The sequence below is a fragment of the Staurois parvus genome, unplaced genomic scaffold (genome assembly GCF_062004578.1).
Source record: "Staurois parvus isolate SC_StPar_1 unplaced genomic scaffold, SC_StPar_1.0 ptg000023l, whole genome shotgun sequence".
NCBI classification, from domain to species: Eukaryota; Metazoa; Chordata; class Amphibia; order Anura; family Ranidae; genus Staurois; species Staurois parvus.
Window position 1 is genome coordinate 2,165,819 of NW_028317819.1, and position 144,179 is coordinate 2,309,997.

Genomic DNA, 144,179 nt, shown 5'->3' on the forward strand with positions numbered 1-144,179 from the left:
CGCCAAGTTCGCACATCACTGAGCAAAGTCGCAAAATCGTTTTCAGTGTCTGATGACGAATTTCCCCACGAATCATTATCACTCTATTCTGCAAGTAGTTCTAATTTACTATCTCTGTTCTCTAGCTGGTGTAAAACTGCTTCTGACCTAAAGCGACGCTTTTTGGATGCCATGGACGTTTCTCAGTTTCAAGGCAGAAAGAACAGTAAAAATGCAGGCAGGGCACAGGACAAAGCACTCAGGACAAAATTTATGTGAAATGCTTTGATACAGTAATGTTTTACTATGTGATTTTAGTGAATTTAGTGAATGTCACTTTTACAACTTTCAAATTTCCCACCAGCTCCGTCCCCCGTACGTCCCGACGTCGCAGGGAACGGAACCCAAAAGACAGATGCCGGCATCCGCTGGAGGACATTGCAGGGGACGCTGCAGGAGGGACATCGCGGGAGCGCAGGACAAGGTAAGTAAAGAAGAGATCCCTGAGCAGCGCTGCAGGGTATTCCCGAGTGTAGCTCGGGAACCGCTTTTGGTACTGAAACTTTACCCCAAGCTACACTCGGGAATATCGCCAGGGAGGTTAAACAGTAGTAATATGCTGCATAAACAATAATCTTTGTAAAACACAACCCCCTCCTGAGCCCTAACTAGGGGAAGATGTACATATATACCACAATAACAGTTCTGCGGTCAGTAATATGCTACCCTATTTCTTCTGCTGGCCTTCCTGTTGGGGCCCAACTGTGATGGTGGAGCATTGACAGCAATGTCGGTTTAAGAACTTATGCAGGCACTGGCACTGTATTTCTTGTTAACAAGTCTGTCCCTCTTTTTATCAAGGTGTAATCCAGGGTTGGCAAGTAGTCTCTCACCACTCTATGTCAGCAAGGGATCTGCTCACTGGCAAAGTGTACCCTGGTCAGAGTTCTCAGCGTCTGACATCCCAAATAGACAGCAGGCTCAGCCAGCTTCTGGGATATCCTCTGATGTTCTGGAATGGCTACTGCTGTGTCTCTCTTTCATTCAGATGTAGTGGTCTACTCACAGTCTCAGTTCCTCTGCAAATTATCCGCTTTTCCTCTTAGCCTGGCAAAATTACAACACTCCACTCCTTTCTACCACAGTGCTTCTGGAAGCTGATGTCTTTTCCTATTCGATTCTAAAGCCAGTTCAGTCTGTAGAGCTACACTCCCCACAGTCCTTCCACCAGAGTCTCTAGCAGTCCACATCCCTAGTGCACCTCCTAGTGGATGGAGGGAAGGCTTATAGCAGAATTTCACCCTCTCAATCAACATTGACTATTTGTACTCCTTATACTGCTAGCATTAGTAAAGAGATAGGAAAGTATATCATGTTTACTTGTTTTAAACTTTTTTTTTACATTTCACATTTTTTTTTACATTTCCTGGTTTCAATACCTAGGCAAATGATTTCATACATCCCAGGAGTCTTCAGGAGGGTAGGAGGGGTTTTCTCAGCTAAGCACACCCTCATGCCTGAGTTAAGGGAAGATGGATTCCAGGAAGTAAATGCTACATTAATCATCTACCCTTACTCAATTTGCTCATGGCCAGAAATGCTAAGGGGTGTTTTTCAAAGTGATTTCTCAGCAAAATAGAGCATGGAGACCTGGATGGATGGGCGAGTTTGCCTGGAGTATCAAAAATTACTCAAACAGCATTTTTTGTTTGTGGTGTTCAGATGCAGATCCGCTTTAAGTCTGGATGCTCAATGTCTTGTAATAGCAGCCTCTCCTGCAGTCATGCCTGTGTAAACGTCTCCTCTGCTGCACGGACATAAGAGTTGATTTACTAAAACTGGAGAGTGAAAAATCTGGTGCAGCTCTGCAGAGAAACCAATCAGATTCCATTTTTATTTATTTTTTTTGTCAAAGTTTAATTGGACAAGCTGAAGTTAGAAGCTGATTGGCTACCATGCACAGAGTCTTTTTCCTGCGCTGCAGACTGAGCTACATACATGTTTAAAAGACTGACATGCTGACATCTTATGAAAAGGCAATAGAGGTCATATATATGCTCCAGGACAGACACTCCATTTCCATACATGTTCCTGACCGCAGGTCTCTTAGACCCACAGAACAGCAAAATCCTCCCAGAGGTACACAGCTAAACACTATACATAGGTTACAACTGTGTAAAAGTTAATTTGACCCTGAATAACATGCACAATCAGCACCTATTATAACAGATTTCAAGAAAGGGAGGTTATTATAAATAATCCGCCTATCCTGAGAAAACCAGAGTCAGCATTTCATCAAATTCTCAGCTCTTAAATAGAGGTCAGTTGTATCAGCAGAGACACATTAAGCTCTTAGCTTTCAAAAGTAATAGGCCATCCATGAAAATTCTGAGTTTTGCAAACTATCTAAAATATTCTTGTATAATCCATCAACCGTACTATATTTTAAGCATTAAAAAGTGGTGTAAACATGCATCTAGGTTAGTAAATTGGGACGGCTGATCCTACCTGTGTTACTTCCAGTGCCTTTGTATCTTTACAAATCAGACAGAACATTCACATCCTACATGAAAATGACCACGATTGGTCTATATTCCTTCCTAAGTCCTTTTTTAGACACAGATGTTAGTAAATGTATATGCATGCATTAGAATGTATGTCGAGGTTCTCTGGGAAGTAAAAATCTCTTGCATGGCCTCATTCCTATAAGTAAGCTGCCTACTGGTTCCCAATCATTGATGATGTTTTCTGGTTTTATATTAGCAACTACAGCTACTGTAATACTTTTGCTGGAATATTTTCCTAGCCATTAATATTTCCAGTATAATTTTATTTTCAAATATAATAGCTATCATAACATGAAGCCCAATTGAAATACCAGAAGTAGACATAGCTATCATTCTCATAACCTCTAACGTGTAGTCTACCTCCAGGTTCCTGTTTCAGAGGTTGTGCAGGATGTCTAAATATGACTGTGCCCTTCAATAGCCACTAGAGTTAGAACCACTACTTTCAGTAATCAGCATTTGGAAACACACCCAGTCAGAGAGAGTCCTCAACTTCTCTGTTTAGCACTCCACCTCTTGGGGTGGTGCAGAATAACCCCCAGAGTAGTGTGGAAGGCTAATATTTCCATCTCAGGGTCCCGATGTATGGTGGGGTGAAAAGTAAGTTGGGGCATCAGTCACTTTCGCCTTTTTATTACTGAACTCCATTCTAGGAGAGACAGTTTAGGTGTGTAGAATCCCAAAAATAGCACAGGTATTTTGTAGCAACAGTATTGAATTGTTAGTAATATTACCAGTAGCATGTCTTTAAGGGCAGCCTCTAGGTAGTTGGTGGCTCTGTGATAACAGAAAAGCAGATCTTTAAGAGCAGTCAAAATCTTTAAACCCAGGACCCTGCATTCACTATATCTGGTCTCGCACAGTACGCAGCACATGGAAATACAATAATGTTAGTAAATATAAACTGCTAAATACCTTTTCTCATCAGCAGTATATAGCAGTCTTGTGACTTATATCAGTGTCCTGATGAACACTAGTTAATCTTGTAGGAGGAGTTTTTATTCTCCTTTGACTGTCCTATGAGGCTGCATGACCCCTGACCCTCTAGCAATACACACCAAACTGAGCACATGCAGAGTGTCTCCTAGGGCTCTGTAATATCAGTAGATGGTTTGGGGACAGTAAAAGAAGGGGAGGATCAGAGAAGACAGAATCAAACAGCCATTTTACATAATGCGGAGGATTAAACCCTTAGGCTCCACAGTGAGTATAGCATGCATGCTTTACTGCATATACAGACTGATTTTACTGTTGTGGGTTTAGTAACACTTTAAGTTGCAGTGGATTTGTATCCAATCAGTTTGGTCCTTGACCCTTTGATAGCAGCCATAGGTACCTTGATTAAGTGGCAAAGAATCATTCTTAAGGCATGCCTCATTCAGAAGATTCTCAATCGAGGGAGCCATTTTCCTGCCCATCTCCCTCTAGAAAACACCCTTCCGCAGGGGCAGCTGAAAATCCCCGAGCCTCTGACACAATCCCCAGCTAGGGCAAGGCCCAGGAGAGAAAGAATAATGTGGAAATGTGCCCCAAACTTTTATCATCTCCACAAACTACTTAGATAAATATTCATAGCTCACTGATTGTTCTTCCCACTCTGATTACTGGAACCTCATAGGAAGAAGCAATCAACCCCATGAGTTTATAAGAAATTCACAGAGACCATAAATAGGTAACTAGATGCTCAGGCTGGGTACAGCCCAGCAGCAACAGACTGAATGTAATAAGGGACACAACAGTGTGAGGCAGGATCCCTACATCTGAAATATAAGTTTGTGTGAGATGATGTGTGCTGAGGGATGTGGCTGTTATGCTGGAGAACACTGGAGATGTAACAAATGACTATGGATCATGATGGTACCATTGTAGTGCACAGGTGTGAACAGCCTATAATGCAGTGCCTATAGTTACAGTTACATTACTGTGATCACAGATGTAGTACACTGATAAGCATTACAAAATAGGTGAATTCAACATGGGTAATCCAACCAAATTAGACCCAATGAAGTTGATGAATTCAAGTTGATCAATTCAGGTCCCCTAAACAATTTGTGTGAGCTGTGCATGCACAACACACACTTCTGCAGTGAAAAGAGATAAAGTGATTTATGTAATATGTCTTACAAGTTAGAGGAAGTGACATAATTTATGATTGTGGAAGAACATTGAATCATGTAAGCCAAAAACAGACCAATTCACTGAATTGAAAATGCTCTTTACCTGTAACAGAAAGGTCTGCCTGTACACAGTGAATGGCATTTATGAATGACTGATGCACAGAAATATGTGTTATTGTGCATCACAACTAGCTTATGCTAGAGTATAGACTAAAAATGGTTTGTGTAAGTATCTTTTTCTTTGTATTTTATAACTTTCTTCCAATGTCTTTTCCGCTTATAAATTTGTAAAGGATCAAAGGTTCTATGCAATCAAATTTCTTTGCAAGTAAATTTACAAATGTCACAAAATGGGCGCATCTACTGTATGAAAGGTGAAACCTAAATCATACCCTCCAGTTTATTTGAGTAAAGAGCAGGCTCCCACATACAATGCAGGGCTATTGGTCCTCATTGTATGTGATGACATCAGCGAGTGATCACAGGGGCGGACTGACCATTTGGAAACTTGGGCACTGCCCGAGGGCCCCGGGGTCAGTAGGGGGCCCCACGAGATGCCCCTGGTACCTTTTTCATAGGCTTTTTTGAGTTTGGGCAAGGACACAGGGGCCCCATGATTCCCTATTGCCTGGGGGCCCCATGAGTTGTCAGTCCGCCCCTGAGTGATCACCAGCCGAAGTGCCTTAGAGAAGAGTCTTTGAGGAAACAGCACACGGCAAAGACAAAGCCTACCTTAGTGAGGACTAAGGAAAGTATTACACCTTACTTACCCTACCCCTAGAATTAAAGAGCATTTAGACCTTGCAGTGTGGTGGAGCCGCTCCAAGGGTAATTATTTATTCCTACCTGCAGTGGGACTCTAACTCCAACAGAGAAAGTGGTGTCACCTACCTAGCAAAGGCATAGGAATCACAAAAGTTGCTGCATAGAATTACAAATCTTTTGCCTGTGATTTAGGTGTCCTTTTATGAAACAGAGTACAGTGGCGATCCTGAGGATCGTTGCTGATCTCCGATCATTAGTGATTTAGGAAACAGAGATCATCAGCGGAGAACATGTTCTCCGCTGATCATGTCAGCACACAAATGGCCAGTATATGAAGGAGCGATCTCAGCCCTTCACTGGAGATCTATGTTCTCACTCCAGATTCTCCAGCTCAGAGCTGGAGAATCGGAGGAACCGCAAACGAAGCAGTGATAATTTACTAAATGGTGTTTGACTGATCTCTTACTGTAATCTCACGAGAATATAGTAAAAGCAGCCGTTTTCCAGCATTGAAAGCATTTGTAGATCGCTTCTCCCTTCATTCGGAGAACTGACCTACACCACTTCATAAAAAGGCATTCAGAGGAGAACTGTCTTCTCGGAGAATGCCGGAGAACTGAGCAGCGGTCATTTACCGCTGCATGATAACAGGACACCTCAGTTGTATGTATAACTGTTTGCCTCTTAATACAGATTTTGGGTTGGGCTGTTAAAGCGACCTAGTCTCAGAAATGTTGGATACCTGTGAAGAACAAGAATCAGCAATGGAATTGAATGGAACAGCGTGGAATTTTAACACACCCCAAAAGGGTCAGCCTAAAGTATGAGCAGCCACCTAAGTGTACCTTGTATATATTGTCATCATTAGTTTTTATGAACATATTAAAGATTTGCAATACTGTAACCATATCTACAGAAGGCTAGGCCTGTACAGCACTGTCACAATATACTGTTATTCTAACAATCTTCCTACAAGTGACTTGTTCGTCAGCACCAGTTCCTGCTTAAATTCAGACACTCAGAAAGTTTACTTCATGTACATCCTCTTCTGGTTTTTACCTCTTCAATACTGTCGATCATAGCAGGTTCATATCACTTTACAAATTCAAGAGAGTGCAATGTGATCACCAACAGAAATGCATAAACCATTCTCTTGTAGTACTGTTTTAGAATATTATAGTAAAGTCTGATGTGCAAACTTCTTTTGATTCAGAAAGTATTGAAGCATTTGGATCACCATGTCAAGCAGGCAACTTGCATTTTCAAATAGAAACGTCAGCCTTCACATTTTGTCAGGACAGGTTTCCATCAACACGGGTAAGAAGAAAATGTGGAAGTGTATCTATTTGCAATGGTCCACCAGAAGAAAAGGTATTGTTAGTTTAATTGCTATAAGCAACACAACCAATTTCCTGGATTTATTAGTAAAACGTTCTTGCCTTGTTTGAATACCTAGAGCCTTGTCGGACTTCCCATTATTTCTAGCAGACAATGAAGTGGTAGGCCACAAGCCAAAGCCTGCAACATGCTACAAACCAGTAAAACATAGACAAGTAGGGTTCATGGCTTTATTGATGTCTATAGCCAGAAAATACTAATAAATCCACTTGTACACAGTTGCATATCCAAGGTATAAAATAAATATTTTGCAATGATCTTACCATTGTAACTGACTTAAAGCCAAACCCGGCTGTAGGGAGAGCAGAGAGCACTCCGACAATGGCTAGTAATGCCTGAGAGCATGACATCATGCTTCAGTAGCCTTCATAGACCCATCCAGTGTTGTCACTCTATCCTCTCCCCTGCAGCCATTCTGACTGACACAGGTGAGTCGGACCATGTTACTTGAAGTGGCCTGAAAATAGGTCTTTCCTATACAGGTTAGGCAGAATAGGCATTAGGAAGGGGAGGTGACAGTTTAAAGATTAGTTAGGTGGTGCCTGAAATTCCATTTTAAAGCCTCCTTCACACGGCTGTTTATATGCAGCAAGTGGATTCCAGCAGCGAGAATCAGCTGCCACTCAGCTCATATAAACTAATGACAGGCTGACAATAGCCACTGCTATTCACATGTAGCTGCACAGAAAGCAGTTTCCTGTAGTTAGAGACAGATGCCTGAGCATGGACATAACTGACTACTCGCATGCCCTGGTCATTTCAGCCACAGGAATCCACTGATTCTTGCCTCTGTAATCCAGTGGAAAATTATCTGTTTAGATACTGCCACTGTTTTCTGACAGCTGATGCCAGTGGCTGTCAGAATACAATAGCCCAATAGTCCAACCATGCTGTTTAGTGTGAATGGAGGAACCTGTTACATTTTTTTCTTTCAGCCAGCTTCAGTCTGACATTGGGGCTAACTTACGTAAGAGGATGTCTTCTTCATATTCCCAGTCAAATATTTTGTTTCATTACCTCGATGCAGGTAAGGAAATGTAAGATCAAACCTGAGTAGTCCTAGCAAATAAGACCTTCTCTTTTGCTCTTTATGTTATTGATGATCACCATAAATGTATTACTCACTTGTTATCAAATGCATTTCTGACAGCTGATGCCAGTGGCTGTCAGAATACAATAGCCCAATAGTCCAACCATGCTGTTTAGTGTGAATGGAGGAACCTGTTACATTTTTTTCTTTCAGCCAGCTTCAGTCTGACATTGGGGCTAACTTACGTAAGAGGATGTCTTCTTCATATTCCCAGTCAAATATTTTGTTTCATTACCTCGATGCAGGTAAGGAAATGTAAGATCAAACCTGAGTAGTCCTAGCAAATAAGACCTTCTCTTTTGCTCTTTATGTTATTGATGATCACCATAAATGTATTACTCACTTGTTATCAAATGCATGCTTGTAAGGTGGGATGTCATAAGGGTAGCCTTCAGAAGAACAGTTGGCACACTGCACACCTGTACTCTTCAGTTCAGGACTTTCCGAGATGTTCATCCTGAGCACAGGATTCTACTTCTACTTCTGGTCACAAAGGGAAGCTCAAGTCCCAGGACCACTCAGTGGCCTCCTGATTAGTCCTATTGAAGCTCCTCATTTTCTCAAACAGGGATCCAAAATCTCAACTTACTCAGAGCCAACATATTGACCATGAGGATTGTGTCCCACACCACTGCCCCTCAGAAACATAGAAAGCAATTAGCATGGAAAAGCCAGACTAAACTCCCAGCCCGTTACATGCTGCATCTCCATAGCTGTGCTCTTCCAGTTTTGATTGGCATGATATACAGAACAGGTATCTTACCTTGCAGGCTGTGCAGAGACATCATCAGGCTAGATCTCAGATGCTGGTCACCCACATTTTCCACCAGCTTCGATAGTCGTCCAAGGTGTGTTTTTGAGGCATTATGTCTCTTAACCTCTGCCCGGATAGCCACAGAGTTTTGATGCTTTGGTGTACTTGTCCTGAAACTCCCATGTATTCCATCTCTGCCTCTTGCTAGCTCACCACTCATCCCCTGTTATGTGCTTCTTACATGTACACATCAATAATAATTCCACCAACAAGACACTTGTAGAATTTCCTCAATGACAAGAATACATGATTGTTTCCTGAATGTTGATTTGAAACATCCTTCTTTGTAAACTTTCTTTGCTTTGTCAACTTGCCCCAGACTGGCTGTTCTTCGGCAGTGAGAAATAATATTCAGCATTCAGTGCTGCTGCAGTTGGCTTCCTTCACAGTGCCTGTCGCTGCATCTCTACTGCTCACGTGTGCACTTCCTGGATTGACAGGAAAGTTTCAGATGTGTCTCAGAGTTGCTTATAGTGTCCCTCCCAGACAGAAGAGTCACACGGTCTAAACACAAATAATGGCTTTAACTCCATTTACCGCCCTCAAGGCGAGAAACTGAAGCCATAAATTGTAATGTTTTATCTGTTTATCTTGTTTTTACAAAAGTTCCAGTTAGGTAAAAATTTTAAATATTACGGTAGAGGAAGCATTACCATATGCTATCTGAAACTGTTCTGAAAGATAACTTGCAGGAAATGTCAACCACGAAACAAACCGACCAATCATATTGTAATAGTTCTTCAAAAACATTGACATACCGAAAAAAAAAATTACTACTCAATGAACAAGGCCTGGGTAGATTATATTCTGTGTTTCAAAAATATTTTAATAGGATTCTTATTGCAACTAATATTAAATACTTATCAGCACAAGTATTATGCAGGTAATCATGGTATGGAAAAATAAATGCAATGTATGCCTAGGCTACATTCTTTAGCAGACTTCTGTGGGCTCACAGGCTGTCACAACAAAAAGTTTGATATCAAGTGCTTTCAGTATTTAAATAATTTTGCATGTTGATGTTTAGAAGCTTATTACATTTACATCTTACATAAAAGCACAACATAAAGCTATATCTATGTCAAGTAATCTGGATAAAAGGTGTTTTGGTGATTCTGAACACCATGATACTCTTCTATATAATAAAACAAAAAACATTTTGGTTATACAGTTTAAGTGTAACCAAAATAGGAAATAGACAAAATCCCTGACCGGTTTTTATTGCCTCTTTCCCACTGTCTCTTATCATATCTGCCTATGCCACAGACCCAACCGTCAATATTAGAGAAGGTATATCTCCCCAATGGGGACACAGACAGCAAAACAAATTGTAGCACACACCTCCTGCTAGGTGCCCCAGGTCCTGATGCGCTCTGCCACTCAGTGGCTCTGGCACCACCTCCTACCTGGATCTTCCACTCACTGGCTCTGACACCACTCCACTCTTGGCTCTGCCACTCACTGCGTCTGGCCCTTCTACCCATCTGGAGGTGCTGCCTGGAAGCTTGTTTGGCATACAGGCAAGCCCCTACCCATAATTCCCTGAATGGCCAAACTGCTTCAAAGTTATACTATGCTTAGCTATGACTAAGCACTAGTGGAGCATGAAACGCATTAGCTGGAGTCCTCTATCCCTGTCATATTTTTGGAATATTCTATAAGAATAAATAAAGGTGATAATACTGGATGTGCAGCCATCGGATGTTTGTTTGTATACCAGTCAACCTAGACTGACCCCTGTGCTCTGTGCATTTCACATTTCTGACCCCTTTGGTCTGTGCATTACACACTCCAGACCCCATGTATTCTGTGCATTAACCACTTGCCGACCGCGCATAGCCGAATGACGGCTGCACCGCGGCCGGCTAGTTCTGGGTGGACGTCATATGACGTCCTCCCAGAACGCGCTCTCCTGCGCGCCCCAGGGGGTGCGCACCCAGCGATCTCCGTGATCGCTGTGTCCTACGGACACAGCTGATCACGAGATGTGGTGAAAGGCCGATCCCACCGGCCTTTTACCACGTGATCAGCGGTGTCCAATGACACGCTGATCACAGGAAAATGCAAGTGCCGGTTCTCGGCTGCACTTTCCTCACGCTGTCAGATCGTGAGGAAAGTACTGCCGAGAACCGGCAGTTGTCAGAGCGGGGATCGGCACCGATCATCAGGGCACTGATGATCAGTGCCCTGATGATCGGTGCCCAGCAGTGACCCCCGCAAGTTCCTCCCAGCAGTGCGCCCACTAGCCCCGCCCACCCATGCCCAGCAGTGCCCCCACCTGTGCCCAGCAGTGCCCCCACCTGTGCCCCCACCTGTGCCACTCTGCAGTGCCACCTACCAGTGCCCAGAAGTGCCACCTACATGTGCCAGCAGTGCCACCCACCTGTGCCCACCCACCTGTGCCCACCAGTGCCACCCACCTGTGCCCACCAGTGCCACCCACCTGTGCCCACCCACCAGTGGTGCCCACCAGTGCCGCCCACCAGTGCAGCCCAGCAGTGCTGCCAGTCAGTGCCACCAGTCAGTGCCCAGGGGTTGTGCCAGTCAGTGCCGCCAGTCAGTGCCCAGAAGTGATGCCAGTCAGTGCCGTCTATCAGTACCCATAATCAGTGTCACCTATCAGTGCCGCCTATCAGTGCTGCATATCAGTGCCGCCTATCCGTGACCCCTAATTAGTGCTGTCTATCAGTGCCGCCTATCCGTGCCACCTCATTAGTACTGACTATCAGTGCCCTTTAGTGCTGCCTATCAGTGCCCATCAGTGCCGCCTATCAGTGCCCATCAGTGCCGCCTCATCAACGCAAATCAGTGAAGAAGAAAAAATACCTGTTTGAAAAATTTTATAAAAGAAACAAATAAACTTTTTTTTTTTTTCAAATTTTTTGCACTTTTTTTAATTTATAGCGCAAAAAGTAAAGCGCCCAGTGGCGATTAAATACCACCAAAAGAAAGCTCTATTTGTGAGAAAAAAATGATCAAAATTTCATATGGGTACAATGTTGCATGACGGCGCAATTGTCAATCAAAGTGCGGCAGCGCTGAAAGCTGAAAATTGGCCTGGTAAGGAAGGGGGTATAAGTGCCTGGTAGGCAAGGGGTTAAACAATCCTGACCCCTGTGCTCTGTATGTTATGTACTCCTGATTTCTGTGCTCTGTGTTATGCACTCCTGACCCCTGAACTTTGTGAGTTACACAATCCTGATCCTCACATTCTCTCTGCATTACACATTCCTGACCCCTGTGCTCTGTGCATTACACACTCCTGACCTATGTGCTCTGTGCATTACGTACTCCTGACCTCTGTGTGTTATGCACTCCTGCCACCTGGGCTCTGTAAATTAAACACACTTTTGAACCTCACACTCTGTGCATTACACACTCCTGAACTCTGCTCTTTGTGTGTTGCACACTCCTGCCCCCTACATTCTAGGAATTACACACTCCTGCTCTCTGTGCCTTGCACACTCCTGACATCCATGCATTATAGTTTTCTGCTCCCTTTTTTTCCTATGCAAACATATCAAAAGATATAGCTTCACCTCATCTACTAGATTAGTTTGTGTGACGTAAAACCCTCCAGGTTAGTAAAAATAATTTTTTGTTAGATAGTGGCTGAGTAGCAACCTGGAATGAGTCAGCCTCAGAGTGTGGTAGGAGTTCACCTCTTGACAAGCTGGGAGGTTCTACAGGTCAGGGCTTCTGGAGTCCTCCCAACTTTACAGAAATTAGAGAACTTTCTGGAACAGGGGTGGAGGAGGGGAGGAGGCACAGATCTACGTGTCTGAGGAACCTTGGCCAATCCCTTGGCAGGAGGTTAGGTGCGGTGACCAGGGCAACCCTCAAATATGACAGAGCCTGGGGAGAGAGGGGAGTCGGATGGAAAATGGATTTTGAGAAAGCTGGAGTGTGGCACCTGTGAGGGGGCCCCAGGGAGGAGAGCCTACCTACAGGCTAGTTGTTGGACAGGAGGATCTCCACTGTCCAAAGTCTCCTAGGAAGGACATCCTGAGCAGCAGGGAAGGAGCCAGCTCAGTGAAAGGTGTGAAAGTAATGAAAGGTCTGAAAGCAGTTACCAACCCACCATGCTAATAGGACAGGACAGTGTGAGTACTCCTACACCGCCTGGGTCAGATAAGGGGGGAGTGTGGTTATGTGCAATACCCAACTATACCCAACACCATGCTAACAGGACAGGACAGTGTGAGTACTCCTACACCGCCTGGGTCAGATAAGGGGGGAGTGTGGTTATGTCCAATACCCAACTAATCCTCATCTAGGACTGCTTAATTGCTCAGGGATACCCTCAGCACAGCTGGGTGAAGAGGAGGATTCATCCGGGGTCTGAGGAGGTACACCAAAAAGGAACAGTGCTATATTTTTGCCAGTATTTTTGCCAGTCCACATTTTGTTACATAGTTGCTAAGAAGTTCGTCCTCAAGTTCTGCAGTTCCATGGGCATCCCATATACCCCTAGACCCCATCCACGTTGTTAACCCCTTAATAAAAACAACTAAAAAACAGTTCAAGGACTGTTTTACTGATTTTGAAGGTACAAGTGTGGAAAATACGAGTTGCTTGGCCGTGAAAAGCTTAGGGGGACCCACATCAAATCCAGCAGCCCTTATGAGGGTAGTGCTACAGTTACTACAGTAGTGCACTTTTGTTCACAAAGAGAACTTTTTAATTATCAGCACCAATTGCTCTGGATCAGTGGTCTCCAAACTGCAGCCTGGGGGCCAGATGCAGCCCTTTGCTTGCTTTTATCCTGCCCTTGAGGTATTATTCCTCCCATTGCAAGCAACACTGTGGCATAGTTTCTCCCACTGACATCGAAAATGGGGAGCTATTCTTCTTTTTGACACCGATGATGGATCACTATTCATCCTATTGAAACCAACAACGGGGCACTTTTCCTTTCATTGATACTAATGATGGAGCACTATTCCTCCCATTGATACTAATTATGGGGCACTATTTATCTCATTGATACTAATGATGGGGCACTATTCCTCCCATTGATACTAATGATGGGGCACTATTTCTCTCATTGATACTAATGATGGAGCACTTTTCATCCCATTGATACCAATGATGGGGCACTATTTCTCCCATTGATGCCAATGATGGGGAACTACTTTTCCCATTGATACTATCAATGGGGAACTATTTCTCCCACTGATACCAATGATGGGGTACTATTCCTCCCATTGATACTAACGCTGGGGCACTATTTCTCCCATTGATACCAATGATGGGGCACTATTTCTTCCGTTGATACCAATGATGGGGCACTATTTCTCCCGTTGATACCAATGATGGGGCACTATTTCTCCCATTGATACTAACAATGGGGCACTATGTCTCCCGTTGATACCAATGATGGGGCACTATTTCTCCCATTGATACCAATGATGGTGGCACGATTTCTCCCATTGATACCAATGATGAGGCACTATTTCTACTACTGATAGTTTTATGTGAGATACAATTTCACAAACAATTGTACCACAAAAGGCGTGTATTTTTTTATTTTTCCAAGTGGAGAGCCCCTTTAAAATGGACCACTGGCCTAAAGAATGTCTAACTCAATTGTCTTCTACAATAATTGGTAGTAAATTACGAGCTGCAAATCATGACTTTACATCTTTTTGAAAATGTTTGAATAATTTTAAAAAAAGGGTCAAAATTAATTTAATTGGGCATAAATTATATTATTTTGGTATAGTCGTGACAGTTGTGGTCTCCTGGGAAAAGAAGAGGTTAAGTAGAATCTGGAGGGAAATAAATGGAGTGTTTGTTCCAGCAATTTCACAATGCTGTGTAACAGGTGCGCCCGCTTCTCTGCCTTGCACATACACAATCCTAGTAGATGAGCAGGTTTACGCATCTCTGCCTCTCTAAACAGCCCCACCCCATTCTTTTTGTCATGTAAACGATTTGCTGAGCTATTCTAGGATTGAATGGATGAAAAACAACGCCTCCAGCATGTCATAGACCTGAGATGATACTCACATGTGACCTAATCGCTGTCAGGAGTAATCAAGTCTTTAAGGTTGCATACACTGGTCAGATACCAGCGGAGAAAATGTTTTTATGATCCTTTCTGTAGATAATCAGCTTAGGTCATCTATGACTTCCAAGGCTGTCAGATATCAAATACTTGCCATGGAAAATGGATGGAAATGAGGAATCCCCACATTTGCCATCATCCTAGCTGATCAAATCTTTTCGAAAATCAGTCCAACAGTGAATAGCCTAGAACAAGGAATGTTTGGGGTACCATATTTGACCCCACGTGGTCAACATAGCGACAAGGAAACTAACAGTCTTTGACCTTTACCATTTCAACTGAGCACCACAAATCAGATTTTTGTAGTTCAGTCTAAAGCTGATAACCAATTAAATTCGGCAGCTATGTAACTCTGAATTAACAAACTTCACAAACTTTGATTTGTTTAATATTTGCTTGGAGATCTGTAACTCAGAATTGTATGTTTCATGAATTGTATAATTATCTACAAAACTCTGCATGTATATATTTAAGCAAACATAAACAATTCACTTATTGACCATTACACTTGATTTGATTTGATAAATGATACACTCGTTGGTACTGCTGACATCAGTCTTATAAAAAGCAAAGTAAGCAGAGGAGGATGTGGCCTGAAAACCACACTTTCCAGCTCTGCATTTCTTTAAATATCAACATCAATTTTCAACAAAGATAAAGTATAATTCGTATCTTGTTCTAACAAGAGTTACCCTGTATATTGTTTATAATATCACATGAATACTGTACTTAGCAGCCACAAGCAGTTGATTGTGAGCAATGCCTGTAAGAAGATTTAAAGTATAGTCACTTAACATCAAAGCAAAACCTGCTTCCCTATAAGTGGATTCCACACCCGTAAAAAAAAATTAGTCTTAATGACCTTTACAACAAAAACTTTAAGACTTTAAGAGAAAAACAACATCCATCTGGGGCATAAAAAGTATATATAACCTATATCGCCATTCTACAATGGCCAAGGTTTGAGATATTATGTGGCTGTTGATTGCACTAACCAGATGCGCTATCCTTTGCGCTATCTTGTTAGTGCAATCAACAGTCACATTCTATACCACAGATGTCACGGATTTCTCATGTCACCTTGAAAAATTCACTGATGTATTGACTTTGGCACCATTTTCACTAAACGCACTATGCTTTGTTTTTATGACACCTTAGCATAAGTTCAACCATTGGTTTCCCCACCAATTCCTTTATTGTTCATGTGCATAATATGCATTTTTTATTTGATATACATTTTAGTTGTTTATATTTGGTTTAGCGCTGCATATTTTATGTTTTAGCTATTTTATCAGGAGGCTTTTGAGGTTTTGCCTTTTATGCCAGTGGCTTGTATCACTTTCACTACCTCATCCAGCACTCGTTTTACTTTTCTTTCATCTGATTTCTATATTGTCAACACCTGTTAATTGATACAGGTGAGTTTAATTACAAATTTCAGGAGCATCACAAACTTGGAATTCAGTCATTTTGTACGGTTTTTAGAAGATGCCAATAATTTTGTCCAGTCCAGTTTTGGGGTTTTGCATGGAATGTGCCAGATTTGGATTTTTGTTTTTCCACTTTTTTATGTCATACCAATACGAAAAGAAAGAAATAAACATGAGAATGCCTAAACATATGTAATTGCAATAATTTTCTGGGCAAAATGGTACATTATCTGATGGAAATGCAGGGGTGTCAATATTTTTGATCATAACTGTATATGAGCACTCCCTACTGCATGAACTGCATGTAATATTGATGTGTCTGTACTGCACAATAACAATGTATATTTTAAAGTCAGCGTCGTATCTTATCAGCACCAGCAAGTAATCAGAAAACATTATAGCATATCTTGTAGTATGTAAACCCAAAAACAAAAGTTTTTAATTTTGAAGCATACCAGTCCTTAGATGTTGTGGCCACATTTGTTTTCTTTTTTAAGCTTTTTCCATTTATTTTCACTTGGTGAGTCTGCAAGTTACATTATTCCTATCCTAGAGTAGCTACCGTATATACTCGAGTATAAGCCGAGTTTTTCAGCACATTTTTTGTGCTGAAAACGGCCCCCTCGGCTTATACTCGAGTCAACGTGTGCAGATGACATGCCGTCCCTGTCATCTGGACACACCCCCGGGATCAATCCTCGCCGGTGATTGGCCGCCGGAACTGTAGCTTAGGAGAGGCACACAGGCGCCCAATCACCGGCGAGGAGGTGGAGCTTGGAGAGGAGGAGCCGAGCGGCACCGCGAAGATCGAGCGAGTGAAGAGGAGGAGAGCGGCCGGAGAAGGAAGACATCTGACCGGTAAGTGTGTACCATGGGAGAGGGAGGGAGCGAGCAAGCCCAGGCTGGAGCAGGGGTCACCAACGATGGGGCACTATTCCTCCCCCCACTGACACCAACGATGGGGCACTATTCCTCCCCCCACTGACACCAACGATGGGGCACTATTCCTCCCCCCTCGGCTTATGCTCGAGTCAATAGTTTTTCCCAGTTTTTTGTGGTAAAATTAGGTACCTCGGCTTATATTCGGGTCGGCTTATACTCGAGTATATACGGTACTTTAACTCACTCCTCTGTATCTATGGATGAGCATTGTTGTCATCCTAGTGTAGTCTTCTTACGAGGACTGCAAATACATCTTACTCTTTTCTTCTCCATGGTGGGGAGGAATATATATAATTTACAGAAGATAGTTTGAAAGGCAAATAACATAATTTGAGATATTATTTTAATTTTCTAGAATAGACAAGGACACAGCATTTCTGGAAAGAGCAACAGATATTTTCTGTACTTGCAGAAATTGTGCTTAGCTTAAAAAAGAAACTGATGCAGCCACCACATCTAAGGTCAGGTAAGCTACAATAATATATTAACATTTAATGGAATTGTAGGGGGTATACCTGAAAGCTTCTCCTGAAAATGTAACTGTTTAGATAAAAAAGTACCATGAACAGTACTCATCTGTGTTGTTGCAACTGCACTATTAGGGCCAAAATCACTTTAAGCATGTTCTTGGGTTTAGATATACCTTCATTTATCGGTGAAAATTGCACACTAGAAGTATGACTATGTATACTTCATTTAATAATAGCTTTGTATATAGGTAGGAATCGGTGGCACAGTGGCTTAGTGGTTAGCACTTCTGCCTTGCAGTATTTGGGTCATGGGTTCGATTCCCAACCATGGCATCTCCTGCATGGAGTTTGCATCTTCTCCCTGTGTTTGTGTGGGTTTCCTCCCATACTCCACAGACATGCTGGTAGGTTAATTGGCTCCTGTCTAAATTGTCCTAGTTTCATCCCTGGCCATGCAAGATCTCCTGCATGGTAGGGGTTGGGGATAGACCTGGCAACCTACACTGTAAAATAATTGCTAAGAGATTTCATGGAAAAGTGACAGTCCATACAATTGCCAAGGGTCAGATACAACTGAATGGATAGATAGGTAGGAATAAAAGTGGAAGTTCCAGTCACTAGAGCCTATACATTTTTGGCCCCTCCACCCCCTTGAGAGAGAAACACCCAACGTTTGGGCAACTATACAAGGATCATGCTCTTTGTACTTGCATCTAATGGGTTAATCTTCCCAGCAGTGAGACAGACATCAAAACACAGACATGGGTTCAAACTCTTCTCAAAATGAAAAAGAATGTTTTGTCTACTTACACACTAACAGAACTGCTATGCATAGTCACAGACAGGGGCGGACTGACCATTTGGAAACTCGGGCACTGCCTGAGGGCCCGGGGTCAGTAGGGGGCCCCATGAGATGCCCCTGGTACCTTTTTCATAGGCTTTTTTGAGTTTGGGCAAGGACACAGGGGCCCCATGATCCCCTATTGCCCGGGGGCCCCATGAGTTGTCAGTCCGCCCCTGGTCACAGATTGGCACAGTAGTAGACATCATGCGTAGTGTCTGATGTAATACACAGTATTGTATTGAACCTGTAGATACAGCCATCCGTACTGTAACCCACAGTAAATTTAAAGGGTACCCATAGCTAAAACTTGTTATTTTTTTAGTTTTAAATAATGGGGCAAGTACTAGAAATCCTGTCAGGTTTTACTATAGTCTTGTCTCTGTTGGAAAGATTATTTCACTTCCTGTCTAGTGTAGTGTTTTCGCCCATAGGAGCTGCAGGAAATTTGCCCAGGTTCTTCCCCAGTGGATTGCCCCGCAGCTAGGCACATGAACACAGTCACCCTTTTCCTAGGAGGGTGCCACACTAGTAAAAAAAAGTTGTCCCCAGCCTGGACAGACAACGAGGGGAAATCTCTCTAACACAGGGTCACCATTAGAAATTGTGTGGCATCCCCTGAACACCCAGAGGTAAATAATCATGTAGCGAAATGTGGGTGTAACAAAATTGTGTTCACCGTGGGAAGAACATAAAATGTGTGCCCATGTACAGAGTGCAGGTTTCAGGAGTATGTAATGTACAAAATGCAGGAGTCAGAAGTATGAAAGGTACAAAGTACAGACATCAGGTGCGTGTAGTGTAAATAGTGCATGGGTCAGGTGTATGTAATGTAGGAGTCGGGAGTGAATAACACACAGTGTTCAGGGGTCAGGTGTATAGTGCAAGGATCAGAAGTACAGTATATACAGCCCAGTGCAGAGCACCCCATAAGATTTCACCACCACCTCCTTATACGTAGCACAGCACTACCCCTATTTATACATGAAAGCCATTGAAATGGTGTTAGATGCAGTACTTTAAAATGGACATTAGATGGCTGTGGTCTGCCATTCAGGGTCATTCACATTTGGCAGAACAGCTCTCTGGAACCTGTATGCTGAACAGTAGGAGTTGAATGGTGGGCAGGATGCCCAGGGACTGCTTTTCCCAGGGGAGGTAGCATGTGCCAGAGGCATATAAATATCAAAGCCAAGGAGACTGGCCAGGAGAGTGAGGGTAGAGGCTGAGGAGGGAGGAAGTGTGCTGACGGCTGAAGAGCTGAACTAGGTCGTGGAGCCAGAGTTAGAGAGGGAGAAGAAGCGGAAAAAACCTATTGATCGCCCGTCCTGCCACGCTGCCCAGCAAAACTATCTGTTAGCAGGAGACCAGGCAGGACACCAGATCGAACCTAGAGAGTCTGTGTTGGGCCCTCATCTGCCGGAGAAGCCAGATCGCTATCATCTGCCTGACCACACTGATCGGGTGAGAGTCCCAAGTATCCACTAACTAAGAGAACACTGACAATTTCGTCATTTCAGCTATCTACTTGCACATACTTGTCAACATTACATATAGTTGCTCAGGTTGTGGCCTAGTTCCCCCAGTTGCTGCTGTCGGATACATCTGCATTACAGTCTCATTACCCAAGCTGACTGCAGGACACACAGTTGCAGGCCGGTATACAGTCATGTCAACTAAGACAACAAGTTCCCTTTTTCAGCAGAGTGGGATTCCTACTATTGTTGATAGTAGGCCTTTGACATTCAGAGAAAGAGCTGTCCTTTGTCCATAGACACTTATGCCAATTGTTACCCGCCACCATTTTAAGTCTACCTTTTATCTAGTGCTTTAAAGGGGACCCTGCACTAATTTACCATCAGCAAAAAAAGGAAAAGTGTTAAACCCTTTTTATTTTGGTGTTACCATTTTGAGGAACTATTATCTACACCTTGATCCAATTTCATACCATTTGGGCCCCAATGAGCATGCAGAAGACTCTATAGTATTCTTAAAGGGGCTTTGATCAATTATAAATGAGAGCTCTCTTCACTTCACATTTAATTCCTTCTGTCTAGTTCTGAGGATCCACAGTGAGCTTACCCGTTGATAGTTGTTCACGTTCACTGGGGATTCAATAGTCTCTTCAGATTGGAGGTGTTGGATTATTTGTGAAAGCAGGCCTGCTACCAGTTATGGGTCTTTCATTGCAAATACTGTTATTTTTACTTAAAATTGAGTGATTATCTTTTCTGCATATACCTATGTTATTCTGTTCTTTTGACCAATTTACATTCAGTGCCAATATAAACATATTAGTTTATACTACCTTGTGTGTGAGTCCATTTTACAATTGTGGTTTATTGTGGTCACAAGAGTATGGTGGTGTCAGCAGAGGGTGGGTCTGCAACAGGAGGTCCAGATTGACAGGGAACCCAAAAATTACTAAGCAACCTATAAGAGGGTAGTGCTACAAACACACACACACACACAGTGTATACACACATTGTACATACACATATGCTTTACAAACTTACACCTCTGGTGAAATGGTTTTGAGCTGACTATCCTTACAGCAGCTGTAACTCCTTTACTCCACTGTACCTATATCACTCTGCCCTGAACAGCCTTGTGCACACAGAAACTATCATTCAACTGTTGGGAGCAGAGTCACTCCGCCTGTTCCCAAAAGCAAAAATGAGGCACCTATGCTGACCTATTAGGACCTGTTGAACTTTACTATAATTGCTGGGAGTTGAGGCCCCCAGTAATGCCTCATGTAAAAGAAAAAAAAAATTCCCCTATGCCCCCGAGCTCCCACATAGACTGATGCTAACAGCCTCCCCCCTTCTCCTCACCCAGAGTTGGCAGCCCTGCTCTAACAGCAATACAGAAAGTTTTATAAATGTTAATAGTTAAAATGGAACTATACCCATTTTTGCAAAGTCTTCTTCCCTGCCTCCTCCACCACCCTCTTACAGAAAAAAAAATGTGAAAAGTAAATTTTTTTTTTAATTGCTGAAACCCAGCCTAGACCAGGATGATGGCATGGCACACATGCACAGACACGCTTCAAGTCTTTGCCAGTTCTGTGTGTGTGTATGCACCATTTAACTATGCAAGGATGTTGCTCATGCGCACACACACCAAGAGGTTTCTGCCAGTGAACTGGCAAAGACCTGAGGTGTGTCCACACAGGCACATTAGATCTGGCGCATGCACAGACACCCATGTAGGCAGGACCACCTCGCTAGTGCACTTAGGGGATCCTTTAGTGTGTGCGTTCATCAATGCCCGGAATCAGGTGGGGCTGTGTTTCATGTGGAATCAACATTATGATGGCACCTTGACTTAGAGATGAGCCATGCACTGTGTGTAGCTGTTTGACCTACAGAGTTCCTTTGTGAAGCATTCCATCCCATGTCACTATACACCCTTCCTTGTTGAATATCAAATTTAGGAGGGACACCGCTGAGCCTATGCCCTCTGTGCCTGTCTTTTGTTACATGTAGCAGCTGTTCTCATCCTCCACACCTTCTACTGAGTTAACCCTTTGTAATGGCCTTTCTTTACACCCCATACAGTTATGGCCAAAAATATTGGCACCCCTGCATTTCTGTCAGATAATGCACCATAGCCCGTAGTACAATTACATATGTTTAGGCATTCTCATGTTTATTTCTTTTATTTGTATTGGTATGACACAAAAAGGCGGAGAAACAAAAATCCAAATATGACACATTCCATGCAAAACCCAAATATGGACTGGACAAAATGATTGGCACTTTCTCAAAATTGTAAGAAATAATTTCACTCCAAGTTTGTGATGCTCCTGTAATTTGTAATTAAACTCACTTGTATCAATTAAAAGATCTTAATGTTCTTGTGTCCACTGTTTGCCACACTGCCAAGGTGTTTACATCCCATGACACTAGCTAATCTCCTTGGACGTGGATGAAAGAGAAAAAAGATTGCAACAAAGGATTGTTGAAAAAGTGGATACATTTCCAGGCAATTTCAAGCTGACCTTCAGGCACAGGGTACAACTGTGTCAGCTCGCACTATACGTCACAATCTGAATGAAAAGGGACGCTATGGTAGGAGACCCAGGAGGACCCCACTGCTGACACAGAAACATAAAAAATCCAGATTGGAGTTTGTCAAAACTTACCTGAGGAAGCCAAAATCCTTTTGGGAGAATGTGCTGTGGTCAGACGATACAAAAATACAGCTTTTTGATAAAGCACATCACTCTACTGTTTTCAGAAAATGAAATGAGGCCTTTAAAGAAAAGAATACAGTTCCTGCAGTCAAACATGGTGGAGGTTCACTGATGTTTTGGGGTTGCTTTGCTGCTTCGGGCACTGGATGTCTTGACCATGTGCATGGCATTATGAAATCTGAAGACTACCAAATAATTCTGGGGTGCAGTGTAGAGCCCCATGTCAGAAAGTTGGGTCTCCATCAGAGGTCATGGCTCTTACTGCAGTTTAACAAGCTTTACTGAAATAACAGGAACAGTATAGTCCAATACCCTAAGCTAACAATTGGAGGTAGTTGCCCAGGCATACCTTTACAGGCATAGTCCAACAAGGACAATCTCCATCAACTAGTAGTGTTCACCAGAACTCTGGTATTTTGTGGGGTTACATGCTGGCTCTCAAACTCCTGTGCTACATGTACTTCGTGTGCGCTCTCTTCAACTCTTCCCTGAGGCTCTCCCTCAAAGCAGATGTTCCCCCTTTATGTATAACACAGGGTGGAAGGCCCAAGACCAAAAGCCCGGGAGCTGACGTCCCAGATATTAACCTCTTTCCCAGCTTACATGCACCAAGGTCTCTGCCAAATCCCATAGACCTGTCAGAGACTCAGTGTGCATCCGGGCATGTGCTGGATCTCCATTAAAAGATGACAACACTGGAGAAGAGAGGCAAAGGAGAACTAGTCTAGTAGGAATGTTTTTCTTTTTTTTATATTTAGACAGGGACAAGTGTTTTTGAGGGGTTAGGCTGGGTGAAGTTCCTCTTTAAGTAGGGGCATGCTAATACCCCTATCAGCTATTTATTGTTTAATAACAGAGGTGTTAGTAGCATTTATTTGCTAATCTATGTGGTAGCCACACTGCTTGTCAAGGCCCCTCTGCACAACTCCAGTCGAACAAAGCACCCATCCTAGGACATACACAGCAATAATTAGTTTATAGGCAGGTAGTCCTGAAATTTTAACAAATTCTTTCTGCATCAGCCAAAATTCAAGCAATGATTAGCCCTGTCAATACTCTCCCCCAACCCCCTTTCCCAATACTTGACAAGAGTAGATTTTCAATTGACTTTTGTAGAAGGAAACAGGTAAAAAATTCTTGGTCAAACACCGCTTGCAGCCAATCAAATACAAGCACTGTTCAAGTTTTCAGCAGTGGCTGCTGAATACAATAGCCAGCAACTGACATTCCTCTACCAATGCTGCTCAGTGTGGACAGGGGAATAGATGGATTTGAAAGTGTGTATGGCTAACTTAATTCCTCCATAAAGGTAAAGCGACACACCTGTAGGCAGGTGCAGTCTGTTTGCTTCATTGTAGGTGGAGCTCCATTGAGTGGTACCACAGCCTGGAGAGGAAGACAAAGGGAACCATAGTCTCTGTGTAGTTTACTGCCTGCACCACGCTGCACCTCCCCACAAACCAACATACTGTTTTAAATTGATTGTTTTCTTTTTTCATCTCTAATAGTTTAAATGTAGAATGGTATACAAGGCTGGTCAGGTATTTTGGAGACACTATCCCACACATAATGCCATAGGGGAGGTATCAGATGAACAGGTGTCACACCTCCAGGAGAGAACTGGTTCCTCAACCACCTGTAGGTATAACACAACACTGAATTTGTAACATTAGTCTTCACTTTTAGTTGGCAAATTTAAGTCAAATAAGATAGACTTGTTTAACCACTTGTCTACCGATTTTTTCATTTTTTGCATAAATGTTAAAATCTGCATTTCTTTCTAGAAATTGCTGTAACCACCCCCCAAAAAGTATATATTTTCCTAAAAACAGAGATCCTAGGGGGAATAAAATGGTTGTAGTTGTAGATGTTTATGTTGCATGATATTTGTGTAGTTAATTGCAGTTATTTATCTAACACATATTTTTAGGAAAATATACACTAAAATTAATTTTAGTGCACACAAACAATATAAAAGATGGTGTTGCTTCAAGCCAATAGATCCCAAGCATGTCAAATCTTTACATTTCTGAAACGCAAAAAACAATTCCACTCAAAATTATCCCTAGGGGATGCTTTAAAAGCCTTTACAGGTCATCAGTTTACAGTTAACTGTGAAGTTCACAACAATACCTCACATGTGTGGAGTAATTGATGTTTACATACAGGTGCTTACCCTATGCTGTGCTTTTTAGATAGGATGTTTATGGGGGTGATGGGATTCATTTGAATTTTTTTAATTATTTTTGTTTATCTTTTACAATTCTTTTTTAATTCACTTATTTTTTTTTACTTTATTGCAATCACAAGGGGGTTAACAAGTCCCCAACGTAATAGCATGGGTAGGTAACAAGTCCCTTTTTATGGAAACATTGGACGTCTATTAGATTCCTAGTGTCTCCCCTGCACTTCAATGCAACTATTCTAGCACAGATCATGCTGTAATAGCTGCACCTTTGGCTACATTAGCCGAAGAATGACAGCTGTGACCCCGGAAGTGAATGTCGTTTCCGGGGACAGTAGTCACAGGAGAGGTCAGGGAATGGATGGCCCCCCAAGTTTCTCCTGCTTACTCCTGGGAAGCTGTTTCCCATGGTCCCCACTGGAATGGGGAAACCTGGGACCCGGTGCAGGTGCCCCAGGTGCTGCCCATTGATATCTCCGTAAAAGTGATCTGTCCAAAGAATTCTAGCCAGAAGTGATCTGGAAGAACTGCAGCCAAAAAGCCATACCTCTGTTATGGAAACAGGGTAAAGTGACTCAACTATGTACAAAAACATAGGAAATGTGGTGCAGAAAAATGGCAGCAGGTGAGTGGAAGGTGAAATTAACTGACAGCAAGGCTGCGGAGGAAAGTGCTAGATGATGCAAGACAACCTCCAGCCAAAAAATGAGGTTGCCTCAGTCTGACATGTTGCAGCTATTAATATACACAGTGTGAGTAAGAAATTGCACTACAGGAGAGGAGCCTGTAAAACTATGTAAGCCTGCAGGTAAGGTTGGAGTTCAGCTTTAATTGTGCAAATACTGGGTCCCTGATTCAATTAGTTTCTGAAATAATCCTTTGAATGAATGCTAAACAATATAATAGTAAACACATCTAAAACACCATTCATTTGTCAAACTGTGGTTCCTCCAACTAAAGTTTGCTCCGAGATATAAAAATAAGAATTAAAAAATAAAAATAATTTTATTTAATTTTCAAAAGTAGAAATTTTCATTGAAAATAGCATTTATAGAAAACCAACAAACAATCAGTTGCTCCAAAATTTCTGACTACATAAAATAGCTGCATAATGCCATACTGGACCAATTTAATACAACCTTAAAAGCAAAATAGAAAAGAAAGAAGGAAAAAAAGGAAAATCAAAGAATTTCTATACAAAATTTATATTGGAAATTGAACTAAAATTATCAAACAAGAATAAAATATATATTTTTAAAACACCCAATAAACAAAATTATTTTTGGAAATTGCTGGAAATTTTTTGACTGTACTGAGATATATTTGTGATAATTCTGTCTTTATACAGTATGTTCTCAATTTGGAACAAGGTTGGTTTTCTTCTTTTAAAATGTATTACTCTAATGGAGATTATCTTCTCATCCTTACTCGTAATATTCAACAAAGATGCTGATGATACTAAAGTTTGCAAAAAAAAAAACAGCATATCTAATTTTAGCTGCTAAACAGGTTATTCCTAAGCACTAGAATCAACCCAAAATCATCTACTTTATCAGAATGGATTAAAAGAGTTTATAAGTGTATAATATATGCAAAGCACAGCCTACACTACCAGTGCTCTATAAATACCTGGAATAAATGAATAGAATAGGAAATAATAAACTGGAATACTTTGGAGGTTTACTTTTCTCAAAAATAAAAATACAATGAGATTTGCGTTCACTGTATTTACTTCAACTTTAGGTTTGAAGATCTTTTTAAAAAAAATGATTTTTCCCAATATGCCTAGAAATAGCCTAAAAAAGAAAACTAATGCAACCACCACATCTGAGGATTGGTAATATAATACTTTTATGGTTTTGGGTTTAATACCAACTTTAAATGAAGTAAGCTGTTGGCAGCTGCTACAGGACCAGTTATTGTTGTGGGGCCCAAAGCAGCTGCCCGCCCCATACAGCCTGTTTGCTTGGGAGGGAGTGGCTGTAGTAGGAGCTGAGATGAGTGGGAGTGCTGAGAGCCCTGTCCCCGAACCTGTTAGAGCAGATGGTGAGCCCAGCTGGACAGGTAGGTCCTTCCCTCCATAGACTGCCTGTGGACCATTATCCTAAATCCTGACCTGTTATTCACCAACTGTAATCTGTGCATTGCTGAAAGGTAGAATTTTAAAAATACTTAGTATTTTATTACTATTTTTTAATATTATTATTATTATATTATTTTTAAAACTTACTTCTACCTAGTTGCTCCTGGGAGTTGCTGCACAGCTGATTGTATATGCCAAAAGTGTTTACTTACAAGAGACAGTTTCACTATATGAGGATGAACGTGCCTTCAGATTGCTGACATAATATATATTTGATCATCTCCTGTAGTACATCTGCAGTCTCTAATCATCTTTTGTGGTACATTCATAGTCTCTGATCATCTCCTGTAGTACATCTGCAGTCTCTAATCATCTCCTGTAGTACAACCGCAGTCTCTGATCATTTCATGTAGTAAAACTGCAGTCACTGGTCATCTCCTGTAGTACATTCACAGTCTCTGATCATCTCTTGTAGTACGTCCGCAGTCTCTGATCATCTCCTGTAGCACACCTGCAGTCTCTGATCATCTTCTGTAGTACATTCACAGTCTCTGATCATCTCCTGTAGTACATCCGCCGTCTCTGATCATCTCCTGTAGCACACCCACAGTCTCTGATCATGTCCTGTAGCACACCCATGGTCTCTGATCATCTCCTGTTGTACATTCGCAGTCTCTGGTCATCTCCTGTAGTCAGGGGTGGACTGACAACTCATGGGGCCCCCGGGCAATAGGGATCATGGGGCCCGTGTCCTTGCCCACACTCAAAAAACGCCTATAAAAGGTACCAGGGGCATTTCATGGGGCCCCCTACTGACTCCGGGCCCTTGGGCAGTGCCCTAGTGCTCGAATGGTCAGTCCGCCCCTTCCTGTATTACATCCGCAGTCTCCGATTATCTCCTGTAGTACATCCGCAGTCTCTAAACATCTCCTGTAGCACACCCACAGTGTCTCATCATCTCCTGTAGCACACCCACAGTCTCTAATTATCTCCTGTAGCACGTCTGCAGTCTCTGATAATTTCCTGTAGTACATCCACAGTCTCTGATCAACTCCTGTAGTACATGTGCAGTCTCTGATCATCTCCTGTCGTACATCCACAGTCTCTGATCATCTCTCCTGTAGTACATTTGAGGTCTTTGATCATCTCCTGTAGAACGTCTGCAGTCTCAAATCATCTCCTGTACTATGTCTGCAGTCTCTGACCATCTCCTGTAGTGTGTGTATTAATGTGCTGCTTTACTTGCTCAATTATCTGGGATTGCTCCACTGCTCAGTGAGCAGTAATGATGTACAGTAACCTCTAGCAACCAATCAATGAACAACAGTGATCTGCTGTAATCTTTAGCAACCAATCAGTGAGCAATAACGATGTGCAGTAACCTCTAGCAACCAATCAGTTAGCAGTAATGATGTTCAGTAACATTTAGCAACCAATCAGTTAGCAGCAATGATGTGCAGTAACATCTAGAAACCATTCAGTGAGCAATAATGATGTGCTGTAATCTCTAGCAGCACGTCAATGAACGATAATAATATGCTATAACATCTGGACAGCAATTACACCATATTAAATGGTGGTAGACAGAGGGATCCTTGAATTCATATATTCATATAGTGTGTCTTATTTTATGGTTTTATGAGTTTAAAAAATTTCAGGCAGTGTAGAATTAAAAATGTGAAGCGGGTTCATTACTGAATATTGTAATAGCTCTTTCTGCAAAATACAGTGTCACTATTCTGCTGAGAATAAGGAATTACAGTATGTTAGTAAATGTTTTTTATTAGGATTGGGTTGTAAGGTATCATGTCATTACAAAGTAAATACAGACAACTACTCTAATTCATGAATGAATTGCTAGAACTATGCAGCAAATAGTGCAAACTGTGCAACAGTCTACTGAGTATCTTTCATGTACAAAAAAACCCACACCCACCACAACCCAGCCTCCGTGCAGCAGGAGCTGTTCACAGGAAGGAAGGAAGGAAGGAGGGAAGGAGGGGTGTAAGTAAAAATATATCTATTACAAATCTCAGTATGTTCTCTTCAATTTAATCCTAAATGCAAAGCCTGAACTATTTACTAAAGAAATGGCTTCACATACATACCCATGCATTAAAAATGCCTTTTGATGCATTTTACCTATGTGGGAGTCGGATCGAGCCCTCTACAGCTTAAGCAGCCATTCTGCAGGAGGAGGAGTTGGCAGGACTTGGAGAGTTACCATGTTATCACTTGGAAAGTTACCATGAAAATATTTTACTCAAATTTCACATTAGAGAGATATAGACCAAACAAATGTGAGGATTAATGTTTATTTGCAAGGTGTAAAATTGCAGCATTTTGTCTAGACGGCAGGATAAGAAGATGCCACATATCTTTTTCCATTTCCATAGGATGAATTAGCCCAGGTGTAAGTTTGGATTTTCACAGAATGACCATTAAATCTGATGATACACCTTCAAGACAAACAAAAAGTTAAAAATATTAAAATGCAAACAGTCCTTGTATGAATAAAGTTTGTTATGACTATGAAACGTTTATACTTAACTGCTAACACAAAGAGCAACAAAAATGATGAGGTTAGATTCCATGGTTAAAACGTAGGTCCTGCTACAACTCTTTTTGTAGTTTTGGATAGTGTGGGAAAGAATTAGAACATGTTTTTAATTATATCCTAGGGGCCTCTTGAGAGATTTTACCTCATTTACATCCTCGGCGACAATGATGCTACCAGTGAGGGGAAATTTACAACAGGGACATAAATAGAAATAAAAATCTGACAGGGGTTCTAGCCCTCCCCTACTCTACAAAAAAAGATTGGTTGGACGTACATTTTGGACATGTGGCTTTTGTTCACTTTAAGTGGGTTTTGCATTCCAATACAAGTCTATGGGAATGTAGAACTCCATCGAAGCGGGTGAAATTCAGGTAAGATGGAGGTCTACTGTAGATCAAATGCATCTGCCAATCAGCACTGACTGATCTCAGAAGCATCTCAAATTGATGTCAAACTGATGCCACCAACACAAACCCAAAGCTTGTTGGCGGGTTGTAATTTAGCCTAAATAGGTGCTTTCCCATAAGGGAGGGTTAGAGTTAACTCTGTTCTTGCGTTTTTTCCTTGGTGGGATTTTTGGGTCCAACCCACTGATCCTGTGCTGATATATAAGGATCCTCCGCTGCTGTCACCATTGTGGTCCTATGTTGCCCAGAGTCTATATCCAAGGTTGCCTGCCTTCAGGAATCTTCTGCCATGTATTAGGACTGCTGGAACCTGTAGCACACCCTAAAGATGCCAGCTACTGGATTCTGCAAAGAAATGGACACTGCCAAACATGGACTTGGCCTTTACAGGAATGCCGCGACAGCACACAAGCCTGAGATAGGTTTTAGGGACGTAGGAAAGGAAGTGTTTCTGGGTACTTTGTAATGTTGAGAACATTTGCAGTAAAGCTTTCAAACTTTCCCTTCTGCCTATGCTGAAGTTAATAAAGGAGTGTAATGCTATAACCACCTCTGGGTCAACAGCACATTGGGGTATGAAGACAGCAGGTGTTTACCAGGGATAACAGAGGCCAACAGCCAGTCAAGCAGCCTCTTTCAGTGAGGGAGATGTTGTTGGCACTCCTTCCAGGAGAGGTCAGTCTCTCATAGCAAGGGGAGCAGATCAGTACCCCAGAGGTCCTCGTCCCATGCAAAGGTTTGGAAGGACAAGAGTTAAGTGGGTGCATGCCAGGAACATCTTAATAGCATCATGGGCCCCTGGGCAAGGTAATGCACGTGGGCCCCTATGAGCCTGCCCCAACTTACATACCTACTTAAATTAAATTAAAGTATAAATAGTTGAATTAATATACATTAATTAGTACTTTAAATAATGTCGATTTTAAATAAAAACAAGTAAAACATGCTCTAAATCAAAGGCTAATCAACACAAATATCCAAACCATGTAAAAGCAAAGGACAAATCATTACAAGGGCAGAGTACAGGGGTCAGTGGGGCAAGAAGGGCAGAATATGGGGGGGCAGAGTACAGGGGAGTCAGGAGGGTACAGTACAGAGTGGCAGGAGGATATAGTAGAGGTGGGGCAGGAGGGTACAGTACAAGGGGGGCAGGAGGGTATAGTACAAGGGGGAGTCAAGAGATTACAGTACATGGGGGGCAGGAGGGTATAGTACAGGGAGGGCAGGAGGGTACAGTACAGGGGGGGTCAGGAGGGTACAGTATAGTGGTTAGGAGAGCATACTACAGTGGGCACAAGGGCACAGTACAAGGTGTAAGAGGACACAGTACAGGGGGCAGGAGGGTACAGTGCAGGGGAGCAGGAGGGTACAGTGCAGTGGTCAGGTGGGCACAGTACAGGGAGCAGGAGGGCACAGTACTGAGGGCAGGATGGTACAGTATAGGGTCCAGTAATGTATAATACAGAGATAGTCTCCTCAAGCAGATCTGCTCAGGGAAGCTGCTCTCACAGATCTCACCTATTCCGGCACTCCATCACTGGGCTAAATCTACAATCAGAATGACATCTCCCCTTCTACCTTCCCCTCCACAGTTTATGGTGCTCTTCTGGCACTTTGAATGGATTAAGGAGGAACACTGTGGCAGAGCATCTTACTACTGCTGCTGCTTGTGTGGGAGGAATGTGTACTGGGAGGAGACGCAAATAGATGGGAGTCAAGGAGATTGGAGAGGGATGGTCAGGGATGAGTATGGGGAATACTGTTGACTGGTAAGGATAGCCACATTACAATAAAAGAGAATGGGCTGGCTGGCAGGGAGTGGGGAGGGAGTCATTTGCAATGTTTATGTATGCTGGGATACAACAGCAAAAACCACAAAAAGGATATAGCACCTTACAGGCTATCAATGGCAATATTTATTCTGGATGTAAAAAGTATATATTGTAACCATATTGAGACAATCATATCAATGCATGTACCCATACCCAGTGTATCAGGTGCCTAGCGTAGACCAGACGAATCCACCCCAGGGTAGGCCTCTCACGTGACCCACATTTGGTGCACAATGAGTAGGGGACATTTAGAGAGTGTCCCCCACCTGCAGGGCCGGTGCTTCCACTAGGCAAACTAGGCAGCCGCCTAGGGCACACTGCCACCTAGGGGCACCTGGGTGGAGCTCAGGTCAGCCCTCTCTGTGTGTGGCTTATGGACCTCTTGTATGAATTTTTAATTTATCTGCAGAGTCCCCCTCTCCTCATACACATAGAATGATACATGGTACATATACACTATGATGCCAAAAGTATTGGGAAACCCCTCCAAATCATTGGATTCAGGTTTTCCAATCACCTCCATTGCCACAGGTATATAAAATCAAGCACCTAGGCACGCAGACTGCTTCTACAAACATTTGTGAAAGAATGGGTCGCTCTCAGGATCTCAGTGAATTCAAGCATGGACCCTGATAGGTTGCCACCTGTGCAATAAGTCCATCCATGAAATTTCCTTGCTACTAAATATTCCAACTGTTAACTGTTAGTGATAGTATAACAAAGTGGAAACAACTGGGAAGAACAGCAACTCAGCTACGAAGTGATAGGCCACGTAAAATGACAGAGCGGGGTCAGTGCATGCTGAAGCACACAGTGTGCAGAAGTCGACAACTGTCTGCAGAGTCAATAGCTAAAGACCTCCAAACTTTGTGTGGCCTTCGGATTATCACCCCAACAGGGCATAGAGAGCTTCATGGAATGGGTTTCCATGGCCGAGCAGCTGCATCCAAGCCTTACATCACCAAGTGCAATGCAAAGCATAGGATGAAGTGGTGTAAAGCACTCTGCCATTAGACTCTAGAGCAGTGGATATGTGTTCTCTGGAGTTACGAATCACGCTTCTCTGTCTGGCAATCCAACGGATGTGTCTGGGTTTGGCGGTTGCCAGGAGAAGGGTACTTGCCTGATTGCATTGTGCCAAGTGTAAAAGTTTAGTGGAGGGGGGATTATGATGTGGGGTTGTTTTTCAGGGGTTGGTTTTGGTTTTGGTTTAGGTTCAGTGAAGGAAACTCTTAAGGTATCAGCATACAAGACATTTTGGACAATTTCATGCTCCCAACTTTGTGGGAACAGTTTGGATATGGCCCCTTCCTTTTCCAACATGACTGCTCACCCATGCACAAAGCAAGGTCCATAAAGACATGGATGAGCGAGTTTAAGGTGGAGAAACTTGACAGACCTACAGTATTCCATGTAGCAATGAAGTGTCAGGTCCCCCTAAGATGGGAAGTGATGACATTAGCCCATGATCCCCGGCAGTCAGCAGTCTTTGATCGGAAGATCGGTCCATACATCTCTGGTACACACACTGGCACACACGATCCTCCAGCTGTAACAGGGATCTGGCTAGTGGCTGAATGGGGCATGTCCAGCACTGGCTCCGCCTTCTTCTACATAGCTGGAGCCAATCAATAGGTAGGGGTGTGCTCTGCTTGCAGGGTTTAACCCTATGTGAGTAGGATGATCGGGGCCCAAAGTGTATGAGAGGGAAGCTGTGCAGTGCTGGGAGGCCGCCTGTCCTCACTGAGAGTCCACAGTCTGGACATCGCACCCCAGCAGGAAGTGCGCCGAGGTGAGCCGAGCCTGGAAGGATGACAGGAGGAGGAGGGGGGCGGACAATGGTCAGGGTGAGGGGAGCAGATGCTGATTGATCGTGTGGGACACCGCCACATCATGAGTGATCCTTCAGCTGAGGGGAGGGGCAGCAGAGGAAGGAAGAAAGGACAGAGGAAGATGCCAGGTTTCTGGGGCCAGTGTAGCAGCTGAGCTGCCACTCCTTCCAGTGTTCCTCTCTGACTCAGTCTCTTACTGCAAGCCAGCTGGCGGCTGCTGATCACTGTGGAGTTTTGTAACTCTGTTTCTTTTTTTTGTTTCTCTGTCTGATTGATTAATGCAGTTAATTTATATTTGGTTAACATATATTTTGTGTGAGTAGCTGGTCTTGCCTAGGGCACAAAATAGTCTAGCACCGACACTGCCCACCTGCCCACAGCTTGAAGGGTTTTAAAGGTAAATAACCTGCATAAACATATCCTAGCTGTTGTTGTATTGTAATAGCCAAGTGCATATCAGAAAAACAAAATACTTACCGCTTGTTGGCACGAGTTACATAGCACAGTGTGTACATTGCTATGTCAAACTCAGGACTAGATCCCACAAAAAAAGATCCTAGGGACTTCAGATAAGTGGACCATTTAAACTGGAATGAATACACATCAGGATAATTTGTCCACTAAAGAAAACAAAAAGAAAATAACAAAAATGTAATCTATTTTGTTAGTTTTACAAAGGGACCATGCATTCTAATGATTTTCTTAAGTTCTTTAATTCCATTGTTTTCATAAATTTTGATAAATAATCAAAAAATAGATATCCATTTTACATAAATACTGTATATCTCCTTACAACCTCTACTGACATATCTTCCTTTTTCATGCATAGTTTTTTAGATTCATTCTATGTTGAAATGTCACCACATAGTGGACTTTCTGCTAACTACATGCCTATTTAGTAATTGTCAGCAGTAGAATGAGCCCATGAGATGAAGCTGGCAGAAAATATAACTGCTATGATTTTTATCTCTTTATAATGTACACAACATCCAATATAGAGGAAGAAAATTACTCCGCAGGCATAAGGTAGTCTGAGTTTCCTGTTGTATGGGGGTCTATTCTTTTTATAATTTTTTTTTGTTTACCTTAATATTCTGAGCCAGGAAAGGAAAGCAGTCAATGTTGTAAACAATATTCATTATATGTATGGTTCTATTACTCTTAAAACTGGTCTGTTGAGAATCTTTACATATTTTCTTTGTGACCGGGTAGAATCTACTGTGAAGACGCTAGATTAAATTCACAGAAATTCACGAATAAAATATAAATAAAAATGTTTATTGGAATAAAATAAACGGTGAATAAAAAGTTACGGTTCTTTTCAGCAGAGTCAATAAGATTTGAAATGTATAGTCACGTAGCTTTCATTCTACTGTAAACTGATGACTGTTGGAAAATGACCCTGTGGCACCAAGCATAATAAGATAAGCACAATCAGGAATAGTTACATTTTAAAAACTTGTGCAATCATAATTGAGTAATATATGTAATTAACAAAATTAATATGATTTAAAAATGTTGATTATTTTGCTGTCCTAGCTCAGAACATTAGCCTAGCCAAAGTCCTATCTTCCTTCAGTCCTAGTTTGTACAAAAACTGAGGTGTTGTAGAAAGAAGCCTAGATCTAGGGTTGTTGGTTTAAACTAAAATACACTAAGACATTGATAACTCCTCATTATTGCAACCTTGAAAAGTATTTGTGTACATAGTTAGGGCAATTTACTTATGCAGTTTAAATTATTCACTTAATAAAGTTGTGTGAATACTCACTTCAGTTATCAAATAATGTGAAAATCAAATTTGTCTTCACTTGAATGTCCAATCAAGTGCAGATGAACTAAGTAAACAAGAATTTGCTTTTCACATAAACAGATAACTGAAGTGAGAATTCACAAAATTTATTGAAGAAATAATCTAAATTTTTTTAGTAACTCAGTCTGATTGTGTTTGTATACAGTGGGGCAAAAAAGTATTTAGTCAGCCACCAATTGTGCAAGTTCTCCCACTTAAAAAGATGAGAGAGGCCTGTAATTGGCATCATAGGTAGACCTCAACTATGAGAGACAAAATGAGAAAAAAAATCCAGACAATCACATTGGCTGATTTGGAAAGAATTTATTTGCAGATTATGGTGGAAAATAAGTATTTGGTCAATATCAAAAGTTCATCTCAATACTTTGTTATATATCATTTGTTGGCAATGACAGAGGTCAAACGTTTCCTGTAAGTCTTCACAAGGTTGGCACACACTGTTGCTGGTATGTTGGCTCATTCCTCCATGCAGATCTCCTCTAGAGCAGTGATGTTTTGGGGCTGTCGCTGGGCAACACGGACTTTCAACTCCCTCCAAAGGTTTTCTATAGGGTAGAGATCTGGAGACTGGCTAGGCCACTCCAGGACCATGAAATGCTTCTTACGAAGCCACTCCTTCATTGACCGGGCGGTGTTTGGGATCATTGTCATGTTTGAAGACCCAGCCACGTTTCATCTTCAATGCCCTTGCTGATGGAAGGAGGTTTGCACTCAAAATCTCATGATACATGGCCCCATTCATTCTGTCCTGTACATGGATCAGTCGTCCTGGTCCCTTTGCGGAGAAACAGCCCCAAAGCATGATGTTGCCACCCCCATGCTTCACAGTAGGTATGGTGTTCTTTGGATGCAACTCAGCATTCTCTCTCTTTCAAACACGCTGAGTTGTGTTTCTACCAAACCGTTCTATTTTGGTTTCATCTGACCATATGACATTCTCCCAATCCTCTTCTGGATCATCCAAATGCTCTCTAGCAAACTTCAGACGGGCCCGGACATGTACTGGCTTAAGCAGGGGGACACGTCTGGCACTGCAGGATCTGAGTCCCTGGCGGCGTAGTGTGTTACTGATGGTAGCCTTTGTTACGTTAGTCCCAGCTCTCTGCAGGTCATTCACTAAGTCTCCCCGTGTGGTCCTGGGATTTTTGCTCACCATTCTTGTGATCATTTTGACCCCACGGGGTGAGATCTTGTGTGCAGCCCCAGATCGAGGGAGATTATCAGTGGTCTTGAATGTCTTCAATTTTCTAATTATTGCTCCCACAGTTGATTTCTTCACACCAAGCTGCTTGCCTATTGCAGATTCAGTCTTGCCAGCGTGGTGCAGGTCTACAATTTTGTTCCTGGTGTCCTTCGACAGCTCTTTGGTCTTCACCATAGTGGAGTTTGGAGTGTGACTGTTTGAGGTTGTGGACAGGTGTCTTTTATACAGATAACAAGTTCAAACAGAACTGAAGTGAGAATTCACAAAATTTATTGAAGAAATAAACTTTTTTAGTAACTCAGTCTGATTGTGTTTGTATACTGTATTTGTATGTTGATGCATTTTGAGTAGGGATGCACCGATACCCTTTTTTGATTGGCGAGTATGATATTTTTGGTTAAGTACTTGCAGATACTGTGTATTGATACTTTGCAGTGCGATTTACATCCATACAAAATGTATGGACGCAAATTGCACCACAAAGAATAGCATATGATTTCCCCACTGCTCCTGTGAAAACCCAGGTTTGTCATGGTCTGAGTTCACACAGGGAATCCTCCCTGAACAGTTCCCATGCTGTCACAGAAGGAAAAGCCACTTCACAGGTCTGGCGATTTGAAATCCCTGAGGCTTTCTCTCCTCTTCACGCAGGGATGACAGTACTGGTTAGATGGCTTTTGATTGGTCAGCACCATCACAGTCCCAGATTTAAGTTACGCCCCCCCCAAAAGCCTACCACTCACAGCCCCTCCCTACCCCTGACATTGTGCCTGGCCGTCTCCCATCCCCGCACTGTACACAGCCTGAACACACAGCATGATCTCCTCCTCACACAGCACATAGTTGAAATCTGATCCCCTTACCTATTATTTTGTTAAGCCTAGCATGGATGTCACATCATCGCAAAAGAAAACAGAACCCAAAGAAAAGGTGTACGAAGGACGATTGTTCAAGGAAAGTTCCACAGATAACTACATTTTTTGTTGAGGCAAATACTAAGTCACTCTGAAAACTGCCCCAAATTCCCTACAAATTAAACAAACACTACAATTTGAAAAGGAATTATATGCGAAAACATTTCAGCAAATTTAAGGTGTATCAAGGAACGTGTCATAAGAACAAAATAGGTTAGTTTATCAAAAACAGTGTCAAATATCGCACTAGTTTTATGATTACCTCTTTTACAATAAAACATATTACAAAAAAATGAAGCTTTATTACTCATATACATTATCTATATCAGTGATCATTAACTTGTGATCTGCCCAACTTTTTCTGTTCATCAGATATCTTAATTGTTAGTGTATTTTATGTGTGACCCAAGACAACTGCCCTTCTTCCAATGTGGCCCAAGAAAGCCAAAAGGTTGGACACCCCTGGGTTAGAGTATCTGTCATGTTTAGAATAATGTAAGTGTTTTCTTATTCACATGTCAGCTATTCCCCTCATTTCTTGATCTCCTGTCACAGGTACAGGAAATGAGGTAGAATCTCCGAGTCACAAACAGCTATAAGACATGACAGAAGTATTTACTTTATTCAAGCTAGTCCAAAAGTTGATTATCTCATGCTAGTAATGCTGATTATAAAGCAACAACTCTACTCTTCTAGAAGAGATGCTTTTGTCCATCTGTAACCAGTTAGCCAACTTACTGGTCCATTTGTGCTGTAGCTCAAGTAGTTAATTTCACCAGCCTTCTCCAACAGGTAGAGCTGAACCCAACTATGGAATCCAGAGATCTTTCTTTTATGGATTTCACCTGCAAAAACAAAACTCTAACTTTTTATTCTACACAATCTTTGTTTTAAATATAAACTTTTAATAGTGCAGCGCTAGGAATGATGTATATAAACACACCTGTATAGAAATAGGTACAATAATGCGTCAAATTACCAATAATGTAAACACCTTCACTAGTTGTATAGTACACAGTGCAAATGATAGTCCAACAAATACCTGATAGTGATGAAACCACGGATAAACTGAGAGAAAAGGTGACTTGATTAGATCCCAGTGACAGCTTTAATCCAGTCCCGTGCAGGAATTATGAGTAAATTGCACACTCACCAGAGGCGCAATATAACTGCGCATTTGTGTCATATACACCAGAGGTCCCTCCAGTTGTGGATGGAGTGCAGCCTGGAATAGATGATTCCGGGGTAGATGGAAAACATCTGGGGGTCCCCTTAGAAAGGCCTGGCTATAGGTGGGATTTACTGAATACAGCTTTCCTCTGGGCCCTGGGATGGTCACCTGGTGGTCCTGGGGAGTTAAATGCTCGGTGTAGAGCAGAAAAAAGTACCCATAGTGTAGTATTAAGGTCAAAACGAAATATGTTTATTACGGATTAGAACAGAAAAACACACTTTTTAGGTACTGCAGTAAAAACAATCCTCGTGCACAAAGGATGTAGTAAAATGGAATACAGCATAAAACTGACCAGCTAATGATAATGAGTGGCCGCCGGACCTCCTTGATCCGGCGGCTTGACGTCACTGCTAGCAGGGGCTCGTCCTTGATGCGCGTTTCGTATCACACATACATCATCAGAAGGGGGTAAGCACCATGGAGGTCCGGCGGCCACTCATTATCACCAGCTGGTCAGTTTTATGCTGTATTCCATTTTACTACATCCTTTGTGGACGAGGATTGTTTTTACTGCAGTACCTAAAAAATGTGTTTTTCTGTTCTAATCCGTAATAAACATATTTCGTTTTGACCTTAATACTACACTATGGGTACTTTTTTCTGCTCTACACCGAGCATTTAACTCCCCAGGACCACCAGGTGACCATCCCAGGGCCCAGAGGAAAGCTGTATTCAGCAAATCCCGCCTATAGCCAGGCCTATCTAAGGGGACCTCCAGATGTTTTCCATCTACCGCGGAATCATCTATTCCAGGCTGCACTCCATCGACAACTGAAGGGACCTCTGGTGTATATGACACTAATGCGCAGTTATATTGCGCCTCTGGTGAGTGTGCAATTTACTCATAATTCCTGCACGGCACTGGATTAAAGCTGTCACTGGGATCCTATCAAGTCACCATTTCTCTCAGTTTATCCGTGGTTTCATCACTATCAGATATTTGGTGGACAATCATTTGCACTGTGTACTATACAACTAGTGAAGGTGTTTATTATCACTGCATTACTGCACGGTTGTGGAGAACTATATTTACATATTGTGCTGTTTACATTATTGGTAATTTGACGCATTATTGTACCTATTTATATACAGGTGTGCTTATATATATCATTCTTAGCACTGCGCTATTTATGTTCACATTACTTTGAAGGTTTTACGGTTTCCCTTTTTAGTGTATCAGCTGCTGTTATTTGTTAGTGCTCACTGAACTCCATATTACTATAAACTTTTAATAGATTGCACAGAATTCCCAGAGCATTTTTTTTTAAAGAGAGAGCACAGCAGAAGTGATTTTCTTTCAGGCACTGTGTCTCTTACTAAAACCTTGAACATCACTTGTATGTGTAAAGTTCAGTTTGAATTACTAAGGTCTGTTATATTTTCCTTTCTAAGAACATGAAATAATGTAATTAAAAAAATTCCTACTATAAAGCCTGTTTGGAAAGTCTTGGAAACCTCAGCTGGTGTGAGAACAATGATCACTTTATTGGTGTATGACATAAAATTATGGCAACAAAAGGTTTGTCATTGCAGATGCAAGGGACCCATTCTGAGAACTCTTCATGAGTTAAGCTGTCACAGACCTACCTGCCAAAGACCAGGTCATGTGCCACCTCGTACATACACCACAGAGCTTTATATCAGAGGGCATGCAAGGTATTGTCATTCAACAAACGTCTCTCATATTCCTGCAGCTAAATCTCTACATTTAAAACTCTAGTGAGCCGTAAGCAAAGATGTTTGCAAGGAGAATATTTGCCTTTTTGGGAATGTTATGAATACATGAGATAACATGAAATAAAGTTAGTATTCACATTTTTTCTGTTTTATGTCCGAGACAAAGACCTCCATCATTCAGTCCACCAAGAACATGTCATCCTTTAAATTAGGGGATATTTTGGCTTTAGGGCACTGCAGGGTTTTCTGACATAATGCTAACAAAATCCCTTATACTAGTAATAGATACACTAAAATAGTGAGCTATTTTGCCTCTTTTGTAGCCAGATCACAACATGTAGAAAATAAAGAAATCCATTGTGATTTCAAAAATTGTAATGTAAATGGAGCATTTTTCTTACCATGAAAAACATGCTCAAAGCCTGAAGAGTCTAAGGAGCCTTTTTTACGAGTGTATAGTCCAAACCACATTTCCCGTAGATCACGCTCAAAGCTTTCCATTGAGGTATAATAGCCTATTAACAAGGAGAGTGTTACTGTACATGTTAAAAAAATCTCATAAACTTCAATTTTGGAAGGAAGAAGATGCCAAGAAGGTGATGACAACATTTACCCATTTTTTTCAAATAAACCCTCAGTTACCAAAGTAGGAAATATCTGTGTTGACCCTTAACAACAATCAGTCAGATTGTCATTTTCCAGTGTGGGCTTGACACATATCCAGAGATCGCTGAAAAATGTAAAATCCATTAAAATTATATTTGTGGAATATCACAGCAGAAGAGCAATGCTAATATGCTTGTTATCATAAAGGGTGAGCAACCCAATGTAACGTATTAATTTTGCACATGGTACAATTATCCCTAATCCAGGGCTCCACAAATCTCAGGCACTAGATAGCCCTGGCGACTAGAAATTGTGTCCTGGTGCCTGGGTTCACACACTGCCTCCCATTGACTTCAATGGGAAATCGCACCCCATGGACTTCAATGGGAATTCTCACCCCATAGGTTTCAATGGGAAATTACGCCCCGTAGTCTTCAATGGCAAAACGCATTCCATAGACTTCAAAGGAAAAGCGCCTCCCATAGATTTCAATGGGAAAACGCCTTTAATAGACTTCAATGTGAAAATGCCTCCTATAGATTTCAATGCGAAAATGCCTCCCACTGACTTCAGTGCAAAAACTCCTGGTAATAGCAATTCTATGTGAACACTTATCTCCGCATGCCACTCTACTCTATCACTTCTGAGTCTGGAATGCACCATTAGAAACTCACACAAGACCCTTTTCATAATGGAACTCAAACACAATGCATGTGAATCACATATGTGTGAACCACCTCAATAGGAACCCAAATGTTTAGCCTGTCATGCAAATCTGTGAGTTTCAAAACAAACTCAGAATCTCATATGTGTGAACCAGGGTGGCTCCATTCACACCTGGGCATTTTGAGTTCATAGCAGAATCACTGTGATCACAAAATGCAATTCAGGTGCCATTATTTTCAATGGCACCTAAAACATTGTGCGGTTTTGCCATGATTGTCGCGTGGCAAATCGCACCACGTGAAGTCCTGGGCACTGACAACCCACGCTACGCTATACAAAACCTGGCTCCTAAGTTTTTTAGCTGGCTCCTAGATTCAAAGCAAATTTGTCAAGTCCTGCCCTATTCTGTTTGAAATTTAGCGTGCTTTCTATTTGTTAATAAGCGTTGAAAAAGAAAATTTGTGCTTATGAACTGATATGGTAACCTAATCACCTATAATCACCCAATAACATATGCATGCATAAAACTATGAAAGATCAATAACTAAAGCTTGCTGTTAAATGAATGTGGTAGCACTCAAAAGATTTATCTGTCTCTAAGTGGATTCTGTGAACAAGACACTCTTAAAGAGCAATTTAATGGACTGGTAATGCTTTCAAGAAAATTGCTCTAGATATACTTGGGTGAAAAACTGAATTTCTGAGCAGGTAGACTAAGTTCCTGTCAGCAACTCACAGTTAAATCTATACATTTTGTTTCAATTGTACCTTTAAAGAAAATCTGCACTTTGACAATCCTAGGCAAAGTAACATGTCCACTTTAGAAGGTCAGCAGCATTAGCATCCCCACACTTTATAGCCACCTCAATCCACTGCCAGAGCACCCCAAAGTCCATTGTAAGTTCCATCTTTGTTAAGTAATCACACAGTTAATATAGGCTCCCCTGTTCCTGCATGGGAGTGCTCAGGCAGGTAAGGCTACATTGTGGGAGAGCCAATGGGAGTGTCAAATGTTCAATGAATATGTTAATCCGCAATGACAAGTTAAGGCTGCTGTTTCTTCAAAAGTAAACAGCTTAAAATGTATCTCTAGGCAAAAGAAACATACTGTACTCTTCTTCCTCCAAGGCAAAACTAAAAAAATTTTTTGGGTACATCCTACCCTATCCAAAACTTTTTTAGTTTTGTATAGAGTGGGGAGGGATTAGTCCCTTGTCAAGCTTGTATTGTTAGCTGTATCACCGTTGAGAAAAAGAAGAAATAGACAAATATTTCTATTCTGTAACCTGGCACTACAGAAAATCTTCCTATAGCTTTTGCTTATCTAGGTGAATATATACAATTTAATTGTATTCCTACATTCCTAAAGATTTCCATTTCCCCATTAGCTCATTATAGGCCACATAAAAATGGATGTCAAGAAGATGATTTAATAAGTAGTATACAAAGATCCGAAGCTAGTGAACAAATAATGTATCACACCATTATTGGTGGCTGTCGCTGGTCACGTGTCTAATTCATGCTGCAAGTCAGATTGACTTCTTGTTACATGGCTCATAATCAATTGTGGGAAAACCTAATTTCTTGATAGCATAATGAGAAGATTGGCTATGTAATAAACCTCTTAAAGAGTATGTCTAGAGAAAACCTTTTTCTTTAAGATAAAATAAAATGAACAATATCCACACTGACTGGTAATACAAAGCAGCTGACACAAATAGGTAGTATAAGAACCTATATAATAACTGAAAATGTGAAGTGCATATAGTAAAATTATTAAAACATATTAAAAAATGATGTAATAAAATATAACAAATGAATGTCCGTGAGAGCAAATGGTGCGAACCAAAATTCAATTATATAAAAAGGTGTTGAAGTAATGTCCATCCACCACTATGAAAGTGCTCTTGCTTGTAGTAAAGCAACTCCAGTCTATACATAAATGTTGTATGATCCCCCTGCACTTAATGGAGTGCCTATAGTACAAAGCAGCTAGCACTCAGACTGATACCAAACAGCACAGTAAAGCATATGTAGGAAGGTAGTGCAGCGCTCAATAACACTCTTATATATTAAAAAAATGGCAGATACGTTGGAATAGACTATTACTGCAATAAAACTTCATATACTGAAAGCAAATAAACAATGAATAAATACAATATCATGATAGATATTAAGCAATAGCAGTAACCGTGCCCCCCTCACTCCCACTCTATAAAGTGTAAGGTGGGTACAGCTAGTCAAAGTGGGTAAGCACAGTCCACAAGATGATAAGTGATGGTGTTTCAACACAGTAAAACTTCATGCATTGTGTATATTAACACAGAACATTCAGTGCTGGTGTGTGACTCTCCTCCTCTGGCTGAATTGCCCCCTCACCTTCACTCTGCGACCCGATGGGCCTATGCGCCTTCAAGATCACTAATAGGATCTTAAATCCAATGCTGTCAGGTAAGCTTCTCCAGACATCTCATCTGTTGGGGATGGTAAGCTGGATACCCTGGCTCCTGATCATTGCTGGGTGTACCACTCATCCAGATGTTGTAGGATATATATAAAAAAACTCTGATAGTGTAGTATGCCAAAGTAAAGTGCGTTTTATTGGAGAACAAAAGGATTGCACTTACATAGGGATGTCACATGGATTGCTTCCTCCACACATGCATGGGTGTACTGCATGGGAAAAGTGCCTATTTCCTGGGTATAGAAAGATGGCGGCCATACCGGAAGTACATCACCGCGTTCCGGATGCTGCGTCCTCACGTATCTACGCATAGGCCCATTGGGTCGCAGAGTGAAGGTGAGGGGGCAATTCAGCCAGAGGAGGAGAGTCATGCACCAGCACTGAATGTTCTGTGTTAATATACACAATGCATGAAGTTTTACTGTGTTGAAACACCATCACTCATCATCTTGTGGACTGTGCTTACCCACTTTGACTAGCTGTACCCACCTTACACTTTATAGAGTGGGAGTGAGGGGGGCACGGTTACTGCTATTGCTTAATATCTATCACAATATTATATTTATTCATTGTTTATTTGCTTTCAGTATATGACATTTTATTGCTGTAATAGTCTATTCCAACGTATCTGCCATTTTTTATATATAAGAGTGTTATTGAGCGCTGCACTACCTTCCTACATATCCAGTCTATACATGCCGTCACCGTCTCCCAGTGAATTGAAAACTCACCAGAAATGATGGATGCCACTACAACAGCATAAATGCCTGTATATTTAAGCAGGACCACATATGTCTTGACGTGAAACTCTGTGAATATGTGTCATTCTGTCTGGCCGGGCATGCCTCTCTTCCATAGCCGGCTATCTATGAGTTGCTTTACTACAAGCAAGAGCACTTTTATGGTGGTGGATGGACATTACTTCAAAATTTCCCCATTAGCTCATTTCAAAACCTTTTTCATAGCTTTGTATATAGCAAGGAAGGAATGGATCCTCTGTCAAGTTTTTATTGCAGCCTGTCTCCCCTGGGGGAAATTCACCCCTCTCTTTGTACTGGTGACACTTGTTGCTGAGAGAGAAAGTAAGGGGAAATCCAAAATGTTAGAGTTGTCCCCAGAACAAGAGGTTGGGATAGCTGTTCCAAGGACAACTGTCAAATAGGAGAATTTACTTTACTTTGGGAGATTTCCTTTAACTTCCCATTTCATCTCTGGGACAGGTAGTAAAGGGAATATTCCCAATATTACACAGGCAGCAAAAATGTAATGCATCCCAGCTTATGTATTCCACTGACAGTTGTAACCTATGTACCAACATACCTTTATCAATTAAAAATCTGGACAGCTTGCTCATTACAGAAGTTTGGAATATGGCTTCCAAGAAAGTACTTTGCTCTTGGGTCTCCTCACAAGTCACAGACTCCACTGTTCCTGTGTTCTTGATGTAATTATCCAGCAGTGCAATAAGATGGGTGAAAGTTGGGAGAGTGAACAGTTTGCTTTCATTCACATAGCTGAAAAGCCTAAGATTATAATACAGAAATGAATTAATAGGAAAATTCCATGTTGTAGGTGCAGAATATATACATCAAAATAGGGGCTGGCATTAAATTGGTTAGTGTTTTTGAAAACAGCAGCAGTATTTTTTATGAAAAAGCACCAGCAACCCAGGGGCTTATTTACCACAAGGCATTTACCTAGGGTGGCTGCCCCCCAGAAGAAGGGACACACCGTATGGGGACCAGGTGGGATCCAAGAGAGCCTGCAGGGTGCTTAATGGTGTATGCAGAGCCCAACTCTCGTTCCAATGGATGTCCGGAGCTGTGAAGGTGAGTGTCTGTGAGTCTCTGTCTCTCTCTTGCCAGAGATGGGAGGTGGGTGGCGGAGGGTGTATGGGGGAAGCGGTGGTAGTGGAAGGTTCTCTCAGCCAGGAAGGGAGGGGGTTAGTGTTGGCTGGTGTCAAGCTCTATCCTTTGGGGGGCTGTTGCTGGTTGATGTTATTTTCTCTCCACAGTTGGAGGGGTGTTGGTCAGTGTCAGGCTCTCTCCTTTGGGGGGTTATTGGTCAGTGTTATGCTCTCTCCACAGTTGGGGAGGGTGCTGGTCGGTGTCAGGCTCTCTCCACGGTGAAGGTTGGGGGGGCCTATTTTTGTGTTGCCTAGGGCAGCACAAAACCTAGATACCCCACTGCAGCAACCTAGAGCCTGTAAAGAAGTGCACCCTTTAACAATTTGCCAATTTGCAGACTATTGTCATAGATTTTATCCACTGTCAATGTCTGCTGTATATAAATATAACATACTGTATGTTGCAGAGTTTATTCTGTTTGTTGCAAGGAAAATGGACCTTGGCTGCCATCCTGCTACTACTCTATGGGGTCATCTAACCATAAAGTTAGTGTACCCTGTACTGTACAATGACTCTGAGAGCTTGCACTGTGTAGAGGGCATAATGACCTGTAGTAACACCTTATGGTCAGGACATGTTTAGGGTTTACATAAAATGGTGCACTAAAATGTAAGGTCCACTGTCCAAACCCCTCACCTACCATTAGTAGGTGCAAAAAGTACCTGTACAGAAAAAAGCTAGCCTTTATAACTATCTCACCCCCATCTTCTGCCTTCAGTGCCTAGGCAAGAATGACATCCAACTCCTTATGGCAAGATCCTGCGGAATACAAAGCAGCCACATTTTTGGGAAAAAAACACTCTTGCAATGGTCTGAAGTATCTTCTGAAATCTGGCCTGCTCTGCATTTCCTAGTAATCTTTCCAGAAGAACAGTGAAGCAATGTCCAGCATTGTGGTAGACAAGGGTAAGGTAAGTTTACAGTAAATTTAGTTTTTTCTTTTATAGGTACAATTTACACCTACTAATAAGTGGTTTGTAAAAGGGGAGGAGTCTGCACAAGTTGAGCAGATCTTTCATTTTACTGCAATGTCCACTTTAACCTTTTCGCGCCGGCCCTTTAAGAGTTTCAGAAGCCAGGAGGCAGGGCGGGGTTTTAGGGTCATGTGACCGCCGTGATTCGCCTTCACGGCGGTTACATGATCAGAAAAGATGCCAATCAAATGGGAAGATTGGGACCTTTCCGTGAGTCGCAGGCATATGTGCTGGGAGTGCGCAGGGTGTAAGTAGAATTCCAGCAAAAACCTAACTAGTCTTAAAAATGTCCCCTATCTCCTCCTAACACCTATGCTGACTAACCTGTGTAAATGAGATGCTTATACAATAGTTACCTATTTTCAGCCTACTCCTGTCACATGGTCCAGCTACCCTGTGTCAGCCAGCAGTGGCTGTAGGGGAGAGAAGGAAAAGCTGACAACAGTTGGAACATGGGAGCCTATAAGTGACATCATTTCTTCAGGCTTTAGCAGCCATTATATAACAAGTAACAAAAGTGAGCGCTCTTAAAATAAGCAGCTGAACACACAAGGAAACCAGATAAAACCTTGTTAAATATATATAAAAATAGTGCAGCGCTGGGATAAATTAGATAAAACAAATATAATTAAAATGTCCTAATAATCAATAGTGCAAACGTGACAGTCTATGTGATGTGAATAACATAGAATCTTCAATCCAATGGTGGTGCTCCCAGTGGTAAAATAAGAATTATGGGTAGACTGAGGACTGGATCATGACAAGGCTCTAGAAAATTATAAAGCTCTGAATGGTGTCGCTGAGCTGAGCTCTCTGGAAGTCAGCGACCAGGTGCCGTATTTCCTCGCAGTCTGAAATACGCCACCTGATCGCTGACTTCCAGAGAGCTCAGCGACACCATTCAGAGCTTTATCATTTTCTAGAGCCTTGTCGTGATCCAGTCCTCAGTCTACCCATACAGAGAGGGAAGTACCTGTACACAGGCATCCATACCCATCTATCCCTTAAAGGGACCTCTGGTTTGCTGGATCCATTTACATTCTTAGAAGGCTCTTATCCTCATTCCTGGAGGGGGAATCATCTCACATTCCAGCCCAGACCCAGACCTGTGAAGGGGGATCTCTATTGATATATACGCCGCGCAATTTCATTATGCTTCTGGTGAGTGCGTAATTCTTACTTTACCACTGGGAGCACCACCATTGGATTGAAGATTCTGTTATTCACATCACATAGACTGTCACGTTTGCACTAATGAATATTAGGACATTTTAATTATATTTGTTTTATCTAATTTATCCCAGCGCTGCACTATTTTTATATATTTACCAGCCATTGTCAGCACTGTTTTTTTCTCCCCTGCAGAAGCAGCTGGCTGACACAAGGGAGACCAGACTGGATCAAGCTGAAAATAGGTACGTATTCTATACTGTAGGTGTTAGGAGGAGGGAGGGAGCATTTTTAAGGCTTGTTAGGTTCAAGCTGGAATTCTAATTTACCCTAGGTTCTCACCTAAGCATCTTTTGCAGCGTTTTGCAGAAACACAGTACAGTTCATTTAACATGATTTCCTATGTTTGCATCTCCACGTTTTCACCTGGTGCATTTTTTGGAAAGAGTCAAGGACTTTTAAGTCAAAAGTTGCGTTTTTGGTTCTATAGACTTCAATGGAAATGTTGCAGAAAAGCATGTAGTAAGTTTGTGCTGCGTTTTTGCCGTGTTTTTGTGGCATTTTGAGTTTTAAATCTGCCTAGTAACAAGAAAAATGACAAAAAAATAAAAAAAAAGCAAAAACATGGCAAAAACGCATCAAAAACACAGGTGCAAAAATGCAGCACAAAACGTGTCAAACGCAAGCTGCATAAGTGTGAACATAGCCTTAGTCAGTTCCAGTAAATCACGCAAGTATCAGTTCCTTTCACTGTGGGACATAAGTATTTCAGGTTTGAAATATATTTGCCTATTGGGTCCCCACTTTTCTGATCCATGGAAAACCGAACTGGCAAAAGTAACAAACATAGTTAAACCAAACTCAGTCACCTCTTACAAAGATCACGCCTATTCTACGATCATGAAAGATGTTAATGAAAATAGTATAGTAAATAAAATATGACATATTTAAGAGGAAAAAAAAACCTGTCACAATGTTGTCAACTTACTTTTGGCTGGCAAAGTCCGTCCCTGAGCTGGTCTGAGAACTGTTGGCTTTGTGCTGTAGATTCAGAATAATGTCATCACTGCCAGCTTTATTGAGATCAGCTACACATAGCTCTTCAGCCAGACTCTGAATCTCATCATTAGTGACAACGAACTGTGATTTCAAGTGAGATTTTACTGCTATTCAGATGTAAAACAGAAATGTTGTTTCACACACTTCAAATTTTTATTATGTGAAAGTTATCATAATACTGCATGTCATAGTCACAAATCTAAGATTGTATCTTTATTGAATATCAGCAAAGAGGTATGTGTATGTTCTTTGTCAAGGAGACCAACCAACAAGATGTGAATCATGACTGAGCCAATAAACCCCGCAGGCTGATCCCAGATTCATTTATAGGGCTGTGCGGAAGGCCACTCAATGGATTGATGAATATCAATACTGTTTCAGGCTGCCACTACTTTTCCAGCAATGTACATAGACCTGAAGCCTAAGTTTCAGAAATATAAAACCCTTGGCGCACAAAGCTCCACAAAGGTCCATTGCCTGGAGAAAACTGTTATATTTTATATGAAATTATCTTTAAAACAAATCTATTTGTATATGTAACTTGTGCCAGCATAACACTTAAAATTGTACATGGAAAAATTACAATACATGCAAGGTGTAAGTGTACATAGTTGGAGCTTGACATTCTGTACGATGTTCTGCTAAGTGTATAAAAAATGGGAACTGGTCAGTCAGAATTTTCTCACTTCTAAAAACAAAAAAGTTAGCAGGCCTGTGTATTAAATGTTTGACTTTCATGAGTTAAATTGATTTCCAGACAGGAAAGTCTGAGGGTAATGCTCATTTTTCATTTTTAAATTCCTATACACCATGCTACCATACATTTAAAAAAGCATCAGATATTTTAAAAACAGTCTTTATTGCCCCTGATCACAAAAGTGGCAAGCATGGCTAAAGCTCTATTTTGGGACACCAAGATATTTTGTTTTAGAAACTGCAATGCCCTGCTAATATGCATTTTGAATTTAAAATGTAATAAAAGTTTGAAAAAATGTGAGCAGCCTGCATTTTCTCTCTAAATGAAGCTCCAGGATGCAGTGCAACCACCTGAAAAAAATCTTTGGTAATGGTCTGGGGGTAAGCAATTACTGCTGACTGAGAAGTCACCAGGTCTACAGGGTTTCATTTTTGGTCATGTACTGTATATATGAAATTCATATTTACAAATTGGTTTACAATTTTTAATAAGCAGACAGAGCTCTGTGGTTTTCTTAAATGTTTACCAGGCTAATCCTAACTAGTTTGCTGTTTTTTTAAATAGCTAGGCCAGGGGTGGGCAAACTTTTTGACTTGAGGGCCGCAATGGGTTCATATATTGGACCCGGGGGCCGGACCAAGAGTAGATGAATGATGTGTATGTGTCATCCATAGTAAGTATAGTAATATTCCCCCATAGTAAGCATAGTAATTAATCCCCCATAGTAATTAATCCCCCATATAGTAATTCATCCCCCATATAGTAATTCATCCCCCATATAGTAATTCATCCCCCATAGTAATTCATCCCCCATATAGTAATTCGTCCCCCATATAGTAATTCGTCCCCCATATAGTAATTCGTCCCCCATAGTAATTCATCCCCCCTATAGTAATTCATCCCCCATAGTAATTCATCCCCCATATAGTAATTCATCCCCCATAGTAATTCATCCCCCATATAGTAATTCATCCCCCACATAGTAATTCATCCCCCATAGTAATTAATCCCCCATAGTAATTCATCCCCCATATAGTAATTAATCCCCCATATAGTAATTCATCCCCCATAGTAATTCATCCTCCACATAGTAATTCATCCCCCACATAGTAATTCATCCCCCATATTAATTCATCCCCCATATAGTAATTCATCCCCCATATAGTAAGTCCCCCATATAGTAATTCATTCCCCATATAGTAAGTCCTCCATATAGTAATTCATTCCCCATATAGTAAGTCCTCCATATAGTAATTCATTCCCCATATAGTAAGTCCTCCATATAGTAATTCATTCCCCATATAGTAAGTCCTCCATATAGTAATTCATTCCCCATATAGTAAGTCCTCCATATAGTAATTCATTCCCCATATAGTAAGTCCTCCATATAGTAATTCATTCCCCATATAGTAAGTCCTCCATATAGTAATTCATTCCCCATATAGTAAGTCCCCCATATAGTAATTCATTCCCCATATAGTAAGTCCTCCATATAGTAATTAATTCCCCATATAGTAAGTCCCCCATATAGTAATTCATCCCCCATATAGTAAGTCCCCCCCCTGTGTCAATTCACTTACCTTTGGTCCGCGCGTTCCTCTCGTATTCCCGCGCCGTTCTGGTCTTCAGGGAGGACTGTGAGAGGAGTTCGTCACGCTGCCCCGCCTACATCCTGGCTGCCCCGCCTACATCCTGACAGCTGCAGAGTCCTGACGTCCGAGAGGAGGGAGGGGGGCGGCCATCCGAGAGGGGGGGCGGCCATCCGAGAGGAGAGGAGGGGAGGGGAGAGGAGGAGAGGAGGGGAGGGGAGAGGAGGAGGAGAGGAGGGAGGGGAGCGGGCGCCCGGCACACAGGAGAGCCGCATCTAAATTTGTAAAGAGCCGCGGCTTGCCGACCACTGGCCTTGCGGGAGCCTAGCTCTGCGGGCCGGATTAAAAGGTCCGCCGGGCCGTATACGGCCCGCGGGCCGTAGTTTGCCCATTGCTGAGCTAGGCCTTCTTTTAAAAAAAACATAATCCTTAACCATTTGCCCTCCAGAGGATTTACCCCCTTTCCTGAACAAGCCATTTGTTGCGTTATGGGGCTGCGTTATGTTAATGGACAATTACGCGGTCATGCAACATTGCACCCATATTAAATTTACATCCTTTTTTTCCCATGAATAGAGCTTTCTTTTGGTGGTATTTGATTGCCTGTGAGTTTTTTATTTTTTGAGCTATAAAAAAAAAAGACTGAAAAGTTTGAGAAAAAAAACAATATTTTTGACTTTTTGCTATTAAACATGTCCAGTAAAAAAAAATTTAAAATCAAATTTCGTCATAAATTTAAGCCAAAATGTATTCTGCTACATTTTGCTAAACAAAATCCCAATTCGTGTAAATTAATTGGTTTATGTGAAAGTTAAAGCGTTTACAAATGGTGGTATATATACTGGGCTTTTTTTTTTTTTTTTACTAGTAATGGCGGTGATCAGCTTCTTATAGCAGGACTGCACGGACATTCTGACACTGGGGGGAACTGACATGGTGTCACTGATATCCACAGTGACACCAATACAGTGATTAGTGCTAATAAAAAGCACTAACACTGTACTAACGGCACTGGGCAGGAAGGGGTTAACATGTGGGGCGATCAAAGGATTACTGTGTGCCATGTGCCATTTTACTAAGTGTGCTGTGTTAGTGCTTCACTGCAAGCACACTGTTTTGCATGGGCGTATGAGCTGACCGGGGAGAAAACTGTTTTGTTTACAAACAGTTCTCCTCTCCCCCCTTCCCCATTGGAGATGCTCAACAATCACAGGGGGGCGGCAAGTAATCACTGGCCGGGACCCGGGAATGGCGGCGCAGGTAGAGCGGGCACGCCCCATTCCCAGCAATGCAAAATCACGTATATATTCACGTGATTTTGCACACAGCTGCTGTCCTGTAGCAGTATATCTACTATCTAGCTAAATGAAACGAATATGTGGGATGAAGCCTATATTAAATATTTCTTTGTAAAAGAAAGACCTTAAAGTGCTTGCAAAGGCAAACCATTTTTTTTTAACAACAAAAATTGTGTACTTACCTGCTCTGTGCAGTAGTCCTCCTCTTCTCCAGTCCCCTGCAGAAACTCCGGGCCCCTCCCTCCTGCCAAGTGCCCCCACAGCAAGAAACTTGCTATAGGGGTACCCGTGTAGGTACGCTCCTTAGCCATTGTTCTGTCTGTCCATTCACACACAGCCGCAGCTTGGCCCCACCCATACTCTCTCCTCATTGGCTCACTGGATGTGATTAACAGCTCCCGCTGCTGTCTGTTCCAATGAGGAGAGACCCTGGAGACCTAAGGCTTTCATGCACATCTCTGGATCGAGAGAGAGCTCAGGTAAGTATTAGGGGGACTGGGGGATCTGCATCACACAGAAAGTTTTTAACCTTCATGCATAGAATGCATGAAAGTAAAAAACCTTGAGCCTTTACAACCACTTTAACTATAGAGGAACAATCCAGTTAGATGATTTATTTTACATTGCAATTGACCTGTCTTTTCCAACAAAAAAGTCAGCTTTTAAGAAGGCTTGTAATTAGGAAGGACTGTTATGTTTTGCATTAAAAAAATTGGTGCATCATTGGCTGCAGCCACTGATCAATAAAAGTTTTCCAGCATGTCCTTTGGACAGAAGTTGATCAAAGAATTAACTTCTGTCTAGCAGGGACATCCACACAACAATAGAAATTCAGTGGGTCCCTGCTGAGCCAATTTAATTTTTATCAGTATATGGCCAGCTTAACTAGTTCCAGACTTGGGGCATGCTACACATGGCTAAAAAAAATCATCATTGTACACAGGATGTGTGTAACACGTCCAATTCTTCTGCCCTGCTCCCCCCTACCAGTAGACAGCAATTTGGCTCTAATTAATCAAAGACAGATTAATGTGTACACAGAAACGTTTGGCAGCTTCAGCAGTAAAGAAAACAGTCAGACAGTGATAAATAACCCTTGCTCAAGACTACAGAAAGATACAATGTAAAATTATGTCACTTTTGTATCTTTCTGCTCATTCATTTGCACTCAAAGGGATAACCTTCAGTCTGCAGATCAGGTCAGTTAAAGCAACCTGACAAGTTTAACCCCTTAATAACCCTTATGCCTTATTCACACCAAGAGTTCAACCATGCCAATCTTGTCTGCCTCAAAAACTGGCAGGCGGACCTGATTGGGATGGTCCATTCACCCCTATGGACCATAGGAAGTCCAAACCAGATTTGTAAAAATTGCTTTGGTCTATAGGGGGTGAACAGGCATGAGAGGCAAAGTGGTAAAGTGGTTCAAAAGGCAAAAATGTCACTTACCTAACACCTCTCACAATCCAGCTCTGTTCCCAACTCCTGGATTCAAAGGCTTAACTGAGAGCAGCAGGAGCCATTGGCTCCTGCTGCTCTCAGTAAAATCCTGTGAGAAGGAAGTGGGAGGCATGGCTGAGCCACACTGTGTGTGTCTATGGATGCACACGGCCTGGCTTGGGAACAGAACAGATGTGACCCAATAGCACTCGGCTTGCTATGGGGGCACTTGGAAGGAGGGGGAAAAGACAGCACCACTGGGGGACTGCCAAAAAAGAGGTAAGAGACCAGCTCTGTGCAATATCGATGCATCGAGCATGTAAGTATAACCTATTTTATTTTTTTATTTTAATTAAAAAAGAACTTTGGCTTTTGAATAGCTTTAGAAACCCCAATTGGTCTTAGAGGTAAATGCACACTTGCAAGGTTGGTGTAAAATTGACACCCTATAGAACACTTCTATAATATGTAACATGTTTAACAGTGCCATAAGAAATTGCTTTCAGTTTACCACAAGTGTTTGTACACACAATGCATAAGTTGACATGGTAGCACCTGCGGAATCATACTACTTCATATATAGTCTAGTAAGAGGGTATTTAAAAAAAAATTCTTTAGTGTTTAATCCTATCTATATATCTGAACAGACAAGAATTAAATTTGAAAGCAAGCATCTGTTAAAAAAAAATTAAGCAAGACATTGATTTACAAAATATAATGATAATAAGTCAAAAATCTGCATCTCATACAAAATGTGTAGCATTTCCTAAAATCCTATGGGTGCAAAATAAACATCTTCTGTATCTTATACTTTAAAAACACAAGCTAAGGCAGAAAAAGCAGTATATAAAAAGTCTCACTTGGTTGTGGTAATGTGGTTCCATAGATCACGAAGATGCACAGGAGAACAAAAGTGTCCTTCATCGTGGAAGTGTAACCAACCAGATTCCTAAAAGCAGTAATTGCAAGTCTTTTATAGAGAGTCTCAGTGACCTCATGGGGTGGAACATGCACAGACCATCCTTTTATGCCTCATAGGCTTACTAAGACTGAGTACATTGAACAAACTTTAGGAACTTTCGTTTTGTAAATAATGCTGAATTGTCTGATGCCTACAGGATTAGTAATTAGTTTTTCTGAAAAAAAGAAAGAAAAGAGAAAATGCATTGATTTCCGTTTCACTAATGCCAGAAAGCACAGCCAGACCTATACTTCTGGCACTGCGAAAGGAGAGTTGCAGCTCTCATATACACAAACCACCCTGTCATTTGTCTGCCCCTCCTCTCCCCTTGCCCCTTCACAGAATGCCCTACATTCTGTGAATCATTTCATGCATAAGGACAAACAACAGTGGGGCTTAGGTGTTAACTGAAGGCAAAACGTTTTTTTTACACTAGTACATTTGTTACTAGTATATTTTTAAATAAACATTCATACGTATATTCATATGATAATACGTACAAAATTTCTCAGTACATTCAGTTTGATGAAAGTACATTCCACCCCAAAAATTAATTTGCTTTTAATGTTCAATTTTGAAATGAATGGGCTACCACCCTGCCACATCCATCGGGAAAGGGAAATAGGGATGCAGCTTGACCAGGCAGATTGAGAGATCATGACTCTAACACTATCCAAGTGCTCAAAATTTACTTATACTGGAGAATGTTTATTCTTAAATAAAATCTTATACCAGTGGTATTACGTGCCGGCCTGGCTGGCCTGTATTGTCCTCTCTTATTCATCTAACGATTTCCAAGGATGCTCACAGGCAGGAACAATGACACACATTTGGTGGTCCTGCCCTAAGGCATGCAGACTTTGTGTCAGGGTGTATGCACTTCTTCATATTTCCTCCATGCCGATATCAAACAAAATCCATATGAAGCCCTCTTCTTCAAACCAATTGAAGAATTACTTCACCCTGAACAACACTTGGCATCACATCTTTACAGCAACCAAATTGACTATAGCAAAAGCATGGAAAACCCAAGTCCTAGTTTCGAGGCTGTCAAACAACGGATGAACAATATTATGGCCAATACCATGTTCCACATATGATATTTTTAAATGCACTAGAATGTACAATCTGACAGGTCACTTGCAACTTTGTTACTAACGTTTCTATGCTGGATTAGACCAGGAATGATTTTAAACCTCGTTAATCTGTGCATTCCTTTTATACTTTGCACATGTCTGATTTGTATCGTAGCTGTTCATCCCATGGCTATGGCTGTAAAACTGAATGATAGCCATAACAAAAACCTTTGTAAAAGAAGTTACTGTTTGATGCAGAGCAAAGAACAAGATTCTCTACTAGAGATGAGCGAATTATTCAAAAATTCGATTCGGCTGATTCGCCGAATTTGCGGGAGAAATTCGATTCGATGCAAATTTATTCACCGCAAATTTAACTTATTAAAAGGGTTTCTAGGCTTCAGAGAGCCTTTATATTAGTGCAGAACACTGTACCTTTAATTTAAATGCCCTTGGAGTCTGCTGGGGAAGAGAAATAATACTGTCAGTCAGTATGACATGCAGATGAGTGCCGTCCATCTTAGAATCACCGCACACTTCACTCATTTGGGCAGTCACGGGGCACGACGAAGAAGAAGAAGAATAAAAAGAAGAATGAAAAGAAGAAGAATGAAAAGAAGAAGAAGAAGAATGAAAAGAAGAAGAAGAAGAATGAGAAGAAGAATGAGAAGAAGAATGAAAAGAAGAAGAAGAAGAATGAAAAGAAGAAGAAGAAGAATGAAAAGAAGAATGAAAAGAAGAAGAAGAAGAATGAAAAGAAGAATGAAAAGAAGAAGAAGAAGAATGAAAAGAAGAAGAAGAAGAATGAAAAGAAGAAGAAGAATGAAAAGAAGAATGAAAAGAAGAAGAAGAAGAATGAAAAGAAGAAGAAGAATGAAAAGAAGAAGAAGAAGAATGAAAAGAAGAAGAAGAAGAAGAATGAAAAGAAGAATGAGAAGAAGAATGAAAAGAAGAATGAGAAGAATGAAAAGAAGAAGAAGAAGAATGAAAAGAAGAATGAAAAGAAGAAGAAGAAGAAGAATGAAAAGAAGAAGAAGAAGAATGAAAAGAAGAATGAAAAGAAGAAGAAGAAGAATGAAAAGAAGAAGAAGAAGAATGAAAAGAAGAAGAAGAATGAAAAGAAGAAGAATGAAAAGAAGAAGAAGAAGAATGAAAAGAAGAATGAAAAGAAGAAGAAGAATGAAAAGAAGAAGAAGAAAAAGAATGAAAAGAAGAAGAAGAAGAATGAAAAGAAGAATGAAAAGAAGAAGAAGAATGAAAAGAAGAAGAATGAAAAGAAGAATGAAAAGAAGAAGAAGAAGAATGAAAAGAAGAAGAAGAATGAAAAGAAGAAGAAGAAGAATGAAAAGAAGAAGAAGAAGAATGAAAAGAAGAATGAAAAGAAGAATGAGAATAATGAAAAGAAGAATGAAAAGAAGAATGAAAAGAAGAAGAAGAAGAATGAAAAGAAGAATGAGAAGAAGAATGAAAAGAAGAATGAAAAGAAGAATGAGAAGAATGAAAAGAAGAATGAAAAGAAGAAGAAGAAGAATGAAAAGAAGAAGAAGAAGAATGAAAAGAAGAATGAAAAGAAGAAGAAGAAGAATGAAAAGAAGAAGAAGAAGAATGAAAAGAAGAATGAAAAGAAGAAGAAGAAGAATGAAAAGAAAAAGAAGAAGAATGAAAAGAAGAATGAAAAGAAGAAGAAGAAGAATGAAAAGAAGAAGAAGAATGAAAAGAAGAATAAGAAGAATGAAAAGAAGAATGAAAAGAAGAAGAAGAATGAAAAGAAGAAGAAGAAGAATGAAAAGAAGAATGAAAAGAAGAAGAAGAAGAATGAAAAGAAGAAGAAGAATGAAAAGAAGAAGAATGAAAAGAAGAAGAAGAAGAATGAAAAGAAGAAGAAGAAGAATGAAAAGAAGAAGAAGAAGAAAGAAAAGAAGAATGAAAAGAAGAAGAAGAATAATGAAAAGAAGAAGAAGAATGAAAAGAAGAATGAAAAGAAGAAGAAGAAGAAGAATGAAAAGAAGAAGAAGAATGAAAAGAAGAAGTATTCCAGTACAGCAAAAAGTGTATCTGCAGAGAGCTCCGCTATTTCTGACAGTTCTCTGACAGTTCCTTCACATTTACAGCGGTTGAAACATTGTATCTATTTATTTCCGAATAAAAACATCTGTATCCTAAATGGAAACAAATAGATACAATGTTTCAACCGCTGTAAATGAACTGTCAGAACTGTCAGAAATAGCGGAGCTCTCTGCAGTGACACTTTTGCCGGCTGATCGGGAAAAATTTGATTCGTGCACCCGAAGTTTGCTAAAATTCGGATTTGATGCGAATCGAATTTTTCCTGATATTCGAAACAAATTCCACTTCGCCAGGCTCGATTCGCTCATCTCTATTCTCTACGCTTGTTTTTTTTTAAATGTCAAACCCTGATAACATTCAAATCTCCCCCTTTCAAATCTGGCATATTATCCACTTTTGAGTGTTAGGAAGGCATAAATTGTGGAAAGGATATGTCTGAGTAGACCCTAGGTTTCACAAAACATTTTACATTTCTTGATTTGTCTTCAATATTCAGGTCTAGAGGTAACTGGGTATGAAACATTTAAGAGTTTCCATATTCTCCAGAATCCTAAAATTACTAGCTAAGAATCTTCAGCAATTTTTTCCAAGGACATGGCCAACCCAAGGTGCCCACAGCATTCTCAACCATCTTACAATCATAAGGACAATCCAGGCTATGTGTGTATACAGGTGAAACTCGAAAAATTAGAATATTGTGCAACAGTTCATTTATTTCAGTAATGCAACTTAAAAGGTGAAACTAGTATATGAGATAGATATCATATTGCAAAGCAAGATAGTTCAAGGTATGATTTGTCATAGTTGTGATGATTAGAGATGAGCGAAGTATTCAGAAATTCGATTCGGCTGATTCGGCGAATTCGAGGAATAAATTCGATTCGATGCGAATATATTCGCTGCGAATTTAACTTATAAAAAGGGTGTTTCTAGGCTTCAGAGAGCCTTTATATTAGTGCAGAACACTGTACCTTTAATTTAAATGCCCTTGGAGTCTGCTGGGGAAGAGAAATAATACTGTCAGTCAGTATGACATGCAGATGAGTGCCGTCGATCTTAGAATCACCGCACACTTCACTCATTTGGGCAGTCACGGGGCCAAAACCAGAGTGTGGAGCCACAGTGTGGCGGTGGAGGCAGTAGCAATGGGAGGCCATACAGCACCCTATGACAAAATGGAACCCACCAGCAGTGTGAGGAGACCTGAAGTGGCACATGGCAGAGTGTGGCGATGGAGACAGCAGCAATGGGAGGCCGTACAGGGACCCATGAGACACTCTGGACCTGGCAGCAGCATGAGGAGGCGGTACGGGGGCCCATGGCAGATTACGGGCCTGGCAGCAGCAATGGGAGGCCCGTAATCTGCCAGCACCCTATGACAAAATGGAACCCACCAGCAGTGTGAGGAGACCTGAAAGTGGCACATGGCAGAGTGTGGCGATGGAGACAGCAGCAATGGGAGGCTGTACAGGGACCCATGAGACACTCTGGACCTGGCAGCAGCATGAGGAGGCGGTACGGGGGCCCATGGCAGATTACGGGCCTGGCAGCAGCAATGGGAGGCCCGTAATCTGCCAGCACCCTATGACAAAATAGAACCCACCAGCAGTGTGAGGAGACCTGAAAGTGGCACATGGCAGAGTGTGGCGATGGAGACAGCAGCAATGGGAGGCCGTACAGGGACCCATGAGACACTCTGGACCTGGCAGCAGCATGAGGAGGCGGTACGGGGGCCCATGGCAGATTACGGGCCTGGCAGCAGCAATGGGAGGCCCGTAATCTGCCAGCACCCTATGACAAAATGGAACCCACCAGCAGTGTGAGGAGACCTGAAAGTGGCACATGGCAGAGTGTGGCGATGGAGACAGCAGCAATGGGAGGCTGTACAGGGACCCATGAGACACTCTGGACCTGGCAGCAGCATGAGGAGGCGGTACGGGGGCCCATGGCAGATTACGGGCCTGGCAGCAGCAATGGGAGGCCCGTAATCTGCCAGCACCCTATGACAAAATGGAACCCACCAGCAGTGTGAGGAGACCTGAAAGTGGCACATGGCAGAGTGTGGCGATGGAGACAGCAGCAATGGGAGGCCGTACAGGGACCCATGAGACACTCTGGACCTGGCAGCAGCATGAGGAGGCGGTACGGGGGCCCATGGCAGATTACGGGCCTGGCAGCAGCAATGGGAGGCCCGTAATCTGCCAGCACCCTATGACAAAATGGAACCCACCAGCAGTGTGAGGAGATCTGAAAGTGGCACATGGCAGAGTGTGGCGATGAAGACAGCAGCAATGGGAGGCTGTACAGGGACCCATGAGACACTCTGGACCTGGCAGCAGCATGAGGAGGCGGTACGGGGGCCCATGGCAGATTACGGGCCTGGCAGCAGCAATGGGAGGCCCGTAATCTGCCAGCACCCTATGACAAAATGGAACCCACCAGCAGTGTGAGGAGACCTGAAAGTGGCACATGGCAGAGTGTGGCGATGGAGACAGCAGCAATGGGAGGCTGTACAGGGACCCATGAGACACTCTGGACCTGGCAGCAGCATGAGGAGGCGGTACGGGGGCCCATGGCAGATTACGGGCCTGGCAGCAGCAATGGGAGGCCCGTAATCTGCCAGCACCCTATGACAAAATGGAACCCACCAGCAGTGTGAGGAGACCTGAAAGTGGCACATGGCAGAGCAATGGGAGGCCCGTAATCTGCCAGCACCCTATGACAAAATGGAACCCACCAGCAGTGTGAGGAGATCTGAAAGTGGCACATGGCAGAGTGTGGCGATGAAGACAGCAGCAATGGGAGGCTGTACAGGGACCCATGAGACACTCTGGACCTGGCAGCAGCATGAGGAGGCGGTACAGGGGCCCATGGCAGAGTGGCGAAGCGTAAGCAGCTTAAATTGAAGGCCATACAGAGGCCTATGTTAAAAATAATAACATGTTTGGGGCATGATTCATGGCGGATTTAGTCAGTTGTGTCAGGAACTGGTGGTTTGAAATCCAGACTAATCCACGCCTGATTCATTTTCACAAACGTGAGTCTCTCCACACTTTGGATGGACAGTCGTGTCCTCCGCGGAGTTACAATACCTCCTGCCGCACTAAACACGCGCTCCGATGCCACGCTATTGGCCGGGCATGACAGCCTTTCAAGGGCAAATTCAGCTAGTTGGGGCCAAAGGTCAAGTTTCGTTGCCCAGTAGTCAAGGGGATTGTCTACCTCGGTTGGCAGGGTGCTGTCAAAGTAGGCCCGAGCCTGTTGTTTGAGGTCCTGCTCCAGGTCCACCTGATGCTGCTGCTGCTGCGGCTGGTTAGTAGTTTCCTCACTGCACTGGTGAAGAAAGCTACTCATCATCGACTGCAGACTGAGGCAGCTGCTGCTGGTGGAGCTGCCACTGCTCCTACCACCCCACCCCTCCCCTGCTGCCATGGCAGCGGAACGCGAGCGCACAGGGCCCACAGTGTCTGAGGATGGACGTTGGCGCAGAAAGGCAGAGACCAACTGACTACATAGGTGGTTTTTATAGTACGTTATTTTGGCCTCCCTCTCAGCAGGTGTGAAAAAGGCCACCATTTTTGAACGGTAGCGAGGGTCCAACAAGGTGGACAGCCAAAAGTCATCCCTCTGTCTGATGGTTATTATTCGGCTGTCGCTACGCAAGCAACCGAGCATGCTATGGGCCATTTGTGCCAAGGAATGCGAGGGACTCCCTGCCTCCATCTCCACAGCATACTGCCACGGTGCGTCTGGGTCCTCTGTCTCCTCCTCTACCAGATGCTCCTGCTCCTCCACTCCTGTCCGCTGAGTGGAAAAACCACCCATTTCCCTCAATAATTCCTGAGCACCAATGTCCTCCTCTACCTCCTCCTCTTCTTCCTGTCCTGCCCCCACAGGGGTCATGTGGCATTGAGATCTGTGCGCCACGTCTACCGCACCCTGACCAGCCATTGTTAACAGCATTTGTTCCAGGACGTGCAACAGAGGAATGACGTCGTTCATCCCATAGTCCTGCCGACTCACGAATAGTGTGGCCTCCTCAAAGGGTCTGAGCAAGCGGCAGGTGTCACGCAAGAGCTGCCAATGGCTGACATCTAAGTTACACAGGGGAGTACCTTTATCCGCTTGTAACATCAGGAAATCGGTGATGGCCTTTCGCTGTTCGTAAAGGCGGTCTAACATATGTAGGGTTGAATTCCACCTTGTTGCAACGTCACAGCATGAGGAGTCGGTACGGGGGCCCATGGCAGATTACGGGCTTGGCAGCAGCAATGGAAGGCCCGTAATCTGCCAGCACCCTATGACAAAATGGAACACACCAGCAGTGTGAGGAGACCTGAAAGTGGCACATGGCAGAGTGTGGCGATGGAGACAACAGCAATGGGAGGCCGTACAGGGACCCATGAGAGACTCTGGACCTGGCAGCAGCATGAGGAGGCGGTACGGGGGCCCATGGCAGATTACGGGCCTGGCAGCAGCAATGGGAGGCCCGTAATCTGCCAGCACCCTATGACAAAATGGAACACACCAGCAGTGTGAGGAGACCTGAAAGTGGCACATGGCAGAGTGTGGCGATGGAGACAGCAGCAATGGGAGGCCGTACAGGGACCCATGAGAGACTCTGGACCTGGCAGCAGCATGAGGAGGCGGTACAGGGGCCCATGGCAGATTACGGGCCTGGCAGCAGCAATGGGAGGCCCGTAATCTGCCAGCACCCTATGACAAAATAGAACCCACCAGCAGTGTGAGGAGACCTGAAAGTGGCACATGGCAGAGTGTGGCGATGGAGACAGCAGCAATGGGAGGCCGTACAGGGACCCATGAGACACTCTGGACCTGGCAGCAGCATGAGGAGGCAGGCAGAACCGCCATATCTTTATCACGGTTTTCCCAGGCCACCAAATGGCGACGCTGCATATGCTGACGCAACGCTGTAGTCCCAACATTGGCCCCCTGGCCACGCTTGACTTTCTGGCCACATAGTCGACATACGGCTACGTTTACTTCCTCGGGCGGCTTGACAAAAAATTGCCACACCGCCGAGTAGGAAACTTTGCCCCCGCTACTCCTGACTGGCTGACTGCTACTTCCTCCGTGCACACCGGCACCACTACTGGCCGTGGTGGTAGGCTGCAGTGGAGCTGGTGCTCTACTCTGTGGCCGTTTGCCTCCACTGACACTGCTGCGACCCTGCTTCCTCCTAGGCAACCCACCGACTGTTTTGCTCGCTGCCAAGCTGGCACCCTCTTCTCCTGATGATGCGGAAGCAATAGCCTGATGACGACGAGGCTGCCAAGTGCGATCAGCCTCATCATCATCAATTAGGGTCTCTGCCTCACTACTAGCCCCCTCAGCTGCGTGTGGGTCAGGAGACAGACCTGTCTCTAGACCGGCTACCGAGCCACTCTCCTCGCCACTACTTCTTCGCCTAGCTGCTGAAGAGGCGGATGTCTCCCCCCGTTCCTGACCGCCCTCTGTTAGCTCTTCCTCACTGTACAGTGGGGCTGAGCCCACAGCATGCGATACTTCGCTTGGTGAGGGAACACCAAAGGACAGGGGCAGGTAGAGGACACGTGATTTCAGTGGGCTTGCTCCCGGGCCATGCCAACTAACAGTTGTGTCTGACGTACCCACCGACCGTTGGCTGTAGGTGTCAGAGGTGACCTGGGAAGAGGAAGACGACCGAGCCAACCAATCGATGACGGCAGGGATGTCGGTGGAGACACGACCGCTGGATGACACCGGGAGCACTGGCCTCTGGCTGCCTTGGCCCCTTCCTCTGCTGCCACGTCTGCTCGCTCCTAAAACATTGCCTCCTCTGCCACTCCTCTGCGTGTTGTCTGACATACTCTTTAATTCAACGATTCTGTGTCCCTGAGTAACAATTCTGTGTCCCTCAGTAACAATTCTGTGTCTGTCCCTGAGTAACAATTCTGAGTCCCTGAGTAACAATTCTGTGTCCCTGAGTAACAATTCTGTGTCCCTCAGTAACAATTCTGTGTCTGTCCCTGAGTAACAATTCTGTGTCCCTGAGTAACAATTCTGTGTCCCTCAGTAACAATTCTGTGTCTGTCCCTGAGTAACAATTCTGTGTCCCTCAGTAACAATTCTGTGTCCCTGAGTAACAATTCTGTGTCCCTGAGTAACAATTCTGTGTCCCTCAGTAACAATTCTGTGTCCCTCAGTAACAATTCTGTGTCTGTCCCTGAGTAACAATTCTGTGTCTGTCCCTGAGTAACAATTCTGTGTCCCTGAGTAACAATTCTGTGTCCCTCAGTAACAATTCTGTGTCCCTCAGTAACAATTCTGTGTCTGTCCCTGAGTAACAATTCTGTGTCCCTCAGTAACAATTCTGTGTCCCTCAGTAACAATTCTGTGTCCCTGAGTAACAATTCTGTGTCCCTCAGTAACAATTCTGTGTCCCTGAGTAACAATTCTGTGTCCCTGAGTAACAATTCTGTGTCCCTCAGTAACAATTCTGTGTCCCTCAGTAACAATTCTGTGTCTGTCCCTGAGTAACAATTCTGTGTCCCTGAGTAACAATTCTGTGTCCCTGAGTAACAATTCTGTGTCCCTCAGTAACAATTCTGTGTCCCTCAGTAACAATTCTGTGTCTGTCCCTGAGTAACAATTCTATGTCCCTGAGTAACAATTCTGTGTCCCTGAGTAACAATTCTGTGTCCCTGAGTAACAATTCTGTGTCTGTCCCTGAGTAACAATTCTGTGTCCCTGAGTAACAATTCTGTGTCCCCGAGTAACAATTCTGTGTCCCTGAGTAACAATTCTGTGTCCCTGAGTAACAATTCTGTGTCCCTCAGTAACAATTCTGTGTCCCTCAGTAACAATTCTGTGTCCCTGAGTAACAATTCTGTGTCCCTCAGTAACAATTCTGTGTCCCTCAGTAACAATTCTGTGTCCCTCAGTAACAATTCTGTGTCTGTCCCTGAGTAACAATTCTGTGTCCCTGAGTAACAATTCTGTGTCCCTCAGTAACAATTCTGTGTCCCTCAGTAACAATTCTGTGTCTGTCCCTGAGTAACAATTCTGTGTCCCTGAGTAACAATTCTGTGTCCCTCAGTAACAATTCTGTGTCCCTCAGTAACAATTTTGTGTCTGTCCCTGAGTAACAATTCCGTGTCCCTCAGTAACAATTCTGTGTCCCTCAGTAACAATTCTGTGTCTGTCCCTGAATAACAATTCTGTGTCCCTGAGTAACAATTCTGTGTCCCTCAGTAACAATTCTGTGTCCCTCAGTAACAATTCTGTGTCTGTCCCTGAGTAACAATTCTGTGTCCCTGAGTAACAATTCTGTGTCCCTGAGTAACAATTCTGTGTCCCTCAGTAACAATTCTGTGTCCCTCAGTAACAATTCTGTGTCCCTCAGTAACAATTTTGTGTCTGTCCCTGAGTAACAATTCTGTGTCTGTCCCTGAGTAACAATTCTGTGTCTGTCCCTGAGTAACAATTCTGTGTCCCTCAGTAACAATTCTGTGTCCCTCAGTAACAATTCTGTGTCCCTCAGTAAAAATTCTGTGTCTGTCCCTGAGTAACAATTCTGTGTCTGTCCCTGAGTAACAATTCTGTGTCTTTCCCTGAGTAACAATTCTGTGTCTGTCCCTGAGTAACAATTCTGTGTCCCTCAGTAACAATTCTGTGTCCCTCAGTAACAATTCTGTGTCCCTCAGTAACAATTCTGTGTCTGTCCCTGAGTAACAATTCTGTGTCCCTCAGTAACAATTCTGTGTCCCTGAGTAACAATTCTGTGTCCCTGAGTAACAATTCTGTGTCCCTCAGTAACAATTCTGTGTCCCTCAGTAACAATTCTGTGTCCCTCAGTAACAATTCTGTGTCTGTCCCTGAGTATCAATTCTTTGTCCCTGAGTAACAATTCTGTGTCCCTGAGTAACAATTCTGTGTCCCTCAGTAACAATTCTGAGTCCCTCAGTAACAATTCTGTGTCTGTCCCTGAGTAACAATTCTGTGTCCCTCAGTAACAATTCTGTGTCCCTCAGTAACAATTCTGTGTCCCTCAGTAACAATTCTGTGTCCCTGAGTAACAATTCTGTGTCCCTCAGTAACAATTCTGTGTCCCTGAGTAACAATTCTGTGTCCCTGAGTAACAATTCTGTGTCTGTCCCTGAGTAACAATTCTGTGTCCCTGAGTAACAATTCTGTGTCCCTCAGTAACAATTCTGTGTCCCTCAGTAACAATTCTGTGTCCCTGAGTAACAATTCTGTGTCCCTGAGTAACAATTCTGTGTCCCTCAGTAACAATTCTGTGTCCCTCAGTAACAATTCTGTGTCCCTGAGTAACAATTCTGTGTCCCTCAGTAACAATTCTGTGTCTGTCCCTGAGTAACAATTCTGTGTCCCTCAGTAACAATTCTGTGTCCCTGAGTAACAATTCTGTGTCCCTGAGTAACAATTCTGTGTCCCTGAGTAACAATTCTGTGTCTGTCCCTGAGTAACAATTCTGTGTCCCTGAGTAACAATTCTGTGTCCCTGAGTAACAATTCTGTGTCCCTCAGTAACAATTCTGTGTCCCTGAGTAACAATTCTGTGTCCCTCAGTAACAATTCTGTGTCCCTCAGTAACAATTCTGTGTCTGTCCCTGAGTAACAATTCTGTGTCCCTCAGTAACAATTCTGTGTCCCTCAGTAACAATTCTGTGTCTGTCCCTGAGTAACAATTCTGTGTCCCTGAGTAACAATTCTGTGTCCCTCAGTAACAATTCTGTGTCCCTCAGTAACAATTCTGTGTCTGTCCCTGAGTAACAATTCTGTGTCCCTCAGTAACAATTCTGTGTCCCTCAGTAACAATTCTGTGTCTGTCCCTGAGTAACAATTCTGTGTCCCTGAGTAACAATTCTGTGTCCCTCAGTAACAATTCTGTGTCCCTCAGTAACAATTCTGTGTCTGTCCCTCAGTAACAATTCTGTGTCCCTCAGTAACAATTCTGTGTCCCTCAGTAACAATTCTGTGTCTGTCCCTGAGTAACAATTCTGTGTCCCTGAGTAACAATTCTGTGTCCCTCAGTAACAATTCTGTGTCCCTCAGTAACAATTCTGTGTCTGTCCCTGAGTAACAATTCTGTGTCCCTGAGTAACAATTCTGTGTCCCTCAGTAACAATTCTGTGTCCCTCAGTAAAAATTCTGTGTCTGTCCCTGAGTAACAATTCTGTGTCTGTCCCTGAGTAACAATTCTGTGTCTTTCCCTGAGTAACATATCTGTGTCTGTCCCTGAGTAACAATTCTGTGTCCCTCAGTAACAATTCTGTGTCCCTCAGTAACAATTCTGTGTCCCTCAGTAACAATTCTGTGTCCCTCAGTAACAATTCTGTGTCTGTCCCTGAGTAACAATTCTGTGTCTGTCCCTGAGTAACAATTCTGTGTCCCTAAGTAACGGTTCTGTGTCCCTAAGTAACGGTTCTGTGTCCCTAAGTATCGATTGTGTGTCCCTAAGTAACGGTTCTGTGTCCCTAAGTAACGGTTCTGTGTCCCTAAGTAACGGTTCTGTGTCCCTAAGTAACGATTCTGTGGCCCTAACTCTGTCCCTCAATACAGACAGGTGGTCTGTCTCTCTTGAATGACTGGAGGCTAATGGAGAATTCTAAAATGGCCGCAATTTATAGCTCGACCATTACACAGTGCTGGCTGGCTGGCTGCTGATTGGCTAATGTGATCACATGTCATGAATGAATGCATTATGGGTCAGCGCGCCTTGTCTGCGCGCCTTCCCAGAGATCCCCGCTCCGTCGCCGCACATGTCGCCGCCATTTTTGGAAAAATTTCGAAATTTTCCTAATATTCAAAACGAATTCCACTTCGCCAAGTTCGATTCGCTCATCTCTAGTGATGATTATGGCTTACAGCTCATGAAAACCCCAAATCCACAATCTCAGAAAATTAGTATATTATATGCTATCAATAAAACAAGGATTGTACATAGAACAATATCGGACCTCTGAAAAGTATAAGCATGCATATGTACTCAGTACTTGGTTTGGGCCCCTTTTGCAGCAATTACTGCCTCAATGCGGCGTGGCATGGAAGCTATCAGCCTGTGGCACTGCTGAGGTGTTATGGAAGACCAGGATGCTTCAATAGCGGCCTTCAGCTCTTCTGCATTGTTCGGTCTCATATCTTTCATCTTTCTCTTGGCAATGCCCCATAGATTCTCTATGAGGTTCAGGTCAGGCGAGTTTGCTGGCCAATCAAGCACAGTAATCACACGGTCATTGAACCAGGTTTTTGTGCTTTTGGCAGTGTGGGCAGGTGCCAAGTCCTGCTGGAAAATGAAGTCTGCATCCCCATAAAGCTCGTCTGCGGAAGGAAGCATGAAGTGCTCCAAAACCTCCTGGTAGACGGCTGCGTTGACCCTGAACTTAATGAAGCACAGTGGACCAACACCAGCAGATAACATGGCTCCCCAAATCAACACAGACTGTGGAAACTTCACACTGGACTTCAAGCATCTTGCAGTGTGTGCCTCTCCATTCTTCCTCCATACTCTGGGTCCTTGGTTTGCAAATGAGATGCAAAAGTTGCTCTCATCAGAAAAGAGGACTTTGGACCACTGAGCAACAGACCAGATCTGTTTTTCTTTAGCCCAGGTAAGACGCTTCTGACGTTGTTTGTTGTTCAGGAGCGGCTTGACAAGAGGAATTCGACATTTGAAGCCCATGTCCAGGATCCGTCTGTGTGTGGTGGCTCTAGATGCACTGACTCCAGCCTCAGTCCACTCCTTGTGAAAGTCCCCAACACTTTTGAATGGCCTTTTCCTGACAATCCTCTCCAGGCTGCGATCATCCCTGCTGCTTGTGCAACTTTTTCTTCCACACTTTTCCCTTCCACATAACTTTCTATTAATGTGCTTTGATACAGCACTTTGGGAACATCCAACTTCTTTTGCAATTACCTTTTGAGGCTTTCCCTCCTTATGGAGAGTGTCAATGATGGAGTCAGGTCAGCAGTCTTTCCCATGATTGTGATTCCTACTGAACCAGACTGAGAGACCATTTAAAGGCTCAGAAACCATTTACAGGTGTTATGGCTTAATTAGCTGATTAGAGTGGGACACTTTGAGCCTAGAATATTGCACCTTTTCACAATATTCTAATTTTCTGAGATTGTGGATTTGGGGTTTTCATGAGCTGTAAGCCATAATCATCATAGTTATGACAAATCACAGCTTGAACTATCTTGCTTTGCATGTAATGAGTCTATCTCATATATTAGTTTCACCTTTTAAGTTGCATTACTGAAATAAATTAACTTTTGCATGATATTCGAATTTTTTGAGTTTCACCTATAAGTATAAAGAACACATGCAGTGGGAGAAGAATGAAGACTGCCATTGCTGATATTTTGATGAAGATGATACGTAGTTGTCTGCCTTAGAAATTATTAAAGCTATTAAATCAGCAAGTCAGGCCACAGGCTTTATCAGTAGGAGGTTAACAATGGCATCATACATTGGCTCTACATTTTTCCACTTCCCTCTCTATACTTGTGTCTCATCTTCTCTGTACCGGTGACAACGTTGCAGCTGTAACACCATCTAAACATTCTATGTTTGTTTGTCATCTGTCCTGATTTTTATAAATTATGATTTTGCTTTGAGATTGATACTCCATCTTTTTGTCTCTGTGCTGTCAACTGTTCCCAGCCTGGTGATCTTGGGGGCTGTACTATAGGAGTTGTTCTACAGCAAATTCCATCTGCACCATCAAGATCTCCTTGTGAAGACCTGGTACAACTGAGCCTTGGTTCCTGTTGACCATACAGGGGTTGATTTACTAGAGAGTGCAAAATCTGATGCAGCTGTGCATGATTAGCCAATCAGCTGCTAACCTTTAGCTTGTTCAATTAAGTTTCGACAAAAAAAAAGGAAGCAGATTGGTTTCTATGTACAGCTTCACCAGATTTTGCACTCTCCAGTTTTAGTAAATAAACCCCACAGAGTATCTCTCCCTGCCTGCACTCTGATCGTTGCTTTGCCTGCACATGTCTCCAGTTCCATCTTGTTTTTTGTTTTTGTTTTATCAGGTAAAAAGGTTATATACAAACACATGAGACAAGCATAGTTTTGCAGAAGAAAGAACTTTAATTTTCAAATGTTAACCATAGTTTTCTTCCCATTAAACCACAGGATAAGAAGATGCCACATATCTCTTGCCACTTCCATAAGACGAGTTGGCCCAGGTATAGGTTTGAATCTTAAGGGTCTTGCCTCCCATTGTGACAGTGCATCTAAAAACAGCAAATGATAATTAAAGTATATCTAAACCCAAAAATAAGAACGTAATATAGTGCAGCTTACTAGTCCTTGGTGAGGTGGCTGCATTTGTTTTCTTTTTCCAAAGTTTCTTTAGCTCTATATTGCAAATAACACACTTCCTGCCCCTGGGTGGCTACATCACTCTTGCACTGTATCTATAGAGAGAGCCTTGGTTGTCACCCTAGACTGCTCTCCTGGCATGGACTACAAACATAATCTTATCTCTTCATCTTCATTACACGGGGGCAGGGCAATTGGTAATTTACAGAAGATAGCTAGGAAGAAAGATATTCTTCTATGCAGCTCATGGAATGTGGCAAGGACACTGCTTTTGTGACAAGATCAACAAGTATTTTCTATATTTGCTAAAATGATCTAACTTAAAGAAAGAAAACTAAGACAGCCACCACATTTAAGGACTGTAAACTGCAATATGCTGCATTTTTCTTGTATTTACTTAATCTTTAAGTATATCCAGTGATGCATATTATAATTTCATGCATTCAAAATTGTACTCTGAAAATAATACACTTTGTTAATGAGGCATCTCTAAAGAAAACAATCTTGTTACTATGGCCAGACCACAAATTATTCTACATCATTGTGTATAGCCAAACAAAACATAATTTGTTTTCTTGTAATATTGCAACTTAAAATAATACAGATGTTTGCATAAGGTATGACAAGTTAACCACTTGCCGACCGCGCATAGCCGAATGACGGCTTCACCGCGGCCGGCCAGTTCTGAGTGGACGTCATATGACGTCCTCCCAGAACGCGCTCTCCTGCGCGCCCCAGGGGGCGCGCACCCGGTGATCTCCGTGATCGCTGTGTCCTACGGACACAGCTAATCACGAGATGTGGTGAAAGGCCGATCCCACCGGCCTTTTACCACGTGATCAGCGGTGTCCAATGACACGCTGATCACAGGAAAATGCAAGTGCCGGTTCTCGGCTGCACTTTCCTCACGCTGTCAGATCGTGAGGAAAGTACTGCCGAGAACCGGCAGTTGTCAGAGCGGGGATCGGCACCGATCATCAGGGCACTGATGATCAGTGCCCTGATGATCGGTGCCCAGCAGTGACCCCCGCAAGTTCCGATCAGCTGTGCGCCCACTAGCCCCGCCCACCCATTCCCAGCGGTGCCCCCACCTGTGCCCAGCAGTGCCCCCACCTGTGCCCAGCAGTGCCCCCACCTGTGCCACTCTGCAGTGCCACCTACCTGTGCCCAGCAGTGCCACCTACATGTGCCCAGCAGTGCCACCCACCTGTGCCCACCCACCTGTGCCCACCAGCGCCACCCACCTGTGCCCACCAGTGCCACCCACCTGTGCCCACCCACCAGTGCTGTCCACCAGTGCCACCCACCAGTGCCACCCACCAGTGCTGCCAGTCAGTGCCACCAGTCAGTGCCCAGGGGTTGTGCCAGTCAGTGCCGCCAGTCAGTGCCCAGAAGTGATGCCAGTCAGTGCCGTCTATCAGTACCCATCATCAGTGTCACCTATCAGTGCCGCCTATCAGTGCTGCATATCAGTGCCGCCTATCCGTGACCCCTAATTAGTGCTGTCTATCAGTGCCGCCTATCCGTGCCACCTCATTAGTACTGCCTATCAGTGCCCTTTAGTGCTGCCTATCAGTGCCCATCAGTGCCGCCTATCAGTGCCCATCAGTGCCGCCTCATCAACGCAAATCAGTGAAGGAGAAAAAATACCTGTTTGAAAATTTTATAAAAGAAACAAATAAACTTTTTTTTTTTTTTCAAATTTTTTGCACTTTTTTAAATTTATAGCGCAAAAAGTAAAGCGCCCAGTGGCGATTAAATACCACCAAAAGAAAGCTCTATTTGTGAGAAAAAAATGATCAAAATTTCATATGGGTACAATGTTGCATGACCGCGCAATTGTCAATCAAAGTGCGGCAGCGCTGAAAGCTGAAAATTGGCCTGGTAAGGAAGGGGGTATAAGTGCCTGGTAGGCAAGTGGTTAACTAAGCAATCACTCTATACAATGAGCACATTTAGACCATGAATTTTAGCAGCAGTGGTAACTATGACAAAGCAAGTATTTAAAAAAAGATTGTACATTTCTTCCACTGAAAAGTTAACTTAATTGTCAACTTTTTTTTTTTGCTTTGGAAGTAGTTTGGGAGAGTTAAATGCTTAGTCAACGTTTTACTGCTGTCTGTTACTATTTGAGAAACTTCTTACTGTCTGTCTACTTCATGGCTGTCATAAAGAACAAGAAGTTAGGGGAAATCCCTAAATCATGAGAGAGGTTGCAAAAATAAGTAAATAAATACATTTAAGAATTTCTGTAAGATATAAATATCACTGTCTGCTTTCCGATCAGCGACATTCAGCCTCACTTCCTGCCCAAATGACTAGTATCATACAGAATAGTAAAGGAGAAATCAACTCTAAGAGGACAAAGAATATATTTAGCTTGTGACAAATAATCTCCCAAAAGGAGACATATTTTAAAACCCAAATAATTTGAAACCCTTCAATATTCTATTCTGCTCTACAATAAAAAAAAAAAAGTTTTGGGCAAAATTGGGATTTGCCAAAAAAAAAACACATCTCTGATTGCAGGGTTCTACTGGGGCTCAGGTCTGAAGAAGGAGCCTATTGAGCATGCTCCGAAATGCATTACCGCCCCCTTCACCTGCCACATCTGACTCTGCTCTCCAAGCATCATTTTTGATACACAGGCACATCCTGGACTCTACTTCCTGATCCTATAGGCATAGTTTGCTGCTGGACAGCTGGATGTCCCACCTGGATCTAATTACCACACGATGAGTCTTTTTAACCGTTTATCTTGTACGTGCAAATTTTCCATTGTTTACTAAATAAATTGTCAATACTGCACTTAGAGGCGCCTTCCTCTCTTTTTCTTGTTACTGCATTAGAGCCTTGCTTCTACTCTAAGAAGAGCTGCCTCAGTGTTACTGCTCCCATCCATCCATCCCTGATATCCATCTGGCACCTTTATCTTACAGCTACAGAGGTTGGGCTCCAACAAGCGCGCCCTATATAATATACATTTTACAATAGGGCAACAGCCTACATTCATGTCATATAGAAAAATACTCCCCATCCTTCCATGTGCCAGAGGTTCTCCAGAATTAACAATGCCATGCTCATGGAAGATCTCACCTCCACCCTTTATGATTGTGAGAAGAAATTGCGACACACTTGAATTTATTGGATATACCTTCAATACTCTTCTGACTATCCTGACCAGAATTTCTGTGAGTAGTAACCTCATCATCTGTTGATTTGTATCCACCAGGCCTCTCTACTTTGACCACTCGAGCAGTACTAAATGGTCTTCCTCATGGAGTCCTTTCCTACCGCCTTACTTTCTCTTGCACCCAAAGTCCTTTAACCTATACCTCTCCTTTTTTTTTCCTTCTTCTCTGTCTTTCTTAGATTACCTCACCTTCTCTCTCCTTTCAAGGGTTGCTCTGTGTTAAAAGGGTTGAAAAAGTCTGCTCTATGGTGAACGGAAGAATGCAAATAATTACTCCTCTACAACATATATTTGGGTAAAGCATGTGAGTCATTCCTAGTAATAAAAGGTCAAGAGTAGTTCATATATGTGTCCAATGAACAGCTGGAATACTTACATACTGTCAGGGCGAGTTATATAACACAGGGAGAAAACTGCAAGATCAAACTCAGGACTGCTTCCAATAAACATTGAAGCAATGGTTTTCAGGTAGCCTGACCACTTAATCTGAGTTCCAATTACATCGGGATAATTTGTCCACTAAAAGAAGATAGAAATTAGATATTAAAAAAAAATCAATGTTGTATAAGTCCATAGGATTCATATTATGATTCAGGATTTTATGCTGTAGATAGAATTTAAAGCCCAGCTCCAGGCAAACTTGTGTCACTAATCTCCTGGGAGACATTTTTCCCAATGGCACAAAAAACCCTACAGTTTTAGTAGGGAAAGGTTAGAACTTCTGACAATGTTTTATTGCTGTCAATTTCTCCCTGTCCATGCTATTTCTTGCATAGGCTTAATGGGGGCAGGAAGTGCCAGAAAATTTCCCCAATAGGGTTACAAACAGAAATAAAAACCTGAGAGAAAATTCTGTAAAGCTTTTTCAAACTTGTTGGAAGCTAAAAGAGAAGTACTCTTTTTCTTAAAAATAATTTTTACCTAGGTGAATGCAGCATCCATCCGGTGCTGCTTCTGTACCCTGCCGGCTCTAAGGATGAGAACTGAGTGATCAAACACAGCTGATCGCTCAGTTCTCTCAGCTGTTCTGAGCGGAGAGCAGTGACTGTCAGTGACTGCTCTCTCCTGAGCACTGGGCTCTGGAGGGAGTGGGAGCGTCTGGTTCTGGCTCTCAGTGGCTCATTGAGAGGCTAAACCCGGTTCCAGTCCAGGCTCCTGGGTGGATCCTGACTATATGGTCGTGCTTTTTCCCCAGCCTGGACCAGCTTTGTGACGTCAGATGACAGTGGGCTAAAGGATCACAGGAGTGCAGAATGAACTGCACTCCTGTGTTATCCACAGAAGTAAAGCCAAATGAGCTTTGGCTGTACTTCTCCTTTGAGCTTGCCATAGGTGATTCTTTTTTTTTGTTTTGTTTTTTTTTTTTCATTTAACCAGCAAGTTGAACTAAAAAAACGGACTCAGTTTCCCCATCTAGACTTTCAATGTGGATGCAGGAATCCTACCTTGCGTGTCTGTATTCTGACAGCAGGGAGACTTCCCTGCAGTCAGAATATACATATCAGCACTGCAGTCTATAGTCTGCAGTGTTGATCGAGTGGCTAAAATCCAACAGGGTGGTTGAACAGAAGTTGATTGGAAGATCAAATTCTGTTCCATCACAGTGGCTGGTCCCTGCTGAACTCACAGAATTTCGATCCATGTATGGCCAGCTTTAGACTTTAAATGAAAATAAAATAAAAGACTTCCTAATGGAAAAACTATTTATTTGTATTTACAGCAGCTTTACAGGTAACCTGTCTATGGGAGATGTTCAGTTCATAAGGAAACTGTTACAAGTACGAAAGCAACGTCACGTGTGTATTCCAGAAGCGTGACTTCCACATTTTTTTAACCATTAGATGACGTAACTAAGAAAAGGATTTTCTGTGACTAAAGTCTGTTTTCTTCTTTGAAACTTCTCTTTTTAAAATGGTTTCAGAGAAGGAAAAAAAATTGGATTCATAAGCTAAATACTCTTAACGAATGGAATAAACATTGAAAATTATTTAAACTTTTTTGAAAGATACTAATGGCTAATTTCATTTAAAAAAAAATGGATTCTATTATAGCTGTGATTTTATGGATAGGTAATTATGATTACTAATTTTCTAGTGTATATTGTGGAAATTCATTATTGGTGGAATTAATCTATTTGAGATATTTAAGGTAAACATGAGTGATAGACTGATTTTATCTGTGTCTTTTTGTATATATAATTATGATTGCTAAATAATTGTGATAATTTAATAGGGTGACGTAAAAAAAATATTATTATAATAGGTGATGGTAAATAAGAAATTAATATGTTTATTACTGGCAACAAAAAGTGGTGCAAAACTTTTGCTTAAAATAAAATCTATTTTTTCAAGTATGTATTCAAAAAAGGACCTTCTAAAGCCTGTCATTCTCCTTCAAATCTCAGAATATGTTTTCTTTTTTGCTGCTGTATTCTGATTTCCTGTTAGAGGGTGCCTACGTTCATTCTCCATTTACCACAGAGCAGTGGACAACTAATGTGCACTGCTCATTCAAAGGGAGAGGGAAAAGGAAAAGTCCGAGGCCTCACGGACGCTATCACAAGGAGACAGAAAAACATAGTTAAGGAAAATTATTTGATGAAAAATAGATTAAAGGTCCTTTAAATAGTGGATGTGCATGGATTACTTTTGGAGAATAAGGATAAAGGAAATAATTGATTAGCCAGCCCAATGTCTCTGAAGAAAACTCTCATAAAATGCATCAGTGCATCAAGCTGGCTCATGCATGCTTTCAAATAAAGCCATTAAAGGAGAAGTATGGCCAAAGCTTTTTGGGGCCATACTTCTCCTGTGGGTCACAGGAGTGCAGTTAGCTAAAGCCTGCTCTCAGCTGATGTCACAAAGCAGGCCAGGCTCTGAAAAGATTCTGACCCTATGGTTGGGATATACCCAGAAGCCTAGAACAATAGCTTGCTCAGCCTCTCAGAGAGCCGATGAGAAGCTGAGGCAGCCACTGCTGTCCACTCCACAGCCCAGTGCTCCAGTGAGCACAGGAGGGGCAGAGAAGAGAGAAGGTGACTGACAGTCACTGGCTCTCTGCAGGTTGAGGGCTGAGAGGTGAGCAATCAGTGGTCTTTGATCGCTCAGTTCTTGCTCTTGGAGGCTATGGGGGGCAGCCGCAACTGGGTTCAGTACTGCAGCCATCTAAGTGAGTATGGTTTTCTTTTTTTTGTGAACTTCTCTTTTAAGTAGTGGATATGTATAAATTAATTTTGGAGAATAAAGATAATGGAAATGGGTGATTAGCTTGCCCAAAACCTATGATGAAAACTCTGATGAAATGCGCCAGACTGCGTGCTTTCAAATAAATTCATTTTATGCTATGTCAGTTTTATGCTTCTTCCACATTCAATCCTGACTGTGGAGAGTTCACTTCCACTCGAATACTGTACTACATTCCTGCTGAGTAACACTTGAACTCTCTGTGTCAAAGAGGTTTTCCGTAAGTGAAAGAAGGGAAAGGTTAGCAGTGCCTGATGTTATACAACTTGTTAGATTCTGGTGGCTAGGAACTGTATCCACAAACTCTATGTCCTACAGAAATCCAATGTATCTGAGTGTGGGAGCCTATTGGATTGTAAGGTGGCTTTGTGATTGGAGTGCTTTATATCTGTGTAGCCTGGGAGTAGGCTTTCAAGTTGCAAACAAAGGAAAACAAGTGATATAAACTTGAAACTGGACCATTTAGGCATCCATAGTTCTATGTAAGCTATGACTTCACTGGCTGGAGCTTACACATGGTGTTAGTTGGCCCCCAGCACCTGAAGAAAGTAGCAACAGTGAGTGAATTAAGCTGAGTATGTGCTTCTGGGGAGGGCTGCATTAAACTGAACATGTTGCATTGTTCCGCATAAGCAAAGAACAGGTTAATTTTAGAATGAAATAAGTTATAAATAATGCAATAAAATATGAAAAGCAGCTATTGGGGGAGAAAGTCAAAATAAAGCATGTAGTTGGTATCTGTCTATCGTTGACACTAAATGGTGGCCCACTGTGTAAATTTTAATAGAGCACAGCTTCTAACGAGGACTGTATTACAATTCTAATGCAGTTTCAGGAGGGACACAAGATGTGTGTCTGTGAAGTGTCTCATTTATCCAAGTCACAGTATAGCCCGTAAGTGTTAGACACATTAAACTGGACTTGTTCCGTAATGTTGAAGACATTAGCTGCTTATCCAAGCAGCTTCCTCAGCTTTTTAGAGCCATGTCACCTAAATCCAATCATTATGGAAAGTGCCAAAGCAGATGTTGATCTCTACCCTGGCCCTTTGTCAACAATTTACACCTTCAGTCATGTATCTCAGATGATTAACACTTGACCTAGATTGGACTATGTAATTGGAACAAGGCAGTTTTGCAGATTTTCCTACTTGTTGTCTTGTTGTTGGATCATAAACATGTGCCTTGACATGCTCCATGATGACTGGATTATTGTATACCTAAACCAAAGAACAAAAATTGAATATATTGCAGTTGATCAGTCCTTAGATGTGGTAGTAGTTGTATTAGTTTTTATTTTTTTAAGCTAAGCACATTTTCTGGAGGTACAAAAAGAATAGTGTTGGTCCTGCTAAAATATTGTGTCCTTGTAACTTTTTGACCACTAAACTGAAATCTCAAACAGTGTTATTAGCTTTTCCAGCTATGTATCTTCTGTAGATAACTGTACTCTATGACTTTCTCATTGAGGCTCAAGAGGTTGCTAAGGATTCCTTGAGCAACAATGTTTGTTCTCAGATACGTAACCAACTATCTTTTAGCTACTTGTACGAGGAGCATTCTTCCCACTGACTACCAATGAAAGGACTTCAGACTGGCAGACAGGCTAATGTTCTGAATTATTGGCAGGGGTTTCAGAGGCCTGAAAGTTATTTCAAGGGTCACTCCATGGTAAAAATTGTTGAGCTAGGCTGCTCTATGTAATAGAGAACGTGGAGAGGGGAAGGTGTTCTGTACTCCAAATTGAAAGAGATGCCTGACAGCAGAAAGATAACCTGTTTCTCCACACATACTCCATGGTAAATGTCTATGGTAAGTGAGCATTATCACCCTAGGACAGAAAGTGTGTTACTTGCAGGATCAGCAGGTGAAAATTAAAGAAATAAATACCTGAGAAAGGGAAAACTAATACAGCCACAACATCTAAGGACTAGCAAACAGCAATATATTATATTTTTGTTTTTAGGTTAAGATCAGTTTTAAGGTTAGTTTTGCATGCATCTATAAATGCTGGGGTAAGTTCTTGACAGTAATTAGAGCTGGAGAAGCTGCTTGGATAAGCAGCAAAATTGTTTTTCAATAACCAAGTCCAGTTGAATGTGACTAATTACTACTAGCAACACAAGATGCATCCTAAGAGTTGTGATAGGTACAATAAAAGTACACCATGCACGCCTATATTTCCCATCTCATAGAGACTCTAATTTATCACCTTTCATCAAGATTACAGCTCCAGCTTTCTTAGGCAAGGTTTAAAAATGAAAGCAAATATTTAATCGGTTGTAATAAGAAGTGCTATTCTGTCTATGGAAATTAATATGAGCCCAGTGAGCAGTGATTTGCACATCCTGCATCATTTACAAAACAGTGTTGGGGAGGAGGTAGAACAATTGCACAGAAACACCTACAGGTCCATCTGCACTGTAACTTAGGTAATTGAGTTCGCCAGTTTTTTCCTGCAGGTAGAACTGTATCCAGCTGTGGAATCCAGAGATCTTTCCATTATGGATTTCACCTATGAACAGAAAGCACCAGTAAATATGTGCACTGAATAAAGAAAGCTGAAAAAATAAACATTATGTATTAGGTAAAAGTGTCTCTAATAATAATCATACCTACATATACAAAAGGTGCCTCATTTAACAGAAAATCAAATATTTGACATATATTTAACTGTTCAGTTCATTACTCTCTGTAACTACAGCTCTACAATGAATTTAAGTAGCTTTTTTATCTCCTGCACAATATATAATATACTAACATTTGATACATAACATTATTATGTGGTCAAAATTCTAGACCAAATTAATAAAGCCCAACTCCGCACAAAACAACGTGCCCACATTGCAAGGGTTAACTGCTTGTTTTGCCCAGTGGAGAGTAGAAAGCCTATACTCACATGTTCCTCTATTCCACCGGCAAACACCCCCCCTTCACGATCCAGCATAGATCGTAGGAACAGTGCACTGCCTGCACATGACCATTAGCCCGTGGGGCCAGGAGCTGCAGGGACCAGTCTTGTGCATGGAGGATCAGAGGATCAGGTTAGTATATCTCCAATCCCCTATACAAAAAATGGGCAGTTGATCTGTGCACAGCCCCACTGCATGGGAATTTTTTTTTTCAGCTTTAACCTCACATCAATTATGAACTGAAACGTAAAGTGGATTTCCAGCTTAACCATAACTACTGTTATAAGTGTCCCCTCCCCTCTCCTAACACCTATGCCTATTAGCTTGTGTAAGAAAGATGTAAATACTTAGCTTTTTCAGGCTGCTCCAGTCTGGTCACATGATTCCACTCCCCTGTGTCAGCACTTTTTAGTTGGGAAACTGATGTAACGTAAAGTTAACTTGCAAAAGAGGTGCTTACAGTTGGGGCAGAAGAGATACAATAGGCAGACAGTTTCTACTTGGTCGCACAATCACACAGAACTAGATTTGTTGCTTTGGTAGTAAAAGAGACCCAAAGATTCATGCCAACATTCTTGCAAGAAAATTTCAAATTATATATTGCAGATCCTAATTAATAAAAAACTGCTCTAATAAATTTCCTCTATAGTGTTTATTGGAGTTTTTCTTGAAAAATAATCAACTACAGTACTACCCCATTGTAGTCTAAGAGTACCACTGGAAATATGTACCTAAATCTAGAACCTCATCCATGGCTGACCAAAAGATTTGTCTGTTTGTCTGAAGCCAACTTCTATCTTGTTGTACATGCCTTGGATTTCCCTGTGAATTATTTAAAATGTTCGTACTTGTCTGTGCTTATCCTAATTATCAGCCTGATAGCTCTGTTACTAATGCCTAGTACACATGATCACAAAATCACATGACAAATATTGCTTTTGGAGGAAAGTACGATAATCTGATTGTTAGTACACAGCCTTGAAAGCCGAGCATGACAGTTCATGTAACAATATCTGAATGGACAAGCACAAAAATCTTTCTCGGGTGATAGCAGAGTGACCGATTTTCGTTTATTCAGTACAGTAGTTGTCCAAAAAAAATCAAAAGACCTGGAGCACGCATACTCAGAAACGAAAGAATACATTAAAATACAATATAACACATTCCATCACTCCCGAAGTTGTATTCTGTCATACAACAATTTTCTTAACTTTAGTAACCTCTTCATTTTCGATATGAGACTAGCATGCAAAAAAAAAAAAAATCATCAGCTGGGCAAACACTGTTAGACCTTTTTTGTTCAACCAATGGGCCAAACAAAATGAAACTAACATATTCCTCCATCCACACAAACAAGGCGGATGGAGGAACTTCCCCTGCTGGGACATTGTATGTAGGATGCTGCTGTCAGTATACACCAATCAGCAACTGGAGCTAACTGGCTGCACCGAGAAAATTTTTTCCAATGTGTCCCTACTTCTGTTGACCTGGGATGGCCACACACTGATCAAAATTTGGCTGCTCCATGCTGAATTTTGATCACTGTATGGCCAGCTTTAGTCATAGCTCCCTTTGCCCACCTGGGACCATGACATTGTCTGCACCTGACTCAGGGGCGGACTGACCATTCCAACACTCGGGCAGTGCCCGAGGGCCCGGGGTCAGTAGGGGGCCCCATGAAATACCCCTGGTACCTTTTATAGGCTTTTTGGGTGTGCTTTGAGTCTGGGAAAGGACACAGGGTCCCCATGATCCCCTATTGCCCAGGGGCCCTATGAGGTGTCAGTCCACCCCTGACCTGACTCTGACTGCTAACTCTATTACTGTCTGCTGTTGCTTTGACTATCTGTCTCAGGAGTTAGACCATTCTAGCATCTGCCTTGCCTGTTGTCAACTGTTGCCTCTAGCCACAGAGAGGGTCTGCTGAGCTCTGTAATAGGAATGCTGCTCAATAACAAGTGATAACAACAAGTGATTGCAATATAAAACTGGCTGAAAAATGTTCCAGTGAGAAACTGAACACCTAATCAAAGTTTAAACTCCTGCAGTTTTTACAATCTGGTCATAAATTTTGCATATTCCCAGGCTCAGGTGTTTATGCTTATGGAGGCAGCAGGAGACGTAAATCCAGAGACATTTAAAGCTATCTTGACTCAGCAGAAGACAATACCCAGTGGCAAAAATTATTCCCCTATAATATGAAGGCTGGTGATGAACTCTAAAGTTTTACAAAATTATGAGAATGGAAATCAGTCCAATTGGTTAGTGGTAATCTCACAGCTCTAGCCCTCTTACAGGATGATGTCTGGTATCAGGATAGGAATATATAGGTATACTCTTTACTAACAATTGCTGAGAATAATGTCCAGCAGATGCTCTGAAAAATATTAGATGTTCAAAATATCTAAAATTAGACAATGCTTTTAATAAATACAGTATATAACATGTTAGTTAGCCCTAATGTGCTGCCAGTGTGTTTTTACAATGTACTATCAAAAAAGATAAGATGCAAGAAGCAGTCACTCCTTACCATGAAATATGTGCTCAAAGCCTGAAGAATCCAAGGGCCCCTTGGTACGGGTATACAATCCAAACCACATCAACTTCAGGTCATCCTTAAAGCTTGTGGATGATGTATAATAACCTGTGTGAAAGTAAACAAATTTTCATTTAGACTAACCTTGAAAACCAAATAAGTTGCAGGGATGGACAATTCCCCTTGGCACATTTCAAGATTAGAGTGATGCCTAACGTTTTGGAGCCCTTTCTCTGCATTTTAGTCCATATTTTAGGGAGACTGGCTCCTGAACTGGTTGATTAACTCCACACAGTAAAAACAGCTATCTATGCAATTACTGTTGTACACATATACAGTAAGTGTGGGTTCTGTGACACTAGATCCCAAATGTTCAGTCTTCTTCTATAAAGCCTTAGGGCTATAGTATATTGAAATAATATATTGAAATACAATGGCTTTGGAGATGCGCTCCAAAAGGCTATCTACGATTCATAATAAAAAAAGAGGGCCAGGCCAAGTAAGATAGTCTGTTTTATGATAAGTATGTTAACTACCAAACACATTTTTAGGGCTTATAGGGCCATCTCTTCATCAAGGCTTCAAACTTTCAAAAGATAGAAATGGTTAGACTGTATAGAACTCCAAACCATCTGCTGGAGTACTCACACCTTCTCTTAAATCTATATTCAGATTAAAGTTTTGCACAATTTGAGTATTATCATCTTCTAAAAGTTTGAAGACCCTACCACAGTTTTCTACAATCTAAGTATTCCCATCTCCAGAAGGTTTTTAAGCCTCAATGAAAGGGGTGTCCTATAACTCCTTAAACGCATTGGGCTAACAGCCTTTTTATCAATAAGATAAGTTCGATACTTGGACTTTACCACAGGTCTGGTTGTCTCTTTGGTTTGTAATTCACATACAGTATAACTATATGGAGCGGACTGGAAGGTTGTATTAAAATTGTGCCAACAATCTTACATCTATACATTGCATTATTCCTTCGCTATATGCTACAATACATTTTATCTGATGTTTGTGCCAAGTCTAAATAAGATTATCTATGTTTTGTCCAAAGTGCATGTGATACAGTAAAGGCAGACACATGAGGGCTTTTATAATAAGGCTAACAGAAATGCTTGAAATAACATAACATGTAGCAATTGATAAAATTTCTTTTCTCACTATTCTGTACAGAGTAAACTCATATATGGTTGTTTACTATTGTAGAATATCATATATCATCATAGTTCATACAAAATTGCCTACAAAAAGGTTGCATGTACTGTTTGTATGTAAGTGATCCAATTTATAGCAAGAACATGTGCAAATAATATTGTTTTATCTTTGTAATAATAGTGTTATTATTTTTATAATAATGATGTTTACCTTTGGAAACTAAGAAATTCGAAAGTAAGCTGAAGATAGAAGTCTTAAAGACCTCATCAATAAAAGCATTTTGCTCTGTGACCTCTCCACTGGGTACCGTTTCTGCTGTTCCAGTTATCTTCTCATAATTGTCAAGCAGAGCAATGTATCGGGAATAGGTTGGACGGGCAAACAGTTTGGCCTCATTGACATAGCTGAAAAGCCTAAAAGTAAAACAGAACTTAGCACATTCTTAAAGGTGTGCAACTAAGAAAAATATGTTGCTAGACTGAAAATGTAACTTTATATATAAATGTATTCCTTCTTCGCCACTACAAATAATTGGAAAGTAATAAATAAGCCACGTTACTGATACAGAGTTCCAGTGCTGTGTGAGACATTGCACCTGTGCAATGTTTGTATATTTATAAGACTGTTTGCATTAACCTGACCTTGTGGAGTCTTGCATGAATAAAGGTTGGAGTGTTAGTCATTGCAATCAGGCACCTTTCAGGTTTCTTTTTTTCTGGAAACCAAAGCAGGTTGTTAATTGGGACAAAACATTCACATTATTTTTATATGAAGACTTCTATTTAAAAGGTTGCCCAAGCTTCACCTACAGCAAGATGTGTTCAACTGTCCTGCCAGCAACAGTGTATAGAATCTGAATATGTGACTTTATTAGGTGCAAACGCACACTGTAGTATCACCAGTCATATGGACCCAGGAACCCTATAAACAGTGGATGGGGAGGAGAGGTCACCCATTGTGGGTGCACCTCAGATGACCTCTTAAATGACTATTTTCATGTAAACTTGAAGTGTATCTAAGACCAAGAACAACAATGTAATATATGACAGTGTACCAGTCCTTAAATGTGCTGGCTGCATTAGTTTTTAAGCTTTCTTTCCTTTGTATGCACTTGGTGCTCTAGTAACACACTTCATGTCCTACGGTGAAAATAGTCAATGATACCTCCCAAATGTCTCTCGTTTAGAGAGACTGTCTCACTTTTGGAACCAAATCACCCTGTCCCTTTTTCTTCCTCAGTTGTCCCTCTTTTTGGGGAGATGATTAGGCCTCTATAATAAATGCAACACATGCAACTACCAAAAGTGTTACAGTGTACTAAACCTTTCACAAAAACCTTTCAATTACTGTTTCAAAAAGCCAGTATAGAAGAAATATAGTCATGAATCAGACAATCATTTTTTGCATATTAATACTTCATGGTGTAATCCATGGCTGCACACTTTAATTTGGACAGCCAAACACCTTCCTAACATGGGTTGAGGTGTTCTGTAGTTTACAGGGGTGAACTGGGAAGGCTGATAGCACTACTTAAGATGTTAACTCAGCAGAGGCATAGTGTACAGGAAGTTACAAGCTCTAGAGCATGGGACAGCTCTGAATTTCTGACAAAATCAACAGGGATTTGTGCACTAATCAAACATATATATTTTCATTTTTTTTTTAAAAAAGAGAGAGATATATATGAGGTTGATTTACTAAAACTGGAAAGTGCAAAATCTGGTGCAGCTGTGCATGGCAGCCAACCAGCTTTTAACTTCAGCTTGATCAATAAAGCTTTGCAAAAAAAACCCCAAAAACTGTAAGCTGGTTGGTTTCTATGCAGAGCTGCACCAGATTTTGCACTCTCCACTTTTAGTAAATCATTCCCACCTGGTTTATAATGAAGGTTTACATACACTTTAAGAAATTCCGTGCTTGAAAAATGTGGTAAAATGATTTAAAGTTAATTCCGGGTACAAATCATTCCAGGTCCAAATCATTTAGCTATATTCCTCAATGGTCACAAAGGGTACACATTCACTTTGTTTGCATCAATGGCTCTTTCGGTCCCATACAGTTCCATATTTTACGATGTAAAAGTACCGGTGACATCATCCTTGTACTACGCAAAGCCTGTGCAGAGAGTGGAGATGTGGGAAGGACCCAGCAGATCCGTCCACTACAGGTTGTATGTACAAAACTATATGGGGGCAGATACAAAGCCATTCAGCAGCACAAGGAGAGAAAACAGCAGTGAATGGTATTTATTACAGGAGGCTTCTGCAAAAAAGCAAAGTGCAAAAGTTGTTTTATGATGCATTACTGACCAAATGTGAAGAACTGCACAGAGGAGACCAGGATTCAATTAAGAATACACATGGGTATTGTATTTAGACAATATTTGTTTGGCCTGGAGTTTAGCTGTAATTATGTGGTGCTGCATGTTGCATACGAACATCTACATTCGGTCACCTTAATCCAATCACTCTTGTTTTAAGAAATGAAAAGGCAGATGTTGATTGTCCAAGAATATCCAAGAGGTTGGGTGTATACTGTCTTTTGAACACATATGGTGACTGGATCAAAGTGACAAAATTACCTACGTGGCTGTAATTGCCAGGGTATGTTCCCAACAATCCTTTAAACTAAGGAAGACAATTTGATTAGCCATGAAGCATCTTCGATATTATGCAACAAGTCAAGCTGAATGTGATGAACTACTATTAGATATACCAACCTTTCTCAACCAGGGTTTCATGGAACCCTAGGACTGCTCCAGAGGTTACTAGAGGTTCCCTGAGCAATGAGCAACTCCTACCTCTCACATAAGTGACCACACATTTTTTAGCTATCTGTAAGGAGCATCATTCCTACTGATCACTAATGTATGTGGGCTCTTCTACAATGACCACCAATCTAAGGGGTGGGGGGACTTTCCCCACTGACCATCTATGTAGGAGAGTATTTCACTGACCACCAATATTAGAGGACACTACACTGACCACTAATGAGCGCTGCATTTTCAAGCCGAACGGGTGTTCGGCAGGCTCTGCACTGTGATTGGCCAAAGCATTGCACCTGACCACAGGCCAGGTGCAATGCTTTGGCCAATCACAGGGCATGATCACATCACAAGGGGGCAGGCTTGATCCCACCCCCTTGAGACGCCATCACCCTATTTAAGAACTGTCAGGCCGGAGCAGCTGTCAGACAGCGGGAGCCAAAGTCGAGGGCAGAGCAGATTTTGTTCAGGTCTGCGATGGCAGCGGGCAGTGTGATTGATGGTGGATCTACTTCTGGGTACATTTTTTACATTTTTATTTTTAATAAAGGACGTGTCAAACACTATGCCCTGTCTTTTTTTTGCACTACACTTTTTTTGTGAATGGGTAGTGGTACCATGTACCACATACTCATTCACATGGGGGGCTGGGATCTGGGGACCCCCTTGTTAAAGGGGGTTTCCAAATTTCGATAAGCCCCCACCTGCAGATCTCCACAACCACTGGCCAGGGTTGTGGGGAAGAGGCCCTTGTTCCCAACATGGGGACAATATGCTTTGGGGGAAAGCCCCCCTGCCCCAAAACACCCCCCCATGTTGAGGGCATGAGGCTTGGTATGGTTCAGGAGGGGGGCGCTCGTCCCCCTCCTCTCCTAACCTGCCAGACTGCATGCTTGGATAAGGGTCTGGTATGGATTTTGGGGCCCCCCCACACCATTTGTTTTTAATTTTGGCATGGGGTGCTCCCCTCAAAATCCATACCCGAAGGGTTTGTTATGGATGGGAGAGGGGACCCCATGCTTTTTTTTAAATTTCTTTTAATTGTCGGGCAATGCCAACAATGATTGTTTAACTACTGAAATACTGCATGGTTTAATAATATAACTTATATGGTATATTAGTAACTCAGATTATCAGATCATACTCAGATGCGGTAAGATATAGCTCAGTAAATTGTCCTTGTTTGAACGTTCGGCAGGTTCGAATGTTTGACTGCAAATCGAACAGGGGGTGCTCAGCCCATCACTACTGACCACTAGTGTAATGGGGCACTTCACCAACCACCAATGTAAATGGGCATTTTCCACTGGTCATCAATGTAAGTGAGCATTTCTCCACTTACCACCAATACTAGAAAACACTGCAACTTTTACTGTTTGTGTTTCTTCTCTGGCCATAATTATAACTAATTTTATTTCATTAATATTGCTAAAGTTCATTTTGTCAAACAAAACATTCCTGGGAAACAAATACACTAAGTGAACTAAGCACCCCACAATCTCTTTTCTTTTACTTATACATATATCTCAGATTACTGTTTGGGCTAATGTACCATGAGTTTTAGAAAGAGTAATCATTACCAGGGGTTTCTTGAGACGTGAAAGATATGTCAAGGGTTCCTCTGTGTTAAAAAGCTTGACAAAGGCTAAGCTAAACTATGACCTGGATAAATGAAAATCTTTACAGACATTGGTAGAAACAAGAACGTGGGGGTCCAAAGAGAAAGCGAGAGATCTTTTTATCTGAGACACCTGGTAGGATGGCAAGAAAATACCATATTCACTAAACACATGACATCTACTTTGAAGCAAAACAATATGCCCACCCATCTGCTTCACAGTGTTTAATTAAAGTGAATGTAAGCTTCTTTTTCCTGGTCACAATGTCTAGCTGACATTGAAATTAAATCAAAAATGATCTCCGCCCTCCATGATATGTCTATTTTTTTAAGTAAATGGTATCAAACAAGCAACAGGACGCAATTTAGCAATAGAAATAATTTAGTAGATATTAGAAAATAACATGGTAAGAATACAGTATATACAAGAGTTTCATGCATTATAAGATATTCCTGTATTATGATAAGACCGTGGTAGTTGAAGAAATAATTTATCTAACAGGACATCCCTGACATTACCACACTTTTGTAATTAAATTAATGTAGGAGATAGATGTAGAAAAACTGTTGTAATCTGTAATATTCATTAGGCATTAAAAGATCACCTAATGCAAAACTGCTATCTCCACTTTTGTAAACTCTAGAGAGTGAGAACCTATTAGTTATTATTATTATTATACAGTATTTATATAGCGCCAACAGTTTGCTCAGCGCTGTACATTACAATGGGAGACAGTACACGAGACAGTACAGTAACAATACAATACACGAGGGGTTCGAGGGCCCTGCTCCTTGGAGCTTACAATCTAGGAGGGAGGGGATAGTGGCACAGGAGGAAATAGCTGTGGGGGATAGAGTGGTAGGAAGAGTGGAGGAGATCGGCAATTAGCTGAGGGCGGGGTAGGCTTCCCTGAAGAGATGGGTTTTCAGGGTGCGCCTAAAGGTGAGGAGGGTAGGTGACAGTCTGATGGATTGGGGTAGTGAATTCCAGAGGATGGGGGAAGCCCTGGAGAAGTCCTGGAGACGGGCATTGGAGGAGGAGACCAGGGAACTAGAGTAGGAGAGTACGTTTTGAGTGGTATTTGGATATCAGATTGGTGATGTAGTTTGGGGCAGTGTTATGAACAGCTTTGTACATCAATGTTAGCAATTTTAATTTTATGCGTTGGGCAATCAGAAGCCAGTGGAGGGATTGGCAGAGAGGGGTGGCGGATACGGAGCGGTTAGTAAGGTGGATGAGTCTGGCCGCAGAATTCAGGATATACTGAAGCGGGGATAGCCTGTGATGAGGTAAGCCGGTGAGGAGGGAATTACAGTAGTCAAGTCGTGATATTATAAAGGAGTGAACGAGTTGTTTAGTAGTGTCTGGGGTTAGGAACGGACGTATTTTGGACATGTTGCGGAGGTGGAGCCTACATGAATTTGTCAGCGATTGGACCTGGGGCTAGAAAGACAGATTGGAGTCTAGAGTGACACCTAGGACTTTGGCTTGTGGGGTGGGGCTTATGGTGGCGTTGTTGGTAGTGATGGAGAAGTCGGTGGGGGGGGGGGCGTGGGCTGGGGGGAAAACTAGGAGCTCGGTTTTGGAAAGGTTTAGTTTGAGGAAGTGCGATATGTCGTTCAGTAGGCTAATGATTCAGGCGGAGACTGAAGGGGTGAGGCAAGGGTTATTAGTTTCTTATATATCTCAAGCATTTTTATTGATGGGTTCTCTGCATGTTGTTCATTTTGTCCTGTTGATTTTTTCAAAATTTAATTTTACTGAGAATACAACAGAAGAAGAAACTCCCTAGTATGCAGGAACAGAGCATGGAATTATGGGAAGTGATCTTTCTGTATCCAAGGGATTTATTAAGCAATGAGCTAACTCTGCCCATCAGACATATGATTTAAATCCCCGTTTCCACTGCATAATGCAGAGGTGGCTTTGCGCAACCCCTATGGCAAAGATGAAAGGACGAAACACGTCAGCGTGTGGCAACACAGCAACTGGATGTAATGTCAGAACTGGAACCGGAATGATGGATTGGAAGTGGCTGTGAGTTCCAGAAGGGGTGAGACGAGGATGTTACTCTTTCACTACATGTCTATGGGATGTCTGTTTATGGGATGAGCCTTATTTTATATCCGATTGTGAGTGTCAGTTTATATTTTAATAAAGAAGAGTTTTAATTATACTACTCTGTTGGGACTGTTCTTTTCCTTTTTATGTGATATTACTATTTGAACCGGTTTGCAACAAGATAAGATGGAGGAGTGATATACCAGCAGCTCCAGCGATCTGTGAATGATTGTAAGTGTTTTATGCCACTAATGTAAATGAGAAGCATGGATGTCTGGTAAGTTCCATACTAGAGGATATGGTACACTTAGATTTAGCAAAAGCGTTTGACACAGTTCCCCACACACGGATAATGTGTAAGGTAACGTCTACAGGCTTGGAAAAATCTGTATGTAAATGGGTAGAAAACTGGCTAAAAGACCATATTCAGAGAGTAGTGGTTAATGATTCATTCCCTGAATGGTCTAGGGTTGTTAGTGGTGTACCCCAAGGTTCAGTGTTGGGACCCTTACCTTTTAATATATTTATAAACGATATAGGGTCTGGGAATAAAAATCCCATTTCAGTCTTTGCAGATGATACAAGCTGTGCAGTGGAATAACGTCCTTACAGAATATCTTCAACTTCCAAGCTGACCTCAATGCTCTCTTTAATTGGGAAACCGTGTGCCAAATGAGGTTTAATATTGATAAATGTAAAGTTATGCACTTCGGGGAATCAATGGTGGAGAAGGATCTGGGAGTTCTGGTAGATCATAAGCTTAACCACCTCCCATCCGGCCCATGTATATAAACGGCCGGGCGGTGGCAGTGCAGGGTCGGGTGGCCGTTTATAAATTGCCTCCCCGCCCCCTGCTTGTGCGCTTTTCTTGAGAGTGCGCAGCACCGCGATCCGGTGCCCACTGTGTCCGGAGGACACAGTGGAACACCGATCGTCGTATTGGACCTCTGTGCGAGATCCCGATCATGTGATCGCTGATTGGCCAATCAGTGATCACATGCAGAGTTGTAAGCAAGATGTCACTTCTGACATCATTGCTTACTACGTGTGAAATCTGTAAATGATCACAGAGGTCACATGGTACAAGGCTATTCACAACAGCCTTGTACCATGTGACAAGCTGTGACCAATCACAGCTCACACAGTAGTTCTCAATGGCTGCAAGAATGTAACCAGAGAGAAGGAGAAATTATGGCTATTACAGCCTTTATGGGTGTAAAAGCGATCAGTATATATAAAAAAAAAAATCTTCATCACCTCCCACAAGTAGTACAGTGTTACCATGGTAACACTGTACTGCTAGGGTGACAGTATGTAAAAAAAAAAAAAAAAAAAACAATATGAAAAAAAATAAAAATGTAAAAAAAATGTTTCAAAATTATAATTTTTGGTTATAAACTAATTTGGGTTATTTTTTTTTTTACAAAAAAGATAACGGAATAAATGTTGGCCAAGATTTATGATGAAATATTATTTATTTGCAAAATTTTATAAGAAAAACACTTTTTTTCAAAATGTTTGGACTTTTTCATTTACATAAATAAAAATCACAGTGGTGACAAAATACCACCAAAATAAAGCTTTATCTGTCTCAAAAAATGCTAAAAAAGTCATATGGGTGCAGTGTTGCATGACCGCACAATTGTCATTCAAAGTGTGATAGCACTGAAAGCGGAAAATTGGAGAAGAGAAGAGAAAATTAGAGAAGAGCAACCAAACCAATACGAGGCATGGAGGAGCTCAGCTGTGAGGAAAGATTAGAGGAATTGAATGTATTCTCTCTTGAGAAGAGATTAAGGGGGGATATGATCAACATGTACAAATACATAAGTAGTCCATAAAGTGAACTTGGTGTAGAGTTATTCATCTTAAGGTCATCACATGTCTGGAGGAAAAGAAATGTAATCTTCATATACAGAAAGGCTTCTTCACAGTGAGAGCTGTGGAAATGTGGAATAGACTCCTAGAGTTGGTTCTGGCCAGCTCAGTAGATTTTTTAAAAAAAGGCCTGGATTTTTTCCTAGATACACAAAATATAACTGCATACTAACATTTATAGGTAAAATTGATCCAGGGAATATCCAATTGCCCCTTGGGGGACAAGGAAGGAATTTTTCCCCTGCAGGAGCCAATTGGTTCATGTTTTGTAGTTTTTTTTTCCTTTCTCTGGATCAACTGTGAGCATAGGATATAATTGTTTTTCTCCTTTCATGGTTAAACTAGGTGAACCTGTGTCTTTTTTCAGCCAGATTAACTATGTAACTGGAGGGAGAGGTGTCTCACACTCACATGTGGTAAAAACCAAAAACAAAGCAGGAGAGGGCACAATCTCCCTAACACCATTTATTGAACGAGTATATAAAACCAACTTCCAATGCATTCACATTTTATGAGAAAAGACAGGCACATCAAAAAGTTCCTTGCCACCTCTCCTGGTGGAGAAGATACCCGTAAGGTGAGCCACAAGGAAGCCTCAGTCTTCCATCTAGTTATAATGATGCCGCTGCCACTCCACAAAGCCTGCAGGACCTAGTGTGGTGGAGTGTGTTTTTTATATGTTGACATTCAGATGTGGTGAGTACAAGAATACTGGTTGGCAGTCTGAGCACTTTTCACCACATTATTTGGACTTTTTGTACTTTTTTGCATATACTATTTCGACTACATTTGGTGAAAATTTTGTGTACCACAGCAAAGCTTTAAAATTGGAGTAGCAGGGGGTTGCACTCCTATTTTACGTTTATTGGTGGTATATGGTTATATTGTTAGGTATCTGCGGTAATCATTATTTTCATACTCATTTTTTCCACAAGTTTATGTTTTTTCTGCTTCTAAGTATAGGGGAACTTGGATTATTTTTTTTTTTTGGGGGGGTTTATAGTTACCTCTTCCAGATGTCTTTAGGTCAGTTCTTGCGTTTTCTTTGGTGCTGCATGGTCCTCAGTGTTGCAGAGAGTCATTATGTCAGCATCACTTTCTGCACCACTATACTGTGAGTGTGGGTGCTGTGGTGATACTACTGTAGCAGGTGGACCTATGACACCTGCATTCATAGTATGTCCTCCGTCCTCAGTCCTCTGGATCAAATGGCACATTTAACCAGGATAACTAAGAATATACAGTGGCAGAATTCAATTACTGCAGGGGAAAAGAAGGTGAGTATTTTTAACCAGAGTTGTTTTTTTATATTTACTATTTAAAATTGTGTCCACCTTCCATGTCCCTTGCCGATGCCATTTTTGGGGGACTGGTATTCCAGCATTCCAGACATGTCCACACCAGCCATTCCTAGTTATTTTCCTTGTACTGACATCATCATTTCATTTTGTCTTTTGAATTTTGATAGGACACCACCACTGGACAGTCAATAAGAAGTGTCCACGCATGTAGTGACGTGGACACCCAAAGAAAGACATCCTGCATCCTGTGTGACCAGGGATTTAGGTAAGTAAAAAAGGCATTTAGGCTGGGTTATTGTATATATTATGCCAGAGATTAGTTAGAAGAGTGTGGGGGGAGGGATACCAGAAATTAGCTTTAAATCCCATTGTACCAGTGTTGTCCCTCACTTCTGTCTTGAAACATAGCACCTTGCCCTTTCAAGCTACTGATCTTCACATAAGGCTTAATTAATTATTTTCTAGCTAGTCAGCATGTTGGAGTTTTCAGCTCTCTTAAATACATTTTTACTAGATAGAAAACAATGAAAACTGATGGAAGGAGGTCATCAACCTACTTTTGGCTGGCAAAGTCTGTTCCGGAGCTTGTCTGGGAGCTGGATGCCAAGTACTGGAGATTCAAGGTAATGTCACTACTGACAGCTTTGTTTACATCCGCAGAATACAACTGCTCAACTAAACTGGTAATTTCATCATTGGTGGCCGCATACACCTCTGGTACAGCTCCTGGATTACAAAAGGTAAGATAAAAATAAAGAGTGATAGCCGCAATAATTTAATATAAGAGCAAATGTATAATAATAGAAAAATACTGATTATGCCGTTTTTGGAATAAGTGTTTGTCTATAAGAAAAAGCATCAAATTGCAACTATTAAGCTTAACAAAGCATCTCCAAGCAAGTAAAATAATTTAATAAACTGCTAATTCTATAGAAGCAAAAGTGGCACAATAAAAAATTTAGAATGTCCACTCAGTTTATTTTCAAAAGTTAATTCAAAGTCCACTTATTTTATCTTCATTGAGGATTTATATAACTTTGTGCAGTAGGACGTAGGACTGCAGGCCCTTGCCAATCATTGCCTGAGTAATTGTTACTGAAAATTGCAGTAGGGTTGGATAGCAGAGCCAGCATCAAACAGTGATCAGAGAAGGCACTGAAACTTTAAAGATGAAGTCCAGGAATTCAATTCCCATGCAGTGGGGCTGTGCCCACACTGTATGGATTAACTTCTAGTTTTAGTCTAGGGTTGATGAGAGTAGAGATATACTATATCTAATCCACCAATCCTCTGAGTGCAAGACCGGTCCTTGCCTTTCCTGACCCCCCCCCTCCATACACTAGCAGTCTTATGAATGGACTAGTCCTGGCGTCATTACACCCATAGACCGGTTATGGACATGAGGCTGGCCGGGACAGTCAATCAATGGATGTGGGGGAGCGCTGTTTTCTGAAGAACTGAAGGATTGGGTAAGTATAGCCTTTTGGTAAGCCCCAGGAAAAAGTGAGAAGCTAACCCATGCAGTGTGGGCACAGCCCCACTCTATGGAAAAAAATAATCCTTAAAGTTCTGCTATAAGGAAAGATTGTCATGAAGGGATGTCTTTGCTGACCTACATTTGAAAATGCATATTGCCTGGCTGTGTCTGCAATCAGTACTTTTAAGCCACAAATCCAGAACACATACATGGTAAACGAGAATGAAAAAGTACCAGAATTCCTTATATCTACCAAAACAATAATGAAGCCAAAGCATCAGCATGACAGCCTGGAAAATGGAATAGATGCAATGTCAGGCTCCTACAGACATTTCCTCCAGCTTTCTGCCCGTACCTCTGTATGGGTTTTCAGTTACAAAGCTGGAGGAAGTGTCAGTGAACTACAAGGGCGTGATCAGTGCACTCATAGTCCATTGAGAACTAAAGCCGTCCGCTGCAGTGGAAGATGGGACTTGTAGATACATCCTTCACAGTACCCAGTGAATGAATGACCATCTTAAATGTGACAGTGGCTGATGGTGTTACGAGGGTGAGGGGGGGCTGAGCTCAAATGGTGAGGGGGGAGGGGAGTGCTGAAAAATGTTAGATATTACCCTGAAAATATGGGTGTAATATGTAACATGTTCTAAAGGTGGACTTATCCTTTAAAAAAGGATTTCAGGGTTCTTGGCAACTCTCTATGACAAACTTTTTTTAAAATAATAATAATGATATTAAACAAATAACAATTATAGCCAGAAATGAAACACAGACAGTGCAAATGGTAGTGTTTTCTTACTGGTAGCGCATTCAGCAGCAGCAGCATTTTGGCAGAAAAAAATGTTTGATGGGCCTAAACGCATTTAAACATGACTTAAGGTTCACTTAGCGATTGAGCAATAATTCATTTCAATGGCCAAAATAAATGATTATTCTGGCCAATTAAATGAATTAATGCCCAAGCGACAGACACGCCTATACACCCCTAAATGTGTTACATGCGTTTACAAGAGTTAAGCATTTTTTCTGCCAAAGTGGTAGAAAAACGTCCAATGTGCAGAGTCCTTACACTGGGGGTCAGTGAAATTTCCCATTACACTGGTGGTCAGTGTATTGTAGTTCCTTCTTATTTTGGCCGTCAGTGAAATGCTTCCCTACACAGGTGGTCGGTGGTAAAAGGACTGCTTTACATAGGTGATCAGTAGGTACATGATAGCTAAAAAGATCAATGGTGGTCACTTGTCTGAGAGTCAGAAATTGCTCATGGCTCAGAGAATGCCTTAGCAACCTCTGGAGTATAGAGTATGCATTTGTTCTTATTTTATTCCGTAAAAGAAATATTAGAAGCAAAATGAACTAATAAATTGCTTAAAGCCCAACTCAGGGCCTAAGTGTACTCATGCAGTAGGTCCCTACCAGCACCACATACGTAAATGCTTGTTTGGTCATATAATGTACCTGCAATCCTGCATTGTATGGGAGGACAGCAATGATCCGCCCACAACCCAGGATATCAGACAGCAAAAAGAGAGCACTGGCTGTTTAGGGAGTAAAGAGCAAGAAATAAGGTACGTATTTGTGCTTAAAGTGTATGTAAACCCTACATTTCATATTCCTGATATGTTCCTGCTTTATCATGTACTTGTATGAAAAAGTATCCTGTTCTTTGAATTGCTTCCTTTGCGTGAATTCCCTGGTATTTCTGCCACTCCCTGTGCTTTCCTAATAAAAACTGACTACACTAGACATGAGAACAAAGGTCAGTTGCCTAGCTGTGCTGGGACCTCAGTCTGCTCTTCTTCAATGATCAGACTTGTCCTGACATGCCTCCACCCCCTGAACAGCCATTCACTGGGAAGATCAGTGTACTGCTGTTTCTTACATTTATAATGTTTTTATATCTATACACAAAAGTTTGTCTTTCATTTATATTTTAAACTAAATGGGTTGTTTTACAATGTGAGGGTTTACATATACTTTCATTTTTCTCCCTATAGCCCAAAAAAATGTAACTCATGCAGTTTGTGATGAACTACACTATACAGGTATATTAAAAGCAGGGTGGATTTGATTTAAATCAAGTTGATTTAAATCACTAGTGAAAAGGCTTGATCTAAATCATAATTTTGAAAGAGCAACTGTCACCTCTGTCCGGCAGCGGCAACTCCTCTGACCTGCTGTTGACTCACCGACAGTCCCATTCACTTTAATAGGACTGCTGGTGATGCAGCAGTGACACAATAAGGTGAGAGACGTTGCTGCAGTAGGTGAGTGCATGCCTGCTAACAGGCTTCCATGATGGAACTAAAATGACAGGTGCTCTTTAAATGTAAGGAATCCAACTCATTCTTGCTGGTAGCTAGAATCTTTAATATTTGCAAACCAAATGAAGGTTTCCTTTTAGAATAATAAGCTGTCAGGTTAGTGAAACAGCAATGTCAGAACCGATTTTAGGTTAATCACACATAGTTGGAGAACTACTCAAATTCTTTTATTTCATGTTTTTTCTCATGGTTACTGTGAAATTGTGTGAATGCATCAATGCAGTGCATGTTATCTCACTTTGCAGAGCATGGATTCATTGAATGAGTTTACCAAAAATGTAAATATTACAGAATATACAGCCTCATGCTACATAACTAAGCTCCATTTTATACTGAATAATCTAAATTATTAATGTATCTTAAATAAAAAAAACTCTTTAAATAGATTTTTACTCCAAAAACATTTTATTACAATAAATTTGATAAAAATCAAAAACATTGGATTTAAATAAAAAAATCTGATTTGTTTTTTTTTTTTTAAATCATCAATTTTTATCCACCCTGATTAAAACAACCCAGAATTGGGCTTTAAATTTCACACATATGGGTTAATTTTAGCAGAAATCTTATAAATGATGTCTGTTCCTTAAAGTATACCTAAAGCCAAGACCCTTTTTTTTCCATCTTTGATGCAGTAAAGAGTGTTTAAACTGCTGTGTCTCATTAAGAAATTTTCCCTTCACTTCCTGTCCGGTAGACTGAACAGGAAGTGGGAGGATATATTTCAAATGTGAGAAAAATCAGTTTTCATGATCTTTATTCCTGTTCTGGTGGCAACTGAAAATTTTTCAATTTACCCTCACTTTCATTACTTATGACATTGGTGCTCAGGGCAATTAAAGAGAGCAAATCTCAAAGAGGACAAAGACAGCAATAAAAACAGTGGCTCTAAGCCCTCGGTACTTACCATACAACTAAAAAAATGTTTTGCCTTTACTTATATTTTAACCTTTTGCTGCAGGTTTTCTTTGAAAGGAACCTGAGAAGAAGTCTCTGATGGAAGCAACCGTTACCCAACTCATCTACCACATGCTAGTGGCGAAGCTAAACCTATTTATTGAATTACAAGGAACTAGTGTGTATTCTATCAGTGAAAAGGCTGCTTTGATCAGGCCTTTCTCACACCGGTGTTCTGGTTCAAGAGATTCTCCTTAGACAAATAAGAAAAATGAATGATTAACATTTAATACATACTTCATCAACCTGTAATTGGTTCCAAGTTTAAATAATACAATATTTAAATATGGATATATAATTTATAACACAGCCAAGTAACTGGATTAAAATAAAAGTATCTCACTTGGCTCTGGTAGGTGAGCCCCATAGGCAAGGCATGGCAAAAACCACAGGAGAAGGAAGGAGGTCCTCATTGTGTAGTGTCTGTGGTTGGAGTCCCGCAAACCTCTGTGCAGTTGCAAGTCTTTTATAGCCACCTTATATCAGTGACCTCATGGGGGAGGAATATCAATACGACTGACCTTGTTTTTCTCACAAACTTTCTAAACTTCAGGAATTGTGCAACATTATCCATGAAACTGGATGGCCTTTACATTTCACTTTTCAAACATGTCATTTTCACTTATTTATCAGATGCATTAATAATTTATTAACGTGAAAGTGAATACTATACAATTATTTATGTATACTATGGTAATACATGTAATACATTTGTTTATTAATGTATTAATGACCAGTTCAAAAAAAGTAAAAAAACATTTAAGTTGAACTTGAATTAATCCGCATTTCTAGTTTCTCATTTCCGCTCTCACCAATATATAAATGAAATTAGTATTAAATAAAACCTTTCTGTTTTCATTATATATCAGCCCCGTTAACATCATCATTAGGTCTCTTTGCTTCTCTTTGCAATGAAGGCAAATCATGGCTTGTGGGAGGAGCCAACAGGGATCTATACATAGCTTTCTGAAAACAGGAAGCTGTGGTAATGCCCACATGTGATGCTAAACATCTATGATTGAAAGAACTGAAATCCAATGAATTAAAAGAACAGTAAGCCTGGGGATCAAAGTTCTAGATTAAAGCAGAGCTAAACTCAATCAACATTTAGTATTTTTAATCCTTATGCTGCTAGCAATAACAACTAGATAAGAAGGCATATCATATTTTCTCGTGTTACCTTTTTTTTTTTTTACATTTCATCAGTTTCTTCCTGGTTTCTGGCCTAGGCCAAAATTATGTAATCAATCCCAGGAGTCTTCATGGACTTTTTTCATGTCATCTGGAGGAAGGGAGGAGGGGCATTTTCAGTTAAGAGAGAAGTGCAGGATTTTAAAAAAAAGAAACATCCATACTCACCTAGGAATATGCAGCATCTGTCTGCTCTGCCCCTCCAGGAGTCACTGGAGCACGTAGCTGGGGAGGGGGTGGAAGTGGTTGCTCAGGATCTCAGTGGCACACTGAAAGGCTGAGCCAGCTGCCGGTCAGGCATTTGGTTGAATCCCGACAGTAAAGTCCTCCACAGTTTGGATTCGCTGAGTGACATCAGCGGACAGCAAATTTTAGTCTGTTGGCTGAATAATTGTTCGCAGGAGTGAAGAACTAAGTGCACTGCTGTTACCCACAGGATGTGGGAGGAGGCCAGGTGAGGGAGGCGGCCAGGATGAGGGAGTTGGCCAGGATAACAGAGGCGGCCAGGATAAGTGAGGAGGCCAGGATGAGAGAGGAGGGCAGGATGAGAGCTAAGGCCTTTTTGAGGGAGAAGAGCAGGAATATTGAGGAGATGATAAGAGAGGAACAAAGGGTGAGAGGAGGGAAGAGGACATGGAAAGAGAATAGTGATGGAGCACAGAAGAATTAACAGGATACTACAGGTGACAAAAGCAGACAGCGAGAGGAATGCAGTGGAACTGGTAAAAATAATGAAGAAAGCTGAGGAGAGGAAAGCAAAGAGGGAAATGGAGGAGGCCGTGATGAGGGAGGTGTCAGGATGAGGGAGGAGGCCAGGATAAGGGATAAGGGCAGGTAAGAAGAAGTTGGCCATGATGAGGGAGGAGGCCAGGGTGAGGGAGTTCGCTACAGTGAGGAAGGAGGTCAGGTTGAGGCAGGAGTCCAGAATCAGACAGCTGGCCAGGGTGAGGAAGGAGGCTAGGATGAGGTAGGAGGCCAGGTTGAGGTAGGAGGTCAGGATGAGGGAGTAGGCCAGGATAAGGGAGAAGGCTAGGATAAGAGAGGAGGTGAGGGTAGGAGAGTTGGCCAGGATGAGGGAGGAAGGTAAAATAATAGGAAATGGGGGAGCTGGGAGGGGGTAGAGTTAGGGGCAGGGTTGCTTGCTTGGGGGAGTGAGATTCTACAGTAGCATTCAGTGTTGGAGTGTGGAGAGGAGGGCATTAGCATCAGACGGTGGTTAGGAGTGGTGGGGCATTAGCATCAGATGGTGGTTAGGAGTGGTGGGAAAGCAGCATCTGATGGGCGTTAGGAGTGGTGGGGTAGCAGCATCTGATGGAGATGTCATGCGTAGCCATGCCAACCTCAAGAGATAACAGAGTCTAGCCGACTAAGCAGCAGATTTTCTAAATGAAATCTGGGGACATCCTGCTGATCATGTCCACAGAACCACTGTCTTGTATGCAGCCACACCTACAAAACTACATCCTCATTTTTAACATGTCCTGAAACAATTGGACACAGACTTTTGGAACATTAGGCAGACATTCACGGTATAAAATCTAAATACCTTTACAGTATACCTTTGGAGAGGCATATGGGTAATGTCTTGATTTCCACCCTGACCAATCAGAAGAAGCTTTGTATTCTTTGATAAAAAGACAAGGGTTCCTGTGAATGGCTGAGAAGCCCAACTTACACACAGGAAGTCTCTGTACCACTGCAAGAACACAACACTGTATACGATATGTACCTGACAATACATAGAGTTTATACAGCTGAGCCACATCAATTAGAAATGAAACAGTTCATTTGTGCTAGGCCCAAACTATTTAAGGTGAAAGTAAACCTGGAATTCGACTTCAACCAGGTAATCCCATAATTAACACACTTTCTGTCCTAGAATGAAAACCATACAGAGCAACCCTGTTACCTTAGGACAGGGAATGTGTTAGAACTACATAACACTGTGTTTGGAAAATATAACACTTCCCTCTTTTCTCAATAACAGGGGGAGGTGTTTTGTAGTCCACAAAGTTAGCAGAGAAAATTGCTGATATCTGTCCAGAGGAAGAAAACACAGGACCTTATCAACTCACAATATTTCTGTCTGGATGAACAGGTACCTTTGTTTGCACTTGTTGAATAAAACACTTTCAATATTTAACAAAGAAAAAAAGTGCATGCTTTTCCAACATACTGGGAAATGTGCTGCCCTTCTTGTTCTGTTGCAGAATTTTAAAGCAAAGCCTTTGGAACGCTTTAATGCCTTGTCTGAAGTTATTGAAAGGAGTGCATGAAAGTGACCGGCACTTTACATATTTCTTCAGCTTGGGTCAGTAAAGCACATTGGGGTATGAAGGCAGCATGCAAGAGTGAACATGGTACAGAGTTAAAGTAAGTAGTTGCCAAGGGTAATGGAAGTCTAGTAACCAGTACAAGCAGCCTGTCATGAAGTGTGGTATCTGTGCAAGGCAAGATGTCCTTCAGTAGTGAGGGGGTTGCCTCTGGGACCCCCTCCTCTAGCGATCAGTCTCCCATAGCAATGGGAGCAGATCAGCAACACGGAGGACCTCGGTCTAGCCACCAGGTAAGAAACAGCAAGAGGAACAAAAGTGCAAGCATGAGGTTCTTGCTAGCTGCACAACGGGACACCTTTCTGTCACTGGGAGTGAGGTGACCAAGATACACAGGATCGGTGGAGTGGACATAGGCTCAGCATGTCCCTCCTTAATACAGAAGTTACAGTCAAGGTGTGCACTGACACGGGACTAGAGCATGAAACTGGCGTCCAGTTTATTTACTCATCTCTAAGTTGGAGGACCGCCTTGAGGGTCAATTTCCGTGAAAGCAGCCCCCCACCTTATCTTGAGGCATTGATGAGCATGACACAGCAAAGGTACGCCATGTGTAGGGTGAGTGACCCCGTCCTCAATGCCTAGTTTAGCTCAGAAGAACCCACCCGGGGTAGTCCTTTCATCCCATCCTACCTTTGCCACTCAACATTGGAGGGGGCATGGAGGAAAGCCCCCCTACCCTTGCTCTCAATTTTTGTACACAAGTTATACACTTGTAAAAGGTAATCACAATTAAACTAATAATTTTACAAGTGATTTAGATGATGAGTTACCCAGACTTTTAAAAGTGATATTAAACCCACAGTTTTTGGGCACTTTCAACCTCTAATTTAATCACTTAGGGCTAGTTTACACTTGCGTTGATTAGTGACACACCAGTGACGTATTTACCACAAGGCAAACAAGGCATTTGCCTAGGGTGGCATTTTTCAGGGGGGCAGCCCACCTGGAAGAAAGGACAAAAGAAGGGACACATGTGGCATGGGGACCAGGTGGGATCCAAGAGAGCCTGTGGGCTACTTGACAGTGTATGCAGAGCCTGACTCTCGTTCTCAGGGATGTCTGGAGCTGTGAAGGGGAGTGTCTTACTCTCTTTTGCCAGAGGGGTGGCTAGTGTATGGGGGGCGATGGTAGTGGAAAGCAGTCTTGGGTGGGAGGAGATGGGGGGCAGGGGTATTGTTGATTGGTGTCAGGCTCTCTGGCTCTCTGGCTCTCTCCGCTGGGGGGGAGTTCGTGTTGCCTAGGGAAGCACAAAACCTAAATACACCACTGTAACACACATTAAAGTGTCTACCATTTTAACATGCATTTTTTATGTGTTTTTATGATTTTGTGATGCTTTTTTGAAGCTTTAATGGACCGTTGCAAATGCCCAGTGTCTGTGTTGCTTTTTGATTTTTTTCTAATACATTAACTGCATTTACAGGTGATCTGCTGTGTCATTGGACACAGCTGATCTCGTGGTAAAAGGCCACTGTGATTGGCCTTTTACAGGGGAGCGCGCATATGATGCCCTCCCAGAACTGGACAACTGCGCTTTGGCCATCATTCAGCTATAGCGCAGTTGGCAAGTGGTTAAAGCAAGTGTAACCCTAAGTTCACATTTATGTGGATTTTAGTGCATTTTCCAGTTTGCAGAAATTCACTATAGTCCATTAACACGATTTCCTATGGATTTAGTTCACACTTCTGCGTTTGAAGTTGGTGTGTTTTTTCATAAGGGTCAGGAACTTTTTTTCCCACAGCAGATTGTGTTTTTTTGTGCATTAGACTTCAATGGAACCGAACTCAAAAAAATGCAACTATTGCATTTTTGATGCGTTTTGCATTTTGTTTTGTCAATAGGAAAGTATTGACTTTGATGCAACTTTGATATGACTTTGGATGGGTGCAACTTTGATGCAACTTTGGATGGGTGCAACTTTGATGCAACTTTTCTTTTTGCTAATAGGAAAGTGTAACAGTCCTGTTCATGTAATGCGACTTTGAGGCAACTTCACACTCTGGCCCTCAAGTAGCATTAAAGTTACATCTAAGTAGTGCAGGAACCTTTATGTGTCCAAAGGGTTAGTAATAAGGGATAGGGTTAGAGTTAAATGTTGGGGTTAGGGTTAAGGGTTAGCATTTAATGTTGGGGTAGACCCTATCATTTAACCCTAACCTTTAACCCTAACATGCAACTGTGGACACACAAAGTCGCATGAAAGTTTCATATTTTATGAAAAAATTCTCAAAGATCTCAAAAGAAAGCCGGATCAGTGTCCAGAGAAATGGGAATATGACCATGGAATTATACAGTGTTGAAAATGTATCATACTGTCCTATGTGTGATGAAGATCATCTTCAGTATGAAGCCAATGAAAGCCAGGTATATATCCATAGAGAGCATAACCATAATCATGGAGGTATACAGTGTTGGAGTATGCCATAGTGTCCCATGAGTGTGAAGCTCCGATATAAGCAGGACAAAGAGAGCATGAAAAGGCAGTGGGTATTGCTTCTGATAGGGTGTATGTCAGCGTGAGGTTGTGGATGGATGGATAATCTAAACACTCACCGCCACCAGGACATCGAAGCTCAGGCAATGCACCATAACATGGATTCTCCTGTAGCAATATCTCTTTTGGCCATGTAGAAAGTATTGGGTAGTGTCCCCCACGATCCCCAATGGGGCATTATCTGGGCATATTGTAAATAAAGGTGTGCAGAGCTCTCCAGCTATGTTGGGAAGCATGATGAGTAGCCCAGCATCTGAGGTGAATCTCAGCAGTCCGGGATGTCGACCACGTGGAATGCCGCTTCCGGGTGTGATGACATTAATACGTTGACACGTTTCGTCCGCCAATCAGTGTAGACTTCTTTCAGAACAAGGAGGAGTCAGTTGGAGCTGCTTAAATACTCTGTTTTCTAATTAAGGGTATAGTGCAACGCCTCCTATTGACTTGAAATCATCATAGCTACAGTCAGGTCCATAAATATTGGGACATCGACACAATTCTAACATTTTTGACTCTATACACCACCACAATGGATTTGAAATGAAATGAACAAGATGTCCTTTAACTGCAGACTGTCAGCTTTAATTTGAGGGTATTTACATCCAAATCAGGTAAACAGTGTAGGAAATACAACAGTTTGCATATGTGCCTCCCACTTGTTAAGAGACCAAAAGTAATGGGACAGAATAATAATCATAAATCAAACTTTCACTTTTTATACTTGGTTGCAAATCCTTTGCTGTCAATTACAGCCTAAAGTCTGGAATGCATAGACATCACCAGATGCTGGGTTTCATCCCTGGTGATGCTCTGCCAGGCCTCTACTGCAACTGTCTTCAGTTCCTGCTTGTTCTTGGGCCATTTTCCCTTCAGTTTTGTCTTCAGCAAGTGAAATGCATGCTCATTTGGATTCAGGTCAGGTGATTGACTTGGCCATTGCATAACATTCCACTTCTTTCCCTTAAAAAACTCTTTGGTTGCTTTTGCAGTATGCTTTTGGTCATTGTCCATCTGCACTGTGAAGCGGCGTTCAATGAGTTCTGAAGCATTTGGCTGAATATGATAATATAATATTGTCCGAAACACTTCAGAATTCATCCTGCTGCTTTTGTCAGCAGTCACATCATCAATAAATACAAGAGAACCAGTTCCATTGGCAGCCATACATGCCTACGCCATGACACTACCACCACCATGCTTCACTGATGAGGTGGTATGCTTAGGATCATGAGCAGTTCCTTTCCTTCTCCATACTCTTCTCTTCCCATCACTCTGGTACAAGTTGATCTTGGTCTCATCTGTCCATAGGATGTTGTTCCAGAACTGTGAAGGCTTTTTAAGATGTCGTTTGGATAACTCTAATCTGGCCTTCCTGTTTTTGAGGCTCACCAATGGTTTACATCTTGTGGTGAACTCTCTGTATTCACTCTGGTGAAGTCTTCTATTGATTGTTGACTTTGATACACATACACCTACCTCCTGGAGAGTGTTCTTGATCTGGCCAACCGTTGTGAAGGGTGTTTTCTTCACCAGGGAAAGAATTCTTCGGTCATCCACCACAGTTGGTTTTCATGGTCTTCTGGGTCTTTTGGTGTTGGTGAGCTCACCGGTGCGTTCCTTCATTTTAAGAATGTTCCAAACAGTTGTTTTGGCCACGCCTAATGTTTTTGCTATCTCTCTGATGGGTTTGTTTTGTTTTTTCAAGCCTAATGATGGCTTGCTTCACTGATAGTGACAGCTCTTTGGATCTCATCTTGAGAGTTGACAGCAACAGATTCCAAATGCAAATAGCACACTTGAAATGAACTCTGGACCGTTTATCTGCTCATTGTAATTGGGATAATGAGGGAATAACACACATCTGGCCATGGAACAGCTGAAAAGCCAATTGTCCCATTACTTTGTAGAAACATTTTGGGGATGATCCCTTCCTGTTCCAACACGGCTGTGCACAAAACAAGGTCCATAAAGACATGGATGAGTGAGTTTGGGGTGGAGGAACTTGACTGGCCTGCACAGAGTCCTGACCTCAAGCAGATACGACACCTTTGGGATGAATTAGAGCGGAGACTGCGAGTCAGGCCTTCTTGTCCGACATCAGTGCCTGACTTCACAAATGCGCTTCTGAAATAATGGCCAAACATTCCCATAGACACACTCCTAAACCTTGTGGACAGCCTTCCCAGAAGAGTTGAAGCTGTTATAGCTTCAAAGGGTGGGCCAACTCAATATTCAACTCTACGGACTAAGACTGGGAGACATTAAAATTCATGTGTGTGTGTAAAGGCAGGCGTCCCAATACTTTTGGCAATATAGTGTATATGTACAATTTGATCATCTTCTATGCTAAGAGAGATTGTGCTCTGAGTGTTCAGGTCTTTCTCTATCCACTTATCTGAAGGGTGTTCTGGCCTGACTTTATTTATACATTTTCCTGTACATTCTCTTATTAGCAGAAATTTAATCTTGAATTTCCAAGACTAGCAGGTCTGGTTTGTCAGGTTTTCAAATGAACGCTTTGTTGCAGCTGTGTTATTGGCCATTTTTTCATTCTTTCTGTTGCTGTATCTTGCACTTCTTTGGCCCTGACTGGGTGTCTGGGCTCATAACTTGTTAGAAATTCTGTATATAGCCCTACAGAACAGACAGTGCACAGTCCTCTGCTAACAGTAAACAGGAATTTTATTATAGAGAAAAGACAAATAGAGTTTATCACAGCTCCAAACTTATAAACACTGCCATCTACTGGTTGAAGAATATATCTCTACTGAATACTAAGGTGTAGTTGCACAAAAATATGTGAACACTGTATTCCAACACACCCGCTGCTGTCTCTGAGCCTATTGGAATGGAGAGAGACACTGCTCTGGTGCGCAGTGCTGGATTGAGATTGGGCTCAGGTATATATATGGGGGGGGGGGGGGGGGTAAGCTGCATCTAAAAGATTTTGTGCCTTAATGCAGAGAATGCATTAAGCTAAAGAACCATCAGCCTTTAGAACCACTTTAAGTGAGTTAAGCTACCGTAAAGCGTTCTCTTTCTTGTAGTCTAGTGCTGCATTACTATTATATGGACCTAAAAAGATGATTAACCTTTTATCAACACAAATTGTTTTATCCAGAAATTAGTCAATTAACTAATTAATTAATGTGACACATTTCCAGTATGACAAATGGTTTAGTTTAATCAAACCTCTATAGATTCATTGCAATACATTTTACATCCTTGGAATCAGGTAAATTCTAAGGAACAGCAAATTTGTCAGGAAGTATAAACTCTTCACATCATCATAGAGTATTATTAATATAATTATACAGAATATATATAGTGACAACAGTTTTCACAGTCCTTTACAACATGAAGGCAGACAGTACAGTTACAATACAATTCAATACAAGAGGAATCAGAGGGCCCTGCTTGTTACAGCTTGCAATCTAAAAGGTAATATATGTGGGAGAGGAAGACAGGATAGGCTTCTCTAAAGAGAAGGGTTTTCAGGGATCACCTAAAAGTGGACAGGGTAGGAGATAGTCGGACAGATTGGGGTAGGAGGTTTCAAAGGATGAGAGAGGCTCGGCAGAAGTCATGGAGACGAGCATGGCAGGAGGTGACAAGGGAGTTAGAGAGCAGTAGGTCTTGGGAGGAACAAAGAAAACAATTTAATTGTTATTTTGAGACAAGGTTAGTAACATAGCTGGGGGCAGAGTTGTGGATGACTTTGTAATTTGTTTGCATTTTGAATTATATTTGTTGGGTGAGGGAAGCCTGTGGAGGGATTGTCAGAGAGGTGTAGCCGACACTGAATGATTGGTAAGGTGGATGAGTCTGGCAGCAGCATTCGTGATGAACTGAAGGGGGGGATACCTCTTGTAAAGGTAATCCTATGAGGAGGAAGTTGCAGTAGTTGAGGAGAGAGATAACCAGGGATTGAATAAAAAGCTTTGTGGTGTCATTGGTTAAGAAGGGGCGTATTTTGGAGATGTGCGGAAGTCCAGGCAGCAAGATTTGTACAGTGAATGGATGTGGGGCAAAAAATAGAGTTTAGAGTCCAGGATCACACCAAGCACTCTGGTATGTGGAGATGGGTTGATAGTTGTGCCATCGATTTTGACAGAGAAATCAGGGGAAGGGACACTTGAGGGAGGAAATATTAAAATCTCGGTTTTGAATAGATTGACATATTACATTTCTGATCATTAATATTTCTTACCTGAATCTAGCATGTAAATACCCTGGGGTTGGCTGAACTGGATATGTTACAGCACTAAAAAACATTAATCAACATTTCACCCGAACTTTGTTTTATGTTTAGTCAAAGCTGACAGGTAGAACTAATCCTAACTAGATTAGCATATCTATACTAAGCATGCTTTTAGGCAAAGTGTGGAACTTAGAAATCTATCTTTTATACACAGTAAATTTGTCTTATTTGAACTCATTAAAATCTGCCAACTGAACACAAAAAATCTGCTAAACAGAGCGGATAGATGAATCTCCCACTGCCGCTAATGTATGTGACAGTCTGCATCTTACTGTTAGGCCAACTATTTTTCTGCTGGATCCTTTCATTTTTCAATCCAAGGATGTCAGGCAGAGTAGTGCGAACAAGGCCACCCACAGAGGGAATTTCAGCCGGTTCATGAGGAATTTTGATCCATGTATGGACAGCTTTCAGCTTATTTGTGAAAGCCTCCTAAGTTTATTCTGTCACGTTGTACAAAAATTACCTTTAACAATCGTACCTAATTATATCCTTTTCAACTCAAATCACAAGCTACAGCAGAATTTAGAATAATAGATATGGCTCACAGCTCAACAACGTATTACTAGCAAGAGGAGCAAATAGGAAGAGCAATTCACTTCAAGTCTAAAAGACACACAGATTCTCTAGCACTTAGACAGAAGCATATCTAACACAGTGGATGGACATTTTCCAAACATTCACTGCAGGTGAATCAATCACTGTAATTGAAAACCCATTCACTAGGATGATACGTCTGCAGTGAAGGCTTGGTGAATGTCACATACAAGACTTTATAAATATACCCTTAACTTTTGACAGCAGGGAAACTGAACCTTATGAAGGCTTGCTTCTAATATTAATATTAGTTAGAAATCACACAACACTTATGAGGGACATCTGCAAAGCGTGGTCCTGAACTCATATAAAACAGTACAAAAGGTAGGGTATGCAATGCATACAATGTATAGGAATGAAAAAATAGAGTAAGCTTACCTAGAAACTAACCTTCCTAAAAGGCAATATTCAACTAAAGGGGTATGAACCACACAGCATAACATACAAAGTATGGCAGTCAGAGGAATGTGATTTATATGATATGTTACATACTTTTGACCACTGCACTATGTATTTTGTGCTGTACACTTCCAACCCCTGAGTGTACAGAGTGCAGAGGTTACAAATGCTTAAAGTGTATTTCCACCTTTGCAGCCAGTTTGGTGTAACACATATTTTATATTTATTACATGTACACTGAATGAGTTCTGGACTTGTTCTCATCTCACTACCTTCTGTAGTGATGTACGGTACTTACTTTTCTGGAAATCAGTCTGAACCTTCAAGCTCCAAAGACCCCTGAGGTGTATTTGCTGCGTATCCTTAATGATTTTATTCCACAGACTCACAGTCGCATTATGTTACATCTGATATTTTTTTTCTTTTCCAATAATATTTATTAGTATTATCAGAAAATAACATAAAGGTACAATAAGTTCAACATCCATTTTTTTGGTCAACTGTGACATACTGTAGAGTAATGGTTACAGATAAGTTTCAGGAAACTACAAACAGCCATGAGTAACCATCTATTATTCAATCAAGTAACAGGGCTGTGACCAATATGAGACCTAAAGTCACTAGAAACTGCAATCACATAATCATCCAGAAAACAATACTATGTTGATTCAAGTTGTATATTGAAGTTAACTACAACTTATGCGATTTTGTGAACTTCTACTGGTCCTTCTCCTATTTATAGTAAAGAGAAGTCACATGGGACAAACAATTGCCTAAAAGTTAAACCAACATGTAAAGAGAAGAGGAAAGAAGAAAGAATGGGGGAGAAAAAGGAAGCAATAATGGGGAAAATCGGAAGGAAAGATATAAGACATGCATCTTCTATCTACTTTGCAAGTATCCCGGTCAGGAGGGTCGTTAAATATACTTTATACAGGGATTCCAGGTTTTCTTGATATAGGCCAGCCTGTGATGGAGAATGGCCACCATGCATTCATTGATCATAATCCATGTCAGTTTGGCCTATAGTAGTTCAAAGGGGACTGTGGGGGTTTTTCAAGACCATGCACTGTAAATCCTGGCAACTGTGAAAATAAATGTAATCAAGGGTCTCACAAATCCCGGTATTTCCTCCACTGACCTCCCTAAAAGGGCCTGCTGTGGGGTTTTGGTTAGATTCACCTGAGTGAGGGAATAGATAAAGTTATATATGCGGATCCAAAATCACTTTACTTTATAACAAGTTCACCACATGTGAAGGCCTGTTCCGTCCTGACCAAGGCCACGGAAACACTGTGAAGAAGGCCCCCGGGATAAAGGAAACTAAGCAGACTGGTACTAAGTACCACTGTAAAAAAAAAATTGCAGTTCACCTCAATCCATGAGGTATTGATATAAGATTTTAAATTGAATTGAGCCAATTTTCCCTATTCTGCTGCTTCCAATGCTTCCCCCAAGTCCTGTTCCCATCTTTCCATATAGGGTAATTTAGTGGAATCCTCATGTAGTATTGAGTATATATTAAATATGCGTCCAGTATGCTTGTCCAAAGTCCTACATAAGTACTCCATTGGAGATGAGGAAGTCAGATTTTTGGTGCGCTTAAAAGTGTTCAGGAGATGCGTTATTTGGGAGTATGTAAATAGCTCCCTTGTGGGAAGGTGGTACTTTTCCTGGAATACTCTTTTTGATAACACTCCTCTATGGTCGCATAAATCTGCGAAACGAAAATGTAATACCTTATGTTGGAAGAGTTGTAGATCTGACATGTTTATTGTTATTGGTAAGGTGCAGAATAGATATAAAATTCTAGGCAAAATATTAATTTACAGTTTGCCAAACCATGGGGGGGGGGCCTAAAAGTCCATATGGAAAGATCATCTTGTAGTTTCTTATATAAGAGGGGGTAGTTCTTGTGATATAGGGTATCTATAGAAGGGATCAAATATATTCCCAAATTGGGGAGTGCATCTGCTTGCCATTTAAACAAAAAGTTTTGTCGGAGGGAGTGAACTGTGCGGTCATCCAAAGTTAAATAGAGAGCCAGAGATTTTTCATGCCTGAGATTATCATAAAATGTGTTAATTCACTGTACAGATTTGGTATAGAAGTGGTTGGAGTTGTCAATAGCATCAGAAGGTTGTCAGCAAATGGAGCACATTTGTACTCCCTATCTCCACATGGTATTCCCAGAATATCTGGGTTATTCTTTAGTTTAATAGCTAGGGGCTCTAACGCCAAAATGAATAGGATGGGGGACAGGGGGCAACCCTGCCAAGTGCCTCTATGAATGGGGAGGCAATCCGAGCCATATCCCTTTGACCGACAGTCTGGCTATTGGTTAGCTATATAATGTATGAATTATTGTGGGAAAGTTCTTGACAACCTCATAACATTCCAAGGTATAAAAGAGATATTCCTAGGAAAGGGAATCAAATACCTTGTGAAGGTCAAGGGATAATAGCATACCTTTCCGCTGTCCCCTATCATCCTAATTGGATTTAAGTGCCGAGAAAATATCCACAAATCACCTCATTTAATTAGATGCCTGCCTTTTTGGGACAAACCCCACTTGATCTGGATGAATGTATCTAGAGAGGAATGTATTCAACTTGTTCACCAGTATCTTGGTAATTATTTTGAGATCTACATTTATGAGGGAGATTGGATGATAATTCATGCAGTCCCCATGGTTCTTGCCTAGTTTGAGTATAACATGTATAAATTAGTTATTGTCATAACGATAAAGTGGGGTGCTGTGACGAATATCATTAAAGAACACAACCACTACCTCCAACAGAGACAGAATTTACCTCTCAAGGTTTTTTTCAATGTATTCAACCACAAAAGCATATGATCAACAACAAAAATTTTTGCTTATTATATGTTTTCTCCAAAACCCTTTGGTATAAACTATAAAACTGGAGAACTTGGGTTATGTTTAAGACATCTGGTGAGCTGAATTCTGAGGACAGGGAAGGAGTAAGGGGCTCGATAAGAAGGGCAGGTGAGGGAGGAAAACAGGATGGGAGGGGAGGAAGGGGGAAGGGGATAAGGAGGGGGGAAGGGGAAAGGATGTAGGAATGCAGGGGAAGGGTAGGGAGGGTTAGGAGGGAAGGAGAATACAGACTACAACCATAGATCTCCAAAACCTCCCATTCTAGCTTACATGTACAGTAAGTGTAGCAGGTGATTCTGTGGCAATAAGTATCGTCCCCACTACCAAGAAAGATAATGGAAGGATTGACCAACAGTAGTCTCTTCCACAGTGTTCAAGTAGGTGGCGGGGTCTTCTTGGGTGCTGATCTTTTTGGTTGTGACCATAGTGGAGAAAGAGGTCTGGGAGGCATAGCTGGAGCTCTACTGGACGGTGAATTCCAAGACATCATGCTCACATCTAGTAGCACTTCCTCTCCATCTTGAAAGCTTGCAAATGAATGAGTCTTTCCTATGTATGTGAAGCAGAGACGGAATGTAAATGACCATTAATACTTGATCTAGCGGTTCACTAGGTGCAGCAATAATGGTTTCAACAATCATCTCTTTTGGATAGTCTGTTTGGGAGTGATGGCAAAGATTTGAATAGAATGCCCGTGTAATGAGATTTCCTGTCTGGTTCTAGCTGCTGTCATTATTTTCTCTTTAATCCCATAGAAGTGGGGTTTGATGATAACATCCTGGGGCAAGCCGACAGATCTGGGGCAGTTAAAGCGGAACTTCACTTTCTCAATCAACATTGACTGTTTTTTTGGGTTTTTTTTTTAAATAAATATTTTATTAAATTTTCAGATTGCAAATTTATACAGACAAGCCAAAAAAAGATAAACACAAAAAACAACCTCACATTTGCTTGTCATAATATCTAATTATTAACCTTAATCTTAACATTTCCCCCCCCCACCCCCCCCCCTTCCACCAAACCACATACCCCCCCCTCCAACCCCCCAAAACCTCCGCTCTGCATCTTTCCTACTCCCTCTGGAGATCCCGAGTCAAGAACATATCCACATTATTTCTCCATTAATCCCCCATATACTCCAGGATTCATTCTGACTCCTTAAATTCCTCCCACCCTTTCTACTTTACACAGAAACTCTCCATCTTATCTTCACTCAAATGGTAAAGTTCTTCTAATCTACCAATCTGATCCACCCTGTTTACCCAATCTTTATTTTTGGTACCTCCTGTTTTTTTCAAAACTTGGGTATCAATCCCTTTGCTGCGTTCAGATAGTACAATAAACCATATTTTTTATATTTCTTAACCGAAAGCTTAGTACCATGAAAAAGGCAAGTCTCTGGGTCTTTTGTAATATCAACCTCCGTTATTTTCTGAATCAGACAAACTATTTTCCCCCAATACTCTTGAATTTTAGGACACTCCCACCAAATGTGATACATTGTACCTCTACCCCCACATCCACGCCAACATAAAGGTGAATTGTCTCTATTCAATCTATGTGCTACACTCTGTGTAATATACCATCTTGCCAAACATTTATAATTCATCTCTACCTCCTTCATATTTACATTTTCGTGTATTAAGCTATATATTTTCTTTTGCTTTTCCACATCTATTGTTACTCCTATATCCCTTTCCCTTTTCTCTATAAATGATAGACTTAAATCCGTGATTATTCCAGTGAGAATCTTATATATTTTAGAAATTCTATGTTTCCCATCTCCCCTTGTGCTCAAAAGGGTTCCAATCCTCTCTTGTTCTCAATGGCCTTGGAAGCTTCCCTACAAAGTGTTTCAACTGAAAATAATGCCACTCATCAATTCTCGTAAATATTTCCGTCTTTTTTTCCAAATCCTTAAGTGAGCCTATTTCCTCCCCCACCATTACATCTCTCAACCGTACATCTTCCTTCTTTATCCACTTCCCAGTGACACTTTTTTTTACCCAGAGGAAAATACTCTGTGGACCATAAGGGCATTAACAGTGAATTATATTCCCACCCCTTTTGTTTATGTAAAACATCCCATACTCTTAACACATTAAGTGTGAAAAAACTTCTGCTATCTGCTAATCCTCGGAATTGTGGGGGTAACCATACAATTCTACTAAGGTTTGTGTGACTTAGTGTATTTTCTATTTTTACCCAGCTTTTCCCATGTGAATTATGTGTCCAGTCAAAAATTCTTGACTGTATTACAAGTCTGGAACTCCCAGTCCACCTTTCTCTTTATTTCTACTTAAGATTTTATAATTTATTCTAGGTTTTTTATTCCTCCAAATAAATCTTGTTAACATTTTTTTAATTATTCTAAAATATACTTCTGGTATTTTGATTGGTATCATTTGGAATTTGTGTAGGATTTTTGGAACAATTACCATTTTTGTCAAATTTATACGACCTATCCATGACAGAGTTCCCCACCTAGTTTTCTTAATTCATCCTTAATCTCATTTAATAATGGGATATAATTTGATCTATATAAATTCTTGGGAGATACAGTTAATTTTATACCTAAATATTTAAATTCTTTTTCTCTCCATACAAAAGGAAATTCCTCCTGTAATATATTTTTCTCGCTATTTAAAAGATTTATATTTAAAATCTGTTTTTGTTGAATTAATTTTTACATTTGACATCTCTATATTCCTTCAATGATTTCATTAAATTTGGCGATGTTATCCTTGAATTTCCCACATAGAACAACATATCATCTGCATAAGCTGCCACCTTATGCTCCGTATCTCCTATCCTAATACCCTTTATATCTATGTTATCCCTTATTGTAGCCAGCAAAGATTCCAAAGATAGAACGTACAGTAGTGGAGACATCCCTGTCTAGGTCCATTTTGCATCCTAAAGTACTCTGATAATTCCCCATTAATCATGACTGCTGCAGAGGGTTGACTATATAATTTCCTTATCCATTCTCTCATTCTGAGTCCCATCCCCAATACTTCTAGTGTATCCAACATATAACCCCAATCTACTCTGTCAAATACCTTTTCAGCGTCTATCGAAAGGACCACTGCAGGGATTTTCTCTTTCCTACTTTTTTGTATGAGAAACAAAGATCTTAATCCATTATCTCTACCCTCTCTTCGTGGGACGAAACCCACCTGATCCATATGAATCCATTCCGGCATCAAGTCTTTCAACCTATTTGCCAGAACTTTTGCATACAGTTTGGTATCTGTGTTTAACAAGGAAATCGGTCTATAACTTGCACATCCTTGTCATCCTTACCTTCCTTATGTATGAGAACTACATGGACTTGTAAAGATTCCCTCCTCATTTCCATCTCTCCTCCCAATGCATTCATATATGTCTTCAATTGACTGTTTTTAATCCTTATGCCACTAGTATTAGTAAATAGATATGTAAGCTTGTCATATTTACTATGTTTTAAACCTTTTTTTACATATCTTCAGTTACTTCGTGGTTTTCTGCCTAGCAAATCATCTCATATATCCCAGTAGTCTTCAGGAGGGGAGGGAGGGTTCTCAGTTCAGCCAATTCCTGAGCTAAGGGCAGATGGATTCCAGGAAGTAAATGCTACATGAATCATCTGCCCTTATTCAGGATGGCCACTGCCAGAAATGCTAGGGGGTGTTTTTCAAAATTATTTCTTACCAAAATAAAGCATGGAGACATGGATGGATGGGTTAGTTTGTTTTGAGTATTAACAATGAATTAAATAGCATTTTTGGTGCTCAGATGCAGTACACTTTAAGGTGGAAATTATATAATTCGAACTGATGCGGGGAGATATCAGGGATCAAGTCCTGCATAAACGTGTGTAGAGCAGACTCCAAGCCTGTGACCGTCTCTGGAAGGCCCCTGACCCTGAAATAATAGCACCTGGATCTGTTCTTAGGTCTTCTATCTTGGTCTGGGCTTGGTCCAATTGCTCTTGTAACGTGGCAATCAAATTAGAGTTCTGGTTCACACGTCTCACAGTGCCATCTACTTTGGATTCTATAGAGCCCAGTCATTCTATATTTTGAAAATCATGTTTTATATTGGTGGTTATAATGGCACAGGTGTTGGATAATTCCTGCTGCAACAATGCGGAGAATCTTGCTATCGTATAAGCACTACGTCCCCTGAATATGATGCAGCCTGCGCTGTGGGTGGGTGCACTGAGGAACTACATCTAATATTGTTTTTTGCCTGTAAAGTTATCTTACAGAATTCAAAAAATGTTATTCCCCCTATGGTACAGCAGGTTTATCATGTGGTGAACTCTGGCTATGGTAGCCCTGGCTTGGTATCTATGCTTCTCAATGGGCCGTTGTTCCTATCTCTCAAGCTTCTCATTAATCTCCTTGCTGACTGTCAATTTTCTAGTTAACCCTGAATCACTGATGGGTGTACCTACATTTTTTGCAAAGGGGAGAGAGCGGTGGTTCTGTGCGTGTCTGTGTGATTGTGTGTGTGCTTTTCCATACTAGTGCTCGGTCATACCGGTGCGATTTCAGCTGTGATTTGGGAACTGAAATCGTACCTGAAATCGCATCTAATGAACGTAAATGACAGTGTCTTAACATTTGCGATTTGCTGCAGCACAATTTCTATAGTAATTTGTTACTTTTTCTGCAGTTTTGTTGCGACTTCACATACATAGAATATAATGGAAATCGCACTACAAATTGCAAGAAATCATTGAAAATCTTCCCAAGCAAAAAAGTAACAGAAATCACACCTGAAATTGCACACAAATCATGCAATTTTAAATCACAGTGGTGTGATTGGTGACTTATTGCTATCCTGCACAGTGCCCTGTGTTCTCTGTTTACTACAATTTGGGCTCTGCATAGCCTTTTTGCCATTGGTCATGATGTAATGTAAATGGCTGTACTTTCTTATTTTTTTATGACTAAAAGACTCTTAACCACTTGCCTACCAGGCACTTATACCCCCTTATTTACCAGGCCAATTTTCAGCTTTCAGCGCTGCCGCACTTTGATTGACAATTGCGCGGTCATGCAACATTGTACCCATATGAAATTTTGATAATTTTTTTCTCACAAATAGAGCTTTCTTTTGGTGGTATTTAATCGCCACTGGGCACTTTACTTTTTGCGCTATAAATAAAAAATTGCCAAAAATTTGAAAAAAAAAAGTTTCTTTGTTTCTATTATAAAATTTTTCAAACAGGTAATTTTTCTCCTTCACTTATGTGCGTTGATGAGGCAGCACTGATGGGCACTGATAGGCGGCACTGATAGGCAGCACTAAAGGGCACTGATAGGCAGTACTAATGAGGTGGCACGGATAGCCGGCACTGATAGACAGCACTAATGAACTGTCACGGATAGGCGGCACTAATATGCAGCACTGATAGGCGGCACTGATAGGTGACACTAATGATGGGTACTGATAGACGGCACTGACTGGCATCACTGCTGGGCACTGACTGGCGACACTGACTGGCACAACCGCTGGGCACTGACTGGTGGCACTGACTGGCAGCACTGCTGGGCTGCACTGGTGGGTGGCACTGGTGGGCAGCACTGGTGGGTGGGCACAGGTGGGTGGCACTGGTGGGCACAGGTGGGTGGGCACAGGTGGGTGGCACTGCTGGGCACAGGTAGGTGGCACTTCTGGGCACAGGTGTGTGAAATTGCAGAGTGGCACAGGTGGGTGCACTGCTGGGCACAGGTGGGCGGAGCTAGTGGGCGCACTGCAGGGCACAGGTGGGCGGAACTTGCGGGTGGCACTGCTGGGCACCGATCATCAGGGCACTGATCATCAGTGCCCTGATGATCGGTGCCGATCCCCGCTCTGACAACTGCCGGTTCTTGGCAGTACTTTCCTCACGATCTGACAGCGTGAGGAAAGTGCAGCCGAGAACCGGCACTTGCATTTCCCTCTGATCAGTGTGTCATTGGACACCGCTGATCAGGTGGTAAAAGGCCGCTGTGATTGGCCTTTTACCACATCACGGAGATCGCCGGGTGCGTGCCCCCTGGGGCGCGCAGGAGAGCGCGTTCTGGGGGGACATCATATGACATCCACTCAGAACTGGCCGGCCGCAGTGCAGCCGTCATTCGGCTATCTGCGGTCGGCAACAAGTTAAATAAATGCCTATTAAAAAGGTCTTCATGGATAAGTGTCAGGGTTTAGCACAAACATGACTGGTAAATTATAAGAAGATCAGGTATCAGTTAAAGTGGTAGTAAAGTCAATGAAAAAAAATTCACCTGCAAAGTAATACCATAATGTGCTAGTATCAACTGCATAATAACATGTTATGAAAGACTTATTTTAAAATTAAGCCTTCCAGTGGTCTGCTGTCACAGTTGTAGGCGTTTCCATTTTCACCTGGTCTTCCTTCCAGGTTCATGGGCTGCAGCTTGAATGGCCAAATCATGATGATGTCACTCCTGCGCATGCACACGGGTGTCCCAGCCACGGCACAAAGGTTTGAAGAAACGGCACAGGTATGCTGTTCCTTCAGAGCACATGTGCCGATGACGTCATCGGCTTCTGCTCACTGAAATATCTCCTAAACTGTGCACGTTTAGAAGATATTCATTTAACTTACAGGCAAGCTTTTTTTATAAGCTTACCTGTAGGTAAAAATAAAAAATGTAAGTTTACTACCACTTTAAGTTCCATTATACCATGAACAGCTATGTAGTGGGGCTAACTTGGATGAAGTGTCATTGAACACTACCTTGAAATTCAAGGAAATTGAAGAATAAAGGGGAGAAAAGTTATACAAGGTGAAGGGACACTAAGAGATAGCGAGCTTCTGAGAACAGACTAGGAGGACTGTAGCAATGAGATGAAAAGGGAAGGAGAGTTAATGGAACCGCAGACATTAAGAACTTTGCCCAACAGCAGAAAGCACTTGAGAAAACGTGAGTGGAGAGAAACAGAAGAGGGAAAACATGGGGAGCATGGAGCATGGGGTACCATGGAGAGCAGAGCAGGTGCAGGAGAGTATAATACTGATGACACTGTTACGGCAGAGATGCATAAGAAGAAAACAGTGATAGGACGATGATCAGAGAAATAGTTCAAAGAATGGGAACACAGCAGGAGAGAATGAACATTGAGGCGAGAACTGGTAAAAATTACTCATTGTCTGCAGAGCAGGGTAGTGAAAACACACATAATAGATAGGTAGAAGAACATAGCAAGAGGCAAGATAGAAGGAGAGTGTAGGGTTTAAAAGAGAGATGAGAAGGGAGGAGTGGAACACTGAAGAGAACAGAAAGGGAGGTTGTGCATTCTCCCTGAGAGGATGAACCTGAAAGTATCTGAGATCCCTCCACTAAAAGTCACAAGAAACATACCAGGAATATCTTTATATTATACAGAATAGAAAAACCTGCTGTTTTATATTTATAGCAAATCTTCTTCTTGCGGCTCATTTAGAGAATGATATTTCCTGACGGCTCCATGTCAGCACACCCCCTTCCTGATCAGGACAAAACTCAATATATTTTTGACCCACCTCAGCCTAGTCGTTCCTTTTTCTTCCTCCTGCAATCAGGACACGTGGCTCTCTCCCCTCCTATCTGGTCTAATGGCTGTCTGTCCACAATTGCTCACAAGATTGTATGCAGTCCTTATACTTCTCTGCTAACAGCAGTTTGATCAGGGATCCCCGCTGCTGGCCATCGGGGCGGCATCAGGCCGTGATAAAGTACTGCCAGCTTTTTGGGTGTTGCACCACTGGTTCCTCGGCGGCTGCTGGTAGGGGTAATCTCCTTCCTTGGTGGCTGCTGGGGGTGATGGCTGCTAAGGGGAGCAGCGCCGGTCTCCCTGCTTCTTACCAGCTGTGGCCCACTCTGAGCATGCATGGACCGCTCGACCAATCAGGAGAGGGGTGGCATTGTCAGGCTTAATTAAGCCAAAATTTAAAAGATGCTTTTGGCTGAAAGCATCTGCTGCCAATGATTGTGTACTCCTGCAGCCTGCCTGTGCCTGCTATTTTCTCTCTCTCTCCTCCTGGTATGCATTGCACCTGCAAGGCTGTGCTCCTGTGGTTCTATCTGCTGTGTTGCTCTGCCTCATGCTCTTGATTTTATCTTTTTTGCAGCAGTGATAACATGCCTACCCTCTCTAAAGTCCAGCATTCTCAGAGAAGGCAGGGGAGATGTCGCCAGATGCGCATATTCTTTTTGGTGTTTTTCAAGTCAATGACTAATTTTGTCTTTTTTGTCTGTGCTGCCCCAGCTCCTCAGGTCTTGGCCATGATCCTTCCCGACGATCAGAAGAAAGAAGCTCAGAAAGTAGGAGAGGCAAGGGAGGATCGACTTTCTGGGGAAAGACAGAGACCACACGTTCCTGTTCAGCCTCTAGGGGTCAGTGCTCCCCATCACGATACGGCAGGAATTCGCATTATGACCAACCCAGACCAGGAGGATACTGGGCATGCCCTAGAAGAGCTATGTTGGGCAAGACGGCTTGTGAGACATGCTTCAAAAAAGCAACCAAACACCAAGAGCCTGATAAGGCAGAGATGGTATTGCTAATGAAGCATGCATTTGAGGAGACACTAAAGGTGTTTGCATCGCAGTCGCAGTGGTCAACCGCCCCAGTTCCCACACAGAAGAAGCAGAGGAAGTTTTTCATGAACATGAAAAAGGAGGGGGTGAATTTCCCATTCATGGAAGAAATTCAGGACATAATTACAGATGAGTGGAACCAAGCAGATAAGAGAATCTCTTTTAAGAATCGGTTTGCTATACCCTTTCAAGTTGGAGAGTATTAAGAGTTTGGAAGAGCCTCCGGTGGTGGACGCAGCATTTATGCACCTCGCTAGACACATAACCCTTCTGCTAGAGGTCGCAGTGACATTCAGGAACATGTTGGATAGAAGAGTGGATGTGGACCTTAAAAAGATTTACACACTTGCTCGTGGGGCTTGTAGATCTTCTATCGCTTTGGCAGGTATTTTGAAGGCCATGGAGTCCTGGGTCAGAAGTGGCCGTGGGAAGTGACCTGAGCAAAGACAAGGTCATGGCCTCCTTTACTCCTTTGAAGCTAACAGCTCTTTTATGGTTGAGGCATCCATTGACCTAATTAAGATGTTGGCCAGGATCATGCTTAATGCAGTAACAGCCAGAAGAGCTCGATGAATGAGGCCCTGGGTTGCGGACCAAGCCACCAAACAAGGATGGTGTAAGATACCATTTGAAGGGCAGTACCTGTTTGTAAATAAAGTAGACACTGCCATCGCAAACGCCACAGGGGGAAGTCGGGGTTTATTCCCCAGGATTAGAGGCTCCTTCACAGGAGAGGTGCAGCTTACAAAAATTCACCAAGGACCAGAGATAGAGACGCTAAGTCTTACAGGCCAGGGAGAGAATTGTCATCAATGGTCTAACACGGCTGCGAACCGCAAGTTGAAGAGATCAACTTTGTCTCTGGGACAGGAGTCCTAGAAGTCTTTTTGACCTTATGCCAGCTCACACTTGTCGCGTAGGAGCCAGATTATTCAAGTTCCGTCAAGTGTGGACACAAAAGGTAAAGGAGCCTTGGGTAATTTCCACCATCTGGTTCAGCCATGCTTGGAAGTTCCTGAGGCATCCCCGCAGAATCTTTGTCCCGACAAAATTACCTTTGGCAAGAGAAAAGCAGAATGTTTTATGGAAATACATAGAAACCCTCCTCAACCAGGAAGCTATAGTCGCAGTACCCCGGCAAGAGTGTTTTTCTAGAATCAACTGGCCTCTATTCCTAGTACAGAAAAAGTTGGGAGCGTGGAGACCAGCGATAGACCTCAGGAGGCTCAACATGTATATCAAGAAAAACAGATTCAAAATGGAATCTCTCCAGACAATTCTGAAAATCATTCAGCCAGGGGATTGGCTTCTATCAGTGGACCTCAAGGATGTGTATTTCCATGTACCAGTAGCTCCAGTCTGCCAGAAATTTCTACGGTTTGCGGTAGGGCAGCTCCACTTCCAGTTTGTATGCCTACCCTTTGGGCTGACCACATCATCCAGAGTATTTACAAAGATTCTTCTTGCCCTAGTGGCATACCTGAGGTCTCAGGGAGTGTGAATATATCACTACTTGGACAACATTCTGCTCCTAAATCAAGACAGAGAGACACTTCTGTCACACCGGAAGTTAACCATGGAGACACTAGAAAACTTCAGATGGTTAATCAACCGGAAGAAGAGTCACCCAGAACCTGGTATACCTAGGCGCAGAAGTGAACACTCAGGCAACATCAGTGGTGTTACTGGAGGACAAGATGTTAGGCATCCTGAAAACAATGTCAATAGCGCAGAAGAGGCTCTACCTTCCTGCAATAGAATGTATGCAGCTGTTAGGAATTATGACTTCGGCTATTCCGTTGGTCAAATGAGCACAATGGAATTCACATCCCCTTCAGGTTGGGCTCTTAGAACAATGGAGACTGGAGGATTTGGGCAGAAGTGTCAAGGTCCTACCTTTTCCCTGAGGTTATGTTACTCCATGTGCTGGCGTCCATCTTGGATTCTGCTGTGCATGATGGGAATCCTTTTTATGCCTTCAGGTCTCTGAGGTCCACCCCCCAGAGGGGCGTGGCTGATGACATATAAGCCTGTGGCCCGCACATGCTCTTTGCACTTGTGTCTTTGTGTTACTATTACTCTGTTCTGACTCTCGTGACTCTCCTGGTATTCTGATTCGGCTTGTGACTTGACTATTCTTTGTATTCTCCTTTGATCTGACCCTCTGTTGCTGAACCCGGCTTGTGACCTGTGATTCTCGTCTGCTGTCCTGTACTGTTTTGTCCTGTTGTTGTTGACCCCGGCTTGTCTGACTACTCTTTTGTTTCTTCCACCAGCTACACGCCATTGGCGGCGGCCATTACCGCAGCTGAGGTGTCTCGGGGGCCGCGACCTGGTTCCTGGCTGCGTCAAGTCCATCCCCACCATCAGGGGCCCTGGTGAAGAGCAGCCTGGGACTTAGACTCCGCGCCCTGAAGGACTTCGGTCTGTGGGTGGTGGTTGTCGTCAGCCAGTGCGTTACATTGTTAGGCCTGCCTGTCCGTTCCTCGGCTCCTGCCCTGACAAGAAGATACAAATGACTCCCCAGATGGTGGTTGAGAAAGCAGAATCTCCTACAATGCCATTCACTACTTGTGATACAGTGGCAGGTAGTCCAATCGGATGCCAGCAAAGCGGGCTGGAGAGCCCTGTGCGGAGTTCACTGGGCCCATGGCCAGTGGCCATTCCGGGTTGTCAATATGGTTTCTAGAATTGAGGGCAGCATTCCAAGCACTCCTGGCTTTCAAGAAACTCATTCAGGGTGCACCCGTTCTGATGAAGTTGGACAACACAATGGCAGTACATACGCAGACAGGTGGGCACCCGCAGCATTCCTCTCCTGAGGGAGGTTACTCCAATTATGGAATGGGTCCAGGCCAACTTATAACTGCTAACAGCCAATGTATGTGCCCAGTCGCTTGAATACCCAGGCGGATTATCTATCCAGAACGAGTTTGGACAACAGTGAGTGGGGCCTTTCAACTTTTTGGAGTCTAGTGACATGGGGCTTTCTGCTGGAGATAGACCTGTTTGTCTTCCCGGAGATTACCAAACTACCTCATTTTTTCTCCAGGATCAGTCACCAACAAGATATAGGGGTGGATACGTTGACAATGGCATGGAATTTTAAGACTGTGTACGCCTTCCCTCCAATTCCAGTGATTCTCAGCTTGCTGCGCAGAATACACCAGGAGAAGGTGATGACTCTATCAGTAATATCAGATTGGCCAAAGAGACCCTGGTACCTGCTACTCTGTCCATTGAACTTCAGAGAACCATACCCTCTGCCAGTGACACAAGATCTGCTAATGCAGGGACCTATTCAACACCCCGCTCCAGAGAAACTCAGTCTGACGGCCTGGGTCTTGAAAGGCAAAGGCTGATCAATCTAGGCTGCTCAACTAAGGTCACAGATACCTTGATGAGAGCCAGAAATAACAGCACCATCACAGCCTATAGCAGGATATGGGGCAATTTCATGGAATTTGCAAACAAGCATGGCTTTGCGCCAGATACCCCGAGAATCTGCCACATATTGGAATTCCTCCAGGTGGGGCTGGATATGGGTCTGTCTGTGAGTACTCTGAAGGCTCACATTTCTGCCCTCTTGGCTTTTACATGTACCCTATGGGCATTGGACTCTTTATCGGTTCAGTTCTTTAAGGCAGCTATCCGCCAAAGACCACCCAAGCCTCTGATTTTCCCAAAATGGGACTTGCCACTGGTGTTGGACTTCCTCTCATCAGACACCATTCATCCTGTTTCACTATGGCATCTTACTCTGAAAACAGCGTTTCTCATGGCAATACCATCAGCCCGAATAGTCTCGGAACTGGCAGCCTTAGGGCTCATGTGCACTGCAGCTGATGAACTCACGTTCAGGAGCTTTTCTGCCTTTTTTTCAGCAGCCCCTGAACTCTCCCTAATGTTTTCCTATGTGTCCATGTACAAATAGTCATTTACAGTTGTTTAAAGGCAGTTGAGTTTACAGTCGTTTTTTTTAACACAGCAAAATTGCGTTCAGGAGCAGACTTTACCAGCGTTTCTAATGCCAAACACTTGTAAATGCATGTAAATGCTTGGAAACGCGGTTAACAATGTTTATAAGCGTTTGCGTTTAGAAGCGTTTTTTGACTTGTCCATATCCAGGGTACAATTCACTAAGCGGTATCCTACCATCCCCAAGTATGCGGTAGGATACCACATAGCATTTTAAAAAAAAAACTATTTGAATTCACTAAAAAAGGCTACTAAAATACCGCATGATTTTATCAAGTCATGCAGAATATTAATAGTGAAAAGCATGCATCATGTATCTGCTGTCAGCGGGATTCCCACTGACAGCTGAATGTAAAAGAAAGAATTGCCGGCAATTAAAAAAATAAAATCCATACCAAACCGTTATTCAAGCATGCAGCCTAGCAGGTCAGGAAAGGGGGGGGGCGAGCGCCCCCCCGAACCATACAAAGCCACATGTCCTCAACATGGGGTTTTGAGGTAGGGGGAGCTCCCTCCCAAAGCACCTTGTCCCCATGTTGATGGGGACAAGGGTCTCTTCCCCACAAGCCTGGGCTGTGGTTGTGGGGGCCTGCGGGCGGGGGGCTTATCGGAATCTGGAAGATCCCGCCCCCCCATGTAAATGAGTATCGGGTACATGGTACCGCTACCCATTCACAAAAAAAGCTGTAGTGTGAAAAAAGACAGGAGTCATTCTTTGACAAGTCCTTTAACAAAAGATTGTCCCCCGAAGTAGATCCAACATCAATCACAATGTCCACCACCACCGCTCCAAAAAAAAAAAAGGCTCTGCTACCGACCCTGGCCGTCTGCTCAGAAGCTGGTTTGACAGTTCTTAAATATGTAAGGGGTGGGGCCATCACGTATGTGACCACGCCCCCATGTGACGTCAGTGACCAGCATGCCCCGGTCGATGATGTCACACGGGGCGGGGTCACACGGGTGATGTCATCGGGCTGGCCTCACCTCTTACATATTTAAGAACTAAGGGGGCCAGCGTCAGTAGCGGAGCATTTTTTTTAAACTTTCTTTTCAGAGCGCTGGCGGCAGCGGACATCGTGATTGACAGTGGATCTACTTCGGGGGACATTATTTTATTAAAGGACTTGTTAAAGAATGACTCTTGTCTTTTTTCACACTAAAGCTTTTTTTTTTTGTGAATGGGTATCATGTACCCCATACTCATTCACGTGGGGGGGCTGGGATCTGGGGGCCCCCTTTCTAAAGGGGGCTTTCAAATTCCAATAAACTCCCCACGTGCAGACCCCTACAACCACAGCCCAGACGTGAGGGGAAGAGGCCCTTGTCCCTATCAACATGAGGACAATTTGCTTTTGAGGGGGGAGCTTCCCCTACCCCAAAGCACCCCCCCATGTTGAGGGCATGTGGCCTGGTATGGTACAAGGGGGGGGGCTCACTCGCCCCCCCCTTTACTGATCTGCTGGGCTGCATGCTCGGATAAGGGTCTGGTATGGATTTTGGGGGGGAACCCCACAACATTTTTTTTTTTATTTTGGCGTGGGGCTTCCCCTCAAAATCCATACCAGACCCAAAGGGCTTGGTATGGATGGGAGGAGGGACCCCACGCCGTTTTTTTAAATTATTTTTTAATTGCCGGCAATTCTTTCTTCTACATTCAGCTGTCAGTGGGAATCCCGCTGACAGCTGAAACATGATGTATGCTTTTCACTACTAAAATACTGCATGACTTGATAAAATAACTCATGCAGTATTTTAGTAGCCTTTTTTAGTGAATTTACTATTTTTCAGTGTATTCTTGGCATTTGGGAGGGTCTCTCGAGGTTATCATTTAAAAACGCTTCTAAACGCAAACGTGCCTAAACGCGGTATGCAAACGTGGCTAAACTGATGTTTTTTAACCTATGTTTTCCAGCAGTCAGTTTTCATTGTTCACAAAAGTTTTCCAAATGCCCAGTATACATGAACCCTTAGGGTTTAAAGAACTCTTTCTTTCGTTCTTTCCGGATAGGGTCGTGCTTAGACCAATGCTAGGATTCGTACCCAAAGTTGCCTCCAGGTTTCACATAATACAAGACATTATACTCCCGATGCTCCTTTCGGAAAATTCCCATTGGATGTTGGGCGCTCTTGGAGAATCTATGTGGACGCTATTTCCAAGCTCAGGAAGTCAGAGCATCTTTTCACCATCCTTAACAGTGCACGGAAAGGCTTGAGAGCTTCTAGTAGAGTAATTGCTACTTTTCTGGTCAAGACCATCTCTTTAGCTTAGAGAGCGAGAGGCTTGCCTATGCCTGAGGGGGTCACAGCACGTTCCACTAGAGGGGTTTCAACCTCATGGGCAGCAGTGGGCCGAATTTCCTTGGAAACAATCTGCAAATCGGCTACATGGTCTTCTGTTCATACCTTCTGTAGCACCCCCTTAGGTGATGCTTGGCTAGATATATAGGTTCAGCTCCCACCTGAATCTGGTTGCACCTCCGATTATACCCAGAACACTCCGACACTCTGAGAATATTTTTTATGGGTTTTATTGAAGAAGACAAACCCTGAAAAAGAACTAGCTGATTTAACACAGGTAATGTACATAAACACAGATACCACTTTGCAGTTAGTAAGAAGTCACAATTCACTCACCAAAGACTCCAAAAACTGACTAGTATCACACTGACTAGGGTAACATATGAGAGTGACATTGACACATGAAACAATAACTGTTAGGCTACGTTCACACTAGCCTTGTGTGCAGGCGGCAGAGAGGCGTTTGGGAAGCGTTTTTACCGCTTCCCAAACGCCTCTGCCAATTCTGCACATTACAGCACATGGTGCTGTTCTAACGGGAGCGTTTGCGTCGCGTCGCGTTGCGTCGCGGCAAAACGGACGCCTCTGGACGAGTCAGGAGGCTTTGAAGCCTCCTATTCTCGTCTATGGTGCCGCTCCGCAAACGCCCGGCCGGCGTTTGCGGTGCGGTTGCGACGCGGTTGCGGGGCGTTTGCGGAGCGGTAACACCACTCAAACTGCATTATAGGCGTTTGTGGGGCGTTATTAACGCTTGGCAAACGCCTAGCAACCGCCGCTAAACCGCACATGCGGCGTTTGCGGAGCGTGGGGCGTTAAAAAACGCTCCGCAAACGCCGGACCAACGCTTGCCAAACGCTATAGGGGCGTTTGGCAAGCGTTGGCAAAACAGCCTAGTGTGAATGAGCCCTTAATGAGATTTAGCAGCTTATTGACATTTGTTATAGTGGTACTATCTAGAGCAGAAATGTCCTACCTAAACACTGGCCAGTGGGATGAAACTTAAAGTCTCTCAACGTTGGGGCCCTTTAATCAATGGAAGAGCGCTCACTCTCTGCATGGGAGAGTATTTGTAATCCAGGGGTAGCAGGATAGCACAGTCTCCTTTAAGCAGAATCTTCCAGTGAACATTGCAATAGAAGAAAAACAACACTTCAACAAAATCTTTACCATACAGGTGAAATCCTGATATACTGACTAGAGATGAGCGAATCGAACATGGCGAAGTGGAATTCGTTTCAAAGATTAGGAAAAATTCGATTCGCGCCGAATCCGAAAATTAGCAAACTTCGGATGCACGAATCGAATTTTCCCAAAAATGGCGGCGACATGTGTGGCGACGGAGCGGGGATCTCTGGGAAGGCGCGCAGACAAGGCGCGCTGACCCATAATGCATTCATTCATGACATGTGATCGCATTAGCCAATCAGCAGCCAGCCAGCCAGCACTGTGTAATGGTGGAGCTATAAATCGCGGCCATCTTAGAATTCTCCATTAGCCTCCGGTCATTCAAGAGAGACAGACCTGTCTGTATTAGGGACAGAGTTAGGGTCACAGAGACTTTAGGGCCACAGAATCGTTACTCAGGGACACAGAATCGTTACTCAGGGACACAGAATTGTTACTCAGGGACACAGAATTGTTACTCAGGGACACAGAATTGTTACTCAGGGACACAGAATCGTTACTCAGGGACAGACACAGAATTGTTACTCAGGGACACAGAATCGTTACTCAGGGACACAGAATCGTTACTCAGGGACACAGAATTGTTACTCAGGGACACAGAATCGTTACTCAGGGACACAAAATTGTTACTCAGGGACACAGAATCGTTACTCAGGGACACAGAATCGTTACTCAGGGACACAGAATTGTTACTCAGGGACACAGAATTGTTACTCAGGGACACAGAATCGTTACTCAGGGACACAGAATTGTTACTCAGGGACAGACACAGAATTGTTACTCAGGGACACAGAATCGTTACTCAGGGACACAGAATCGTTACTCAGGGACACAGAATCGTTACTCAGGGACACAGAATTGTTACTCAGGGACACAGAATCGTTACTGAGGGACACAGAATCGTTACTCAGGGACACAGAATCGTTACTCAGGGACACAGAATCGTTACTCAGGGACACAGAATTGTTACTCAGGGACACAGAATCGTTACTCAGGGACAGACACAGAATTGTTACTCAGGGACAGACACAGAATTGTTACTCAGGGACACAGAATCGTTACTCAGGGACACAGAATTGTTACTCAGGGACACAGAATCGTTACTCAGGGACACAGAATTGTTACTCAGGGACACAGAATCGTTACTCAGGGACACAGAATTGTTACTCAGGGACACAGAATCGTTACTGAGGGACACAGAATCGTTACTGAGGGACACAGAATCGTTACTCAGGGACACAGAATCGTTACTCAGGGACACAGAATCGTTACTGAGGGACACAGAATCGTTACTCAGGGACACAGAATCGTTACTCAGGGACACAGAATCGTTACTGAGGGACACAGAATCGTTACTGAGGGACACAGAATTGTTACTCAGGGACACAGAATCGTTACTGAGGGACACAGAATCGTTACTCAGGGACACAGAATCGTTACTCAGGGACACAGAAACGTTACTCGGGGACACAGAATCGTTACTCAGGGACACAGAATCGTTACTCAGGGACACAGAATTGTTACTCAGGGACACAGAATCGTTACTCGGGGACACAGAATTGTTACTCAGGGACACAGAATCGTTACTTTCTGCTTCACAACCACTATTGAATTAAAGAGTATGTCAGACAACACGCAGAGGAGTGGCAGAGGAGACAATGTTTCAGGAGCGAGCAGACGTGGCAGCAGAGGAAGGGGTCGAGGCAGCACTAGTCGCAGCCAGAGGCCAGTGCTCCCGGTGTCATCCAGCGGTCGTGTCTCCACCGACAACCCTGCCGTCATCGATTGGTTGACTCGGTCGTCTTCCTCTTCCCAGGTCACCTCTGACACCTACAGCCAACGGTCGGTGGGTACGTCAGACACAACCGTTAGTTGGCATGGCCCGGGAGCAAGCCCACTGAAATCACGTGTCCTCTACCTGCCCCTGTCCTTTGGTGTTCCCTCACCAAGCGAAGTATCGCATGCTGCGGGCTCAGCCCCACTGTACAGTGAGGAAGAGCTAACAGAGTGCGGTCAGGAACGGGGGGAGACATCCGCCTCTTCAGCAGCCAGGTGAAGAAGTACTGGCGAGGAGAGTGGCTCGGTAGCCGGTCTAGAGACAGGTCTGTCTCCTGACCCACACGCAGCCGAGGGGGCTAGTAGTGACGCGGAGACCCTAATTGATGATGATGAGGCTGATCGCACTTGGCAGCCTCGTCGTCATCAGGCTATTGCTTCCGCATCATCAGGAGAAGAGGGTGCCAGCTTGCCAGCGAGCAAAACAGTCGGTGGGTTGCCCAGGAGGCAGCAGGGTCGCAGCAGTGTCAGTGGAGGCAAACGGCCACGGAGTACAGCACCAGCTCCACTGCAGCCTACCACCACGGCCAGTAGTGGTGCCGGTGTGCACGGAGGAAGTAGCAGTCAGCCAGTGAGGAGTAGCGGGGGCAAAGTTTCCTACTCGGCGGTGTGGCAATTTTTCATCAAGCCGCCCGAGGAAGTAAACGTAGCCGTATGTCGACTATGTGGCCAGAAAGTCAAGCGTGGCCAGGGGGCCCATGTTGGGACTACAGCGTTGCATCAGCATATGCAGCGTCGCCATTCGGTGGCCTGGGAAAACCGTGATAAAGATACGGCGGTTCTGCCTGCCCCAGCCCCCGCTCCATCACCCGCTCCGTTACTTGCTCCGTCACCCGACGTCAATCGCCCTCTATCAGCCAGTCAAGGCTCCAACACCTCTGCTGAGGGGAGTTGTCGCTCGTTGGCATCTTCCGCTCGTTCAGATGCTCCTTCTCCTGCTACTCCTCTTCACGGATTCCGTCAGCAGTCTTTCTTGAAATCCGTTTCCAAGAGACAACAGTTTGCGAGCACGCACCCGACGGTGCAGAAGCTGAACGTCCTCGTGTCCAAGTTGCTGGTGCTGCAGTCCCTCCCTTTCCAAGTGGTGGACTCAGCACCTTTGCGAGAAATGATGGCTTGTGCCGCGCCGCGGTGGAGAGTGCCAAGCCGGCATTTCTTCGCCAAAAAGGCAGTGCCAGCCCTGCATTCACATGTAGAAGAGATGGTGGGCCAGTCTTTGAGCATGTCGGTCTCTGCCAAAGTGCACGGCAGCGCCGACGTGTGGAGCTGTAACTACGGTCAGGGACAGTACATGTCATTTACGGCCCACTGGGTGAACGTGGTGCCGGCACAGCCGCACCAGCAACTTGGACAGGTCACGCCGCTTTTGCCTCCACGTTTGCACGTCCTTGGTCCAGCAAAGATGTCCGCCTCTACCACCTCTTCTTCCGCCGTGTCCTCAGCCGCCACCCCCGTGCCAAGTCCCATTACCCGACCGGCATATCACATGTGCAGGGCGCAACGGTGTCACGCTGTGCTGCACCTGGTATGCCTTGGCGAACGTAGTCACACAGGGGAGGAACTTCTCAGTGTAATGAACAGAGAAATCGACAGATGGCTGTCTCCGCGCAAACTGAAAATCGGAACCATGTTGACCGACAACGGAAAGAACATGGTGTCTGCTCTGCGTCAAGGAAGGTTGTGCCATGCGCCATACATGGCTCACGTGTTCAATCTGGTTGTCAAGCGGTTCCTAAAATCCACCATCCCACTGCAAGACATCCTTAAAATGTCATGTAAACTTTGCATGCATTTCAGCCATTCCTACACCGCAAAGCACACCCTCCTTGAGCTGCAGCGGCAGAACGGAATTCCACAGCATCGCCTGATCTGCGACGTTTCAACAAGGTGGAATTCAACCCTACATATGTTAGACCGCCTTTACGAACAGCGAAAGGCCATCACCGATTTCCTGATGTTACAAGCGGATAAAGGTACTCCCCTGTGTAACTTAGATGTCAGCCATTGGCAGCTCATGCGTGACACCTGCCGCTTGCTCAGGCCCTTTGAGGAGGCCACGCTATTCGTGAGTCGGCAGGACTATGGGATGAACGACGTCATTCCTCTGTTGCACGTCCTGGAACAAATGCTGTTAACAATGGCTGGTCAGGGTGCGGTAGACGTGGCGCACAGATCTCAACGCCACATGACCCCTGTGGGGGCAGGACAGGAAGAAGAGGAGGAGGTAGAGGAGGACATTGGTGCTCAGGAATTATTGAGTGAAATGGGTGGTTTTTCCACTCAGTGGACAGGAGTGGAGGAGCAGGAGCATCTGGTAGAGGAGGAGGAGGAGGAGACAGAGGACCCAGACGCACCGTGGCAGTATGCTGTGGAGATGGAGGCAGGGAGTCCCTCGCATTCCTTGGCACAAATGGCCCATAGCATGCTCGGTTGCTTGCGTAGCGACAGCCAAATAATAACCATCAGACAGAGGGATGACTTTTGGCTGTCCACCTTGTTGGACCCTCGCTACCGTTCAAAAATGGTGGCCTTTTTCACACCTGCTGAGAGGGAGGCCAAAATAAAGTACTATAAAAACCACCTATGTAGTCAGTTGGTCTCTGCCTTTGTGCGCCAACGTCCATCCTCAGACACTGTGGGCCCTGTGCGCTCGCGTTCCGCTGCCATGGCAGCAGGGGAGGGGTGGGGTGGTAGGAGCAGTGGCAGCTCCACCAGCAGCGGCTGCCTCAGTCTGCAGTCGATGATGAGTAGCTTTCTTCACCAGCGCAGTGAGGAAACTACTAACCAGCTGCAGCAGCAGCAGCATCAGGTGGACCTGGAGCAGGACCTCAAACAACAGGCTCGGGCCTACTTGGACAGCACCCTGCCAACCGAGGTAGACAATCCCCTTGACTACTGGGCAACGAAACTTGACCTTTGGCCCCAACTAGCTGAATTTGCCCTTGAAAGGCTGTCATGCCCGGCCAGTAGCGTGGCATCGGAGCGCGTGTTTAGTGCGGCAGGAGGTATTGTAACTCCGCGGAGGACACGACTGTCCACCCAAAGTGTGGAGAGACTCACGTTTGTGAAAATGAATCAGGCGTGGATTAGTCTGGATTTCAAACCACCAGTTCCTGACACAACTGACTAAATCCGCCATGAATCATGCCCCAAACATGTTATTATTTTTAACATAGGCCTCTGTATGGCCTTCAATTTAAGCTGCTTACGCTTCGCCACTCTGCCATGGGCCCCTGTACCGCCTCCTCTTGCTGCTGCCAGGTCCAGAGTGTGTCATGGGTCCCTGTACGGCCTCCCATTGCTGCTGACTTCATCACCAGACTCTGCCATGTGCCACTTTCAGGTCTCCTTACACTGTTGGTGGGTTCCATTTTGTGATAGGGTGCTGTATGGCCTTCCATTGCTGCTGCCTCCACCGCCACCCTGCGCCATGTGCCTCTGTCGTCTGCTCACGCTGCTGACGGCTTCCGCTTTTTAACCGAGGCCTGTGTTTGGCTTCCGAATACTGCTGCATCCACCGCCACCCTGCGCCATGTGTCTCTGTCGTCTGCTCACGCTGCTGACGGCTTCCGCTTTTTAACCTAGGCCTGTGTATGGCTTCAGAATAATGCTGCCTACATCGCCACCCTGCGCCATGTGCCTCTGTTGTCTGCTCACGCTGCTGCCAGGTCCATACTGATTCATGGCCCCCTGTACCGGCTCCTCATGAACGTGGTTCAGCGGGTTTGCATCACTTAACGGCAAATCGTTGAAAAACGCTGGGACGTTCAGTGTTGTGCGCATTAAGCCAGACACCAAAGGGCAGCACAGACCTGTTATTACTCGCTCAAGCATGGCTGAACAAAACCAGTCTTTACCACAAATTGGACCCAGACCTGCCCAGGGTCTCGTAAGTAGATTGCACGGAGGAGTAGAGTTCGTTATTGGAATTAACTGTGAGGGACTTTTAAACCTAGGCCTGTGTATGGCCTTCAATTGAAGCTGCTTCTGCTCCGCCACTCTGCCATTGGACTCTTGATAGTCGACGACTATCAAGAGTCCAATGGCAGAGTGGCGGAGCAGAAGCAGCTTCAATTGAAGGCCATACACAGGCCTAGGTTTAAAAGTCCCTCACAGTTAATTCCAATAACGAACTCTACTCCTCCGTGCAATCTACTTACGAGACCCTGGGCAGGTCTGGGTCCAATTTGTGGTAGAGACTGGTTTTGTTCAGCCATGCTTGAGCGAGTAATAACAGTTCTGTGCTGCCCTTTGGTGTCTGGCTTAATGCGCACAACACTGAACGTCCCAGCGTTTGTCTACGATTTGCCGTTAAGTAATGCAAACCCGCTGAACCACGTTCATGAGGAGCCGGTACAGGGGGCCATGAATCAGTATGGACCTGGCAGCAGCGTGAGCAGACGACAGAGGCACATGGCGCAGGGTGGCGGTGTAGGCAGCATTATTCTGAAGCCATACACAGGCCTAGGTTAAAAAGCGGAAGCCGTCAGCAGCGTGAGCAGACGACAGAGACACATGGCGCAAGGTGGCGGTGGATGCAGCAGTATTCGGAAGCCAAACACAGGCCTCGGTTAAAAAGCGGAAGCCGTCAGCAGCATCAGCAGACGACAGAGGCACATGGCGCAGGGTGGCGGTGGAGGCAGCAGCAATGGAAGGCCATACAGCACCCTATCACAAAATGGAACCCACCAACAGTGTAAGGAGACCTGAAAGTGGCACATGGCAGAGTCTGGCGATGAAGTCAGCAGCAATGGGAGGCCGTACAGAGACCCATGACACACTCTGGACCTGGCAGCAGCAAGAGGAGGCGGTACAGGGGCCCATGGCAGAGTGGCGAAGCGTAAGCAGCTTAAATTGAAGGCCATACAGAGGCCTATGTTAAAAAGTCCCCCCAGCAGCAGCGTGGGGAGACGACTATTAGTCGTCTCCCCACGCTGCTGCTGGGGGGACTTTTTAACATAGGCCTCTGTATGGCCTTCAATTTTAGCTGCTTACGCTCCGCCACTCTGCCATGGGCCCCTGTACCGCCTCCTCATGCTGCTGCCAGGCCCGTAATCTGCCATGGGCCCCCGTACCGACTCCTCATGCTGCTGCCAGGCCCGTAATCTGTCATGGGCCCCTGTACCGCCTCCTCATGCTGCTGCCAGGTCCAGAGTGTGTCATGGGTCCCTGTACGGCCTCCCATTGCTGCTGTCTCCATCGCCACACTCTGCCATGTGCCACTTTCAGGTCTCCTCACACTGCTGGTGGGTTCCATTTTGTCATAGGGTGCTGTATGGCCTCCCATTGCTGCTGCCTCCACCGTCACTCTGCGCCATGTGCCTGTCGTCTGCTCACGCTGCTGACGGCTTCCGCTTCTTAACCGAGGCCTGTGTTTGGCTTCCGAATACTGCTGCATCCACCGCCACCCTGCGCCATGTGCCTCTGTCGTCTGCTCACGCTGCTGACGGCTTCCGCTTTTTAACCTAGTCCTGTGTATGTCTTCCGAATACTGCTGCCTCCACCGCCACCCTGCGCCATGTGCCACTTTCAGGTCTCCTTACACTATTGGTGGGTTCCATTTTGTGATAGGGTGCTGTATGGCCTTCCATTGCTGCTGCCTCCACCGCCACCCTGCGCTATGTGCCTCTGTCGTCTGCTCACGCTGCTGACGGCTTCCGCTTTTTAACCGAGGCCTGTGTTTGGCTTCCGAATACTGCTGCATCCACCGCCACCCTGCGCCATGTGTCTCTGTCGTCTGCTCACGCTGCTGACGGCTTCCGCTTTTTAACCTAGGCCTGTGTATGGCTTCCGAATACTGCTGCCTCCACCGCCACCCTGCGCCATGTGCCTCTGTCGTCTGCTCACGCTGCTGACGGCTTCCGCTTTTTAACCTAGTCCTGTGTATGTCTTCCGAATACTGCTGCCTCCACCGCCACCCTGCGCCATGTGCCACTTTCAGGTCTCCTTACACTGTTGGTGGGTTCCATTTTGTGATAGGGTGCTGTATGGCCTTCCATTGCTGCTGCCTCCACCGCCACCCTGCGCCATGTGCCTCTGTCGTCTGCTCACGCTGCTGACGGCTTCCGCTTTTTAACCGAGGCCTGTGTTTGGCTTCCGAATACTGCTGCATCCACCGCCACCCTGCGCCATGTGTCTCTGTCGTCTGCTCACGCTGCTGACGGCTTCCGCTTTTTAACCTAGGCCTGTGTATGGCTTCCGAATACTGCTGCCTCCACCGCCACCCTGCGCCATGTGTCTCTGTCGTCTGCTCACGCTGCTGACGGCTTCCGCTTTTTAACCTAGGCCTGTGTATGGCTTCCGAATACTGCTGCCTCCACCGCCACCCTGTGCCATGTGCCTCTGTCGTCTGCTCACGCTGCTGACGGCTTCCGCTTTTTAAACTAGTCCTGTGTATGTCTTCCAAATACTGCTGCCTCCGCCGCCACCCTGCGCCATGTGCCATTTCAGGTCTCCTTACACTGTTGGTGGGTTCCATTTTGTGATAGGGTGCTGTATGGCCTTCCATTGCTGCTGCCTCCACCGCCACCCTGCGCCATGTGCCTCTGTCGTCTGCTCATGCTGCTGACGGTGTCAGGGATCTCCTCGATCCCTGCCGTGATGGTCCCGGCGCAGGCGCACTGCTCCACCCAGTACACGGGCACTAGGTCCCGGCCGGCCGCGGCGTTCGAGTTCGCGCATGCGCAGTAGAAGCCGCTGGGCACCAATGGCAGCGCAGGGCGGGATATTTAAAGGTCCCTGAGCTGTCATTTCGTTGCCTTCTGGTCTTACCTGCTTCCTGTGATCCTGTACCTGTGCCTAGTAAGTTATTGACCCGGATTGCTCTTGACCTTGCTGATTTCTCCTGCCCAGACCCTTGCTTGCCTGACCTCTCTCCCTGGATGCCCCTCATTAGATCTGACCTCCTGTTGCTGACCTGGCGTGTGACCCGACAATTCTCTGCCTGCTCCCTTGTACCTTACCGTCCTCTACATTACCGACTCGGCCTGTCTGACTACGCACTTGCTCAGCCATCCATCCATCCATCCCATCGGGGTCACCCGACCTCCTCACATCTGGCTCTCCCTGGTTGGAGCCCCTGGCGAACACCCCTACCACTGACAGGTGTGCTCAGTAGAGGCGACCTGGTCTCGGGGTACTACAAGTCCATCCCCACCATCAGGGGCCCTGGTGAACAAGTACTCTGGGGCTTAGACTCCGCGCTCTGGGCACGCCTGACCAGTGGAGTGCTAGTGGTGTCGCTCGGCGGTCCCTCACAGTACCAGAAGGCCATGACTGAGCCTCGAGGAGGACTCTCCCCGTTGGACGAGGTTTGCAGGCACCTGGCCACCCTGACGCAAGCAGTAAACACATTACAGGACAGATGTCTGCAGATCGAGAATCGGTTTCAGGCCTGCACCATATCTGTTCCTGTTTCACAGGCCCCGGTTCCTGCACCACCGGTCGCAGCAGCCCACGAGCCGGCCCCTGGGCCTTCCACATCACTCCCTATGGCAGAACCCCGAGTACCCTTACCCGAGCGCTTCCATGGGGATCGCACACGCTTTCGGTCATTCCGTGACTCCTGTCTGCTCTATTTTGAACTGCAGCCACGGACCTTTTTGACAGAATCGGTAAAAGTGGGGTTTGTTGTCTCCCTGTTGCAGGGTGAACCCCAAGACTGGGCCCACCGACTAAGGGGAAACAATGACCCTCACCTGGTTACGGTCGACAGCTTCTTTAACGCCATGGCCATCTTATATGATGACCCACAACGGGCGGCCTCGGCCGAGGCCACACTATACGCACTCCGACAAGGTCGGCGTGCGGCTGAGGAATACGCCTCTGACTTTAGGCGCTGGATGGGTGACACTCGTTGGAACGAGTTCGCACTTTTGCACCAGTTCCGTATGGGCCTTTCTGAGGCTCTGAAAGACGAGCTCGCCCGGGTGGAGGTGCCCGAGACATTAGAGGACTTGATTGCACTCACCATTAAAATTGACCGTAGGCTACGGGAGCGCAGATTGGAGAGGTCTGGTCAGGGTCGCGGAAATCCCTGGGGGTCATTTCAGGGATCCGGTCAACATACTAGGCCAAGCATCCAGAACCTGCCGTTTGAAGATGCTCCCGAACCCATGCAGCTAGGCCTGGCTCGGCCTAAACTATCGCCTGAGGAACGCCAGCGCAGACGCTCCCAGAATCTGTGTCTGTACTGCGGCGAAGCTGGTCACATGGTGCGTTCCTGCCCGCAGAAACTGAGTAAGTTCACCTCCTCTTCTTTATCTGTTGGCAATATGAATCCGTCCCAGTACTTAGTTGTTCCCCTCTCCTTTCAGAAAGGACCGTGGAGGTGACGGCCATAGTTGATTCGGGGGCATGCAGCTGTTTTGTGGATATCAATTTTGCTCACCAGCAGGGTATCCCCCTCCGCCCAAAGGAGAAGGGGTTTCACATCTTTTTGGCTGATGGTTCCCGGATAAAGTCAGGAGTAGTTAACCAGGAGACCCCTTCCATTGTGACTTCCATTGCCGGTCAGCACCGGGAACTCCTCCGCCTGGATGCTATTGCATCACCCCTTTTCCCAGTCATTCTGGGGCTCCCTTGGTTGCGGGCCCATAACCCCCAAATTGACTGGGAAACTGGGGTTGTCTCGTTCCCTTCCCCATATTGTCGGGAACTGTGTCGAACTTCGGGCCCGGAGGTCCCCCAGGTCCTCCTGTGCTCTGAAGGGGATGACTGTCTAAAACAAGTGATTCCTGCAGCCTATCATAAGTTTCTTGATGTGTTCAGTGAGCGGGGAGCAGATGCTCTACCCCCCCACCGCCCATATGACTGTCCTATTGATCTGTTGCCCGGTTCTGAAATTCCGTTCGGGCGAATTTTTCCCCTTTCTGAGCTAGAATTAGGGGCCCTGAAGGACTATATTGAGGACAGCCTCCGAAAGGGATTCATCCGTCCCTCCACTTCCCCAGCAGGTGCAGGGATCTTCTTTGTAGAAAAGAAGGACAAGACTTTGAGGCCATGCATTGACTATCGGGAGCTGAATAGGGTCACCATTAAAAATCGTTACCCATTACCACTGGTACCTGAATTATTCCAGAGCTTAAAAGCTGCAGTAGTATTTACCAAGCTGGACTTAAGGGGAGCCTACAATTTGGTTCGCATAAGGGAGGGGGATGAGTGGAAGACGGCCTTCCGCACCCGTTTTGGCCATTTTGAATACCTGGTCATGCCTTTCGGGTTGTGCAATGCGCCAGCCACCTTCCAGCACTTTGTAAACGACATCTTTAGGGACTTCCTGGACATCTTTGTCATCGTCTACTTAGACGACATTTTGATTTTCTCATCCTCCCTGGGGGAGCACAGGGTACATGTAACAAAGGTGTTGGGGCGGTTGCGGCAGCACGGGTTGTACGCTAAAGCAGAGAAATGCTGCTTTGAACAGGCTAGCGTTACATTTCTGGGTCTGATTATCTCCACCACGGGGGTCGCAATGGACCCTCAGAAGGTCTCAGCGATCCTAGATTGGCCTGAACCCACGGACAGGAAAAGTGTCCAACGTTTTATTGGGTTCGCAAATTTCTACCGGAAGTTCATCAAGAACTTCTCGGGTCTGGTCTCCCCCATCACTCAGCTAACTAAGCTTGGGACGCGATTCAGATGGACGCCCGAGGCACAGGAAGCTTTTGAAGCACTAAAAAGGTTATTTACCTCGGCACCCATTCTGGGTCATCCCTACGCCTCCCTGCCCTACATCTTAGAAGTAGATGCATCAGAAAACGCGGTTGGCTCCATCCTTTCCCAGCGGAAGGGCGCCAAGGAATTACTTCACCCAGTAGCATTCTTCTCACGGAAACTTACCCCTGCGGAGAGGAACTACGACATTGGGGATCGCGAGCTACTGGCTATCAAAACCGCTTTAGAAGAATGGAGGTACCTGCTGGAAGGTGCCTCCCATCCCATCCTGATATTCACGGACCACAAGAACCTGGAATATCTGAGGACGGCCAAACGTCTACGCCCACGACAAGCAAGATGGGCATTGTTTTTCTCGAGGTTCCAGTTCCACATCACATACAGGCCCGGCTCGAAAAACACGAAGCCTGACGCGTTGTCGCGCATGTACGAGGACACCAAGGAGATCCCAGTACCCGAAACTATTCTTCCTGCAGGAAATTTCTTGGCCCTTCAGACGAACCTTCGCTCCGAGATCCTGAGAGCGTCCACAGCGATGTCTACCTCCGATGGGGACCCCTCCAGAACAAGGAGGGACTCCTATGGAGGGAGGACCGGATTGTGGTGCCGGAGGACGCCCGAACCTTAGTCTTGGGACATTGCCATGACCATCCACTGGCAGGACATTTTGGGCCGGTCAAGACCCTGGAACTTCTCCGACGTTCCTTCTGGTGGCCGGACATGGCCAAGGATTGTAAGAACTACGTGGGCTCCTGTGCCATCTGCCAGCGGAACAAGCCTTCAAGAAATAAGGCGTGGGGCCTGCTACGTCCATTGCCCATCCCTGAACGGCCCTGGCAGAAAATCTCTATGGACTTCATAGTCGAGCTTCCACCTTCACTGGACCACACAGCAATTCTCGTGGTCGTGGACCGCTTATCCAAGATGGCCCATTTCATCCCTTTACTGAAGACCCCATCAGCAGCCGAGACGGCGCAAGTCTTTATTCGAGAGATCGTTAGACTGCATGGGGTTCCCGAAGACATCGTCTCGGACCGAGGGGTGCAGTTTACCTCGCGGTTTTGGAGGGCGTTGTGCAAAGTCCTGGATATCAAGCTGTCCCTTTCCTCGGCATTTCACCCTCAGACCAATGGCCAGACCGAAAGGACCAATCAGACCCTGGAGCAATACCTGCGATGCTACACATCATTCTCTCAGGACGACTGGGTGCCACTCCTCCCTTTGGCAGAATTCACGTACAACAACGCTTGCCATTCAGCAACTGGGCAGTCCCCGTTCTTCGCCAACTATGGGTTTCATCCTGTCTTCCTCCCGGACTTAGTCCCGGAATGCCCGATTCCAGCGACTCAGGATGCACTGACCTTCTTCACCTCCAACAATAAGAAACTACAGGAAGCCATCCGTCAAGCCCAAGAAGACTACAAGAGGGCTTTTAATAGGAAGCGAAGAGGGGATCTGGTGTTGCAGCCCGGAGAGAAGGTTTGGCTGGCTACGTCAAACTTGAAGATGCTCTGCCCGTCAAAAAAGTTGGGACCTAAATTTATAGGCCCTTTTTGCATCAAACGGATGGTCAATGAGGTGGCCTATGAACTTGTTCTCCCTGAGACACTCAAGATCCACCCTGTCTTCCACGTGTCCCTGTTGAAACCAGTAGTCCCTGATGCCTTCCCGGAACGGGAATCCAGGCCCCCGGAGGCTGTAACGGTTGAAGAGGAAGAAGAATTCGAGGTGGAGGCAATCTTGAAGTGCCGACGAAGGGGGGGCCAGACCCAATTTCTCATCAAGTGGAAGGGCTACGGCCCTGAGGACAATTCGTGGGAACCAGCCCATAATGTCCATGCACCTAGGCTTGTCTGGAGGTTTCTTTGTGATCACCCGTGGTGGAGAGATCGGGTGGGCATCCGGAGGTTGCCCGTAGGGGGGGGGCAATGTCAGGGATCTCCTCGATCCTTGCCGCGATGGTCCCGGCGCAGGCGCACTGCTCCACCCAGTACACGGGCACTAGGTCCCGGCCGGCCGCGGCGTTCGAGTTCGCGCATGCGCAGTAGAAGCCGCGGCCGCCCGCTGGGCACCAATGGCAGCGCAGGGCGGGATATTTAAAGGTCCCTGAGCTGTCATTTCGTTGCCTTCTGGTCTTACCTGCTTCCTGTGATTCTGTACCTGTGCCTAGTAAGTTATTGACCCGGATTGCTCTTGACCTTGCTGATTTCTCCTGCCCAGACCCTTGCTTGCCTGACCTCTCTCCCTGGATGCCCCTCATTAGATCTGACCTCCTGTTGCTGACCTGGCGTGTGACCCGACGATTCTCTGCCTGCTCCCTTGTACCTTACCGTCCTCTACATTACCGACTCGGCCTGTCTGACTACGCACTTGCTCAGCCATCCATCCATCCATCCCATCGGGGTCACCCGACCTCCTCACATCTGGCTCTCCCTGGTTGGAGCCCCTGGCGAACACCCCTACCACTGACAGGTGTGCTCAGTAGAGGCGACCAGGTCTCGGGGTACTACAAGTCCATCCCCACCATCAGGGGCCCTGGTGAACAAGTACCCTGGGGCTTAGACTCCGCGCTCTGGGCACGCCTGATCAGTGGAGTGCTAGTGGTGTCGCTCGGCGGTCCCTCACAGACGGCTTCCGCTTTTTAACCGAGGCCTGTGTTTGGCTTCCGAATACTGCTGCATCCACCGCCACCCTGCGCCATGTGTCTCTGTCGTCTGCTCACGCTGCTGACGGCTTCCGCTTTTTAACCTAGGCCTGTGTTTGGCTTCCAAATACTGCTGCATCCACCGCCCGCCCACTGCTGCTGCCAGGCCCGTAATCTGTCATGGGCCCCTGTACCGCCTCCTCATGCTGCTGCCAGGTCCAGAGTGTGTCATGGGTCCCTGTACGGCCTCCCATAGCTGCTGTCTCCATCACCACACTCTGCCATGTGCCACTTTCAGGTCTCCTCACACTGCTGGTGGGTTCCATTTTGTCATAGGGTGCTGTATGGCCTCCCATTGCTGCTGCCTCCACCGCCACACTGTGGCTCCACACTCTGGTTTTGGCCCCGTGACTGCCCAAATGAGTGAAGTGTGCGGTGATTCTAAGATCGACGGCACTCATCTGCATGTCATACTGACTGACAGTATTAGTTCTCTTCCCCAGCAGACTCCAAGGGCATTTAAATTAAAGGTACAGTGTTCTGCACTAATATAAAGGCTCTCTGAAGCCTAGAAACACCCTTTTTATAAGTTAAATTCGCAGCGAATATATTCGCCTCGAATCGAATTTATTCCGCGAATTCGGCGAATCAGCCGAATCGAATTTTTGAATAATTCGCTCATCTCTAATACTGACACTTGCTCAGTATATTCAGAGCAGCAAGCTTCTGTGGGGATTTGGAACTAAACACACTCTTCAGCCACAGCACAAGTTTTGAGGAGACAATCACCAGTAATATACAGAGACAGAGTTCTCTCATCAATCAGCAGCAGGAATAGCTAATTCTGAGCAGCTTGGGCTTTCCAAGATCTGTGTCACTCTGAGAATTAGAGAGCAGGCTTTCTCATGACCATTCTCCAGAGATGAACAGCAAATGCAACAATATCAAAATCCCCTTTCATCACAGAGTACTCACTGTTTCTGGATTGTTCTCTAGATAGCATTAGACAGTAGTAGAAATCCTCTCTCTTTCAGCAGCTCCAAACTTTGAGAGACACATGCACTTGAGTGGCTGTAATCCTGAGTGTCAGGCAGGACAATCATTGATTTGCACACTCTCCTCCTGCAACAATTCCTCTGCTACACACTCCCATTCCAGCCCATGGGCTCTAGCAGCACAGAGAGTGAGACTCTGTGACTTTACACCAGGAGCCCTTGCTCCATGCGGTCCCCACATGTGCTTCTTCTTCCTTTTTCCTCTCTCCTTTCCTCCACAGCCAATCATAAATTCAGCTGCAACAGTGCTGCTATGGGTGGATCCTTCTCTGCTGTAGCAACAACCAATCAGAGCACAGTCCTGCTTTCCCTGTCTGTCACTCACAAAGAGGAAAAAGAAAAAAAATGCTTTGCAACTGCTGTTTAAGATTTAAAGCAACCAGCACATCTCTACACTTCATTACTCATTTTTGTATAGAACCTGCGAATTTGACTACTGCTGATTTTGGCAGGGATGCCTTGGCCTCTGCTTCCAGGTGAAATTAAATTGTTTTTGCATTACACCCAATTTTCTTAATTTCTACTTACTTAATTTTCCTTTTCTGACGAGCTCCATGGCAGCACAAATCCCACCCAGTTTAGT

General features: G+C 43.5%; 2 protein-coding genes across 3 annotated transcripts; both read right to left on the reverse strand.

Moving 5' to 3' along the window:
• Positions 1–28,716: 28,716 nt before the first annotated feature.
• On the reverse strand, positions 28,717–55,417 carry LOC149472092 (uridylate-specific endoribonuclease D-like). 2 transcript variants are annotated; one of them, XM_089693038.1, is made up of 7 exons: positions 55,156–55,417; positions 49,201–49,375; positions 45,482–45,684; positions 40,827–40,940; positions 38,253–38,359; positions 34,061–34,203; positions 28,717–29,411 (listed from the first exon to the last, which is right to left on the reverse strand). In XM_089693038.1, exons 1-7 carry the CDS (start codon positions 55,217–55,219, stop codon positions 29,300–29,302), a joined length of 918 nt encoding a protein of 305 aa, XP_089549164.1. In that variant the 5' UTR covers positions 55,220–55,417; the 3' UTR covers positions 28,717–29,299. The 2 variants fall into 2 exon arrangements, with proteins under 2 accessions (XP_089549164.1, XP_089549157.1); XM_089693031.1 differs by having other exon boundaries at positions 49,201–49,378; positions 55,156–55,413.
• A 15,064-nt stretch (positions 55,418–70,481) lies between these two features.
• On the reverse strand, positions 70,482–98,596 carry LOC149472093 (uridylate-specific endoribonuclease D-like). Its single transcript, XM_089693047.1, has 7 exons — positions 98,506–98,596; positions 93,962–94,130; positions 83,992–84,194; positions 82,615–82,728; positions 79,581–79,687; positions 74,308–74,450; positions 70,482–70,650 (listed from the first exon to the last, which is right to left on the reverse strand). Exons 1-7 carry the CDS (start codon positions 98,573–98,575, stop codon positions 70,539–70,541), a joined length of 918 nt encoding a protein of 305 aa, XP_089549173.1. The 5' UTR covers positions 98,576–98,596; the 3' UTR covers positions 70,482–70,538.
• Positions 98,597–144,179: the final 45,583 nt, after the last annotated feature.

Bases quoted from the DNA above. Each gene is read 5' to 3' on its own strand.
- LOC149472092 (XM_089693031.1), bottom strand. From the start codon at position 55,219: ATGAAGGACACTTTTGTTCTCCTGTGCATCTTCGTGATCTATGGAACC. The intron at 45,685-49,200 runs GTAAGTTGACAA...TTATAATCTTAG, and splicing joins ACGGACTTTGCCAGCCAAAA to GCTTTTCAGCTATGTGAATG. The intron at 40,941-45,481 runs GTATGTTGGTAC...CCTTGTTAATAG, and splicing joins CAGATTTTTAATTGATAAAG to GCTATTATACCTCAATGGAA.
- LOC149472093 (XM_089693047.1), bottom strand. From the start codon at position 98,575: ATGAGGACCTCCTTCCTTCTCCTGTGGTTTTTGCCATGCCTTGCCTAT. The intron at 79,688-82,614 runs GTAAGGAGTGAC...TTCTGTTCATAG, and splicing joins CTTTGAGCACATATTTCATG to GTGAAATCCATAATGGAAAG. The intron at 74,451-79,580 runs GTAGGTGTTTCT...ATCTTCTTTTAG, and splicing joins GTTACAGTGCAGATGGACCT to TGGACAAATTATCCCGATGT.